The sequence below is a fragment of the Apus apus genome, chromosome 1 (assembly GCF_020740795.1).
Source record: "Apus apus isolate bApuApu2 chromosome 1, bApuApu2.pri.cur, whole genome shotgun sequence".
NCBI lineage: Eukaryota > Metazoa > Chordata > Aves > Apodiformes > Apodidae > Apus > Apus apus.
In genome coordinates, this window is record NC_067282.1 from 805,251 (window position 1) to 935,717 (window position 130,467).

Here is a 130,467-nt window from a genome sequence, read left to right on the forward strand (position 1 = left end):
AGAGGTGGCACCTGGGGACATGGTTTAGTGGGATTTGGGGGCTTGGGTTGGTGGTTGGACTTCATGGTCTTGAAGATCATTTCCAACCTTAATAATTCATAGAATCACAGAATGGTTTGGGTTGGAAGGGACCTTACAGCCCACCCAGTCCCACCCCCCCTGCCATGGGCAGGGACACCTCCCAGCAGCCCAGGCTGCTCCAAGCCCCATCCAACCTGCCCTTCAACACTGCCAGGGATGGGGCAGCCACAGCTTCTCTGGGCAGCCTGGGCCAGGCTCTCCCCACCCTCACAGCACAGAATTTCCTCATAATACTTAGTATCACTCTCCTCTCGTTCAGCCTAAAACCATTACCTCTTGATCTATCACTACCCACCCTGTTAGAAAGTCCCTCTCTGGCTTTCCTGGAGCCCCTTCAGGCTCTGGAATACTGGAATCTCTGATTGTCTTCCAAGACACTTTCAGCTGAGGCCTCACAAGCCTTAGCACAGTTACTGTAATTAACTCAAGTGAATTCTTAAGAGCTGAGAAGAGCCCTAGACCAAACTTCAGGTGCTGGAAACCCAAGAAATTGAAATTCTGTGGTAAAAGTAATCCAGTGGTGATGGAGGAAGCTGGAGGAAGCATTTCCATGACATCCAGTGGGTTTCATTTCTCTGCTGAGTCCTGTCAGGGAGCTCATCAAGGAAACTTCTGAGGTGGCTGCAGGGAAGGAACAAACGGAGCAGAACTGGAAATGATTATGTGTATAGAAGAGAGAGGGTGATTCCAAGAGGAAGATTTATTCCCTACATGTTGTACATCTCTCCTGGCTTCACAGGCTTCACCACTGCCAGAAAGTCCTGAGTTAATAATCAGGTCCTTCGGCTCTGCTGGTGATTGTAAGTAAGAGCTGTCATTCAAGTTCTGGTGTAGGAGATACTTTCCCTTGCCCAGTGAAGCAGCCAGCCTGGCTTCCAGAGAAGCTTTGGTATGAAGTCTTAGCCCTCTCAGCAGCTTCTGTCCCTGTTGAGAATGTAGCTGATCTCATCGTTGAATACTTGTTCTTCACTTGGGCATCCTGGGCTTGGGAGGATTGGTACAGGTTTATAACTGGTCTGTTCCTCTCTTCTGGTGGGGTGTGTATGAAGCTGCTGAGTGAAGCTCAAAGACTGGAGTTGGGTGCTAGTTTGCTAACAGACACACCTTTCAGCTTGAATAATATGTTATTTTGCTGTCCCCTCCCACCTGCTATCTCTCCTCTGGTATTACATGGCCTTAAAGTAGAGCAGGGGAGATTCAGGTTGGGTGTCAGGAAGAAGTTCTTCACAATGAGGATGGTGAAGCTCTGGAACGGGTTGCCCAGAGAGGTGGTGGAGGCCCCATCCCTGGAGACATTCGAGGCCAGTCTTGAGCAGGCTCTGAGCAACCTGATCTAGTTATAAAGGTCCCTGTGCACTGCAGGGGGGGCTGGACTCCGTGACCTTCAAAGGTCCCTTCCAACCCCACACGTTCTATGACCCTATGATTAGATAGAGCCTTTTGAAGCAGAATTGTCCTTTTATGTGATGCTGTGTAGGCAAAAGATGCTGGTTCTGGATCACACTGAGGTTGGGGTTGGATGAGAAGCCATGACAATCATTGCAAATACTCATCATGGGCTCTAATGTTGTGCAGGATGGAGACTTCACACCTCTCCCTGCTCTTCATCAGTCCCAGTTCTGCTGTGTCTGGGCACTTTGGTGCTTGACTACAACTTTTAATTTAGAAGGGATCAACTGCCTGTAGAGGTGGAGCTGGTGTTTTGCCAAAGGGCCTGTCTAGAAGAGGGGTTCCCAACCCCCTGCAGTGCCTGAGGTCCTGCTGACTCTCAGGGCTCTGCCACTGCCCCCCAGTTTGCAGTGTGCTTGGGCTGTGCCAGCAGGAGCAGCAGAACCCAACTGGTAAATCAGCTGGAAATGGAAGCATGTCCTTTTTCATGGACAACACAGTTTGGTCAATGTAGATCTCTAATGCTTTTATACATAATTTCTAAGTGTTTTCTGTATTCTTGGTGCACACCTTTTTTGTTTAGCCAACTCCTTTGTACTTTGCCATTCATACTGAATGCCCAGTGTTGTGTTTGGGGTTTTTTTTATGGTTTATTCCCAGATAAACTCAAAGTCAGCTCTGTGCCTGAGCAGCCAAAGGAGGAGAAAGAAGTAGTCAAGCCTTCAGTTCCTGGAGCAGAACCAGAGTCATCCCCTAATGGTGTAGTGGAGAAAGCTGGGAAGAAAACGGAGTCTGCTAGAAGTCAACAGAAGGACAAAAAAAGGTGGGCCACACCAACCAGGGTCCCTGCAATCTGTCAACCTGCTTGTTGATGGCCTGCATGGAGCTGGCTGGCCACACAGTGCTGCTCACCCCCTCTTTCCAGCTACTAAATTGCATTAAACCTGGCTAAAATGATCTCTCTTCGGATTCATTCCTAGTATTCCTTTTCCATGTAGTGCTGTAGATGCCTCAGGGCCATTTGTGCCGTTGCAAGTGGGGAGGGACAGGGTCCAGTGGGAGGGGGTGGGTTTCCATGAGACAACCTCATGCTGGGAGCAGACTTAGTACAGACCCTGCAGGCAAACTGGAGGGGCTGGCAGGAGCACCTGCCCTGCAGGGAAGGTTGTATATTCCCAAGCTTATATGTACACAACTTCCAGCACACAAAGTTCTGCTTGTTGATTCCCATAGCTCATGTAGTGCTGCTTTCAATGCTACTGGTTTACTTTGGGCTGAGGCTCCAAGTAAATTTGAAGTTCAGCCCTTTGTGTTTAATCCAACCCAAACTGACAGAGACACACAAAAAAAAATCATTACAGTCTGCTGATGGCTCTCTGGTGGCCTGTGAGTAATTAATTGGTGGTCTCAATCTATGTCTAACCAAACAGGTAAGCAAACCACCCAGCCCACCATCACAGTGCAAACTGGTTGTCTCTATTGGATGGTCTTGCTCAAAAAGCCAAGGGCCTGGAAAACTGCAGGTTGGCAGCCTGGTGTTGGGAAGGCCATGTGGGCTGTACCAGCTCTACGAGGATACGTGGGCCTTTAGCCTCCAGCCTTGTTAGTCTGACACGTCTGGCCAACCTGAAAAAGAAAGAAGCTCTTTTATTTTTCCAGTAGTCTTTAAAAAATGGCTCCAGGATTCTGAGACACTACCTCATAGTCAGTCAGTGGCAAGCAGTCTGTCAAAGGAGCTTCTGAGCCGTGCTGGTGGGGACATGAGTGTCTGGGAGCCTGAGCTCCACAGAGACAAGATCAGAAATGCACTCTTGCCAGGTTGTTGTGGCCAAGCTAGGTGAGGTGCAAAATGTGGAACTGCAGAGGGGCTAAAGGAATCCTTGTTTTGGACAACTCCAGGTGGGTAAGGATGAGAGGACTGAAAGTCCTTGTGCAGCTATTCCTGGTGACATAGGTGAGTCCTCCAGTGCACATGATGTTTTTAAGAGGTATGGAGGCATTTCACTTCCTTCTAGCAGTACTTCTGTCAGGAACATGCCTGTCTAAAGGAGCCTGGTGTTTTCATGCACACACAAGGGATAACACATGTTCATTCCTTCTCCTTTCTCTCCTTTTGTGGCAGTAAAACCAAGAGGCTGGACAAGTCGGATAACGAGGAGGAACGAGATCCCGAGAACGTAAAGAAAAAGAGGAAGAGAATTAAACAACTTCAGTCTGACAGCAGCGATGAGGAAGGTAAACAAAAATGTGTCAACAACCAGGCATGTAGGTCAGGGGCCTGATTTCAACAATATCACCATCCAAGGCTGTTGGTCAACGATTGAGGGGATAGTTGAGAGGACTAAAGACCGTGCAAATGGCTGTAGTTGGAGCTTTCCTGCTTATCTTGTGCTGCAAGCACTTGGGTCTACAGTTGAGATGCCTCAGTCATTCAGTCTTTGTTTCAGTTTAGCTCAGATCTGGCTCTTTCCTCACCAAGTGTCACACATCCAGTCACACTGACGTGTGGGGAGGAGGTTCTCAAACCTCTTGTGAAAGATACCGCGCCTTCCAGAATCGTGGGACTGGTCATAACCAGTTTATTTGGTGAGTAAACACTTGCAAAGTGACCTCCCCCCAGCTCCCAGGGCCATTTTTAGTATCTTGATTCTGGCTGTTTATAGAGATGGTTTGGAAGGCTGCGTTTGGAAGCAAGACTTCCAAAAGAAACAAGATAATAGGGAAACTGGAGGCAAAACAGTTGAGCCACATCCGACGCGACTCCGCGTCTCCCCGGTGGCTGTTGGCTTTGAAGGGAATAGGGTGCCCAGAAAGTTGCAAGATTTGGGTTTATAATGAAGAACAGCAGGGCCAGATTCCAAAGAATTTGGATAATTGAGGTGACAAATGCCGTTCAACGTAGATAACTGGAAAATGAGTTGGGATGGAGCGAGGGAGCGTGTGCTGAACGGAACAGTCATCCAACAGGCTGATCAGGAAAAGAATTTGGGGACCATTATGGACAAATAATTGAAACCACCAGTTTGGTGTTCAGCTCCAGTAAAAGATGGTGAAACAGCTAATAGGTTGTATTAGCAAGGAAGGAGATTCCAGCAGGAGAACTGAAGCTGTTTGCTTATTTGGTGTGGTTGGCACATGAGAAACAGCCATGAAATGAAGAGAAGCTGCCATACAAGTTGGAGAGGTGAGTGCTGGTGGATATCTTGGCAGCTTCTGTGCCACCTTAGGCTTATTTTCATGATTTCTCTTTTGCCCAGTGTAATTTCAAGTGATCTGTCATCAGGTATCCATCACTTCTACCCAGACTATGCCACAGGATGATAAATGTCTCAGGAAGCTGTTCTTCATGATCAGCCTTAATTTCTGTGTGCAGCTCCCTGTTTGGCCATTAAAAAAATACATATATATGCCCACACTCTTTGGTATTTATTTCTTTAAATGTTTGTTAGCTATTATCTGGTCTTTCCACTTGCTCATCACTCAGTCTACTGACAAGCTGTGTTGTTTAGCTCTGGAGAGGGAAGACTGGAATCAGCCCAGTTAGCCACTTGAAAGTACCATTCCTTACTGGGCTGGAATCTCTGGGCTTGTCCCTTCTCTGCTGAAGGGAGCAGGCAGAGATGAGCCCTGTGTTTCAGGCCTGTGGGAGGATGGTGTGGAGAGGCTGGTTTTTGAAGCATGATGGCTTTTTGGTTTAATCTTCTTGGTGCTGCCATAAATCACAGAATGTTGGAGGTGGGAAGGGGTCTCTGGAGATCATCTAGTCCAGAGCGGGGTCACCTAGAGCAGGTGATGGCATCCAGGCAGGTTTTGAATGTCTCCAGGGATGGAGACTCCACAACCTCCCTGTGCAGCCTGTCCTAGTGCTCTGCCACCTTCAAATCATAGAATCAGAGAATCATGGAATGGTTTGAGTTGGAAGGAACCTTAAAGATCATCTAGTTCCAACCCCCTGCATGGGCAGGGGCACCTCCCACTAGATCAGGTTGCTCAAGGCCCCCAAGGTAAAGAAGTCCCTCCTCATGTTTAGATGGAACTTCCTGTGTTGTTACCTCTTGTCCTGTCCCTGGGCACTGACAACAGACAGATCCCATCCTCCTGGCACCCACCCTTAAAGTATTTATAAGCATTGATAAGATCCCCCCTCAATCTTCTCTCCTTGGGGACCCCTAGGCAGTGTCAGGACACTGCTCTGAGCACACAGCAAGCAGGGAGGTGACAGCACAGGCTGCTTTCCTTATCCATTTCTGTTACAGCTCTTTTCATGGCCAGAGACTAAGAGAAGTGCCAAAAGACTTGTCATAAATTGAGGAGCTCTTTCTACAGAGAATACTGCAAAGTCCTGCTTGTTGCCCACCCCCTTTTGGTTTGGAATGTTGGAGCTCTCTGGTCCCCTGACAAATGCCTGCATGACATGGCATGTGTGGAGTAGTTCATACCTTTGAATGTGGTCCCTTGTGGTTTTGTTTTCTCCAAGGTGGGGTCCAGAGACTGCACGTGTGCTCCTACCTCAGTGCACACAGGAGGTCTGTTTAGTTGTTCTCCCTCCTTTTGTTTGTGCTCTTAGGTGTGAGTTAACTGGATTTGCAATTAGAAGCCATGGGTCTGGTCCTCTGGTCAGGTGGAGGGCTCATTTGTGTTATTAACCTCATTCTCAGTAGCTTTAGACATGAAAACAACACCAGGAAGGGCACCTCCCCACGTGTCAGCAGAGAAGGTTGGTTTTTGGTTTACTGCTGTTTAACCTGCTGGAGACTATAGAATCATGGAATGGTTTGGGTTGGAAGGGACCTTCAAAGCTTATCCAGTCCAACCTCCCTGCCATGGGCAGGGACATCTTCAACTAGATCAGGTTGCTCAGAGCCCTGACCAACCTGACCTGGAATGTTTCCAGGGATGGGGCATCTCCCACCTCTCTGGGCAACCTGGGCTAGTGTCTCACCACCCTCATCCTAAAAAATTTCTTCCTGATATCTCATTTGAATCTCCCCTCTTTTAGCTGGAAACCATCATCCCTTGTCCTGCCAGAACAGACCCTGATAATAAGTGTGTCCCCAGAGATGAATGCAGAAAGTTTCGACTTTGTTTGGCCAGTTTTCCTGTGGCTGCTGTTGCTCCTGCTGCATCATAGTCCTCTTTGTTCTTTCCATCATGGGGAGCATTGGCTTTGTGTGGTGTATTAGAATTGTAAATTTATGTAAATTACAGCTTGTGGGTACAAATGTGTAGATTGCTCAGATTAGTTTAGTGCTGTTCCCTCTCTCAAAAGGGAAGGATTAGAATCAGGAGTGCTTCTGCCTCCTTCATTTTTAAGCTAATGGGAATCTAAACCACCCTGGTCTGAGTTCAGCTGTTTGGTTCCACTCCTTGCCCTTCTAAATCCAACAGGATGAAAGAAGATAGATTGGAATTCTTGGAAATATTCCTACTGAATCCAAACTGGTAATGGAGGTGATGTTACATCCAGTATTGTCAGCTGGATCAAGCAAATAATGGAAAAGAAATGTACAGCAGCTGAACTTGGAGAGATTTACTCTTGGAAAGGTTGAAAACGGGTTTCTCCAGAGAGCAGGGACAGTTTGAATCAGCAGCATCCGTGAGGAAAATGGGGCCTGGAGTGACATTGTTCCATGCTCCTCCCTGTGGGAGCAGGGGGGAAGGTGCCAGATGCTGCCCAGCATTTGGAAGTCGCTGCCAGAAAGGGGACGGTTCATCTGCCACCTGTGTGACCCCCCCTGTGCAGGGTGGAGGGGTGAGGTTTCAACATGCAAAATGCAATGTGGGGAGCTGCACCACCAGGGCAGACATGGAAGGCTGACAGTCCAGCTGCTAACCTGGGTGACCTCTGCCTGGAGCAAAGCAGGAGGTGCTTCCACAGGCTGCTCGGAGCAGCTCGAGGAGGCTTGGCTTCAGGCAGGGGTCAAGAAGGTCTCCTGGGGGGCATCAAGGAGAGCATGGCCAGCAGGGAGAAGGAGGTTCTCCTCCCCCTCTGCCCTGGTGAGGCCATGTCTGGAATATTGTCCAGTTCTGGACTCCCCAGTTCATGGAGGATAAGGGAAGAGCCCAGCACAGGCCACAAACGTGCTGAGGGGACTGGAGCATCTGCCTGTGAGGAAAGGCTGAGGGAGCTGGGGCTGCTCAGCTGAAGAGGAGGAGACTGAGGGGGGGTCTCCTCAAGGCTGAGCAGTATCTGCAGGTGGGTCAGGAGGGGGGGCCAGTCTCTTCTCAGCAGTGCCCAGGGACAGGACAAGGGGCCACGGGCACAAGCTGGAGCACAGGAGGGTCAGGCTGAACATGAGGAAAAGTTCCTTGACTCTGAGGGTGACAGAGCCCTGAGACAGGCTGCCCAGGGAGGCTGTGGAGTCTCCTTCTCTGGAGACATCACAAACCCATGTGGATGTGTTCCTGTGGGATCTGCTGGAGGTGACCCTGCTCTGGCAGGGGGGTTGAACTGGATGATCTCCAGAGGTCCCTCCCAACCCTGACCCCTCTGTGACTGGGTACTAACCTTTCCTGCGGCTGCAGCTGCAGATACAAGGGGCTGCTTGTCCTCAGCCATTGCAGGGACTGAAGGGCCTTCAGACAGAGCTCCACCTGTGGGACTGCTAATAAAACCATGGCCCTTTTTCAGGCAGACTCGGGGACATTTTGTGAGTGTGAAATCAGGGCCCTAGGACGGATGCAAAGCGCTGTCTGGGCGCTCTGATGTCAGGGCAAGACTTCTGCCTTGTTTTATATTAGTCTGCTCTTAATGTACTGAAATTAGCCCAAAATAAGCTCCTCTTACATGAGCGTCAGCACATTGTGCCTAGTTGAAAAATACAGAGGAGGCATAAGGCACAATCCTCTCCATTTAAATGATTTTTCATTAAAAAGTTATATTGGTACGAGGCTGCCTTAGTCATTGCAGGTTGTTTTGCTTCCAGTGCCAGAATAAACTACACAAGTGTGTCCACAGAGGACAGGAGGTTTTGGCAGCTTCAGCTAGACCAACACAGGCAGCTTTTCGCAGTGTTGACAAGTGTTTTACAGCCACTTTGGAGGGTGATTTCAGTGGCACTGTAACCTACAAACTCCCTGGGTTTGGGAGAGCTGCAGCAGGAGCACTAAAGCTTCTCACAGTTTTTCCAGGCAGGGTCAGAGCAAACTGAACAAAGCCAGGATTTTACATCTTTGGTACATCCAATTGCCCAACTTGTATCCATTTCATGCAGCTGTTGCTGTTGAGTAAACTGTGGGCAGCAGCTAGAGGTTGACTCAGGAGTTATCACATGTCAGAGGGCTGTGTTGGCTACAAGAGGATAATAAAGTAATAGACACGCAGCTTAATGTTAGTCTGAAAAGCTCTGACGTGGGAGAAAGGTCCTTGTGCCTGCCAGAAGCTGGGGGAACTTACATGGAGGAGGCTTGAGGAGCAGCCCAGATTTTCCCCCAGGCAAGCCTAGTGGGGTTGACACACTGACACTACTTTCAGCAGCCTCTCCTTCAACACAGCAGAGGTGGAATTTGTTTTGTTACCAGGCTGTTTTCAGCCCTTTCTTAAAAACCTTTTCAAATGGATGTGTCTGGCCTGGGCAGGGTTGGTGCTGTGCAGTGTACAGGCACTGCAGCCTGTGAGTTGCTGTGAGACTGGGATAAATACTGAGAATGTTGAGTTCCCTGCAGCTCCTCAGCCACAGTCCCAGCTGCCCCAGCAAATTAGCACCTCCCAGCAGATCTGTTGTTTGGTTTTATCTTTGCTCAGCTGCCAGAGCCAGCTCTTTGGAGCAAGGTGAAATACCAAGTCATGTTATCCCACTCTGTTTGCATTTCTGGGCCTCGCTTACTGAAGTAGTTAGGAGGCTGAGTCCCTGTTTGAAGAATGTAATTTATTATTCAGCCTTGGCAGCCAACCACTGTTTCACTTGAGCCCTTCTTAACCTGTGAAGGTCACTTGGCCGTGTGCCTGGCACAGTCATAACTCTTAACACTGACCTAATGGGTTGGGACAGCTACAGATCCAGAATTCGTGTTACAGCGGCAGGGTGAGCGCAGGGCTGCAGCCAGCAGGGCTGGGAGGAGCAGCCAAGCAGGCACCCTGGCCTCCTGTCCAGCAGCAGCCTTGTTATTGTGAAGCAATAGGTCAGATGAGGAGTTTCTTCCCCCACATTCCTAGCTCTCCCCCACATTCCTAGCTCTCCCCCACATCCCAGGGCTCGCACGGCAGCCTTGCTCACTTGGAGAGGATTCCTTGGAGCCCTTTCCATGAGGCAGTGCCTGCTGCAAGGTGCTGCTCCCTTCCCCTTTTCTTTGCTGTCAGGGCTCTGACCCTCTGCCAGCCCCACAGAAGAGTGACCCTGCCTTTCCCTCCTGTCTGTCAGCCCTGCTGGTCTCACCAAGTCCCTGTCTGACATTGCTGGAAGGAACTCCAGAGCAGCTTTTGCTCTCCGTGGAGGTGGCCCTGACCATTTCAGGCAGTTTTGGCATTGAAAGGATTCCCCTGTCTCTGTCCTTGCACCTGGAGGAGAGCACAGATGAGAGCATGGGCTTCATTTCTTGGGGTGGTTTGATTTCTTGTTTGTTTCCTTTTCAAATGAAAGGTTGGAGTGTCCCTTCACTATCTTTTAGGGTGGGTAATAGTATCTTGCACGTAATTCTTGGATTAAGGTGGTTCCAAGCTAGTAGCGTTGGTTGTTTGGGATGTGCATCACCACCTGTGAAAAAATGACTGTTTTAAACATGGGGGAGAGGCAGAGAAACTTAAGATCATCCAGTGGTTTGGGAACACGTGGTCTTAAACCCTGACTTTTTCAGTTTCTTAACAAATGACAGTCTCTTTTTAGTGAGCAAGTGAAATAGATGGCTGAAACGTGCCAGTTTCTGAGCCCATTTTTAAAGCTTCATTTGGTGGAACTGGTTTTGGCTTCTCAAAAATCCCAAATGCACTTTTCCAGCCTGTCCCCACCCTCCACCCTCCTTCCTTTGGGAGCAGCACCTCAGCACAGGGTGGGCAGGCTGGCTGGAGGCCCAAGCTGCAAACAGTTTGTCCTGACTTGAGTTAAACAAATCTGAGTGAGAACTTGCAAACCTTGACCAAAATCCTGGTCCCAGGCAATTGTTCAGAGTTAAATTAAATTATCTGAGACAGAAGAGTAGCTGCAAGAGGGCATTAGACCCACATACTATTGAGATTTTCATCTTCTCAGCAGGTATCCCACCATCTCCCACACCTGAGGAAGAGAAATCTCCACCTCCTGTACCTGCTCTGAAAGCTGAACTGGGGCCTTCATCTACAGAGGTAAGAGCACATGAAGGTGATTAACTTCTGTTCTTATCCACCTTGATGGGGTTTGCCCAACCAGCCACTTTTCAGATGCTACAGGGGAGGTCCTGTTTGCTTGTCAAGTCCATCATGTCATCCCACATGGAAGGATCCACCAGGTTCACTAGTTCATTCATTGTCTAGACAGTTATTGAAACTCTAGCTTTTATGCTGACACAGCAGCTTTCTCTTCCCTTGATGAATCTAGGAATTGGTGCTTATATTTGAACACTTTTCCCTCTATATTTTGGCCTCGAGAGTCGGGAAAGGACCAGAAATGAAACCAGAGATGCTTGATATCATGGGGAAACTGCTGCCTAAGGGAGGTGGGCTGAGATTGGCAAGAGGTTAACCCCTGAGCTGAGAAGATACATCCAGTTGTACTGCAAGTGCAGCTGTTTGTCACAGCAGGAGTCCTGGTGTCTTGCACACCTGGTCATTTCCTCATTCTTTGAGGGGATGATGGGACAACCCTGGCACCACCTTCTCACACAACTAAACACATTTCAAAAGGCTGCATCCCCCAGGAGAGGAAGGTGCCCCCTGTGTTGGCAGACAGGAAAGCTGCTGTCTCACTGAACTTGTGTTTTATCTCTCTGAAATTTGTCCCAGTAGGGTGAGGAGAATTGTGGCAGTAGCAACAATGAGACCAGGATATCCTGGGAAAGGGCAGATTCGGTTATCAAATCGTGATCAGCTTCATTAGAGAGGTTAGATTTCCCTCCTGCAGCTGATGGTTGGGTGACCTGTGTCTGTGCATGGGGCCTTAACTCTTGATTTCTCACAAGACTGCAATGTCCTTCAGGCTTCAGCTGGAGGGAGGAAGAGGAAACGGAAGCGTGTCCTGAAATCCAAAATGTTCATTGACGAGGAGGAAGGCTGCATGGGTAAGACTGCCTGTCTCCTACTCCTCTGTGGAGCTAACTTTGTAGAAGATGTGTTGGAAGATTTTTACCTCTCCCAGGCTCAGAGAGGGGTTCACAAAATCACTTTTGTTTCACTTCAGCCTCAAAACCTTCACTTCAACCCTTTGGTGAAGGCCTGGGTGGGGAGCCATGGGCCTGGAGCTGAATCCTTTTCCTTTTTTTCATTATTCACAGGTTTTTCTTTCAGTTCTTCTCCCTTCTCTCCTTGCCAGCATGAGCACCTCCTTCATTTGCTGTCCTCTCCAAAGCTACAAGCTTTTAAAGATGCTGCAGAGAGAGGTCTAAATTTTGGGATCAGTTCTGGCTGGGATAAGTTTGGTTGGTTGTTGTCTTTTTTTCTTATGAGGATAAATCCAGAGCTGTGCAGCAGAGCTTGGTTATATGTTAATATCAACTTCAAGTATCCCAAATAAACAAGGAATAAATTTGGGCTTAAAAAAGGAGGGTTTCTGATAAGGATGAATCTGCTTTCAGGAAGGAAAAGAGTCTATACTGAAAGTACCAAGAGCCAGAGGCTTTGAATTCCAGCTTGACTGGATGCTGCTTCCTCCTGTGACCTGGAGAAAGCTGCATAATGCCACTTGTTTGCTCCTCTGCATCCTGACATTGAAGTAGAGCTGCAGGAGTTTGGATTCTTTGTCTTTTTTTTTTTAAGGGCTTTTAAAATGTTAAGAGAGTGGAATGTGTAGTTTTCAGCTCAGGTGCAGGGGATGCTTCAGGTTCCCCAGCCTCGCTGATCTGAGTAGGTGTAAAGGGAGCTCAGCCAGTTCTAGGAGAAGATCTGTTGCCATTTTGCAGGTTGTGCATCAGCACAGACAGATCCAGGCTTCCTTGGCCCAGATGTGGAGCTGCTGGACATGATTCAGCTCGTGTCTGTTTGCACCTGTCTGTCCAGTTGTATCTTATGTTTCCTATTAACTTTGTGTGTCTCTTTTAAAGAAAGACAAAGCAAACACTCAGCAACTGGCTGCACCAGGAACTGAAATCTGAAAGTGCTGGATTTTTGTCAAAGAATTGAACTTGCACAAAGTTATTGACTGCTTTGGCTTGTTGTGTTATGGGGTGTTTTGTTCTCCCCTCTCAGACTGAACCATTAAAACACTTGGAAGGAAAATGGAACAAAAAACCATTAGCTGGGGAGTTGAACAAGGGCTCGTGGTGAACCTTTTTCTGGGTTCAGCTTCCAGCAAACTGCTCTTCTCTTTCTCTTTTTCAAATGTACCAGGGCTGGGAAAATGACCTTTTTTCCCCTCTGCTCTTCACCCCCCAGGGGTGTAATAGCCTCTTGTGAAATCACAGAGGGGTTGGGATTGGAAGGGACTTCTGGAGGTCATTGAGTCCAATCCCCCTGCCAGAGCAGGGTCACCTCCAGCAGATCCCACAGGAACACATCAGGATGGGTCTTGAAAGTCTCCAGAAAAGGAGACTCCACAGCCTCTCTGGGCAGCCTGTCCCAGGGCTCTGCCACCCTCACAGGCAAGAAGCTTCTCCTCATGTTCAGCTTGACCCTCCTGTGCTCCAGCTTGTGTCCATTTCCCCTCATCCTATCTCAGGGCACCACTGAAAAGAGACTGGCCCATTCTTGACACCCACTCCTCAGATATTTATAGACATTACTAAGATCCCCTCTCAGTCTTCTCTTCTCCAGACCAAACAGCCCCAGATCCCTCAGCCTTTCCTCATCAGCCAGATGTTGCAGTCCAGCCCTTTGGTTTTATAGTTCACATCCACTACCTGCTGTGCTTTTGGGAGACAGATCCTCTAGGATGGAGTGAGGGATGGAGCTGGGATATGGAGGAACTGGGTAGGGAGGAGATGCTGCTCTCCCTGCTAAAAACCCACCAGTCTGTTGCACTGAACTTGCTGCCTGGTTGTTGTCCAGTTTTTCTCCTCCCCTCCTTTTTCCACCCTTTCCATGCACAGGCCTAATCATTTGAAGGTTGAATAACTTGCACATCTCCCAGGCTAATGTAAATTGTTGGTGGTATTTGAAATGTAGGGGCTTTTTTCCTTTCTCCCTGCTGTCTTTTTGTGTTATTTTATTTTTAAACAAGGCCTGGGGTTGAAGAGATGTTAAATCCTAACATTTGGATTAAACCATACTTTATATTTCTCCATGATTTTAAGTGATCATTTTCACAATAGCTGCAATAGCAAGGAATTGGTGTCAAAAAGCAAAACTAATTTAGGGATTAGCCCTGGGGGAAATTGAGCAATTAAAGTATCTGTGGAGTTGAGCACAAGGCTTGTTAACCACCCTTCAACTGGGACCCCATCAATCCAGTGCTCTTAGGCTGCAGCCAAGGGGAATTACTGAGGTTTAAGCTCTTGTATTTCTACCTCTGGAGCTTGAAAGGACACACATGGATGTGTATATTGGAATATTGTTGTTAAATCTGTTTGACAGCACTAGTTTAAGGCCAAGCTGACACAATTTGAGGTACTGGGGTGTAGCAAGTCTGGCTGTGAGCTGAGCATCAGTCTCTGGGTGCCTGTAGCTGCTGCAAACAGAGAATTGCTAAGCTCTGCTGAGATCTCAGGATAAAAGAAAGCTGATGTAAACTGTGTTGTCTTGCAACTGGAGGGGATTAAGTGCACACTTTTGGAGTTACCAACAATTACGGACAGGGGTGACAATGTGGTAACTTTTTGAAGCTCAGTAAGTGGCTGGTGGGTTGTTAAAGCAGCTCCCTGAAATGCCTGTTGCCTCTGAAGGGAGAGCTGAGCTTGGTTTGCAGCCCCTGTTTGAGCACCCACCAGCCCTGCAGGGCAGGATTTCATACCATTCCTCTTCCCACTCTCTGGTTACGTAGAAAACCTTCTTTAATTTGATGCATTAATGCAAGTGAAAGCCAATTTCCCAGAAGAAGGGAAGTTAGGACATCTGTTTAAACGAATGCAGTTGCTGAAGAAAAATGGCTTATGAGGAGAATTCCAGAGCACTGCTGGGAAAGCTGATACAACAACATTTATCAGTATCTAACGGTGCCTTTCATCACAGGAGCTGACTCCAGTTTCATTTCCTTGCTTTATATCCCTCAGTTTTCCATCACTCCTGACAGCAGTGAGCTGGCAGGCCTCTTCAGTCACAGTTCTTGATTGGCCCAGAGGGGCAATTGTGTCCTGGGCTGCATCACAAGCAGTGGGGCCAGCAGGGCCAGGGAGGGGATTCTGCCCCTCTGCTCTGCTCTGCTGAGACCCCCTGGAGTGTTGTGTCCAGCTCTGGAGCCCTCAGCACAGGAGGGCAGGGACAGGGACACCTCCCAGCAGCCCAGGCTGCTCCAAGCCCCATCCAACCTGCCCTTCAACACTGCCAGGGATGGGGCAGCCACAGCTTCCCTGGGCAACCTGGGCCAGGCTCTCCCCACCCTCACAGCCCAGAATTTCTCCCTCACATCTCAGCTCCAGCTCCCTCTGCCAGCTGGAAACCCTTCCCCCTGCTCCCAGCCCTCCCTGCCCTTGTCCCAAGCCCCTCCCCAGCTTTCCTGGAGCCCCTTCAGGCCCTGGAAGGTGCTCTCAGGTCTCCCTGGAGCCTTCTCTTCTCCAGGCTCAACACCCCAACTCTCCCAGCCTGGCTCCAGAGCAGAGCTGCTCCAGCCCTGAGACACTGTGAAAGAGCTGGATGACATGAAACTCCTCAGTCACTAACTTAAGGAAGAGTGAAGCTGTTTGACCCACTGTATGGAAAGCTAGTCCAGTCATCTGGATCTACTGCATAACTTTCAGCAATGGATTTAATTCCTTTATCTGACACATGCTCCTTGATCCCAAAATGACCATTTCCAGAAATGCAGTGGCGAGGTCTCTGCTCTGCACAGTCTTAACCATTATCATCTGTTCTTTTCTTTTAACCAGTGACAGAGAAGGTTTATGAGAGTGAATCCTGTACAGACAGTGAGGATGACTTCAAGTCCAAACCACCACCAGCAGCACCCAAGCAGCCTCTGAAGAAAGAATCAAAAGAAGAAAGGAAGAACCTGAAGAAAGGAGCAGCCACTGCCAGCAGAGCCAACAAACAGGTCTCCATCATGGGTTTTTTTCAGAAGAAATGAACTGGTTCTTTCTCCTGGTCCTCTTGGGAGTGCTGCTCTTTCTGTGTGGCTTTCTAAGAACTGCTGCACTGGAGGAGAACAAGCTGCAATCTTCACTTATGTAAGATCTTGCTTACTGTGTAAGGAAGCCCTCTGGACTAGATTCTGTGTCAGAGAAAAGTTTGATTTGTTCCTGCAATGATCTCAGTTGTCTTTCCTGAGCAGTGTGGGAACCACCAGCTGGAAGCAAAATCTGGAGGAACTCTGGAAAGCCTCTTAATCTCTTCACATGAAATGTTATTTTTTTACTACAGGCCTTTCAGCTGTTGGGTGCTGAAGGTCTGTTCCACCACTGCTAGATGGACTAAGTTAGGAGTCAAGTTGTGGCATTTATTATTTTTTTTCTCCCCCTTCTTTTCACACCCCCAGCTCTCCAGGTTGATCTAGATGTTCACGTTGGTTGGAAGCTGTCAGAGATCAGGTCTTCCACACTGAACATCTGCTTCAGCTTTCACTGAATGAAATGAACTTAATTTCCCCCCCAAGACTGGTAAATTGGTTTTGCTCTGCCTTTCATCATCTCTTCTTTGGACAAAACAGGGCCTATAAAATTCTCTTACTCTCTTCTTCCTTGAACATATCCCCTGTAAATGGCTCAGATGCCTAATTATATATAATTACATAGACCAGCAGACACTGTTGATGCTCTGTCTGCAAAAAAACAACATCTTGGAGGCTTCCCACACAATTGGCTCCAGTGGAACTGGGGGAAGTCTCTGCTGTTGATGGGGAAGCAACTGGATCCTTAACCTTGACAGTTAAGGAGCCAAAGGGAAGAGTGATCAGAGGGCACTTCTGCTAACACTGCTCAGGTACCTGCTGTTGTGGTCAGGATCTGTGCCCTGCCTGCTGCTTCTGGAGCTTGGGCTGGGTTTTTTCCACAGGCATAAAGCAGACAAGGGAAGAGCTTTTTTCTAGGACATCTTACCATCTCCCTGCTGCAGGAATTGTCACAGCAAAGGAGCCTGAGGAGCCCTTTTTGGGAGATGAACAGTGCACTGCAGTCCTGCTCGTGGGAACTGAGGCAGTTTTGGGTTCATTCTGGTTTTCTGGTGCTAAATTTGACAGATATGTGTAATAAGGCAGGTTTTCCAGAGAGTGGGAGCTGAGCATTGCTCCAGCTTGGCCTGGGGAAGGCTTCCAGATGGGCCACTGCTGTCATCAGTGGTTTCTGAGTGGTGTTGGGCCAGCATACCTATGGATATGTATCTACATACTGGTTTATAAAGTGTTTGTGGTTGGCAGAGAGAGAGAGAGAAGGCCTGAACAACATGAACTGGGGAAGAGATGTCTTTGGCACCCAGGTGAGTTCTCCTGAGAGGATCACATCCAGCTGCATGCTGACCTGTGGCCACTGGAAGGGCCAGCTCGAGGGGGTGACTGGACCAGGAGGTCAGGTTGGTGACTCAAGAAACTGGAACATGCACCTCATTGTCACCCAAGAGCTGACTCAGTTGAAGTCACCCCAGGCAGATAGGAGATGGTTGAGTCCCTGTGTAGCTTCTCAGAAGAGTGAAGAGCCTAAACTCTGGACTTTGTGTTGGAAACTTAGAGGAGAAATGATAGGGAGGTGAGGGAAGGCAGAACTGGCCCAGGACAGCCCAGGCATCCCAAACCAGAGCCTGCTGCCCAAGCTGAAGAAGGTTTTCATGCTCTGGTGGTGAGTCTGGGTGACGTGGGCAGCAGAAGTCCATGGGGAACAAATGAACAACCTTGTTCTGACTTCTATGAAGAAAATGTCACTTCCACGACCAGCCGCCGCTGTGGTGCTTGTTTTCCTTGGTAGAACTGGGGGTGGACTTTGAAAAGTTATGATAAGTAACAAAACTCATTAAATACAGGTATTTTTTTTCATTCTTACACATTAAATGATTTGCTAAGTCCCTGATCTCCAAGGGTTGCTGTGACATTGGACTGCTCGGAAGAACATCCCTGGGTGAAGCGGGTGAGGGATTCTTCCCTCGCCACCGGGGCTGGAAGCCTGAGCATCTCAGGGCACCTGAAGTGGGGAGGGGAGAACGTCTTGAGCTGTCAGGACCTGTGTTGAATGGACCCCTTGAGTCTTATCCCTCTGGCAAACGTTGACAGGACGTGGTGTCCTGGAGCTCTTGCACCTCAGCCTCCCGGTGGTGGAGCTGGAGCTCGCGCCTCCACCCCAGCTCCCTCTATAACCAGAGCAACGTCACAGGCGACTTCCTCAGGAAAATGACCTAATGTCTGAAGAAGCAGGGCAGAGGAGAACCTCAGGCTTACAAAAATCATGATCTCATACTTCCCCCCCCCCCCTCCGGCTCCTGCAGTTGATGGGCTGCCAACCCCAAGGAGGCCTCAGGTCCCTGGATGCCCCCTTGGTGAGGCTGGAGCGTCCCCAGGCGCTGTGTGTGAGCGGGGAGTGGGGCTGCTGGTTAAAGGGAGAAGGTTTCCTCTTGCTGCCATGGGCAGGTGGCACCAGTTTGGCACTCTGTGGCTGGTGGGGGGTGAATATCTGGGAGGTGGTGGCAGCTCCAAGCAAGGCATCAGGTCTTGGAGCAAGGAGCACATCCCCTCCCTCCACTCAAGACTCAGTATTGATGGTGCAGAGGGGTCCACAACCTCATCCTGGAGCTAGAGAAATCTTTTAACACCTCCGGAGGGCAAGGCCTTAACAGAGGTGGTGGGAGAGGGTCACAGGGTGGTGGGGGTTGGAAGGAACCTCTGGAGATCCTCTAGTCCAACCCCCCTGCCAGAGCAGGATCCCCTAGAGCAGATCCCACAGGAACATGTCCAGGTGGGGCTGGAACATCTCCAGGGATGGAGACTCCACAACCTCCCTGGGCAGCCTGTCCCAGGGCTCTGTAACCCTCACAGGCAAGAAGGATTTTCTTATATTTCATTTAAAAATGTAGGACGTTTGTTCATTTAATATTCTCTGCATGTCAATGTGTTTCCTTGCCCAGTCTCCCTGAAAACTTTGCTTTCAGACGGAAGGACCTTCCTCCTTGTTTTCCAGGTGGGGTAAGAAGCTGAAGAAGTGACACCATCAAGTATTCTGGGGCAAAATGATGGATGATGCACCAGGCTCCTGAGGTGCCTCTGAACTGTGTGTGTGTCCTGGGAAGAGGCTGGAAACGCTGCTCCCTGGGGATGAATGTTTGGGATGAGACGAGAGCGGAGCTGATTCCCTGCCCTGCTTGGAAAAAAAACAAACCATCCCACCCCATTTCCCTCTCTGGGGCTGCCTGACCTTGGTCTGGGTCAAGAGACATAGAGGAAGCTCTGGTGAGCAAGTGAAAGGGCCAGGAGGGTGTCCCAGGGCAGGAGGGTGTCCCAGCAGGGAATTGTTTTCCTCTCCCCTCCAGGCGCTGCCGCAGATCCTGGAGCAGGAGTGTGGAGCAGCCAGGGCCTTATAAGGAAGCAAATCCAGGAGGGAAGGGCGAGGGTGCCAGCACCCTGCGTCACTGCTGGGTTCTTCTCAGCTGGGGGGAACGGGCCCCAGCACCCTGGGGTGCACCTGGGGTGGGTTGGGGGCACCCCCTGCAACCCTGGGGTCTGCTTGGGTGGCAGAAGGTCATGGAATTGTGGAATCCCAGGCTGGATTGGGTGGGAAAGGACCTTAAAGATCATCTAGTTCCCTCCCAATCAGCCCAGGCTGCTCCAAGCCCCATCCAACCTGCCCTTCAACACCACCAGGGATGGGGCAGCCACAGCTTCCCTGGCCAACCTGGGCCAGGCTCTCCCCACCCTCACAGGGAAGGATTTCTGCCTAATGTCCAACCTCAATCTCCCCTCTCAGTTTTCATGGAATCATAGAATGGTTTGGATTGGAAGGGACCTCAAAGATCATCAGGTTCCAACCCCCCTGCCATGGGCAGGGACACCTCCAACCAGCCCAGGCTGCACAAGCCTCATCCAACCTGCCCTTCAACACCTCCAGGGAGGGGGCAGCCACAACCTCCCAAGCTGTTCCAGTGCCTTCCTGCCCTCATGGGGAAGAATTTCTTCCTGGTAAGATCAGTAGTCAAACCTCCCCCACACCACATGATGCTTTGTCACATTCCTTGGGTTTTTTTCCAAGTCATGTAGAGCCAAGAGGAAGGTTTGTGCATGTGGCACCAGGTGGATGAGACCCCGTGTCTCTTCTGCTCTGCTCTCCTTCCAAAACCTGTCCCTCCACTTCTGGAAGGGTCTCATCCATCCTCCAACAGAGGGAACAGCAAAGTTCACATGTGCTGAGCCACGGGGTGCTGCCCTGGCATCCCCATCCCCAGGAAGCTGCTCCTGAATTGGACACCAGCAGCTCCTGTGGGCCTTGGAAAAAGGCACTGGAGATAGGGGAGGGCATGGAGAACGCTCCTGAGGAACCATCATTTCCAGGATAAAGACCTAAAAACATCCTTCCCAGCACCAAGAGCTGCCAGTTCATCATCTGACCACCCTGCCAAGGTGAATCATGGAATCCCAGAATGGTTTGGGTTGGAAGGGACCTTAAAGCTCATCTAAATCCAACCCCCTGCCATGGGCAGGGACACCTCCCAGCAGCCCAGGCTGCTCCAAGCCCCATCCAACCTGCCCTTCAACACTGCCAGGGATGGGGCAGCAAAGGGGGCAGTGAAAGCTGAGAGAAATTCAGGGTCACAACTTGCTTGTACTGACACTATTTCAGGTGTCTCCAGAAGCTGGAGATGGTTCTGCTCATCCCACGTGGCTGGTGGGCAAGGACTGGGTTGAAGGATGAGGTGAAATGCAGGGTAGTGGGGCTGAAGTCCATGAGAGTTTTGAAAACTACCCCCCCCCCCCCCTCGCCCCAGGAGACTCTCTTAACCCTCATGTCACTCCAAGAGTCCCACCAGGGCAGGGAGGAGTGGCCAGCCCTGTCCCTGGACCAAGATGGGCCACGTTGACCTCTGACAAGGTCCCCTCCCCAGCCTTTGACCATTTAAGGAAGGTTCTGGGGGATTCTGCCCATCTTCTTGTCCCTTGGCTGCAAGACACCAGAGATGCTGAGTTTCAGCAGAACTCCCAGGGCTGGTGGTGTCATTAATTGGATGTTTTCAGCCCATGTTCTACCAGGAACTGCATGAATTCTGTGCCTTAATCCACGATTGAATGTTTTTAAGTTTTCCCATCTTAAACTGCATCTTCTGCAGGACTTGGAGGAAGGGGTTGGGTGCCTGGGATCTGCCTGGAGCATCCCAACAGCTCCTGCTTTGGAAGAACAATACTATTTAATAATAATTAAGCCCCAACGTGGTGGTTCTCCAAGGTGGGGCTGTTCCCTGTGGGGAAACCACCACTCCACGGGGCCATGGGGTGGCACCTTCAGTGTCTGCAGCAGAAAAACCCCACGAATGGTGCCCAGGTGGGGCTGAGGGAGGAGGATGAGGGGACAGCCAGGGACAGAGCCAGCCCAGGGAGCACCCATGGACCTTCAGGAGGTGAGCAAAGCTGCCAAGTGCAAGGAGGAAAAGCATCTTTGGGGGCTTGGAGATGGTTTTTCCACATCCCCCATCTCCTGGTGGGTGCCACGTCCTCCTCCTCTGGTGGCACCACGTGCAGTAGCTGAGAATCCCAACCTGCTCACTGGGTCCTGAGGGCACCAGGACCATGATGCTGGGGGGGGGATGAGCCATTCTGCCTGGGTGCTGGGTGCCCCACCCGGGTGCTGAGCATCCCCCAACCTCAGTGCTGAGCACCCTGGAGCCCTCAGGAGCTGAGCACCCTTCCTCAGGTGCTGAGCACCCTCCATGGGGGGCTGAGCATCCCTCTGGGTGCTGAGCATCCTTCATTAGGGCTGAGCATCCCTCTGGGTGCTGAGCATCCTTCTTCAGGTGCTGGGCACTCTCTAGGGGGGCTGAACACCCTTCATTAGGGCCAAGCATCCTCCGTGGGGCTGAGCATCCCCCAACTTCAGTACTGACCCCCCTGGGACCCTTAGATGCTGAGCACCCTTCCATGGGGGGCTGAGCACCCTCCATGGGGGGCTGAGCACCCCTTTGGGTGCAGAGCATCCCCCTGGGTGCTGAGCACCCTTCCTCAGGTGCTGAGCACCCTCCAGGGGGGCTGAGCACCCCCACTGGCCCTGAGCCCCTCACCCTTTGGTGCCCCCCCAGAAGCTCCTTGTGGTCACAGCCTCATGGTGGCCCCCGGTGGCCCTGGTCCCAGGAGCATCCCCAGACATCCCAGCACATCCCAGCACATCCCAGCCCTTGTTTACTCCCTCCCCGTCTCTTCACCCCGAGCTCTTCCCGGGCTGGTGGCTGAAAAGAGCTATTTTGAACCTGTTAAAAATAGAAAGTCTGGCAGAAGAGCAGCCCCTGATTTTCCATTCCTTCCCCGTTTCATCTCACGGCGAAGGAACCCGAGCTGGGGGGGGGGGTTGGGGTGATGGGGGGTGGTGGGAAGAAGGGTGGGAATCCAGCCCCCAGAACCAGCTTCCCAGAAAAACGGGGGCTGGGGAAACCAGGAGGGTGTCTTGGGGGGGGGGAGGGAGGAGGAAATGGGAATAAAGAAGAAAAAAAAAAGAGGAGAAATGCAGAGCCAGGCCCTGGGCCTTCCCCACGGGGCCTTTCTCTGGTGTTTTCATGAAAAGTTCTATCTTCACGCTGTAAAAAGTGCCACTTATTACTCATGGTTTACAAGGTGAGGGTGTTTGCCTTGGCACCCAGGGCCTGGGGTGGGTGGGTTTTTTTTTTTTGTAATCTCCGCTGCTCCCGGATGAACCGTTTGGAAGGGCTGGTTGGGCTCTGGCTCTGGGCTGCAGGGCCTGGGCAAGGGTCCTGGGGGGCCCGGGGTGATGGGAGGGCTGGAGCAGCTCTGCCCTGGAGCCAGGCTGGGAGAGTTGGGGTGTTGAGCCTGGAGAAGAGAAGGCTCCAGGGAGACCTGAGAGCACCTTCCAGGGCCTGAAGGGGCTCCAGGAAAGCTGGGGAGGGGCTTGGGACAAGGGCAGGGAGGGCTGGGAGCAGGGGGAAGGGTTTCCAGCTGGCAGAGGGAGCTGGAGCTGAGATGTGAGGGAGAAATTCTGGGCTGTGAGGGTGGGGAGAGCCTGGCCCAGGTTGCCCAGGGAAGCTGTGGCTGCCCCATCCCTGGCAGTGTTGAAGGGCAGGTTGGATGGGGCTTGGAGCAGCCTGGGCTGCTGGGAGGTGTCCCTGCCCATGGCAGGGGGGTTGGATCTAGATGATCTTGAAGGTCCCTTCCCACCCAAACCATTCTATCCTATTCTAAGCCCAGACAGAAGCTCTGGTTGGTTGGTCAATATTGAGGCTTGACCACGCAGGACCAGTCAGTGCTGGTGTCCCTGCTGCCATGGGGGCACAGGGTGGTCCCTCAGCCCCTGTCACAATGTCAGCCTGTCCCCAGTGCACACATACATGTCACCTTCTCCCAGGATCCCTGCTCACACATGGACCTCATTGTCCAAGTAGCCACCACATCCACATGGAAGTCACCTTGTCCCCCCTGTCACCATCACGACATGGACCTCACCTGGTCTCCAAGGTCACGACATACACGAGGGTGTCCCATGGTCCCCACACATGGGCATCACTTTGTCCCCATGGTCACCACATACACATGGATGTCACCTTATAGAATCACGGAATGGTTTGGGTTGGAAGGGACCTTAAAGACCATCAGGTTCCAACCCCCCTGCATGGGCAGGGACACCTCCCACCAGCCCAGGCTGCAAGAGGCCCAGGGTCCCCACACACACATGGACATCCCCTTTGTCCCCAGGCCCACCACATACACGTGGATGCCACCTTGTCCCACGATCCCTGCACCCACAGACCCTTCCTCCCCCACCACGAGGACACCCACCTGTCCCAAATCCCCCCCATGCCACCCCCATGGCCACCTCCTCCCCCTGGCCCCAACCTCTCCCCACCATTCCCAGCCCCTCTCAAAGACACCTTTGTGCCTCCCTCGCCCTCCCATGTTAATTAGGGTCTGGTTGCAGGGCCCTCAGGTGGGGAATGTGTTTCTTAGCCCAGGTGGAATCAATCTGTGGCCATAAAAACCAACAACCTCCCCCCCGGGATTAAATTCTTGCCCCCCTGAAGAGCCCAGTGTTGGGATTCACACCCCCCCAACCCCTGCTGCTCCCACCCCCGTGCTGCAAACCCTTCCAACCCTTCTCCAAGTGCTTAATGAGCCTTAATTTGATGATGTTCCCCAGCTCCTGGTCCTGGGGTAGGATCCCAGCTGCTGGCCCTGCTGTAGGAGGGGCTGCCAAGGTGCTGGGGGGGACCCCAAAGCAGGGAATGGCTCATCCAGGAGGTAGGTCTGGGGAAGGTCCTGCCCTGCACCCAGGAGGGGGTACTTGGGGATGGAAGAGCTCAGCACCAGCTGCTGATGGACCATGGTGTTGTCCCCAGTGACAAGGGATGATTGTGGGGACTGGTTTTCCATGCCCTCCTTCCCCACCCCGAGTTTGGAGACCTGTGCCCACCATCTGCAACGTCCCAGGAACATCCCTGCTCTTCCCAGATCCTGTGGGGTGCACAGGCTGGCCATGAGCATGTCCCTGGGGAATCATGGCATCCCAGACTGGGTTGGGTTGGAAGGGACCTCAAAGCTCATCCAGTTCCAACCCCCTGCATGGGCAGGGCCACCTCCCAGCAGCCCAGGCTGCTCCAAGCCCCATCCAACCTGCCCTTCAACACTGCCAGGGATGGGGCAGCCACAGCTTCCCTGGGCAACCTGGGCCAGGCTCTCCCCACCCTCACAGCCCAGAATTTCTCCCTCACATCTCAGCTCCAGCTCCCTCTGCCAGCTGGAAACCCTTCCCCCTGCTCCCAGCCCTCCCTGCCCTTGTCCCAAGCCCCTCCCCAGCTTTCCTGGAGCCCCTTCAGGCCCTGGAAGGTGCTCTCAGGTCTCCCTGGAGCCTTCTCTTCTCCAGGCTGAACACCCCAACTCTCCCAGCCTGGCTCCAGAGCAGAGCTGCTCCAGCCCTCCCAGCATCTCCGGGGCCTCCTCTGGCCTCTCTCCAACAGCTCCGTGTCCTTCCTGTGCTGGGGACCCCAGAGCTGTTCCCAGCCCTGCAGGGGGGTCTCAGCAGAGCAGAGCAGAGGGGACAATCCCCTCCCTGGCCCTGCTGCTCACGCTGCTGGTGACAGAGCCCAGGACACGGGTGGGTTCTGGGCTCCAGCTCATGTTGAGCTTCTCATCCACCATCACCTCCAGGTTCTTCTCCTCAGGGCTGTTCTTGACCCACCCAACCTGTATTTGTGTCTGGGACGCCCCTCCCAGGTGCAGGACCTTGCACTTGGCCTTGTTGGACTTCATGCAGTTTGCACAGTCCCACCTCTCCAGCCTGCCCAGGTCCCTCTGGATGGATCCCTCCCCTCCAGGGTGTCACCTCATCCCACAGTTTGGTGTCATCAGCAAACTGCTGAGGGGGCACTGATCCCACTGTCCTTGTCACTGGCAGAGATGTTAAGTAGCACCAGTCCCAGTATCAACCCTTGGGGAGCACCACTTGTCACTGGTCCCCATCCGGACTTGGCCAGGCACCATGTGTGAGGGTTGGGATGGGGATTCCCTGGGCTGACGTGGCTGCTGTCTGGTTTCCAAGGGCTTTGGTCCCCCCTGGGCTGATGCTGGAGCCCCCAGGAGAAGCCAGATGACAGGTCTGCCTGTGGAGAAGCAGTGGGACCTGAGCCTTGCAGCCGGAGCTCAGGGGTAGCTCGTTGCTCTTTCTTCTGGTGAGACCAGCAATAGAGGAACTCGAGCCCAAGCAAGCCTTGGGTGATGTTCTTGTCATCCCCGGGGTCCCTGCTCCTGGTGGGGATGGTTCCTCCCCACCCCGTGAGAGGTTTGGGATCCCTGGGGAGCAGCCGTGCTCCCCACACCTGGCCTGGGGAAGAGGGATAACGTCATCCACAGGGGCTTGGCACAGGAGCAACTGCACAATCCCAGCCAGGAGAGGCCAGGAGAGAGGCCAGCTGGGGGAGAGCTCGGAGGGGAGCCCAGTGCCAAGTTTCCCAGCTGGGAATTGGTGGGAAGGGCTCAGGCTCCGCTTTTCCCAGCGCGGGAGGTTTCATTCCCTTCCCACCAAGGTGAGGGCAGGGAGGAGGCATCTCTGGCAACCAAAAAAACAGCCCAAAAAAACAGCCCCCCTCCAAAAAAACTCCCTGGGATCCTGTTCTTCAAACATCTTGGTTTGGGATGGAGCAGTGGGGGCTGTCAGCAGGAGATCCCTGTGTCCCCGTGGGACGGACTCAGCAGGGCTTGGGTTCCTCATCACTCTCTGCGTGCTCCTCTCCAATGTCCTGCTCCTCTTCCCTCTCTATTTTTTAGACACCTGAGAGCTTTTATAGAGGCTCAGCTGAGTGTTGTGGTGGTTCATGAAGCTCCCAAGGCTTGAACGTGGCCTCCAGCCCTTGCTTGGATGCTGGTAGGGCAGAGTCTGCTCCCCGTCCCAGTCCATGGTCCCTGCTGGGAGTGGTGGGATCCTGGGGAGCAGATGCTGCTTCTTGGATGGTTGGGGTTTTTTTCCCCTGCAGTGAGTTTTGAAGTTGCCAAGCACCAGCCACGGTGCTGATGAATTCAGGGTCACCCAACCTGCTAAATGTGCTGTCTTGGAGGCTTTGGTGAGAGCCTGGCCCAGGTTGCCCAGGGAGCTGTGGCTGCCCCATCCCTGGCAGTGTTGAAGGGCAGGTTGGATGGGGCTTGGAGCAGCCTGGGCTGCTGGGAGGTGTCCCTGCCCATGGCAGGGGTGGGATTGGATGATCTTGAAGGTCCCTTCCCCCCCAAACCATTCCATGTTTCTATCTTTCAGATTCAAATCCCAATGATCCACCTTGGGAGGTCAGCAAAGGAATCTGCAGTTCTCCCCTGGCCCAGGTAGGAATCACCACCAGCCCCATCATGTGTGAAAACCTTCAGCCATTGCCTGACTGGTTCTTCCTGACTTCCAAGGGTGGCCATCAGAGGAAGGACCATGTGCAGCTCCTCTCTATGTCACGTCTGGGCTGCTAGGTCAGTAGGCTTCAGATTTCCTTGCTTGGCTGAGGAGAAGGGGCCCATCCCTGTGGCTCAGGAGCTTCTCAGGATGTGCTAAAAGCAGCTTGGAAGGGGATCAATGTCTCCATTATTTAGAGCTGAGCCTCCTGCCACGGAACAGGAGCTGGAAGCCTTGATGGGGTTGGAAGGAACCTCGGTGGGTTCCTCTGCTCCCACCTCCTGCCAAACACCACTTGCACACCCACTGGTGAGCAGAGGTTTCTACCAGGTTTTGCTGCTCAAACTGCAGCCTGGAGCACTTGGCAGCAGCCATGGAGACAGGCAGGAGAAAGAGGAATTAAAAAAAAAACACCCAAAATTTGTTTGCATGGACAGGGGCACGGTAGGTGGTGGTCGTGGGGGACACTTGCCCACAGTTCCCATCTAGAAAGGTTTCTTTGACACCTGCCTGTCCAGCCCACTCTGGAGCTGAGGGTTTAAGTATCTTGTGGTTCCCTTGGTCTGCCTGCTGGTCAGAGGACTGGTTGCTGAGGTTGTCCTGGAGTTCTGCCCTTCCTGCATCCCCAACCCATCTCACCCCAACCCACCTTCACAGGGGAGAGACCTCCTTGGTTGTCCAGAAGTCAGTGGCTGCCCAACCCAGGGAAGGAGAAATGTGGAGACAGGCAAGAAGGGTCTCCCAACCATGGGAGTGGGTGCTCAGGACCATCCTCCCCAGGGATGAAAGCTGGGCTTGTGGTTGGGGCTGAGAACAGGTGATGGGTTCCCACCTGGGAAAGCCAGCATGCAAGCCCGAGGTGACATGTCCAACTTTCTCCAAGCAGGACCAAATCCTGGCAGGAAACCAGGCTGGATCCTTCCCAAAACGTGGGTCTTCATGCCATGCAAAAATGAAGGATGCAGGGGACAGCAGCAACGGCACCAAGTGGTGGAAAGTATCTCCCACTCAGACCTCAGCACAGAATCAGAGAATTGTGGAATGGCTTCTGTTGGGAGGGACCTTACGGATCATCCATGGTGTTTTGGAGGCTTTGGTGAGACCCTGGCCCAGGTTGCCCAGGGAAGCTGTGGCTGCCCCATCCCTGGCAGTGTTGAAGGGCAGGTTGGATGGGGCTTGGAGCAGCCTGGGCTGCTGGGAGGTGTCCCTGCCCATGCAGGGGGTTGGAACTGGACCATCTTGAAGGTCCCTTCCAACCCAAACCAGTCTGTGATTCTATGATAATTAACCTAATTAACCTAATTATCACAGACCATATAATTATCACTGGGACCATCTTCGTTGCAGACATGGACAGTGGGACTGAGTGTCTGCTCAGCAGGTTTGCTGACAACACCAAGCTGTGAGGAGCAGCTGACACCCTAGAGGGAAGGGATCCATCCAGAGGGACCTGGACAGGCTGGAGAGAAGGGCCAGTGCCAACCTCATGAAGTTCACCAAGGCCAAGTGCAGGGTCCTGCCCCTGGGTCAGCACAACCCCAGGCACAAATCCAGGCTGGGGGGAGAGTGGCTGGAGAGCAGCCCTGAGGAGAAGGACTTGGGAGGAGATGAGAAGCTGGACATGAGCCCCCAGGGAGGGCTGGAGCCCAGAGGGGCAATTGTGTCCTGGGCTGCATCACAAGAAGTGGGGCCAGCAGGGCCAGGGAGGGGATTCTGCCCCTCTGCTCTGCTCTGCTGAGACCCCCTGGAGTGTTGTGTCCAGCTCTGGAGCCCTCAGCACAGGAGAGACATGGAGCTGTTGGAGAGGGGCCAGAGAAGGGCCATGGAGATGATGGGAGGGCTGGAGCAGTTCTGCTCTGGAGACAGGCTGGGAGAGTTGGGGTGTTGAGCCTGGAGAAGAGAAGGCTCCAGGGAGACCTGAGAGCACCTTCCAGGGCCTGAAGGGGCTCCAGGAAAGCTGGGGAGGGGCTTTTCACCAGAGAGGACAGTGATAAGACAAGGGGTGATGGTTTTAAATGGAGAGAGGGGAGATTTAGGTCAGACATCAGGAAGAAATTCTTCACTCTCAGGGTGGTGAGGAGCTGGGATGGGTTGCCCAGGGAGGTTGTTGATGCCCCATCCCTGGAGGTTTTTAAGGCCAGGTTGGATGAGGCTTGTGCAGCCTGGTCTAGTGGTTCCCTGCTCATGGCAGGGGGGTTGGAACCTGATGATCTTTGAGGTCCCTTCCAACCTTAATGATTCCATGATTCTCATGTTCAAAGTCCACCACGAAGCCCTGTCCCCAAGCAGCACGTCAACATCCCCAGGGACCAGGCCTGGGACAGGGAGGGAAAAGCAAATCCCAGATGAGCAAACTGGGGAACTTTTTCACAGGAAACCCCTTCAGGTCCCTCTGGACTCCTCTCTGGGGGCCAGAGCCAAAATTCATTGGAAACAAGGAAATTGCCTCCATGGGCTTGAACATGTCACACGGTGGTGCCAGCAGCAGAACCAGGGCTATGAATCCACCTGTTGTTCCAGAAGATCATGGTGCCCCCACTGCTCTTCCATGATGCAGAAAGGGGCTGGGGGGCCCCAGGGTTGTGTGCTGAGGTAGGAGGATGGGAGAAGATGCTGGGACCTCAAGGGAAGAGCATTTGGGGGCTGTAGAGGACAATGTTGAGGGGATGGACCAAGGGTGGCCAAAGGAGGGGGATGAAGATGGTCTGGGGAGGAACAATCCTGTGACAATCAAGGGATAAGGGGATAAATGGATCAGTTCCACCTAAGAAGGTGGATGGACATTGCACTTCTCCCCAATTAGCACAGTTTGCCTGATTAATTAGACTCCATTTCTTCCTTGGGCTCAACATGTAACAGCTTTCCTGGGTGAGGAGCCGTGGGACCTGGAGGTTGGTTCCCTGCTGGGAAGGCTGTGCAGGGCCTGGATGGGCTGCCAGATGTGGCATCTCTGAACTTATATGGCCTGGGGAGCCTCACTTCCCAGGTGACCACCCATGGGGTGGACAATACAAGACCCTGCCCAGCTCTTCCAGCAGGTTTTGAAACCCTCTTGGGGCAGCTTTGGACACAGGGAGCAGTCACCTGCCCTTAAAAATCAGTGGTGCTCCCCCAGCTTGAGGGAATCCCAGCTTGGGAAAACCTCAAATCCACCTGCCAGCACGGGCAAGAAACTGCCCCATCTCCACTCCCAGGGCAGGGGGGGGGAGTCCCCATCCCTGGAGGGGTTTCCAAGCCCTGGAGATGGTGCTGAGGGACATGGGGCAGGGGTGGCCTTGGCAGGGTTGGGTTGATGGTTGGACTTGGTGATCTTGAAGGTCTTTTCCAACCAAAATGATTCCATGATTCTACAGTGCTCCGAGTCCTTCTGAGCCCCAACAGAGACCTCTGCAAACCCCAACCTTTCCATGGAGATGCCTCAAGCTTCACCCTTTCAAACTCAACCCCCAAAAGCTGGAAGAGGATCCTGCCCAGGGCACAGCTCTTTGCTTATATGGACAAGTGGCCAAGCTCTTCTCCCCTTGTCCTTCCAAGGCCACCTCCATTTTATCTGGGGACAGTGCCCTGCAGCTCAGAGGAGCATGACAAGATCCAGGGTGATGTGTGCTCCTCAGTCCCTCTCCCTGTGTCTAATGGGTCCATGGGGACTGTTTGCATTGTCTGTGCAGCTGGGAGACACAACAAGGGGTGTCCTGGCCAAGGAACCCTTCTTACTTCATCTTCAACTGTTTTCAAAGCCCCTGATCAGACGACCCAGATGGTGCTAAATGGCCATGAAGAACCTTGAAACAGTGGGTTATTGTTCTGCTCATTGAGCTGGAGAGCTCTGATGGGCCTGAACTAATTAATTCCCACCCCCAAAAAAAAAAACAACAAACCCACAACACACCAGCACCACTGAATCACAATGTTTTGGCAGTGCTGGTGAGAAGGTCTGGGAGCAGCTTCCTCTGCATTTGTCCAGCCTGTGCAAACAGGGATCTCTGGTGGGGGCTGCATGACTCCACGGGCAGTAAAGAGGAGAGCAAGAAACACCAGCAGAGAGGGAGCTGGAGGCAGCAGCAGCTCTTCTGCATCCCACGGGGCAGGAGGACCACGAGCACCTGGGGATTCTGTGCTGGCTCCTTTGTCCCATCAGGCTCTGGTGGAATCCAAGACTGGTTTGGGTTGGAAGGGACCTTAAAGACCATCTAGTCCCAACCCCCTGCATGGGCAGGGACACCTCCCAGCAGCCCAGGCTGCTCCAAGCCCCATCCAACCTGCCCTTCAACACTGCCAGGGATGGGGCAGCCACAGCTTCCCTGGGCAACCTGGGCCAGGCTCTCCCCACCCTCACAGCCCAGAATTTCTCCCTCACATCTCAGCTCCAGCTCCCTCTGCCAGCTGGAAACCCTTCCCCCTGCTCCCAGCCCTCCCTGCCCTTGGCCCAAGTTGGGGTAGCCCATCAGAACCAGGTTGGCAGATCCCACCAGTCCCATGTCCAGGGGTGGAGGGATCCCAGCCTCAAATCCCTGGGCAAAGTCACTGGATGGCACAGAAGGAGGATGCAGAGGATCTGCCTGCCCTGTGCCATGGGCTGTCTCCCAGCTCTGAGAGAGGTGCAGGGTCTCCACTCAGCTCAGGTCATCTGGTTGCTCCACTTCTCACCACCAAAAAAGAAGGAGATGAGCTGGGAGCAGCTGGGGGAGCTGGGGGTGTCCAGCCTGGAGCAAAGGAGGCTGAGGGGAGACCTGCTGGCTCTGCAGCTCCTGAGAGGAGGTTGGAGCCAGGGGGGTCGGGCTCTGCTCCCCAGGAACAAGCGACAGGACCAGAGGGAACGGCCTCAAGTTGTGCCAGGGGAGGCTGAGGTTGGATCTGGGGAACAATTCCTTCCTGGCAAGGGTTGTCAGGGCCTGGCCCAGGCTGCCCAGGGCAGGGGGGGAGTCCCCATCCCTGGAGGGGTTTCCAAGGCCTGGAGATGGTGCTGAGGGACATGGGGCAGGGGTGGCCTGGGCAGGGCTGGGGGAAGGGTTGGGCTGGGTGATCTTCAAGGTCTTTTCCAACCAAAACCATTCCATGCTTCTAGGGAAGAGCAGAAACACTCACCTGGGCTGGTCTCCATGGGGAAGCTGCAAGTGCCATTTTAAGAGGAATCTCATCCTTCTGGGGATAAACCTCCCCCTTTTGCTGGAGGAAGGTGATATGAGAATGTACAACCAAACTCACTGGGGGATGCTTCTTCCATGAGCCAGAAATCCCATCTCCAGCACTGTGGGTTTCATAGAGGACCAAACCCCAGAAATCCTTCTTTTATATGACTTAATTTCTTTAGTCTTAGATCCAAGGGAGAAATTCTGGGCTGTGAGGGTGGGGAGAGCCTGGCCCAGGTTGCCCAGGGAAGCTGTGGCTGCCCCATCCCTGGCAGTGTTGAAGGGCAGGTTGGATGGGGCTTGGAGTAACATGGTCTAGTGGGAGGTGTCCCTGCCCCTGCAGGGGGTTGGAATTGGATGGGATTTAAGGTCCCTTCCAACCCACACCAGTCTGGGATGAACTGGCCCGTGGCAGAGCCCTGATGATGGTGACAGCCCAGGCTGAGCAGGATGTGCCACCAGCTCCTGCTCTGCTGCTCTTGCCGGGCGAGGAACGAGGCTCCTGCCTCCTTCACCCCTGAGCTGCTGGCAGGGACTGGGGAGGGGGAGGAGGAAGGGGAGGGGGGGGGGGTTTGGTGCAGATTAAGGTGAAAGTAGATATTTTGCATGACTGAAACTCCCGTGCAATGGAAAACAGCAGGAGCCAAGGCAGTGAGTGTGGCTGGCAATTATAGAGACGTATAGTTGGGAGAGTGTTTTGACTGGAGGCGCTGGTGGAGCCTGGAGCTGCCCGGCTCTGACGTAAGGAGCCCCTAAGACCCCGCAGGTGGAGCCAAGATTTCTGGTGGTGACACATCAGGAGCACACAACCCCAGGGCACTTCAGGTTGGACACGACCCCGGGAGGTCCCTGGTCCGACCTCTGCCTCCAAGCAGGGAGAGCTTTGAAGCGACCGCAGGTGGCTCAGGGCAAGGACTGAGCTCCTCCAAGGATGGAGGTGTCCCCCCTTTCCCTTGGTCCCTGCTCCAGGTTTTGATGAGCCTGAAGGGGAAACTTTTTCCAGGGTGCCTTCCAGTTGGCCTGGGTCCAGCCTGTCACTGGTGCCGGGGACCCCAACTGGACCCAGTGGCCCAAAGTGTCCCAGCATGGATTGCACCAGCCATGGGGCATCTCATGCACTTCTTGCACACAAAACAGACCCCAGCAAGAGGAGAGAGGGACTGCAGGAGGGCTGGCAGGTGAGGTGGGTGCTGCAGAAGAAGCAGCAGGAGATACAGGTCCCACAGAGGAAGCAGCAGGAGGTGTGAGTGCTGCAGAAGAAGGTTTAGGTTAGAGAGTAGGAATGATTTCTTCATGGAAGGGTCATGAGACACTGGCCCAGGCTGCCCAGGGCAGGGGGGGAGTCCCCATCCCTGGAGGGGTTTCCAAGCCCTGGAGATGGTGCTGAGGGACACGGGGCAGGGGTGGCCTTGGCAGGGCTGGGGGAAGGGTTGGGCTGGAGGATCTGAAAGGTCTTTTCCAACCCAGACGTTTCTGTGTTTGCAACGTTTTGTTCCTCGAACAGATCAGAAACGAGTTGCAGCCACCACCACCGGACAATGGCAGGTCTGGAAACCCAGTTAAGAAGCTGGAAGGCAGGTGGCCCAGCTGTAAAGGAAGCCCACCGAGGTGCTGAGCTGCTCTGGGACAAGAGGAGGAAATGTGAGCACCCCTGGGGAGGGCTCGCGGGCACTTAGCTCCACACACGGCCTCAGGTCTGCTCCATCCAGGGAGGACCCCATCCCTGGTCCTCCAGCCGTGGTGGGATGGGCACACGCGTGGTCAGTGGTGGCAGTGAGACACAGGGGATGTCCTCTGCAGAGCAGGGGAGCAGCCCTCCCCACAAAGCCCCTGCAGAAAGCCCAGCCTGGCCCTGCACGGCTCAGCCTGGCCAGGGATGCAAGGTCCCCATCCCGTGGTGCCAGCCCTGTCCCCAGACCCACCAAAGCCCCTGCAGGGCTGAAGGTGGAAGCAGAGTGACCCCTGGGGAGGGGAAGGGACCCGGGGAGGAGGAGCAGGGCCAGGGAGGTGATGCCACCAGCCGGGGAGCGGCGGCTCCTGACCCGTGGCTGCTGATCCAATTACATGGGTTAATCCCCAGAGGTGGCTCCACGGGGAAAAGCAGCTCCTGAGAGGTTCCCCACGGGGAGGTTTGGTCAGAGTCCACGGTGGCAGGGGATTACACATCCCTCGCAGCCCCTTCCAGCCCCACAGCAAGTCCCTCTGCCCCTCCTTGGCCACGTTTCACCAGGCAGAGGTTGGTCACCAGCCCAGCTGGCCCCTGGGCATGTTCCCACCCCTCCTCTGGGAGACTTCTTTGCAGTCCTGGGGGAAATGAAGGTCTCTGGCACTTGGTCAAGGCAGACCGAGGTGAAGCTGATGTCTTCTCCCTCCCGTGCCACTGAGGGGATGGAAAAACCAGAGGGCCTAGAAGGTTATGGCTGGAGAAGGATCAGTGGGGAAGGATTGGTGCATGGATGGGTGGGGAAGGGTGAAAGGACAAGAATGGACATGGAGGGATGGAGGGAGGGATGGAGGGATGGATGGAGGGATGGATGGAGGGATGGATGGATAAATAGGTGGATGGATGGGGAAGGGTGAGGAACCCACCTAAGAAACCCATGGTTTCAGCTCTGTCACCTGAAGGGAGAGCTAAGCCCACCCCTCACATCCCTGTTGGCTCAAGGATCACTTCAGATGGGAAAAAACCCTTCCTGCCTCACCACAGAAAGCAGAGGAGATGCGTTTGGGTCTCCTTTTATAGAGACCAGTTGTCCCATGCCACCCATGCCCACGTCCCTTGGAGAGCAGACAGCAGTGCTACTCCAGGGCCAGTGCAAGGTGAGGTGCCCCCAGGCTTCTTCCTCCAACCAAACCAGGAAAAACAACCCAACGTTGTCCCAGTTTTCTCTGCCAGGAGCTGAGATGCAGCACTTGGAGCTCACCCCTCTGGTTAGTGCAGCCACCACGAGTCATGGGGAGCAGCAGCCAAGGAGAAAATGTTCAGCCCTTCCACCTAAAATTGATGGGGTGTCTTTTGTGACGGCCACCCAAAGTGGGGCTGCAGGGGAGGGAGAACTAAGAGGCAGCAGAAAGCCTGACCTGCAACAAGAGGGAGGTGGCAGTGGCCCAGCACCTGATGGAGAAGCTGACACCAGAGAAGATGAGATGTTGCCTGGAGGCAGCCAGGGCCAGGGGTGTGATGGGTCTGGGAGATAAAGGAAGTTATGGGAGGATGGGACAGTCACACGGTGTAAATGGCATCTTTGGAGACTCCTACATCCTCCTGTCGTGGTGGGAACCCTCAGCAGCAGAACCCTGTGTGCTAGGACCAGCTTCAGTGCTGCAGCCAAGGGCAGCAGCAGGAGCAGAGCACACCCAGGCCACCTTGGAACATTCTGCACTGGGGCTGCCCATGGCAGGGGTGGAGTCACCATCCCTGGAGGTGGTAGAAAACCGTGTAGACGTGGCACTTTGGGACATGGTTTGGTGGGTATGATGGTGCTGGGTTAATGGTTGGACTGGGTGATCTTAGAGGTCGTTTCCAACCTGAACAATTTGGAGGTTCTGTTTCCTGGGAGTGGACTAAGCAGTAGCATCATCTCTTGATGAGAAACTTGGGATGGGACAGATCTGCCCAGGTCTGCAGAGCCTCAACCCCTGGATCCAGCCTGGCCAGGTCCCTCTGCAGAGCCTCAACCCCTGGATCCAGCCTGGCCAGGTCCCTCTGCAGAGCCTTCCTACCCTCATTTCCATGCAGATTCCTCAGTCACTGCTCACCAAAGGGTTTCTCCTGGCCATGGAGCAGCTGGCATCACCACCCACCCTTCTGCAGATGGTAGAGCTCCCTGTGCATGGCACTCAGCTGATTTCCACCCGAGAGGTCTCCTGGCAGTGTCTGGGCTCAGTGTAACTTCGATGGGCTCAGTAACCTGCAGACACCTGCAGGAAACCCTTTCTGGGCTGGATTTGTGCTGGTTTCCTCCAAGCCACCCCCAGGAACCCAACCGAGCAGCTTCATTCAAAACACTGTCCACGCCTGGGAGACAAATTGGGCCTCAGCTCTGCTCCAATTAGCACATGCAAGAGTGAGTTAATGAGGGTGATGAGTGAGGGGCTGGGCTCTGCCTGGGGGGCCTGGCTGCAGCCAGGCACATGGCCAGGGGGTGAGAGGGTGGCTCCCTCCCTCTGCTCCACACGTTGCTCCCCAGGGCCCAAAGCATCACTGGGATATTTCTTCCCAGATAAATTGATCCAGATTGACCCCATGGTTTGGATCATCACTCTGGAACAGGCTGCCCAGGGAAGTGGTGGAGTCACCATCCCTGGAAGGGTTTAAAAGCTGTGTAGATGTGGTGTTGAAGGACATGGTTTAGTGGTGGATGGGAGAAGCCCTCCTATGGAGGCAGGCTGGGAGAGTTGGGGTGTTGAGCCTGGAGAAGAGAAGGCTCCAGGGAGACCTGAGAGCACCTTCCAGTGCCTGAAGGGGCTCCAGGAAAGCTGGGGAGGGGCTTGGGACAAGGGCAGGGAGGGATGGGAGCAGGGGGAAGTGTTTCCAGCTGGCAGAGGGAGCTGGAGCTGAGATGTGAGGGAGAAATTCTGGGCTGTGAGGGTGGGGAGAGCCTGGCCCAGGTTGCCCAGGGAAGCTGTGGCTGCCCCATCCCTGGCAGTGTTGAAGGGCAGGTTGGATGGGGCTTGGAGCAGCCTGGGCTGCTGGGAGGTGTCCCTGCACATGCAGGGGGGTGGAACCTGAGGATCTTGAAGGCCCCTCCAACCCAAACCATCCCATGACTCTACGACTTGGCAGTGCTGGTTAATGGTTGGGTTGATGATCTGAGAGGTCTTTTCCACTCAAAACAATTCCATTTTTCAACCATCCCAGAGCCCTGCTGAGCAGAGCCAGCTCAGTGCCCACCAGCTGCTCTGATCATCCCTGGTTTCTCCTCGCTGCTGGTCCACTGGAGCTGTGGTCACCTCTCTCCCCACCTCCCCTGCCCACTGGCCACGCTCAGAGCTGGTTTCCATCCTCACCCCACTGTTTGCTGGGAGCACAACACAGAGAGGAGGGGAGGACACAGCCCACCCTGGGGTGGGAGCTGCTCACGTTGAGCTTTTACAGCCCCACGTGAGTGGTTCCCTGTCCAAGAAGGAGCATCTGCACTCACTTAGCAGCTTGCCTGGGCACCCCTCCAGCACACCAGGGCCTCCCCTTCCCTGGCCCACGTTTGCCCCCCAACCTTCTCTTGACCCCCGTGCCTCCTGCCCATCCCCAGCTCCCTTTTCAGCCCCCAACAGAGTCTGGCTCATCAGGCAGTGGGGTGGGATGATCTCCTGATGATGAGCAGAGCACCCATGAGGTGTCCTCTGCCTGCCCCAGTCCTGCCTCCCAGCCCTGAGGGCGTTGGGAAAGCTCTGGGATGAGGGTCCTGATGAGGTGACCCCCCCCCCCTCCCCAAATCATAAATGTGGGCCCTACAGGGAAAGAAGAGCCAGCACAGAAGGGTGAATCAAGAAGACACTTTAATCAGATTGATCAGGCAGGTCTGGATCTCCAAATAAATAGATTTATCAAAACCAGAAGGAAACAAGAATCCAGGGATAAATACCTGTACCAAAACCACCTGGAAATCCCCCAAAGCTATTTCCAGAGGGGGGGGGGAGGGGGGGGGCAGGGGGAGGGTGATGCTGTTGCCCACCCTCCTCCCCATGCTGCAGAAATGGTCCTGCTCCCCCTTTGGGAGATGCTCCCCCCATTAGTACAGCCCAGTAGATACGATGCAGGATATATATAAATACAGAGCAGAGTAACACGCTTGGTAGCAACCTCAGTGCAGGGCCCGGGGGGGGTCAGGCCCCCCCAGCAGGTGGGTCCTCCCGAGGACTGCACCTTCAAGGGACCTGTAAAGAAGGGAAAAGAAACCTCCCAGCCTGAAACCGAGGAGGAAAGACACAGGACTTTTCAAGGAACACCCTCTGGAGGGCGTTCAGCCCAAGGAACCCTTCGCAGATCCCGGGGGGGGGGTCTCCAAGGAAAAGAAATCAAGGATGGGTTTGGTTTTTGGTTTTTTTTTCCCTTCCCTGCAGGTCAGGTCTCAGGCAGGGCTTGGCCAGAAGCATCTTCTGCTTTGCTGCTGGCTCCTGCTGCTCTTCAGAAGTGCTGGGGTGTCAGGGATGAAGCCCACCTCCTCCCCTTGCACCAGGCCTCAGGTCTCTGCCATCCTCCTCCTCCTCCTCCTCCTCCTCCTGCCCACCCAGCATCTCCAGCAGCAGGAGGTGCTGCCCGACCTCTTGCCCTCTCCCCCTGGAAGGAGGCACCTCCATGGCCGTGGCTTCCCTGCTGCTCCACTTGCTGTGCTTGCTGGAGCTCCTGTGCTTTGCTCTAGTGTCTCCTTTGTTGCTGTGCCAGTCTATTTAATAATGCAATTTACCTTTCTCATATATATATAGATGTGTGTGTGTAGGTGTGGATGTGGGTGGGGGTAGATAAATCAATAGCTAGGTTAAAGTTTTTTTTGGGGGGGGTTCTGGTTGGTTTTTTTTCCTTTACAAGTTCTTGGTTTCCTTCTCTGGGCTCTCTGTCATCCTCAGCTCTGACGTCTGGGCTCGGAAGATGTTCCAGTGCCCTGGATGAGCAGAGATGGACATTCATTAGCAGTGACCCTTGGAGAAGGAAAACACAACCTACCCCACACCTTGCACCTTCTGCAATGGAGAACCCACCAGGACCAAGCTGGGAGGGAGGTGGGGAGAGAGGTCTCCCCAGAGCTCTGGCCATGGCCAGAGCAGCTCCTCACTGGTCCCACAAACCAGACCTGGACTTTGTCATCTTGCAAATAAAATGATACTTGAGCTCAAGAGGGGCCCTTTGGACCTTCTGCAGTGCAATTATATAGAGTCATAGAATCACAGAATGGTTTGGGTTGGAAGGACCTTAAAGACCATCTAGTTCCAACCCCCTGCCATGGGCAGGGACACCTCCCAGCAGCCCAGGCTGCTCCAAGCCCCATCCAACCTGCCCTTCAACACTGCCAGGGATGGGGCAGCCACAGCTTCTCTGGGCAACCTGGGCCAGGCTCTCCCCACCCTCACAGCCCAGAATTTCTCCCTCACATCTCAGCTCCAGCTCCCTCTGCCAGCTGGAAACCCTTCCCCCTGCTCCCAGCCCTCCCTGCCCTTGTCCCAAGCCCCTCCCCAGCTTTCCTGGAGCCCCTTCAGGCCCTGGAAGATGCTCTCAGGTCTCCCTGGAGCCTTCTCTTCTCCAGGCTCAACACCCCAGCTCTCCCAGCCTATAATTAGCAGCACAATCAGCAGCATTTCCAGTGCTTTCCCTGGGAGAAGAGAAGCTCAGTCTGAAACAGGGTAAATCCTGCTCTCAGCCTCCTCAAAGGCACCTTCAACATGAGATTTTAGGGCCAGGTCCTCCCCAGGATCATAGAATCATAGAAGGGTTTGGGTTGGAAGGGACCCTTAAAGCTCATCTAGTCCAACCACCCCATAGTGAGCAGGGACATCTCCCACCAGATCAGGTTCTCTGGGATGTCTCAGATTTTGGCTTCCTGCCTCTCATGGGGGGTGAAGCATTTTGCTTGTCCTCTGACTCATCATCAGAAAGCCAAAATCCACATTTTTTGGGGGCCATGGGCTGGCATGCTTATCTTCACCCTTCTGTGAGCCCCACTTCGTGGGGGTGGGCTGCTCAAAACCCCCATGTCTCTATTTGTACTGCTGCTGCTGCCCCAGCCTTGGCTCTGCATCCACCTGTGGTCAGGGAAGGTCCTGAGGGAGAATAAACCCTCCCCAGATCACAGGACCACAGAGTGGTGGGGGTGAAGGGACCTCTGGAGATCCTCTAGTCCAACCCCTGCCGGAGCAGGATCCCCTAGGGCAGATCCCACAGGAACACATCCAGGTGGGGCTGGGATGTCCCCAGGGATGGGGACTCCACAGCCTCCCTGGGCAGCCTGTCCCAGGGCTCTGTCACCCTCACAGCCAAGAAGGATTTTCTCACATTCAGGTCAAACCTCCTGTGCTCCAGTTTGTGCCCATGGCCCCTTGTCCTGTCACTGGGCACCCCTGAGCAGAGTCTGGCCCCCCCCTCCTGACACCCCCTGGAGATATTGACCAGCCCTGATCAGATCCCCCCTCAGCCTCCTTTTCTCCAGCTGAGCAGCCCCAGCTCTCCCAGCCTTTCCTCCAGCCCCCTCAGCATCCCAGTGCCCTGTGCTGGGCTCTCTCCAGTTCCCCCCACAGCCTCACTGGTGAGCTGCAGACTCCCTGCAAAGCACATGCAGAAGAGGGAGCTGGGCAACACCCCAAGAACCAGCACAAAGCTCCCCAACCCCTCTCCCTTCTCCCCCAAACCCCCCCAGGAGGTGCCTGCAGGTGTTTTCCCTCCAGGTGGTCACACCCCCCATAATCCCTGCACTGATGACAAAGCCCCAACGTCGTCATCCCTGAGGTGGGGGGACCCTATTTTCACCTCCTGTTGTGAAGAAACCCCCAGCCCATCCTTCCCTAGAACTTGCAGCAGGGATCTTGGTCAGGGGAAACTGAGGCAAGAAGCAGTGGGCACGTGCCAGGGATCCCACCAGGATGTGAAGCCTGTCCTGGCAGCAAGGACTTCAAAATCCCCCAGGGTTTGGTCAACGTTGTCTCAAACGCATTGGAGGTGAAAACATCTCCAGCCTCCCCAGGGCACTGGGTGTACTGGTATGTACTGGGCAGCAGAGCCATTCCCAGCCAGCCCAGTGACCCGTGGGTGCTGGGTGAGATGGGAATGGCTCCAATCCAAACCAAAGCCATGAAACAAGAACCCAGCCCAGCAGCTCCACTCTGCACGGGCACTTCTGCTTTCCAGTAACATTCACACACCTCCAAGAATGTTCAGAATGATTTTTTTTAAACATATTTCAAGAGTATTTATGTATTTTTTTCAAATCCCTTGCATCATTTTTTATTTCTCTCTCTTTTTTTTTTTTGTTTTCCCTCTCTCCCCTTGACACCAGATTAAATATTAAAACAATTATCATAGAATCATTAAGGTTGGAAGGGACCTCAAAGATCATCCAGTTCCAACCCCCCTGCATGGGCAGGGACACCTCCCACTACTTCAGGCTGCACAAGCCTCATCCAACCTGCCCTTCAACACCTCCAGGGATGGGGCAGCCACAGCTTCCCTAGGTAACCCATCCCAGTTCCTCACCTCTCTGAGAGTGAAGAATTTCTTCCTCATCTCTGACCTAAATCTCCCCTCTGCCAGCTGGAAACCCTTCCCCCTGCTCCCAGCCCTCCCTGCCCTTGTCCCAAGCCCCTCCCCAGCTTTCCTGGAGCCCCTTCAGGCACTGGAAGGTGCTCTCAGGTCTCCCTGGAGCCTTCTCTTCTCCAGGCTGAACACCCCAGCTCTCCCAGCCTGGCTCCAGAGCAGAGCTGCTCCAGCCCTCCCATCATCTCCATGGCCCTTCTCTGGCCCCTCTCCAACAGTTCCATGTCTCTCCTGTGCTGAGGGCTCCAGAGCTGGACACAACACTCCAGGTGGGGCCAGTTCTATGGGCTTTGGAGAGACAAAGCTTTTGGATGTCACCAGCCTGCATCCACTTTTGGAAGCTGGTTGCCCCTTCTGGAACCACCCAGTGGAGATGGGGCTGCCAACCAGGAGCTGCTGCACACGGGTGTGTGAAGCCAGGTCAGCCCCACACCCTGCTGCTTTGGCAGAAGCCTCTTCCCTGTGGTTCAGCTCCCCATGCCCTGCTGGGATTTCAAAGCAAGGAGGTTGTTTGGGGCAGAGTCTGTGAAAAAAAAAACCAACCAAGAGATGGGTTTTTTCTCTCCTCACCTTCGTTTGTCCTGGTGATGAGCCTGAAGTTCTGAGCTTCTTGCTTGAATTCCTGTTTGCTGATCTTCTTGGTCTGCATCAGATGAAATATCCCTGTTGGGGGGGTGGGGGGAATAGAAGGTGTCAGACTGGGAAGCTCATTATAAAGCTCATCCAGGTTTGGAGGCACAAACTGGGAGGCAAAAGGGACACGGGGTCTTCACTGGATGCCCTGAGGTCCTGGTTTGGTGTGTGATCTGCTGGTGGGAGTGATGCCAGGGTTGGGCAAGGACCAGGAGAAATCTGATTTGAAGACAGAAACTGCCCATGGAATCAGGGACACCACCATGAGGCAGGTGAGAGCAACAGGATTTTGTGTCTCTGGGAAGCACCTCGTGCTGCAGGAGGTCCCCTCTCCTCCAAAGCCATAAGAGAAATAAAGCTGAGACCAACAGGACCCTGGGATCTCACAGGATGGTGAAGGTTGGAAGGGACCTTAAAGATCATCAGGTTCCAACCTCCCTGCCATGAGCAGGGACACCTCCCACCAGACCATCTCCATCGTCTCTGCTCACTCTTGGCCACCTACCTTCTCCAGCCCCAGACACCCCTCCATGCTCAGATGCTCTCCTTTCCTGGAAGCAGCTGGGGACCAAAATTTTCCATCCCTCTGCCCCCAGTCCTGGAACTCCTCCAGGATAGGAAAAAAAAAACCAAACAACCCAACAAACCCACAAATGACCTCAGCAGAGATTGATATTTCTGTCTGTGCCAACATTGTCCCATTAGTGGAGGTGCCTGGCTCAGATGTTTGGCCCAAGAACCTGCATTTAGCAATGGAAGTGACCTTTGGGTGGGATGAAGGGTCACCATCATCCCTGGCTGCCTTTGGGTGGGATGAAGAGTCACCCTCATCCCTGGCTGCCTTTGGGTGGGATGAAGGGTCACCCTCATCCCTGTTTCCCTTTGGGTGGGATGAAGGGTCACCATCATCCCTATTTCCCTTTGGGTGGGATGAAGGGTCACCATGATCCCTGGCTGCCTTTGGGTGGGATGAAGGGCCACCCTCATCCCTGTTTCCCTTTGGGTGGGATGAAGGGCCACCCTCATCCCTGTTTCCCTTTGGGTGGAATGAAGGGTCACCCTCATCCCTGTTTCCCTTTGGGTGGGATGAAGGGCCACCCTCATCCCTGGCTGCCTTTGGGTGGGATGAAGGGCCACCCTCATCCCTGGCTGCCTTTGGGTGGGATGAAGGGTCACCCTCATCCCTGTTTCCCTCTGGGTGGGATGAAGGGCCACCCTCATCCCTGGCTGCCTTTGGGTGGGATGAAGGGCCACCCTCATCCCTGGCTGCCTTTGGGTGGGATGAAGGGTCACCATGATCCCTGGCTGTCTTTGGGTGGGATGAAGGGTCACCATGATCCCTGGCTGTCTTTGGGTGGGATGAAGGGCCACCCTCATCCCTGTTTCCCTTTGGGTGGGATGAAGAGTCACCCTCATCCCTGTTTCCCTCTGGGTGGGATGAAGGGCCACCCTCATCCCTGGCTGCCTTTGGGTGGGATGAAGGGCCACCCTCATCCCTGGCTGCCTTTGGGTGGGATGAAGGGCCACCCTCATCCCTGTTTCCCTTTGGGTGGGATGAAGGGCCACCCTCATCCCTGGCTGCCTTTGGGTGGGATGAAGGGCCACCCTCATCCCTGGCTGCCTGTGCAGCATGACAAACCAGGCAGGTATGTCTGGCACATCCTTCCCCACCTCTCTCCCAGGCTCCTTGTCCATCCAGGCTCTGGCTGCCAGCAGAAGTCACAGGCAACCTGGTCCCCCTTATTTGGTGAAGAGACTTTCCCCAATTCCCAGCAGCAGTTACACATGAAAAGAGTATGTGACAAATGGGAACTGGGTGGCAATCCCTAGAAATGAGAAGCTCTGGAGTGTGGAAAATGAATACAGGAAACCAACGACACCCGGAGAAATATGTGGATATTTGGGCTATTAATAAGCCCTTTAAGTGGGTGGGGGAAAAGAAATCCAACCAGTAACAAAAGAAGAGACTGGAGGGAGATAATAAAACTGTTGGTGACGCAAGGAAGGCACAAATGTTCAATAAATCCTTCTGCTCTATACTTAGACAGGAGCAGGAGGGTGAGCTGAGCATCCCCCTGGCCCGGGAGGCACTTTCCAGTGCATTAGTAACCAAGAGGATATTTTAAACAAGAGCTGCAAGAGATAAACATCTTTTAATCAACCGACCCAGATAATGTTCACCCAAGAGCCCTCAGAGAGCTGGCTGGGCCCCTGGGTGGTGGTTTCTGACAGATGGCAGGAGCTGAGGAGCAGGGCAGGAACGCAGAGGATGCTCCAGCAGGAGCAAGGAGAGCACAAGGCAGCAGGGGCAAGAATATCCCAACATGGGATGGAGCTGGTGAGAGGTGATGCCCTATCCCAGCGAGCAGATCCTGCCCAGCAGGTTCCTCACAAAGTTCAGGGTGAGGTGGAAGGAGGTGGTGGGGCTGTAGGGCAGTTACCACCTTGCCTGGTGCTTTAAAGGGGGCTTGTAAGAAAGATGGGGACAAACCTTCTAGCAGGGCCTGTAGTGACAGGACAAGGGGTGATGGTTTCAAGCTGAAAGAGGGGAGGTTGGGACTTGATCTGAGGAAGAAATGCTTTGGGATGAGGGTGGTGAGAAACTGGCCCAGGTTGCCCAGAGAGGTGGGAGATGCCCCATCCCTGGAAACATTCCAGGTCAGGTTGGATGGGGCTCTGAGCAACCTGGTCTAGTTCCAGAAGTCCCTGCTGCAGGAGGTTGAACTGGATGAGCATGAGAGGTCTTTTCCCACCCAAACCATTCCATGACTCCATGCTTCAGGCACTGCCTCAGGACCAAAAAAAGAAGCAGAATCCAGTAGGGCACAAGGAAGAAAGTAAAGACCAACCCCATCTCCAAGGAAACAATCTTTCTTGACTTTGGAGAAAGAAGCTCTTACACAGAGCTGTTCTGCCCATCCTGAAATGGATGAATGTCCCATCCCTGGCAGTGTTGAAGGGCAGGTTGGATGGGGCTTGGAGCAGCCTGGGCTGCTGGGAGGTGGCCCTGCTCATGGCGGGGGGGATGGAACTGGATGATCTTTTAAGGTTCCTTCCAACTCAAACCAGCCTGGGATTCTATGATTCTATGAGAGAACTTCACTGCTTCTCTCTGCTGACTCCATGGGGAACCAACATGAGTGTGTAAACGTGGTGCTCAGCTCTGGGCTGGGCAGTGAACCAAGTCTCAGTCCAGAAACTGGTCTCAAAACTTGATAAATCATAGAATCCCAGACTGGTTTGAGTCAGGAGGGACCCTAAAGAACATCTACATTCAACCCCCCTGCCATGGGCAGGGACACCTCCCAGCAGCCCAGGCTGCTCCAAGCCCCATCCAACCTGCCCTTCAACACTGCCAGGGATGGGGCAGCCACAGCTTCCCTGGGCAACCTGGGCCAGGCTCTCCCCACCCTCACAGAAGAGATTCCTTCCTAGGATCTCATCCACATCTGCCCTTGTCATCATCTGCAAAACAAAGCCTTGGTGGGTGGGTGGCGATGGGACCATGGGTGCACATGGGTATTTGAGGCCCAACCCAGCAGAGCACAACCTTTGACCAGAGCCCTGCACCCCATTTTGGTCTCCAACTGCTTAAACTGTGTAAGAGAGGACTGAGGCAGGAGCTGATGGCATTTTCAGAGGAAAGGAGCCTGCTCTTCACACCTGTGATGGAGAGGAGGAGGAGACCCATGAGCTTGGGCTGCAGAGGCTGCACATTGAGAAATGCCTTCCTTTAGGAAGGGGTTTGAGGCTCTGGAAGAGGTTACATGGGCTGTCAAGTCTCTGTGGCTGGAGATCTTCAAGCACATGCCAGAAGAGCATGAGGATGGCTGGTCCAGACCTTGCAAGTCCCCTCCAGCCCAGCTGTGAGGGTGGGACAGCGTGATGAAGCATGAGGGACTGCTGAAGTTCTCTGAGCTGCAGGTTTTCAGGATAGAAAGGAGTATTTTGGTCAATATCTAATCAGCAGCATGGCAGGGTAATGTGGGAAAGATGTCCACGGGGACCAAGTACAGTTCCAAGTACAGCCCAGGCCTCCAGCAAGGCAGGGTGAAGCGCAGGAGTCACCGACAGAGCCTCCAAACCGTGCTTGTCCCTCTCTGATCCCTCCTGTTCTCCTTTGCTCCTTTCTTGTCCTCCCTCCCCAGGACAATTCCTGCTCTAAACCATCAGCAAGTCACATCTCAGAACTTCTGAGGTGTTCAGACCCCTAAAAACAAGGGGAAGCCCTCACTGTAGCTCGTCTTGGAGCTGGTCAGACACCACCAGCAAGCTGGTTCAAGCTTTCAGCTGGGTGTTGGTGCTGGTTCCTCCTCCCAGCTCCTGCCTGGAGGAGGAAACAGCCCCAGCCCAGAACCAGAGGAGGCCACGTCGATATCACAAGCCCACACAAAGGCAGGTGGACGAGTTCCAGGCCCAACTGGAAGACTCTTTTCTCCACACACGCTGCTTTGTTGGTTGAGTGATGGACCATGGAGAGGTGGAATCCATATGTGACTGAGCTCATGCTCTTTCCCAACAGTAACACTTCACTCTGCCAAGCAAAAGAGCTGTGTTGGCCTCGGGGACAAGGGCCTCCCCTGTCCTTGGCTGGCAGGGCTGGGGAGCTCCGTGCAGACACAGAGATTTTGGCCTCAGAAGGTGGTGAGAAGGTTTGGGTGGTGACCTCTGCCAAGGAGCGAGGAGAGGAAATGGTGGGGCCCAGACAGAGGAGGCTCAGAGCTGTCCTCCAGCTACAAGGTGCCATTGTGAAGGAGGCTTCTGCTGAGGAAGGGGGGGAGAGTGAGGAGGATGGAGGGTGGAGGATGGCAGGGGGAGGATGGGAACATGGTGGCAGCCATAGCTTTCTTTCTGGAGGGAACTTCTCCATGTGTGCCCATTCTGGGTGGCTGGGAAGAGCCAGAGCCAGGAGGGCTGAGGTCTCCTTAGGGAGAGAGGTGAGACATCAACGTACCCAAGAGACCAGAATATCTGCCTATACATGTCCAGAGCAGACAGGCTGAGGGTCCCTGTATCCATAGGTGGGTTTTGACCAACCTCAAGTGCTCAAGGCACAAGTTTTTGCAAGGGGTAAAGGATTCTGCCCCTCTGCTCTGCTCTGGTGAGACCCCCCTGGAGTGTTGTGTCCAGCTCTGGAGCCCTCAGCACAGGAGAGACATGGAGCTGTTGGAGAGGGGCCAGAGAAGGGCCATGGAGATGATGGGAGGGCTGGAGCAGCTCTGCTCTGGAGCCAGGCTGGGAGAGTTGGGGTGTTGAGCCTGGAGAAGAGAAGGCTCCAGGGAGACCTGAGAGCACCTTCCAGGGCCTGAAGGGGCTCCAGGAAAGCTGGGGAGGGGCTTGGGACAAGGGCAGGGAGGGCTGGGAGCAGGGGGAAGGGTTTCCAGCTGGCAGAGGGAGCTGGAGCTGAGATGTGAGGGAGAAATTCTGGGCTGTGAGGGTGGGGAGAGCCTGGCCCAGGTTGCCCAGGGAAGCTGTGGCTGCCCCATCCCTGGCAGTGTTGAAGGGCAGGTTGGATGGGGCTTGGAGCAGCCTGGGCTGCTGGGAGGTGGCCCTGCCCGTGCAGGGGGTTGGGATTGGATGATCTTGAAGGTCCCTTCCCCAAACCATTCAGTGATTCTATGATCCTACGAAAGCCCCAGTTTTCCACACAGGTGTCCTCCCTAGCTGGCTGGTTTCATCACGGGACCCACCTTTCATCAGCTTCCAGTTGTAGATCTCCACCTCTTCTGCCGCCTCCTTCTCGATCGCGATCGTCCTCAGAACCTCCCTGGGGCTCCCCGCGCTCGGCGGCACCAACACGTACACCAGGACAGGGCTGGGGCTCTTCCCACACCTCCTGGTGACTGCTTCATCAGTAGGTTTGACCCTGGTTTCTGGGCAAAAAGCAAAGCCAGACTCCGTTAAGTGGAATCACAGAATTGTTCTGGTTGGAAACGATCTTCAAGATCATCCAGTCCCACTGCTCCCCCAGCCCTGCCAAGGCCACCCCTGCCCCGTGTCCCTCAGCACCATCTCCAGGGCTTGGAAACCCTTCCAGGGATGGGGACTCCCCCCCCTGCCCTGGAACAGCCTGTTAGGTCTGGAAGGAGCTTAGAGGAGGTCATCTCAGCTGCCAGGTTGAGGGAAAGATGGGTCTGATGCCAGGGGGCACAGCCATGTCTCTGAGTGGCACCTTGGCTCCTGGGGTCCCACCCCCAGCACCCAGATCAGCAGCAAAGGGAGATGTTGATGAAGGATCTGTGGAGCTTCTCATCCCCATATCTTCCATTCCCCTTGATTTTGGCAGCCTCTGTGCCCCTGGGGGTGGGAAAGGGGGGTTTTCTCCCCCCTGCCCGGATTCCCTGCATCTGCTACAGGGACCTTGGTGCCACCATCACCACAAAGCCCAGGCTGGATTCCCCACCTCAGCCCCACGGGTGGGCTCAGCCCCAGCCCCCTCCCCACATGGGCTGCAGGGCTGGGGACACCCACACCAGGGCCACCACCAGGTCCCTGTGTGACTTTTCCAGCATCCCTGGTTGGAAGCAGAGCAGCTGCTTCTTCTTCTTCTTCTTCTTCTTCTTGTTCTTCTTCTTATTATTATTATTCTTCTTATTATTATTATTTAATTTTTATTGTTGTTGCTGCTGCTGTTGTTGTTATTATTGCTATTGTTGTTATTGTTATTATTATTATTTTAACATTTCTGGAGTCATTCAGAACCTCCTGTGGCTCTGGAAGGAGATTGATTGCCTTTGGTTGTGGTCCTTGGAAGGCAGAGGAGCCCAGAGCTGCTGAATTTAGCCTTGTTCTCCCCCTCACTTGGGCTGCTGGAGCTTTTTCACACTACTCGAAAGAAAACTCTGGCTATAAATAGACTCGTGGGGTTTATTTTAGTAGGACAGTTATTTCAGGCCTGGTTCTGCTCTCTGGGGTGGTCCCGAGCTGCTCAGCTGGGAGAAGGGATGGACACCCCAATTTTAAGGGATGCAAAGCAGGTTCTTTTCAGCCATGGGAAGAAAAGGGCTCAGCTCAGCTGGCTCAGTGTGACTGGAGGGGGGAAGAGCACAACCCACCACCCTCACCCCTGCCACCACGGGCTCCAGGTGGAGGGAAACTTCCATCCCAGATCATCCAGCTTCACCCACTGCACTCCAGGGCTGCTCCTTGCAAGGATCGAGGCAGCCCCACCCTCAAGACAGGGAAGGAGAACGTGTCTTTGAAGGTGCAACAGGTATTTAAGAACCTCAGAGCTTCATGTTGGAGCTGCTCAATGGCCAACAGTGATGGGGAGGGACCAGGTCATAGAGTCATAGAATCATGGAATGGTTTGGGTTGGAAGGGACCTTCAAGGTCATCAAGTTCCAACCCCCCTGCACGGGCAGGGCCACCTCCCAGCAGCCCAGGCTGCTCCAAGCCCCATCCAACCTGCCCTTCAACACTGCCAGGGATGGGGCAGCCACAGCTTCCCTGGGCAACCTGGGCCAGGCTCTCCCCACCGTCACATGCAATAATTTCTTTCAGAGTCATCAGGATTGGAAGGGACCTCTGAAGATTATCTAGTCCAAACCCCTGCTAGAGCAGGGTCACCTGCAGCAGATCCCATAGGAACACATCCAGACAGGTCTTCAGTGTCTCCAGAGAAGGAGACTCCACAGCCTCTCTGGTCTCTATTACAAGGGGTCCTGGCCACTAACTCTGCCCCCAGCAGCTGTGAACATCTCCTCATCCAACCAAGGCATCACAGCAGTTCCCTTCTGGTTGGGATCCCCTTTTGCAAAACAGAAACCACTTGGAGTTTCTCTCCAAAGCTGCTGGAGGAAGAGGAGGACAGTGATGGAAATGGCCTGGAAAGAACCAAAAGATGGGTGAAACCTCCATGCAGCAAAGGAGAAGCTTGTAACTTGGCTGAGCCACGTGTCTGTGTGTCTGATCACTCCCTGGGAGCCCTGGAAAGCCAGAAGAAAATAATTTTGGCTGGGTCAGAGTGTTTAACTGGAGCTAAATGAAGGCTGAAGAGCAGACAAGAGATCCCAGCAGAGAAAGTTGTCGACTTCAAACCAGAAAGACCCGCTATAATGGGAAGAAAAGACTGGAAGGGCTCAGCTCAGTCACCACATCCCATTCCCACCAGGCACCACATCATAAATCCTGCTCGTAAACATCTCAAAAACCTTATTAAAACAAGCTGAGCTTCTGCTCCTCGCTCCCCCAAGGAGGCCATCCCAGAACCTCCCTGCTCAGAGGCTGGAAAACCTTTCAAGTCCCAGCTGAGATGATTTTTCAGCCTGTTTGCCCCCATTTTTAGCCGTGGCAGTGCCCCGTGCTTGTTCCCCCTGGTGAGGCCCCTCCACAAAACCATCCTGGAGATGCACACCTGAGGAGACCAGCCAGAAACTGCTCCATCTGCAGCCAGGCTCAAGGACACTCAGGTATCTTTGGTCTCTCTCAGGATGCAGTGGGTGGTCCATCCTCTAAACATCTACTGCTGAAGGACAGAGCAGAAAGGTGTGACCTAGAAAACCTTCTCCTGTGGGAACCAGAGAAGGTCTCATGTCCTGCCACATCTTTGCTGGGTCTCTGGTTGGAGGTGAACAGCTTTCCAAAGACCAATAGGCAGCTGAGAGACCCAAAACCCGTTGAGCATGAAAAAGAAGAGGTCCTTTCCACCACATCCCAGCCTCAGCTCCATCCCAGTTCTACCTGGCCCACCCCAATACTTGTGTCCTTTCCAGGGATGGGGACCTCAATTCAAATTCAAACCAAGCCATGAGTGCCACAGGTAAGGAAGGTGTCCTCCTAATCTCAAACCTACACTTCAGCTGCCACAATTTAACCCTGTGACTTCTTGTCCCAGCTGGAGGTCTGGACAAGAGACCATGTCCTCAGGATGTGTTTTGTATCTGTGTGAAGGGCACGTCCCTCCTTGGGCATCTTTCTCTGGGCTGCACCCACTCAAGAGATGCAACCTTTTTGGGATTGGTGCAGCTTCCTCACCTTGGGTCAGTCCTGCTGACCTCCAAGACAGGTCAGCTCTTACATCAGTGCTTGCTGAACCCATCTGGTGGGAACTCAAGTCCCCAGTGATGGGAACCCATAAACATCTGTCTGCTCAGGGCTTTAAACCAAGGCTAAAGGAAGGAACCGGGAAGCAGCTGCAGAAGGAGGTGAGAGATCCCACCTACCTGGACATATTTTACAGCATTTCCCATCTACTTTCTCCGGGTAGTCACACGGGTACTCCTTGGGGCAGGTGATCTTCTGGCAGTCCTGGACACCATCCCTGCAGGTGCAGAGGATGCAGGGCAGGAGGCCGTAGAGCCGGAAGACGGGATGCCAGACCTCCCCGTGGGAATAGGTCTTCCCGTTGTAAACACAAGCTGGAGGAGAGAGGGAAGAGAGCTGCTGGTGAGAAGAAGTCCTCCTCTTGGTACGCCCAAGGCCCGGGGGAGCTCAAGCACGTTTCACCACCTGGGAAACGGGTGGCCCTGCTGCCTTGAGGAGCAAGGTCTTCAGGCAGCACGTCCAGCAGGAGAAGACGCTGGGATGTCACAGCCACCCCAGCCAGGAGGTGCCGTGGGGCAGGGGGACCAGGCTCCAGGAGATGGAGGCTGGTGGGCTCCACCACCCGGGTGGGGCCGAGGGGTAAGGATGGGCAGGATCTCACCTGCCTCCCAGGCTCTGCAAGCCCAGGGTCTCCCCGAGGCTGCCACGGGCATGAAGCACAGTGAAGAGTGCCACCTGCTGACTCCTCCATGAACACTTCTGGAGGTCCCAAAATTCCCTCCAGGGCTTCATCTCCAAGCGCTGGAAGGAGACACAGCGCTGGGAGAGCCCTCAAGAGGAGAGGAGACCTGCCTTTTCCCCTTCAGCTCCATGGAGGTCGTCTCCTCATCTCACTTTCCTACTCTCTCCTCCAGGAGAAAGAACCACAGCCCTGGGACAGACCCAGCACGTGGTGAGGGACGTCCTGTCCCTCTGCAGCAGTGTCCTGGAAGGGACCCTGTGGGGTCTTCCAGGTGAACACCTCCCTTCAGAGGTCCCAGATCTCCAAAACACCCCAGGGATCAATCTCCTTTCAGTCCTTTTTGGAAAGTGGTGGCTTCATGCAGTCAAGAGGCCACCAGGGCTGAGATAGCTGAGCAAGGTTGGCTGTGGAGGAGTGGGAAGTAGGACTTGATGGTAGAAACCTGCTACTGAAATAGACTCCCTGGAGAATCTAAAGTCCTGGAGAAGTCACCTCAGGCCACATACAGGCTACCTGCTCCCTCCCTCTCTTACCTTTCTTGTGCTTCTCTTTCAAGACAATCTTCACAGTGGTGCCACCTCCTCCCTTGGGTTTGAAGCTCCTGGGAATGAACTCCAGGGAAGAACTGAGAACAGTGGACGTGGTGGCTCCAGGTGGCTTCCTGCCCATGGCTTCCCCCAAGCACTGGTCTTGCGAGTGCCTCTGTGAGCAGCCAGAGAAAAGAAAGGGACTCAGATCCAGGCAGTTGGGAAGTTCTCATTCCAAAGCCTGCTAGAAAAAGCCACAGAGGGTCCTGCACACCTTCCATCATCATCCCACACTCCACCCAGTGCCCTCAGAGAAGCACCTGAGGTCCTGCATCACTAACACAGGGGGGTAAATGGGCTGGTCTTTTCTAGGTGTCTGCTGGGACACTGAGGACTGGCATCCATGCAACCCAACCAGAGAGCTAAGGATGGGCCATAACCTGCCCTCTCACCTGGTGGGCACCAGGAAGGTTGGTGTGAGGCTGCCAACCCACAGGTCTGAAATCCTGGGAGCACCTCAGGCTTCCAAGAGCAAGACATGCAGCACAAAGGGTCCCCTTGTGTCTATTTTGGAGGTTTTATGGGTGGTGGAGGTGGGACCCTGGCGTTTCCCCCCCGCAGTATGGAACAGGAGCTGTAAGTGACCTAATCCCACAGACCTGGCATGGGCCACCCAGCTCTGAAATGTCACTGAATCCACCCTCAGAAGCCAAGGAGTCACTTTTTCCCTGCTGGGGCTGCTGATACAAACAGCTTGGGGAAAACACCTTGGCAGCCACGCCCTGCTCTGGCTGCTCTGTGGGATGCAGGACATCTCTGAGCCCAAGGTGGGAGAGGAGTCACCAGATCCTGAAGCAAAAGCCCCCTAGGAGAGATCTGGGCCATCTGACTCTACGGGTAAGGGGCACTTCTGGCTGTTGGGCACCTCTGCTCTGTCCATGTTCCTCAGCTGTTTTAACAGCAAGGAGGAGAATTGCCCAAGATTTCTAGTTCCCACAGGGCTTTTTCTCTTCCAAAGACATCAGAGATGCTTCAGAGGAAGAGGACAAGAGTCTTGAGGTCTGAGGTCTCAGCCTGTGCTGATAGCCCTCCCCTAGAGTCAACACCAAGACACAATTCAACTGCAAACCAGGTGTCCATGGTTCTGCTGTCCAAGGAGCTGACTACCCTCTCACTTGGTTGTAGAAGACTATGGCCAAGGGCAAAGGGCTTCCTTTGAGCTGTGTCACGGGGCTGTGCTAGAAGCAAGAACCTGAGTTTCAAAATGCAAACATCACGTACAACACCTCTGTTTAACTGCAGGGGCTCCTCTTCCGTGGACTTCTCGAACGAGCCATCTGCAGGGAAGAAACATTGTCCTGTGAAATCAGAGAATCATGGGATGGTTTGGATGGGAAGGGACCTTCAAGATCATCAGGTTCCAACCCCCTGCATGGGCAGGGACACCTCCCAGCAGCCCAGGCTGCTCCAAGCCCCATCCAACCTGCCCTTCAACACTGCCAGGGATGGGGCAGCCACAGCTTCCCTGGGCAACCTGGGCCAGGCTCTCCCCACCCTCACAGCCCAGAATTTCTGCCTAAAGTCCAACTTAAATCTCCTCTTTTTTTTGATCCAGCCCCCCTTGTCCTCTCCCCACAAGCCCTTGTCAGAAGTCCCTCCCCAGCTCATGCTGCAGGGCTGGGTGAGGTCTGGCTCTCTGGGGTCCAGCTAAGAGCAGCTCTCCTCGTGGTGCTGCCCACCTGGGAGGGGTGGGGAGAGAAGAGCTTCAAGAATGCAGTTCCCATCACCCAAAGCAAATGGGAGCTGTACCCCAAAACCACTTTTCTCCCCAGCTCCAAGAAGGACATGATGGCCTTGTAGCTTCAGAAGCGGCGTGAAAACACCCCAGAGGTGGAGGATGAGGGGATGGGGATGATCTGGCATTCAAAAGAAACCCAAAGACTTTTCTTATGGAGTCAGTGACAGCCCCAGTTGCAGCAAAGTAAACCAGGAGAGGGGAACACGAGTTGCAGAAGGGGAGACTTTGGAGGAGGCACCTGGAGGAGCTCATTCTGTGCCCAGGGCCAGGAGACGACCACGGCCTTCCAGCTTCATAAATATGTCTCATAATAAAGAGTTATTTTATGCTGTGGCTTCACTGCCAGCTGGGTGTGAACCTGCCCATTCCTCTCATCTGGAGAAGTGGAGCTTGATTCTCTCCTCACCCTTCCTGGGGTGATTCAGGGGGAAAACCAGCACACTCAGGAGTTGTCCCCCCACTGAGAGCAATGGGAGTGGAACTCAGCCAGGCTGCTCTGGGGTGGAAGTGGGGAGGCTTTCCTGACTGTCCTGGAAACTTCCCTGGAGCAACAGGAACATGCCTGATCTACAAGTGGTCCATAGAACCACCTCCATCCTGGTGGGCCACTGGTCTGGAGGACTATGCCAACCATCCAGGTCACATCTCTTGCGTGAGGAACCCCTGGCAGGGCAAGGAGCTCAGCTCTGGTCAGTGTGTGGGCTGCAAGGACACAGGTTGCTGTGGGAGGGGAAGCAGGCAAGAAAAAGCTGAGCCTTCTGTTTTCTGGTGGGACCCAGACAGAGCAAGTGGCCTTATTTACAATCTGGGCTTCCAAAGTCCTGCTGAAGTGGTTTGAAATGGCTCCTGCCAGCTGGTGGTAACACCTACATCTCCCAGCCCTTGCTCAGGAGCAGCTCCTGGGTCCCTCATTACCTTTGCAGACCTGGCAGCAGGAATCTGGCACTGTTAGGGGAGAGGAGCACAACAGCTCTGGGCAGGTCACCAAGCCACAGTAGATCTGGCCTTCCTGGGAGAGAGGAGCAAAAAACAAACAAACAAAAAGAGCACTGTCAGGATTCTAAAGGTCTGGACAAGGGCAAATGTCCCCCGTGTTGGGGTGTCACTTCAAATTGCAGATCCAGAATAAATCCTGTAGTCCATCTTCAAACAAAACCACAGACTGGTTTGGGTTGGAAAGGACGTTCAAGATCATCCAGATCCAACCCCCTGCATGGGCAGGGACACCTCCCAGCAGCCCAGGCTGCTCCAAGCCCCATCCAACCTGCCCTTCAACACTGCCAGGGATGGGGCAGCCACAGCTTCCCTGGGCAACCTGGGCCAGGCTCTCCCCACCCTCACAGCCCAGAATTTCTCCCTCACATCTCAGCTCCAGCTCCCTCTGCCAGCTGGAAACCCTTCCCCCTGCTCCCAGCCCTCCCTGCCCTTGTCCCAAGCCCCTCCCCAGCTTTCCTGGAGCCCCTTCAGGCCCTGGAAGGTGCTCTCAGGTCTCCCTGGAGCCTTCTCTTCTCCAGGCTGAACACCCCAACTCTCCCAGCCTGGCTCCAGAGCAGAGCTGCTCCAGCCCTCCCAGCATCTCCGGGGCCTCCTCTGGCCTCTCTCCAACAGCTCCGTGTCCTTCCTGTGCTGGGGACCCCAGAGCTGTTCCCAGCCCTGCAGGGGGGTCTCAGCAGAGCAGAGGGAGAGACTTCCCTCAACCTGCTGGCCATGCTGCTGCAGCCCAGGACATGGGGCTTTCTAGGCTGCAAGAGCACGTTGCCAGCCCGTTAATATCCCCAAATATCACCAACAGAGACTGATGGAGGCTGAAAACCTGCCCTGGCAAGACCCTCCATCCTGTGGGACGTAGCATGGTTGCTCTCAGCCAGCGTGGCTGGCCCATCAGTTGCTCATGAGAGGACTGCTCTTCCCCAAAATGGAAAGCTGCTCCTTGCTCTCAGGCACTGTTAGTGCTTCTGGACCTGAAAGAGCCACTTGTAAACTCTGCACAGCACCCACCAGTTCCAAGTGGCACAAAAGCCTGTTCTCTGCTGTCTCCCAGGACCAGGACCTGGAGGAAAGGTGGAAAGGGGGAGCGTGATGCTGGGCCCAGGTCCAGGCTGCAGCTCTGCCCTCCCTCCATGCTGGGTTTTTGGTAACACCAGAGCCAAGCACACCAAGGCACCGGGTCAAGAGCTGTGGATGGACCCTCAGGTGGAGATCTTCTTCCACTGGCTTGGGGATTAGTCTGGAACACACCATTGCTGTGGTGATTTGAGCTGAAAACAACAGGCCAAGGCCAGTCTGGACCTCAGTGCATCCCAGTCCCACTCCAGTCAGTGGGTTTGCACCCATTTGCTGCAGGGCTTCATCTTTGCTGCTTCGCAGAAGGGTAAAAAAGGATGTTGGGCAGCCCAGACCTCAACTGCAAGGTCCTCTTCTCCAGGCAGCAATTTGCTTTGCTTTCTCCTCAAGCTTTATCCTCAGCCAACTGAAGCCAAGAGGTTGTAACCAGGGATTTCCTTAGAAAACCAAACCACAGCAGCTTCTTCTGCCATCAGGAAGCCAAACCACTGCGCAGAGGACATGAAGAGGGAGAGGAAAGTCTGGTAAGTGTGAGGATCTGGTGGAGGCTGCTGCAAACCAAAGCCTGTCCTTTGCTCCAAGGAACCTCCACGGGGTCCAGAGAGTAGGGTCTGGCCACACAGCTTCTTCTGTCTTTCTCCTCCTGACCAGCAGCTCATGGAGAAGACCCTCCTCAGGCAGCCAAAGAGAAATGTCCCAAAAAGCAGGATTTGTCCCGGAGGCTCTGGTCTCAGGGTGGTTTTCAAAAAGGTTTAGACCAGCTGCTCATGCAGCTGTTGCAGCAGCTGCCACCATCAGACAGAGCCCGGCCAGACCCGGGCTGAGCAAAGCTCCACAGCCAACCTTTTCTTGCCCCCTTCATATCCAAAGCATCTCCTGCTGAGCAAACAGAGCCTGAGTGAGAGCCAGTGCCCCTGGGAGGGACACCAGGGTCTGCAGGCTCCTGGGGACACTGGCAGGTGGGGTGGGAAAGCAGGGCCAGGTGGGCACGTCCGGACGGGTTCAAGGGCTCCTTCCTGGGGTTTGTCCCCAGCCCTGGTGGGCTGGCATCCAGCTGGGGGTCCACCAGAGAGGAACCAGCCTCAAAACTATGTCTTCACCATTCCTCCTGCCACCCAGCTCCAAGGCATGTAGCTCCGAGGTGCCCAGGGGCACCAAAGGCTCAGAGCAGCTATTCTAGTATCACAGACACTTTACCACCAAGCTGATGGTGACCACCATGTTCACAAGGGTGTGCAGTGACAGGATGAGGAGCAATGGCCTTAAACTAGAGCTGGGGAGATTCAGATGGGTTATCAGGAAGAAGTTCTTTACCGTGAGGGTGGTGAAGCTCTAGAACAGGCTGCCCAGAGAGGTGGTGGAGGCCCCATCCCTGGAGACATTCAAGGTCAGTCTTGATGGGGCTCTGAGCAACCTGAGCTAGTCAAAAAGGTCCCTGTGCACTGCAGGGGGGGCTGGACTAGATCATCTTTAAAGGTCCCTTCCAACCCCACACTTTCTATGATTCTCTGTCCATGCTCTTGGCATGAGAGGAGGAGGTGCTCTGGGCTCTCCCACTTCTTTCCTGGCCAAGTGTAGTCAAGGGTTGGGCACCTCTAAAGGTCCCTTCTGACCAAACCATTCTATGATACTGTGAAAATATTTGCTGCAAGGAAAGCAGAGCCCAGTGGGGCCTGGTCCCATCCAAGGGCCCAGCACAATGAGCAGTGAAAGCCTGTCTGCAACCAGCTTCTTTTCATAGAATCAGAGAATCATCCTGGTTGGAAGGGACTTTGAAGGTCATCAAGTCCAACCATAACCTAACTCCCCCCACCATAGCCTGATTTACCTGCTCAGTGGTTAAATCCTGTCCCTCAGCACTATATCTACATTTCTTTCAAACACTGCCAGGGATGGTGACTCCAGCACCTCCCTGGGCAGCCTGTGCCACTGTCCAGCCCCTCTTTGGGTAAAGAAATTCCTTCTAATATCCAGTCTGAACCTCCCCAGGAGCAGCTTCAGGCCATTTCCTCTGGTCCTGTCATTATTCCCTTGGGGAGAAGAGCCCAACACCCACCTCCCTACACCCTCCTTTCAGGGAGCTGTAGAGAGCAGTGAGGTCTCCCCTCAGCCTCCTCTTCCTCAAACTAAACAATCCCAGCTCCCTCAGCCTCTCCTCACAGGGCTTGTTCTCCAGACCTTCTCATGGCAGAGGCTGCAGCTGCTGCAAGCAGTTCCCTGCAGCATCCAAGTCCAGCCTCAGCACTTTCCATCCCACCTCCTCATCCCCTCTGGAGGAGGAGGAGCTGCTCCATTTATCTCCCAACACTCAAGCTCCTGGCACGAGTGGCCACAGGCTTCACACACCTTCCCTATCACCCTTGGCCAGGCTGCCTCCTGTCGCCTGAGTGAAGTGTCAGGACTTGAGTTCTGATGGTTTTTTAGCAGGATCTCAGCTTGTGGGAGAGGGTTGGGGCGGAGAGGAGCCAAGTCCTGTCTCAGGGCATTGCTGGAGGCTCATGGAAAAGGAACATCCCTCTGGTGCTGGCAATCGGTAGAGGGTGGAGAATGGATGGGTAGGTGGGCAACCCATCATGGGATGGGCAACGGATGGGTGGAGGGCAACCCATCTACACTGAGGGCTACACAGCATCCTGGCCACTGTCACAGCCCTCAGGTAGAGCAACCAGGACCATCAGTGGGCAGGCAGTGGTCCTGCCAAGGTCATTGCAGCTTGTTGTGAAAGGCAGACTCCTCCTGCAGCCTGGAGAGCAAGTGCCCATCTCCAGGGCACAGCCCCACCCATGATGGCCTGGAGGGCTGGAGAACATGCTGTGGGAGTTTCCAGTTGTACTTGGCTCCTGGTGCAACCCAGCCAGATGAGCACGTCTCGGCCCTGGGTTCAGCTTCCACTAAAATCCAAGCAAGGGAGGAGGAATCACAGAATCACAGGGGTTGGAAGGGACCTCTGAAGATCGAGTCCAACCCCCCTGCTGCAGCAGGAACACCCAGGGCAGATCCCACAGGAGGGTGTCAGGAGGATCAGCAGGAGCCTGCCCATTGGCACCCCTGATGGCCAGGCTCTGCTGTGAATGCCACCAGCTCTCTACCATCATCTCCTGGCTGCAGCAGGGGAGAGGCCCAGCCATGCAGGGCAGGAGCTGGATACTGGAGGCACCACGAGACCCAGGCACCCAGCAGAATCATAGAACCATAGAACTATTCAGGTTGGAAAAGCCCCTTGGGATCACCAAGTCCAACCATCATCCCTACTCTACAAAGTTCTCACCTAAACCACATCCACCAACACCACATCCAAACCACCCTTCAACACACCCAGGGATGGTGACAATGGTGACAAGAAGTTGGGACCTACCAAATAATTTATGGAATTCAGCTCAGTGCCACCACCTTGACACTGGGTTTGACATACCAAGAACTTCTGAAGCCCAAGAGCTGGTGCTGATGTTGCCTTGCAGGCAAGCTGAGCTCCCCCAGGTCCTCCACCATCAAACCCCACCTGCTTTGCAGCAAGCACGTATGGGAAGAGGCTCCTGGTTGCCCTCTCTGCTGAGCATCTGCCATACAATGTCTTGGTGGAGCAGGTGGGACAGCTGGATGCTGCAGGGACAACACTGGTCCTCACAGCAGGCAAATGCCCACCCCAAGGATCCCCGTGGGGAGTCCACCCAGAACTGGCTGGTGGGATCTCCAGTGAATAAGCCACCCTTGGAGCATCTTGTTTGTGCTGGTCCCACCAGGGAGGAGAGGCAGGTGAGCTCTTTGTGCTCCAGCCCTGGGTGGGGCCCAGCAGACATTTGCAGCCCACCTTGCTCTGCCTTGGGCAAGCACCCAGCTCCGTGGTGGTCCTCAGTCACTGGGCAGGGAGGACCCAGATCCATTTCAGAGGAAGCTCAAACTCCTGCTCTGATAACCTGATCCTGGCAATAAACCATCCCACCACAGGCTGGTACCCACCAATGGTCCTCATGAGGTTTTGTGGGGTTCATCAGACCCCTCAGCTCAGTGATTCCTTGGCTGGTGTGTTCAGTGTCCTGGTGGGAACTTCCCAGACTTTCCTGAACTGAGCATTTCCATCTTTGGTGTACACAAATATGAATCATTTGCCTCCCTTTTCCCCAGCCTGGGAGCTGGATTTCTCCCCCAGCCCCACAATTCAGAGAGGTTGTGGGTTCCTGGAGGATCTTAGAAAGGAGAAATGGAGACAATGGTCAGATTGGAGAGTTCAGCTCCCAGGAAATGCTCATGGCAGAGACCCAGTCTGCAGCAAAAAATGTGGAGAATCCCTGTGCCTGGTCACAGCCAAGGAGTGAGACAGAAATCCAGCCCCCAGGCTGGGGAAGAGGAAGGCAAAGGATTCATCTGTGCTCATACAGAAGGCAGGAAGGCTCAGTTTAGGAAAGTCTGGGAAGTTCCCACCAGGAGACTGAAAATACCAGCCAAGGAATCCCTGAATGACGATGACTTGAGCCCACGATTCAGAGAGGTTGGGGGTTCCTGGAGGACCTTGGAAAGGAGAAATGGAGACAACGAGCAGATCCAGACCCAGCTCAGCCCTGAGCACCAGGCAGATGCTGCAGCAGCTGCTGATCCATCTACGGTCACTTGGCTAACAACCCCCCGGGGGGTCACAGACAGGTCACAGCCAACATTGGGTTTCTCCTTTGAGCAGGCCCATCTGGGGGAACTGGGCTACCTCTTGGCTCAGGGAAGGATTGTTGGGGTGCAGGAGAAGACCCTGAGCCCTCCCCACCTCCCGTGGGCTCCCAGGTGGCTTACGGAGCAGCTGCACTGGACACACTGGTTGGGCTGGCGGCTGGGGAAGAGCTCACTGGTGGTGAACATCTCCCCTTGCTGGTAGGTGGTCCCGTTGTACTGGCAGGACTTGACAGGTGCCCTGAGGCCAGAAGGGGAATGTGGCTCTGGAAAAGAAGATCAGAAAGCAACAGGGTGAGAGGCAACCCTTGCCTGGCCCTGAGGTAGCAGGGATGAATCCTACAGGCATGGGATGTGTGGGGCTTGGAGGGGACCTTTAAAGGTGATCTAGTCCAGCCCCCCCTGCAGTGCACAGGAACCTTTTTGACTAGACCAGGTTGCTCAGAGCCCCATCAAACCTGACCCTGAATGTCTCCAGGGATGGGGCCTCCACCACCTCTCTGGGCAACCTGTTCCAGAGCTTCACCACCCTCATGGTAAAGAACTTCTTCCTAATGTCCAATCTAAATCCACCCTACTCGAGCCCCTTGTCTTCTTGATACTTGTCCCAAGCCCCTCCCCAGCTTTCCTGGAGCCCCTTCAGGCACAGGAAGGTGCTCTAAGGTCCCCCTAGAGCCTTCTCCTCTCCAGGCTGAACAAACCCAGCCTGTCTCAGCCTCTTGGATGCTCAACAGATTCCCCACCAGCCCAACCTACAAGGATAAGGAGCCCTGGACCCTCCACGGTTCTCAAGGACAGAGATGGGGATTTTTTGTGCCTAAAAGCTTTTGGAGAATCCACCTGCCCTGACCATGCTGAGCTCAGCACAGAGGTCAAGTCAGACCTCCTGGGGGTCTTGTCCCTCACTGTGACAGAGTGGTGGCAAAACTAGCCAAAACCCATCAAAGATTTGGGAAATGAGGAAAAAAAAATAGAAAGAAACACCCTTTTTAATTTTTAGCTAATTACCCCCGGGAGATGTTAGAGGTCATCACATCCAGGGGAGGGAAAACAAATCAGTAATTTTGTTTAAAATGTTCAGAAATGGTTTGGGTTTTGTTGTGTTGTGTTTTTTTTTCCTGTATCCAACACATTTTGCTGGCAAATGATCTGAGTAAAGTGCCAGCTTCTGGTTTGTCCCTGGCATTTTGTCCCTGCAAGGTTGGAGAAGGTGGTTTGGTAGAGAGAGCCCTTCTCCATCAAAATGGAGCATCTGCCTGGGAGGAAAGGCTGGGAGAGCTGGGGCTGCTCAGCTGGAGAAAAGGAGGCTGAGGGGGGATCTGATCAGGGCTTGTAAATATCTCCAGGGGGTGTCAGGAGGGGGGGGCCAGACTCTGCTCAGGGGTGCCCAGGGACAGGACAAGGGGCCATGGGCACAAACTGGAGCACAGGAGGTTTGACCTGAATGTGAGAAAATCCTTCTTGCCTGTGAGGGTGACAGAGCCCTGGGACAGGCTGCCCAGGGAGGCTGTGGAGTCTCCATCCCTGGGGACATCCCAGCCCCACCTGGATGTGTTCCTGTGGGATCTGCTCTAGGGGATCCTGCTCTGGCAGGGGTTGGACTAGAGGATCTCCAGAGGTCCCTTCCTTACTTTTAAATGGAACTTCCTATGTTCCAGCTTCTAATCCAACTCCCACCACTCTGTAGTTCTCTGAAAATGACTTTTTGTTGCGGGGGGAAAACCCAACAAGAGCATCCCCAGCTGCTGTTGCTGCCCTGACCCTGTGAGCAGGGCCAGACCCAGCACGGCTGCTCCGAGGTCAGCGTTCAAGTGACAGCCACTCTGGTGTGCCCTGCTGGACCACGACCACCTTGTCACCTTGTGGGATGTCCACCTACCCAGGCAGCGTGGGCAGCACTGCTGGGGGTCTGTGACAGGGCTGGGACACTGCAGGGCCGGGCACTGGATCCTGTAGCACCTGGTGTTGCCGTTCTGGGGAGAGAGAAAGATGGTTTGTTCCTCTACGTGTTCGCCCCTGCACAAGGAGGAAGATGTTGGGTGGTGGCCACACTCTCACATCAGGTTGTGCTGGGTTAGCTCCCTCAGCCAAGGATGTCTCCACCCTTGGCTCCACACCACAGTCTCATCTCTCACCACCCAAGACCACTTGTGGTCCCACAGCAGCCCTGAGCCACCTCCACCCACATCCCACCAACACTACTGAGACAGCTCCCTCACAAGGTCAACCCATCTATCCCAGGAGGATGTGGGGCTTTTTTCCAAAGGAAAGGGATTCATCCAACATCCCTATGGGACAGGAAAGGGCTCCTCTGGTCAAAGCAGACACCAGAACTCTCAAGAGCTGCCAAAGAGATGCCCCAACACAGCAGCATTCCCACCACCTCCCAGGGCACCTGATGGAGGACATGCCTCGGAGCAGCTGCAGCGGATGCAGTACATCAGCCCCTGGGGCTCCAGGTAGGGGTGCCAGCTCTCTCCTGGGCTGTACTTCTTGCCATTGAAGTCACAAAACGTATCCAGACCTGGAAATCAACCAAGAGAAGCTACATGTCAGAAAGGGATGGTCCTTGGGAGACTTCTCCTCCCTCTGCAATGAGCAGAGCAAGGACAGCTGGGTGCCTTCGTGCTGTCCCCCACGAGCAGCTGATGGTCACATCCCACCCACCAAACCCCAGACTGAATGCATTCTCAAAAAAGCCTTTTTTTTTTGGCCACAGTTTGTGGATTCTTTGTTGGGGTTTTTTTTTTTCAGTCTGGGACCCATCTGACCAACTGGCAACTCCTCTGTGCAAGCTGGACCTCCTTGGCAGGCAGAGGACAGAATGGGTGTCCTTCAGGCATGAGCTAGAGTTGTGTCTCTGAAACATGTCAGTAGAAGTGCTCCTCTGAAGATGGAAAGGTGATTGCAGGGTGATGCTACAGGGCTGAATTTTTCCCAGAAGGGCTGGGAGTGGTGGGGGAATTAGGAGAGTCTGAATTTAGGAGACATCTTCACTGTTACTCAGGAGAAGAAGAATGAAATATATTTCTGGGGTAGAAACACATTCTGTAGGAAAATCTTTTGCTCTCCCTAAGAGCTTCAACTCATTCTGTCAAGGACCCCTGGACAAGCACATGGGCAGCCAAGCATCAGCCCTAAGGACCATGCTGACTTGCCCCATCCCACCAGGCTCAGCCCCTTGGCTTTCCTGGGTTCAGTGCAGAACTGGTCTGGCTGGAGTGGGTTGTGCTCTTCATTTATGGGCCTGTCCATGGGGACAGCAAGTCCACCCCATCCACTCCTTTCCCCCAAAAAAACACAAACCCAAGTATTTACCTATTCCTCTTTCATCCTGTCATCCTGAGAAGAGCCTGTTTGCAGCTGTGCTCCTGAACTGGAGGTGTCTGTCCCAGAAACAATCCAGGCCTGCCTAGACAGCCATGGGTTTAACCCCACCAAGAGGGATGAGATGGTGCCCAAACACCTCCCCGTTGGATTTTAGCAGGTGCCTACCAACCTGCTCCATTTCCAAGCCCTTGGTTACACACCAGCCCTTTGGCAGGATGAGGCCAGCCTGCAGCAGGACAAACCATGGCCATAAGCACCACCAACAACCACAGGGCTTTGGCCAGAAAGCCCAATTCAGTCATCCTTAATGTTCACATCAAAAAGTATTGCCTGGTCCTGCAGGACCAAGCTCCAGCCTTGGCCTGACCTGCAGGAACCGGGACCTGTAACTCCCACCACAACCTGGCAGCTGCTCCTGCTCTCCCATGGTTGGGAGCATTCAGCCTGGAGAAGAGAAAGCTCTGAGGAGATATTATAGCAGCTCAGCTCAGCTCCCAGCTGCCCTGCCCAAGCTCTCTGCTGTGTTGCTACAATCAATGTACAAATTCCTAGAAGGCTTTTCAGTAAAATCCTTATTTTATGTCTTTTTTTCAGTGCATTTAGGTTTCTACTTAAAAGTAAGTAACTGATGATCTGTTCTGCCAGAGCAGACTGGGGGTGTCCAGCCTGGAGAGAAGGCTCCAGGGAGCCCTTAGAGCACCTTCCAGTGCCTGAAGGGGCTCCAGGAAAGCTGGGGAGGGGCTTGGGACAAGGGCAGGGAGGGCTGGGAGCAGGGGGAAGGGTTTCCAGCTGGCAGAGGGAGCTGGAGCTGAGATGTGAGGGAGAAATTCTGGGCTGTGAGGGTGGGGAGAGCCTGGCCCAGGTTGCCCAGGGAAGCTGTGGCTGCCCCATCCCTGGCAGTGTTGAAGGGCAGGTTGGATGGGGCTTGGAGCAGCCTGGGCTGCTGGGAGGTGGCCCTGCCCGTGCAGGGGGTTGGATCTAGATGATCTTTTAGGTCTCTTCCAGCCCAAACCAGCCTATGATTCTATAGTGTGTCCCCAGGCCCCAACCAGCTGGAGGGACAAGTTGAGGTTCAACCTCTGCCACCAATAAGCCCACGTCCCTGAGTGTTGTTAATGGTTTCAGCCCCTCTGAAAACTGAAGGTGATTTAAAGGGTTATGTCATCGAGGGGATTTGAGGGAGTTGGAGCGGTTCTGTTGCTCGGAGGCAGCAGAGACATTAACGCTCCTTGAAGCATTTATGGGTCTTTTAAAACGTTGTGGCCCCCTGGGGACACAGGGAGAGGGGAGGGGGGTGTTTTCTGAGGCACAGTGCCCAGCTCCCACCGCCCATCACGTGAAGTCAGGCAAGTCAGCAGGTGCTGACCCCGCTAAGCTGCTGAAGGACCCCTCAATGAATAGCAGAGGGACCCCAAAATGAACTCGGTGGCACCCACCAGCCCGGCGATGCTCACAGCCATCCCATGCCCTGCTCTGTCACCTGGGGCAAAGCAGTGATCTAAGAGAGCCCAGCTGGCATTGCCCCACCTTGCCAAAGCTGGAGATGCCACCTGCTTAATGTGCTTCTCCCACCAGCCGGGCAAAACTCATGGTGGGCAACACTCTGGTGGGCTGCCATCCCTAAATCAGCTCCTGACCATCCTCAGGATTAACCCAACTGATGCTCTACCACAGCCAGACCCCACAGCCATCAGGAAGGACAGGTCTATGATGATTGTTATGGGTCCCTTCCAACTCAGGCCCTACCAGCAGCCCTGAGCTCCTTGTTGAGTTAATGACTTCAAGCTTACAATTGTTGTACCACCTACTCCAAGCACAGCTACGTGGGGCCAGTGTGGCATCTGCAGAGGTGGAGACTTGGAACAGTTTGGGGGTGGATGCCACCAGGGGGACAGGCAGGAGGCTCTTCCCCACCTCAGGTCTTTGCACCATCCCCAGAGCTTGCTCCAAACTTCTACCAAGTCAACGAGCCCGTATTCACGCATGGCACGAGTTTGCAGGAAACCACGCGAGAAGGAGGAGCTGGAAACCTCAGAAACCCAGGAGAAAGGGAGGAGAGAAAGAAGAGATAGAAAAGAAAACCCGTCCTCTTGCAAAGGGGTGACAAAATGACTTCATTTTCCCCTGCTTGCAGCGTCCTCCTGAAGGACGCGGCGGGTGAAGGAACCGCGTCGCCTTCGCGGGACGCAGCCCCGCGCAGCCTGCAGGCTCCCGTGCCAGTTGGCTGCTTCCTTCAAACATTTAATCACTTGGCCTTTCCCAAGTGGAGCCCTGGTTTGGGTCCAGCCCTCAGAAGCAGCCTGATTCGTGTCTGCAAAGGGCCCACCAGTAAAATCCACTGGCAGGGCTGGGCAACCCCGGACACTTGTCCGCACCTCGGTAGCTCTGCTTGGCAAGAGGAGCCAGCCTGTTGGGTTAAAAGCAAGCTGGGGATGGGTGGCTTGAACATTTTGGAGGCTTCGGATCATTTTTTCCCATGGCAGGCTAATAATTCCATTTTCAGAGGTCAAACTTTGGCGATCTTCCCAACTCACCGGGAGTGAAAAGCCATTTGTGGCAGTAAATTGCTCCCGTGCCGTTCAGGCTCCGAATTTATTGCCTCTTCGGCAGCAACACCCTCACAAAAGTCACGTTGTTTCACTTCTCCTTTTCCAGAGAGGGCTCTTGAGCTGTGGAGCCTTTTCCAGGCCGCAGCACCAAAAACCCAGATGAAGCCATCCCCTTGTTTTCCTTCCTGAAGACCACAGGCAGGAGAAGACAGCGGACCAGCCTGGTCCAGGCCACCTTGGAGACACAACCAGAGTTTGCTGGAAGCTCCACGCTTGGAGGTGGTTTTTGGGACCTGGAAGCACCAGCAGAGGTGGAAAGGGGCAAACACCTCCCATTGCAAACACCTCCAAGAACAGGTCCCATCTAACCAGTTTCTTCTCCAGTACAAGAAGCCCTCAATACAAGACTCTGCTCTTCAGAGAACCATTATGGGTTGAATGAACTAGAAAAACCAACTGAAGACCATGGAAATGATTCCTCTGCCACTCAGAAGCAAGTCCTGTGGCCTCATACCCAGAGGGAGGGTGAGAGGTGCTGCAGAGAGCAACTCCTCTGTGCAGTAGCAGCTCTGCCTTGCCCACCCTGAAGGGCTCTGCTGGAGACATCATGGAGGAGGGTTTCTCCACACCTCCCTGTTCAACAGCTGTTTTCTGCCATGGCTCCAGTGTTTTCTTGGGTGAAGACCACCTGATTATAACCAAATAATTGAGTCCTCCAGGCCAGGGTCTGTCCCAGCTCATGTCCAAACCCACCTGCTGGAACCACCCTGGTCCAGCTGTCCCCAGGCATTTGGCAAAGTCTGTCAGGCACTGGCCAACACCATGCTGAGAAGGGCACCCACAGCAAGAGTCTGGAATCCCTGGTCAATGCTCAAGGCTGTGCTCATGCCCTGGTTTAGGAAGAGAAGTAATATGAGATGGAAAGTACAACAGGGAGGATGAGGCAAGAGAGGACTGTTACCAACAACCAGTTTAGGTTAGATATTAGGGACTTGGAGCAACCTGATCTAGTGGAAGGTGTCCCTGCCCATGGTGATCTGTGACCATGGCAGGGACAAGAAGAAGATATCAGCTTGGGGCAAATTCTGGAAGATTAAGGACAGGCATTGCAGGAAGCTTTCCAGCTATCAGGAGCCTAAAACCCTAGAAGAGGCTGTCATGGAGGCTCTGAGATAGTCTGTGAACCCCCTGGAGCAGCATCTTCATGTCTAGAGACATCAGTCCAGAGTGACATGTGGAATGGCATGGAGAGACCTCTCCTGCACTGCCTTTGGTGAGCACTGACATCCCTCTCACACCAGGAGAATGTCCCTGAAGACTCTTTGGGATGTATCTCAGCAGCTTCACACACCAACTGCCATACCATCCTGCATCTTCTGCAGCTCTGCTCTGGAGCCAGGCTGGGAGAGCTGGGGTGTTGAGCCTGGAGAAGAGAAGGCTCCAGGGAGACCTGAGAGCACCTTCCAGGGCCTGAAGGGGCTCCAGGAAAGCTGGGGAGGGGCTTGGGACAAGGGCAGGAGGGCTGGGAGCAGGGGGAAGGGTTTCCAGCTGGCAGAGGGAGCTGGAGCTGAGATGTGAGGGAGAAATTCTGTGCTGTGAGGGTGGGGAGAGCCTGGCCCAGGTTGCCCAGGGAAGCTGTGGCTGCCCCATCCCTGGCAGTGTTGAAGGGCAGGTTGGATGGGGCTTGGAGCAGCCTGGGCTGCTGGGAGGTGTCCCTGCCCATGCAGGGGTTTGGGACTGGATGCTCTTTGAGGTCCCTTCCAACCCAAACCCTTCTATGCTTCTCCTCTGTCTCATCCCATGACGTGGGGTTTTCCCTCCATCTCTGTGTCCCCAAGCAGCTCCCCCAGGGCTCTCCTCCAAGCAGGGCAGGTCTGAGCTGGGCTCCTGGCCCTGACAGCTTTTTTGGAGGTCACCCACCTGCCAGCCAGCGCCGTGCCGGGCACGGGGGGGGGGGGGTGTTTATGCAAAACCAGTTTGCGAGTTTTAAGAGAGGCCATAAATAAAGTGTAAAAAGCCCTGTCTGGGACACAGAGTCCAGGCGCTCCTATGACAGCCCTGTATTTATGAAGGGCTTAAAATGCAACTTAGCTGAGAAGGGACTGGTTAAAACACACCGGGCCCTTGGCATGTGGCACCCTAATGACTCTGCTCACGTCCAGATCGCTTCCCACGCACTCAGCTCGCTCGGTTCTGGGCTGGGAATTTTCTCCTCGGGACTTTGGGAGCCCGGAAAACTTTGCTGCTCTGCAAATGCAGCCTCCGAAAGCATCGCCCAGCTCCCCAGGTTGGAAGAGCTGAGTGAAGACCTGCAGCCAGAGCATCCCCAGGGGCTCTGCGAGCAACTGATGGGGCCCTGCTTCCCTCTGCTCCTTCCCAAGGGAATGCTTGGTTGTCTAAAGTGGGGTGTGCAGCCCCCACCCCTCCCTTACCCTGGCCGCCAGTAGGATTTGACTTTCATCCCCACCCTTCCCACCTTGGACCTCTCAGTCCCTCATCACACGGGGTCTGAACTCCCTCACGAATCCCACAAACCTCCTTTTCTCCAGGAACCGCGTCAAAAAGAAACGACGAGGCAGCTTCCAAGCTCCTGGGGAAAACCACTGCCCCGTGCTCTCCAGAGATGCTGGTGTTTAAAAACCTCCAGCCAAAACCTCGTTGCACTCAACTATTGCTGCTCAATTACTCATTGCAGCACACTCGGCCCAGTAACCTGTGCCTTCGATATTTTTTCAGCTGAGAGTGTAAATCCCCTAAAATAGCCTGTTTCTGTGGGCAAATTCTTCTTTTCTGACTTGCCCTCAAGCCCGAGCCTTTCTGCTCCTCACCTATTTTTAGCCACCACACTGGAGGTCTCTTGGCTGATGAGCCTGCTCCTAACAAATTTATTCCTGTCTTCATCCTCCCCGAGGACTCGGCCCCCAGGAAAATGGGGAGGCAGGGAGCTGCAGAGGTGGACAGTGGAGAAAAGTCCACGATTTGATGAGGATTTGGTCACCAGGAGCCCCTGCCCTCAGCTACGGGGCATCTGGAGTCCCAGCTACACTCCCCACGCTGTAGGATGTCTCTGGTGGCAGAGCCAAAGCCACGCAGAGCTGGGGCAGCCCCTCCTGCTCCACCTTTGTCCCTGTCCCACAGCCCCCAGCCCTTCATCACCACTAGAAATCCCACAAAGAGACCCTGGTGCGTCCTCTCAAAGCAGACAAACCCCAACTGTCCCCATCCATCTGGATTTCTGCCCAATTGAGGGGTTCTGCTCTCATCAGCAGGCACCCCAGAGGGGCGCAATGCCTCACTGAGCATCTGCTTCACCTTCTGGAGATGCTCCTCCTAACTGGGATTCAGGCAGCCCTGCCAGAGGTAGGGGAGTCAGACCCACATCCCTCGTGCAACAAACCGGTGCTGCAGCCTGAGCTCGGGGGCTTTTGGTGACCCCAGGGAAGGAAGAAGAGCCAAACTCACCCGGATTTTGCTCCCCGAGGCTCTGCACAGCCCCATCCATCCCTCTGCCTTTCCCCCCCCCCCGCCCCAGCACACCCCATCAGCGGGGACAAGCAATCCAGAGCTCACCTTTTGGGTTGGTGCTCCAGGAGGATGATGACTTGTGGGAGATTAAAGGGGAGAACAAAGGCAGGGACACGGCAGGGTCCTGCTCTGGTTTGCTCAGAGCTCAACTGGCTTTGTGATGTTGTAAGAAGGGGGTGCCCAGCACCCACTGGTGGTGCCTCGCCCAAGCCAAACCCACCTCCTGGCCCCAATTAACACCTCCAGCTCCCTCCAAGCTGCTAAACAGCCCCAGCTAAGTCCTTCAAGGCTTTTTGTGCAGGGAAGTGTTGAACCTCCCTTTCCTTCCTCATGCCAAAATCTTATCTGCCCCAGTCAGTCAGCTGGAGCAAGGGGAGAACAAGGGATGGACATGGAGATAGCAAGGGATGGATATGGAGATGGACAAAGGGTAGATATGGAGATGGATAAGGGATGGTCATGGAGACAGAAAAGGGATGGATATGGAGATGGGCAAGAAATGGACATGGACAAGGGATGGACATAGAGAAAAGTCCCCAGCTTTGTTTTTTGGGGGGGTCATTTCCCCAAATTGCCCACGTTCTTGTCCACCCTTGGAGAAGAGGTCATAGAACCACAGAATGATCATAGATGCATCCCTGTGGGGTGGGATCTGGGCAGGGGATGGGCTGTGATTCAGCCTCCTGCCCTACTCGATTTGGTCCTCGGGAGGGGGTTCCCAGACCTTCAACATGTCCCTGCCAGCCCATGAAACCCCACAGCACCCCACCAGCACCCAGCAGGATGCTCAGCCCTGTATGTCACCACAAAGTGGCTGGGGAGAAAAGCAGGTGGAAAGGGACACAGCCACGTCCCCAAAAGTGTAGGATGGGGGGACCAGGCTTGCTGGGACATCCTGGCCATGGAGGACCAACACCTGCCATGGCGAGGAGCCTCCTCGTGTCCCTAGCCATTCCCACAGAGTCCCTCGGCAACTACCTGAGGGCCCTAGAGGTGGGGAAACTGAGGCACGGAGGGACCCAGAGCAACCGGGAGGGGAGCGGGGAGGGGACTTACGAGCCCGGGCTCGGCTCTCGGAGGTGAAGAGGAGTAGCAGGCACCGGAGGAGGAAGGCGAGGGGACCCGCCCCGGGAAGCATCTCAGCTCTGCAATCGGTGCCCGGGGACTTCGGTCCCGGTGGCAGAGGGTGTCCTGGTCCCGGTGGCCGGGGGTGTCCTGGTCCCGGTGGCCGGGGATGTCCTGGTCCCGGTGTCCCGGGTCGCCGCTGCCCGGTGTCCCGGTGCTGGCCGCGGTGCGGTGCCCGGTGATGTCTCGGTCCCGGTGTCGGATGCTTCGGGACTGGTGTCAGTGCTCGGGGGTGTCGGTTCCCGGGATGCCGGTGCCGGGGGCGCCGCGGTGCTGCTGCCGGTTCCCGGGGGTGCCGGTGTTTGGGGCGCCGAGGTGCCGGGGATACCGAACCCGCGGGCTGATGGTGTCCCGGGCTGTCGAGACGCCGGTGCCGGTTCCCGGAGATGCCTGTACCCGGGGGTGCTGGTGCCGGTGCTGGTGTCCGGAGGTGCCGGTGCCGGGAGGTGCCGGTGCCCGGGGGTACCAGTGTTCGGGATGCCGAGGTGCCGGGGGTGCCGGTGTCGGAGGGTGCCGAGATGCCGGCGCCCGGGGGTGTCTGTGCCCGGGGGTACCGGTTCCCGAGGATGCGGGTGCCCGGAGGTGCCGGTGCCGGGGGTGCCGGGGGTGCCGGTGCCGGGGGGTGTCTGTGCCCGGGGGTGCCGGTGCCGGTTCCCGAGGATGCCGGTGCTGGTACCCGGGGGTGCCGGTGCCCGGGGGTGCCGGGGGTGCCGGTGCCGGGGGTGCCGGGGGTGCCGGTGCCGGGGGTGTCTGTGCCCGGTGGTGCCGGTGCCGGTTCCCGGGGGTGCCGGTGCCCGGCGGGGCTCGTCTCGCTCCGATCAAAGGCGCCTCCTTTAGGGAGATCCGAGGAGTTTGTTCCTTGGTCTTAAAGGCGGGGATGGAGCTGGGGGGAAAAGGGGGGTGGGTGCGGGGGCGGGAGGGAGACCCAGAGGGTGGGTTGGTTTGGGGTTGTTGTTGTTTGGGGTTGTTGGGTTTTTTTAATTATTTTTATTCCGCCCCCCCCCTTTTTGTTTTTTCTTTTTTTTTTTTTGGTGTTTTAGGAAATTCCTCGGCGGCGGGAGGGCGGAGGGAGGGAGGGCGGGGAGGGGGTGCGGGAGCCGCAGGTTTAACCCCTTCCTCCCCGCAGCTTGGCCCGGGCTGTGCGGGGAGAGCCGGGGGGCACAGCTCGGGGTGGGACTGGGGGGGGGGGGGGGCTGGAAGGACCTGTCGGGCTGGCCCCCGTCCTGAGATGCTGCGAAGCGGGAGGTGACACTCATCGTAGCATCACAGAATCATTTTGGCTAGAAAAGACCTTGAAGATCATCCAGACCAACTGTTCCCCCAGCCCTGCCAAGGCCACCCCTGCCCCGTGTCCCTCAGCACCATCTCTAGGGCTTGGAAACCCCTCCAGGGATGGGGACTCCCCCCCTGCCCTGGGCAGCCTGGGCCAGGCCCTGACAACCCTTGCCAGGAAGGAATTGTTCCCCAGATCCAACCTCAACCTCCCCTCCACAACCTGAGCCCCTTTCCTCTTGTTTTCCTGCTTGTTAGATCTGCAGTATGTATATATTGGGATATGTCACCTGGTGCCAAAGGGATCACAGGTGATCACAGAATCACCAAGGCTGGAAAAGACCTTTAAGATGTCTCCCCAGTCAGTGGTGGGAGGAAGCAGAAAGAAAAGAACCCATGATGTAGAGATAAAGACACTTGCAAAGGTCTCCTGGCAAGGTCTGGGACCTCCACCCAAGACTGCCCAGGGGGAAAGGTGCATGTGAAGGTGCTCAGTGCTGAGTTAGAGCCTGGGTTTCTTGTGTTGCTAAAGTGTTGTGCTCAAAGCACCCCTGGAAGACCCGAGATCTCCATCAGCCAAGTTATTCTTTATTTTCCTCCATTAATTCAAGCTTGGGATCAAGCTTTCTGAGGGTTGAGATACCTGTGCTTGATGCCAACCCACCTGAGAGTGGCACTAAGCCACCAGCCTGCCAACAGCTCCAAGGTGGTCCCTAAACCCCTAATCCTGGTCACACCAGCCATGTTCCCCATTTGGCTCAGAGCAGAAAGCAGCCAAGGAGAATTTATGCAGCAAAAGCTCTTCTTCCCATCCATCTCTTCTTTCCACCTGTCTCTAGCCCTACCCCAGGCACCAAACACCTCCCCGTGTACCAAACAACATCTGTAGGTGCCTGCTCCTGGAGCTGGATGTGAGGGAAATCTCCTTTGTAGGAAGAGACTTTTTTTAATAGCATTAAATCATCAGCTTAGTTATTTTCTCTTTAAGCTGCTGAGCACAAGAAAATGCATTTCTGCACCTGCATGGGATGGATGCATCTTTCAGGAAGAAGGTGGCAGTCACCAAACCACGGTTAGAAAATGCAGACGAGTCCTCACCCCACCTTGACTCTCACTTGATCTGTGATCCTCAAAGAGCACGGCCCTGTGCTCAGAGCAGGAGGCAGAGCTGGGTCCTCTGCGTGGATCATCACAGCTCTACTTGTTTGCAAGGTCTAAAAATAATTTGACTGCTTGGTGAACTGACTCTGCTGAAGGACTAAGTCACTAGAGGGGAACGTAGGAGCCCAGAACCAAGTGCTGCTCTGCACATGGTCTGGCACCCACCACCCACAGAAAGCACAGGCAGTGCTGCTGCTACTGCATTTCAGGGCTAACTGGAGCAATCCTGACATGACCACACACCTTCAAGACAAACTATAAAGCTGCTTCATAGAGAAGGCAGCAACATGCCTTGTGGATTTACTGTATCTGATGTGTCAGGGCAACCCAGAGCCTGGGAGTGTCCACGCTGCCCACTTTTCCACTGAGCGATGGGTTGGCACCCCTGCAGTGTCTGTGTAGGTCTGGGAGGGGGAATGTCCCATGCTGTGGTCAGGGACCCACATGGAGCTGTTGGAGTGAATCCAGAGGAGGCCCCGGAGATGATGGGAGGGCTGGAGCAGCTCTGCTCTGGAGCCAGGCTGGGAGAGTTGGAGTGTTCAGCCTGGAGAAGAGAAGGCTCCAGGGAGACCTGAGAGCACCTTCCAGTGCCTGAAGGGGCTCCAGGAAAGCTGGGGAGGGGCTTGGGACAAGGGCAGGGAGGGCTGGGAGCAGGGGGAAGGGTTTCCAGCTGGCAGAGGGAGCTGGAGCTGAGATGTGAGGGAGAAATTCTGGGCTGTGAGGGTGGGGAGAGCCTGGCCCAGGTTGCCCAGGGAAGCTGTGGCTGCCCCATCCCTGGCAGTGTTGAAGGGCAGGTTGGATGGGGCTTGGAGCAGCCTGGGCTGCTGGGAGGTATCCCTGCCCATGGCAGGGAGTTTGGGACTGGATGGTCTTTAAGGTCCTTTCCAACCCAAACTGTTCTATTATTTGATGATTTTTCCTCCCCATATTCCTGTCCCCTCTGAGTTATCAGTGCCCTGACAGCTCCGTGTCTCCATGCAGTGCAAACTCACACCAGGCCAGGTTCAACACACCTAATGGTTCCAGCTTCTCCCATCAAACCCAGCCTCCCTTCTTTCACTGCTCCACTCATTTCCAGCTCCCTGCACATTTTCTTAGCAATACCCCTCTATTTTCTTCTCACGCCTCAAAAAAGAGACTAAAGCAGTCTGGGTAAACAGCAGGTTCCTTCCAGCTCCCACCAGGAACAGCCGGTACCTCCTCTCCCAGCTCTTCCCTTGCACAGGGAGGACCTGAAAAGCTCATTTGTAGCACAGGTCTGTGGGCAAGTTATGAAAATGCTTAGAAAAATGGGGACGTGAAGCCCAAGTCAATGAAGTTATTTTACGTCTCTGCTGCAACAGCAAGAGCTGAATCCTGGACTGTAGATCCTGGCCCCACATCAGGGCTAAAACTTATGGGAAAGTTCAGCCATGTCCTAAGAGCAGACCCAGGAAATAAAGGCCAGTCTTGTCAGGAGCAAGGTGCTGGGTTACATCTCTGTTGGGCCTCATAAAGAATACATTCACCCTTTGGCAAAAACGAGGCTCTTTATCTTCCCCTGAGAAGGAATCCGGCTGGCAGTTGGATGCTGCCAACATCCATCCATCTGCAACCATGAGTCAGGCTCCACAAACCATGGGACTGCCTTGTAAATAATAAAAGTTGGGTCTTTTTTATTTGCCTTCTGGTTTCTGAGCCTGCGGGTCCAACTCTCTTCACGTTTCCTGGGTAATGGAGAAGAGGAGAGGATTCCTTTGGTTGTGTTGTTGTTTTTTTTTTCCCCTGAATGAAAACTGAGATTCTCCTACAAACTACTGAATAAACAGCCTGGGCTCCAACAACGTGCCCTGCCACACCAGCCTCGTGACAGGGTGGTGAGCTGGCCAGGCTGGCTTCACACTGCACCTTTTCCTGGAAGTCTGTAGCCCAGCATTCCTGCTGTTTGAGCCGGTGCACATCTGAGAGCCAGGAGAATGGGGCTGGAAACCTGCAGGACCCGTCAACTAAGGAAATCCAGCTGCAGGAACAAGTCTTGCCCCAGGGATGGAGGAGCTGCTGCCTCACCAGGCTGCAAAAAAATTGCAGGTAGCCTGATGTGGTTTCTTCTGCTCAGACAAGGAGGCTGCTCACCCTGCAGAACACAGGATCAAATCCTGGTTACCAGTCATCCCACAGTGCAAACCACAGTCCCTGTCCAAGGCCCTCAGCCAGCCCACCCCACCAACCCTCAGCCAGCAAGAAGATCCCAGCTGGCACCAACTTCCTGTCATCCAGCAGGGAAAAACCAGCTCCCATGAGTGGATTCTCCTGGTCTTTTTAAATCGCAGGCTGTGGAATGAGACCCAGAGCAAAACTGTCACAGCCTGGTGGGAACTGTGGCCAGTGGGAGGGCAGATGTGCTGGCACCCCAATCTGGGGCCATGCAAAGCAGGGGCAAGATTCCTGTTGTGCTTCCTCCATCCCCATTGGTGACTGGTGGCCATACCCTTCATTTCTGGTGTGAATTTGAGGAGGAGTCACAGAATGACAGAGTCACAGAGTGGTGGGGGTTGGAGATCATCCAGTCCAACCCCCTGCCAGAGCAGGATCCCCTAGAGCAGATCCCACAGGAACACGTCCAGGTGAGGTTGGAGTGTCTCCAGAGAATGAGACTCCACAGCCTCCCTGGGCAGCCTGTCCCAGGGCTCTGTCACCCTCACAGGCAAGAAGGATTTTCTCATATCCAGGTTCAATATCGATGCATCCCACATCAGCATGGCAGAGGTCCAAGGCAGAGTCAGGGGAGATGCAGGTGGAGATGATCAAGGTCAGACTTAATGGGGATCTAAGCGAACTCTTCTAGTTGGAGATGTCCCTGCTTATTATAGGGGGGGTTGGATTAGATGACTTTCAAAGGTCCCTTCCAGCCCAAGACATTCCATGATTCTATGGAGCCCCACCATCCCAGCAAGATGGACATGGGATGGGAAGATGGCTCTTCACCCTACTCCACAGGGTACAACTAAATCAACCAAAGTCCAAACTTTTTTCATACAGCTTCACAAAACTCCCCTTCTGTGTCTGGAGCCTCGTGGGTTTTCTCTTCTCATCTGGGGATCTGAAAGCTGGTTCATGGTCCTTCTGCAGGGAGACACAAGCTGATGAGACCTCCCTAGCCCCCAGCACCAGCCCTGCCTCCCAGGAGGACAACAGTCAGAGAGTCACAGAATCATAGAATGGTTTTGGTTAGAAGGGACCTTAAAGACCATCAGGTTCCAACCCCCCTGCATGAGCAGGGACACCTCCCAGCAGACCAGGATGCACAAGCCTCATCCAACCTGCCCTTCAACACCTCCAGGGATGGGGCAGCCACAGCTTCTCTGGGCAACCTGTTCCAGTGCCTTCCTGCCCTCATGGGGAAGAATTTCTTCCTGATGTCTGACCTCAATCTCCCCTCTTTATATTTAAAACCATCACCCCTTGTCCTGTCACTGCCCTCTCTGGTGAAAAGCCCCTCCCCAGCTTTCCTGGAGCCCCTTCAGGCACTGGAAGGTGCTCTCAGGTCTCCCTGGAGCCTTCTCTTCTCCAGGCTCAACACCCCAACTCTCCCAGCCTGTCTTCAGAGCAGAGCTGCTCCAGCCCTCCCATCATCTTCATGGCCCTAAGGAGAAGTCAGTCTCCTTTACCTCTCAAACCTCGAGCCCATGCAGAGGTTGGGCAGGAGGGTAAAACCCCTTCTTGCTTGACAGCTCTGCTGCCTGTAGGCACAAAATCCACCAGGAGGTAGACAGGGACATTTGAATAATTGAGGTTGGTGGCTTGGGTGGCTCCATTCCCCACTGGTCCCTCTGGACACCATGCAGAGATGGAGAGTTGGATGGGGAGGTAAAAATCTCTCTCCAAGCTGCAGACTCAGTCTTGCCTCCTTGCCCGATGCCCCAGGAGCTGCTCTCAGCACTGGCTCTGCAGCTCTGCTTGGGATGGGAAGAGGAAAGCTGGCAAGGATCCTCCAGGCTGAGCCCTGGCCTGTTTTTACACTGGTCCTTCTCCTGCATCAAACCAGTGGTGGAGTAATGCTGGAACCCACAGCAGTGAAAGCACAGGAGAGGAGCTACCTCCTTCACATGGCTGATGGTGTCACCCTTGAACTCCTTGCTGGGCTCGTTGCAGCCACCTCTCCAGCCTGCCTTTGGTTCAGTGATGGCAAGAGTTGTGCCTCCAAGTGAGAAGTCAGCACCAAATGTTTCCTGGAGCAGCCAGGAGACACCTGGCCTGCAAGCCATCAGCACCTCTTTCTGACAGCAGCTCCAGGGAGCTGCCTCCAGCTGCAGTTCTAACACAGACACCAGCTTACACAACACCTGATTTCCTGGGGAGTCATTAGCACCAGCCAGAGCTCCTCCTGAAGGTCTCTTGAAGGCAACTGTGTTTGGTGGACCTTCAAGCAGAGAGGTCACAGTGGAGCAGTCCCAGAGATTGCTCTGCCCAATGGACCGTGCCTGAAACTCAGCCTCGCTCAGGAGCTTTACTGAGCTTCCTACCACACCTCGTGCTACACAGACTGTCTGCAGAGGACATCACCTTCCTCTTGAGGACATCACTCTACCTCTCCTGACTCATGCTCTGGGGAAGAGGAGGAGCAGCCTTTACATCTAACACCCTACAGCGATCTCACGCCTCACAGGCCTCCTGCTGGTGGCGAGATAACTTGCCAGAGCACCTGGAATGCAAAGGGTGTTCCCAAGGGCTCGGTGGAATTGCAGCCGGAGCTGGTGAAACCCTGCGACAGCACGTGCCAGCTCTGGGTTGTCAGCATCTGAGAACATCTGCTCCCTGTGCAAAAAGCCATAACCACTTGGAACTAGATGATCTTCAATGTCCCTTCCAACCCCAACCATTCTGTGATTCTGCTGTAGGCAGAGGCAGTTTTGGTGTGACACTGAGCTCTGGAGGACTTCCAAGAGCTCTAAAGCTGCACCTTTGGGGGTTTAAGGCAGTCACTGACTGATGGGGCTTAAAAAGATCATTTACCATGGGAAGCTCATGGTCCAACCTGGAATGGAAATCCAGTAACTGTTTCAGTGTCTGAGCATGTTGCCAAGTACAAGATCAACCAACAGTGAAGAGTTTATTGTCAGTGATATTAAGAGGACAGTGAGTAAGAGATTCGTAGAATCACAGATTGGTTTGGGTTGGAAAGGACCTTCAAGATCATCCAGATCAATAGCAGGGACACCTCCCAGCAGCCCAGGCTGCTCCAAGCCCCATCCAACCTGCCCTTCAACACTGCCAGGGATGGGGCAGCCACAGCTTCCCTGGGCAACCTGGGCCAGGCTCTCCCCACCCTCACAGCCCAGAATTTCTCCCTCACATCTCAGCTCCAGCTCCCTCTGCCAGCTGGAAACCCTTCCCCCTGCTCCCAGCCCTCCCTGCCCTTGTCCCAAGCCCCTCCCCAGCTTTCCTGGAGCCCCTTCAGGCACTGGAAGGTGCTCTCAGGTCTCCCTGGAGCCTTCTCTTCTCCAGGCTCAACACCCCAACTCTCCCAGCCTGTCTCCAGAGCAGAGCTGCTCCAGCCCTCCCAGCATCTCCGGGGCCTCCTCTGGACTCACTTCAACAGCTCCATGTATTTCTTGTGTTGGGGACCCCAGAACCAGACACACTACTCCAGATTACCCCCCACGGGATGGAGATCAAAAAGAGGGTGAAGAAAGGCTGGGCAGAGCAAGGGGGAAGGACAAAGAGAAAAAATGTGGGAGCACAGTGGCCTAGACCTGTCCCTATCTCCTGTCTCCACTGCAACACATCCCCCCCTGTGCCCCATGGCAAGGGTCTGGCCAGGTCCAGCTTCATCGCTGGGAGAGCCACAAAGAAAAACAGCAGTGGGAAAAGCCTTCCAGCGCCTCGGGAGAGGTGAGGAGCAGAGAAACGTTCACCTCAGGCTGGGGAAGGCAGAAGGTTTGGCTTGAGGTGGTGGGACGCGAGGCTGGAGCCTCGCACGGGCTTAGGGTACCCTCTGCAGGCCAGCGCTGAGCTCCGCACCTCCTGAGCCTGGAATCGCGGAGCGGGTTGGGGTGGAAGGGACCTTCAAAGAGTCATAGAATGGTTTGGGTTGCAAGGGACCTTAAGGATCCTCAGGTTCCAACCCCCTGCATGGGCACCTCCCAGCAGCCCAGGCTGCTCCAAGCCCCATCCAACCTGCCCTTCAACACTGCCAGGGATGGGGCAGCCACAGCTTCCCTGGGCAACCTGGGCCAGGCTCTCCCCACCCTCACAGCCCAGAATTTCTCCCTCACATCTCAGCTCCAGCTCCCTCTGCCAGCTGGAAACCCTTCCCCCTGCTCCCAGCCCTCCCTGCCCTTGTCCCAAGCCCCTCCCCAGCTTTCCTGGAGCCCCTTCAGGCCCTGGAAGGTGCTCTCAGGTCTCCCTGGAGCCTTCTCTTCTCCAGGCTGAACACCCCAACTCTCCCAGCCTGTCTCCAGAGCAGAGCTGCTCCAACCCTCTGAGCATCTTCGTGGCCCTTCTCTGGACTCACTCCAGCAGGTATTTCCTGTGAGGAGGGCTCCAGAGCTGGACACAGAACATCAAGCCCAACATCCATCTTTCTGCCATGGGCAGGGACAACTTCCACTAGATCAGGTTGATCAAAGCCCAGTCCAACCTGACCTTGAACACTTAACATGGTGGAGCACCCACAGCTTCTCTGAGAAGCCTGTCTCCTTCCTTCATCATAAATCAATTATTCCTCATGTCCCACATAAACCTTCCCTCTTTCCATTTAAAACCCTTGCCCCTTGCAGGGGTTTGGGTTGGAACACGAGATGGAGACACAGAAACCAAGTTCTGTCCAGAGTGGGATGGTTGTGCAGGAGTAATTTGGCAGAATATCCAGCAGAGATCCTTTCCCAAATCCACTGTCACTAGGACCTCTGCAGAGAGCTCTGCACAGTGGCTTGTCCCTCAAGGGGCTTTGGTAGGGAACTGTCTCCTCTTCCTACGTTCCCTGTCACTTCCCAAGGGCTTCTCAAGCCCCAGCTCCTGGGTCAGGCTGATCCCAGGGAGCAGACACCTTTGGGGGGTAAGGGCATAGTGTCCAGAGGAATGACATGTCCTGCCTGATCCTGTCCAGCAACAGCTTCTACAGAAGAGGCACCAGACCTGCTGGACCAAGTCCAGACCCAGCACCAAACCACTGTCTCCTTCATGTCATCATTTATCTTAATAGAGTCACTGCAATTTTGGGGGTTTCCTGGAAGGGAGCTTTTTTTGGTCCAGCAGCATTTGTGGATCCCCACAGCAGCGAGGATCGATGCACCGAGATCCTTTCAGTCATTCCACAGCTGAGCTGGAGACAACTAAAAATAGAAATGTGGGTGAGCAGGTAAATGATGATCTCTAGTGAGCTCCTGGCACACACTGGGAGGCTGTTTCTTTGGGATGGGTCTTCCCTTCCCCTCTCCAGCCATGAGTCTTGAAAGGAGGCCCAAAGCAATGTGCCCAGATGGCCAGGAAGGCCAGTGGCATCCTGGCTTGTATCAGGAGTGGTGTGGCCAGCAGGAGCAGGGAGGTGATTCTCCCCCTGTGCTCAGCACTGATGGGGCCTCAGCTGGAGTCCTGGGTGCAGCTCTGGGCCCCTCACTTCAAGAAGGGTCTGGAGGTGCTGGGGCAGGTCCAGAGGAGACAACGAGGCTGGTGAAAGGACTGGAGGGAAAGTCTGATGAGGAGAGGCTGAGGGAGCTGGGCTTGTTCAGCCTGGAGAAGAGGAGACTCAGGGGGGACCTTCTCACTCTCTACAACCACCTGAAGGGAGGTTGGAGTCAGGTGGGGTCAGGCTCTTCTCCCAGGCAACCAGTGACAGGACGAGAGGGCCTGGCCTGAAGCTGCTCCAGGGGAGGTTTAGGTGGGATATTAGGAAGCACTTCCTCATGGAGAGGGTGATCAGACATTGGGATGGACTGCCCAGGGAAGTGGTGGAGTCACCATCCCTGGAGGTGTTCAAAGACAGACTGGATGTGGCACTTAGTGCCATGGTCTGGAGATGTGGTGGTGTCAGGCCGTGGGTTGGACTTGATGATCTCAGAGGTCTTTTCCAGCCTCAGTAACTCTGTGATTCTGTGAAAGGTGAAGGGCTTCACCTCAACTCCTGCAGCCACATTTTCTCTGCTGCCTACCCAGTCTTGGACAGCTGAAAGCCCCCACCAGAGAGGGACCTGACAAAATATGGTGAAAAGACAGAGTGTTTTAGCACCCCAGGAAAGAGATGAAAAGAAGCAGAGAAGCAGCACAAGAGATTTCCATAGCAACCAGTGCCTGGGCTCTGACTCCTCTGATTTCCTGATCCACCTTCCCTGCACACAGAAAAGCCAGGGGTGCTGGTAGGACCACTGACCCCACTGGGAAGGGATGGTGGTGAGCACAGGATGGAGCTGGGCAGACAGAAATCCCCTGCACCACTTCCTTCATGAAAGGAAGCACCAAGTTCCTCTGCAGGAGGGTTCTGATCCTACAGCTTGCTTAAAAAACACCCAAAATAATAAAGAAATCAGTTCTCCAAGCTAATTCAAGCTCCTAAATGTAGAAACTTCCAAAGCCAAGTCATGCTCTCTGAGCCCTGGGTGGTGACATCCAGCCCAAGCACTTCCAACACCCACATTTCAGGCACTGCACAGAATGGTGAGAACTCTGCTTGACTTTAAAATGAAGCCACACGCAGACGCGACGCAGCACCATTGTCATTGTCACAGACTCATCAAACGGTTGAGGCTGGAAGGGACCTTAAAGATTATCTAGTTGCAACCCCCTGCATGGGCAGGGACACCTCCCAGCAGCCCAGGCTGCTCCAAGCCCCATCCAACCTGCCCTTCAACACTGCCAGGGATGGGGCAGCCACAGCTTCTCTGGGCAATGGGGAAGTGCTGGAAATATCAGAAGGATGGAGAGACACCAAAGAGATCTGGTGGCCACAGTGACCTAAAACCAAGAGAAAACAAATTTTCTGAAAAAATGGAATCCCTACATCTCTGTCATACCCATCTTACCCTCATTCCCACAGCACAGGTCAAACCTGTGGCAACTGACAAAGTCCAGTTGTCCCACGTCCCCCTTTCCTGGTGCATCAGAAGAAACAGCCTCCCCTGCTCCCCATGTGAGTCCTAACGCTCCAACTCAGCCCCCACAGCTGGTGCAGGAAAGACCAAACTCACCCCAGGAGAAGTTTCAGGGCGATGTGACCCCAGGATGGTTCATCCCCCCCCTCCTTCCTTCCCTGCTAAATCGAGAAGCCCAGATTTTGAAGCAGTTCAGATGTCTGGAGAGGGAGACAGGCACCAGGTGGGAACTTGACAGCACAGAGGTGGTGGCAGCAAGGTGTCCAGCATGACCACCCTCACCCAGCCACCTGCTCCCACCCCTTCCCAAGGTGCCACACTGTTTGGGGTATGTGCCACAGCAAGTTCTGGCTCCACAGATGGGCCCTGTAGCTGCAAGCCTATTAAATAGTCCTTATCTAGCCTACAGTCACACTAGTAAGAGCTTTCTTCCTTCCCACACAGAGGGGTCACATCTGAACTGCTTTTGAAGGATAAACCTGTGGCCCCAGGAACCCCAAAATCGTGCCAGGGGAGGGGCTGGGTTAGGACGGGGCTGGTTATTCAAGGCCAAAACTGTGTCAAGGATCTTCCTAACAATTTGCTGGGGACGCTTTGGGGTGCAAGACGAAAACTTTACCCCAAATCTGGACTCACCCTTCAACCTCAGAACTTCAATTCAAGCAGCAGTTGTGCCAAGGTAGCTCCTAGTCTAGACTCCTCCATTAGCAGCCTGAGGGAGGAGGAAGGAATTCAGGTTAACTGGGGCCAGCAGGGACTCCAAAATAAGAATTATGGAAGATTTATGTCCAATAATGGGGAAAAAACCCCACCTTTTTGATGACAGGGACAGGCCTAGGCAGTCAGCTGGGGGGGAGCTGTGCTGCCAGCACTGAAGGTCTTTAAGAAGAGGATGACCAAGTGTTGCTCACAAGTGACTTGGGTTGAACTGATCCCTCTGCAGAGAAGGGGGGTGACTGAATAACCCCATGGGAGCCTTGCCAACCTGATTTGCCATGAGTTCTACACCCTCCTGGGCAATTCTGGGGTGTGATAGCAGAGGGATCTGAAATCCCACATAGCATCTGCCTTCAGTAACCAGCCACTTGGCTTAGTCCCCTGTCACCACCAGCATGGCAGGGAGGTTTGCATTTCCCCAGGCCTTGAGGGAAGCACCTGGATGCCACAGCTCCTCTCCTCCTCCCTTCCCTCCTGTAAGAGTGTCATTCTGCAAACCCTGCCTGGAGGAGAAAGATGGGAAGAGGGAAACAGATCCCAGGGATCTGCTCCTAAGGCAGCTGATGCCCAGTGGGGATGGAGGTGGAGTTCACTGTACACACCAAGCTCCTCCCAGCCAGCAGCTCGTGCCCACACCTCTGTCTTGCTTCTTTTCAAAGCCCATTTGCCTGGCTGTTCCCTGCCCTGGATGCACATCCCCTCTACCCCTCTTTCCCACACCCTTCCCTCCTCCCCAAAAAAAGAAAAACCAACCCAGGATGATAAAATGTGATTTTGCACCTCTCCCTCCGAGGCTGCCCCGTAGGATGCAGCACCTCTCAGGAGGAAAACAGCTCCAAGCCCTTGCCTCTGGGTGAAAGCAGCTTGTTAAACCACCCGCCTGCCCCACAAGCCTTGAAGCTCTCCTCCTGTTTTGCTAATCGCCCCTTGCTGCAGGCCAAACCCTGCTGCTCTGCCTTCAGAAATGACCGCTCCTCATGCTAAACCTCTGCGGGGCATTTGTTAAACGTTGTCGATGAAAAAACCACCCGCTCGGCAGGGCTGAGCTTCCCCACGCCGGCAGCAGGGGAGGTTGGGGAGCTGCAGGGCTGCACGCTGCCCTGCGTGGGAAGGTTCTCAGCCTGCTTTCCTAGGCTGGGCTAAGGAGACCTGGCAGGTCTAAATCACTTGTTCATCATAAAATCATGGAATCGTAGAACCTGTGGGGTTGGAAGGGACCTTTAAAGGTGATCTAGTCCAGCCCCTCCTGCAGTGCACAGGGACCTTTTTGACTAGACCAGGTTGCTCAGAGCCCCATTGAGCCTGACCCTGAATGTCTCCAGGGATGGGGCCTCCACCACCTCTCTGGGCAACCTGTTCCAGAGCTTCACCATCCTCAGTGTAAAGAACTTCTTCCTGATACCCAACCTGAATCTCCCCTGCTCTAGTTTAAGGACATTCCCCCTGCTCCCATCCCTCCCTGCCCTTGTCCCAGGCCCCTCCCCAGCTTTCCTGGAGCCCCTTCAGGCACTGGAAGGTGCTCTCAGGTCTCCCTGGAGCCTTCTCTTCTCCAGGCTCAACACCCCAACTCTCCCAGCCTGTCTCCACATCAGAGCTACTTTCCCTGGACCCATCCCAACAGCTCCATATCCTGCCTGTGCTGGGGACTCCAGAGCTGGACACAGCACTCCAGGTGGGCTCTCACAGACGGACAGAATCACCTCCCTGGACCTGCTGGCCATGCTCCTTTTGATGCAGCCCAGGATTCAGCTGGCCCCTGGGCTGCAAGTGCACTTTGTTTCATCAACTGGACCTTTCAACCAGTCGGTCAGGAAGACAGAAATCTCAAAGACGCTGAGACTGAAACACTCTGTGCCAATCAGGGCTGGTATAAGAAGTGCAAACGAGTGTCCTGCACTAAATGGGATGCATCAGAAGGAGCCACAAGGAGCAGAGCTTCATGGGCTCCCTGTGGCAGTGCATTGTTCCAATGATATGATGTCCTCAGTCTCCCTGCCTCTCACCTCCCAGGAGCTCACACCCTAAACCAGGCAGGAGCAGGACCTGCCCCACCATCCCTTTTTCCTCTCCTCAGCAAATTACTTAGCAGAAGTGAAAGACTTGAGATTGATTTTTCAAGTCCCTGTTTCAAGCAGCGATAGAAGACAGTGGGTTGGGGGCAACTTGAAAGTTTTGGGGCACGGGTGCAGGGCTGGAAGGAGCTACCCTGAGGCTGCAAGTTTGGGATTTGGGTTCCCCCAAATCCAGTGGCTGTGGAGCTGAGAAAAACCTCTGGCTGCATACCTGAATAGTACTCATAAAGGGTTGGTACGGTACCGGCCCCTATGCTCTGGTAGTTTATAACCTGCTAATCTCATCCCTGGGTCTCCTGGATGTTTATTGCCAACCAAAAAAGCCAACTGGGAGTTCTCCACTGCTTGGCCTCTTGATGTCACGGTCAAGCGGTGCTTAAGAAGAGCCGAGGAGCCCAAAAAGGAGCATTTACTGCGGATGCAAGAAGAAAAGCTGTAAGTAACAACAAACCAAGGCAGAAAAGTGTTGTTAGTACCCAGGGACCTTGTGGTGTCTTTTTAAAAGACCCAACACCGCATCTTGTTGGAGGATGGCTGAGGAGGAGGCCGGATTGTGCCCTGGAGGGATCACCCGGCCCAACCTTCTTAGGTCTTAAACCCCCTGAGAAACCACAGGGCTATGAAGCAGCTCCACCAAACTCAGGCCAAGAGGAACCACCTGAGACGGCAGCCTTCGCCAAGGGACCCAGCCAGGCTGAAATCAAAAAGATTACACTCCACAGCCAGCCAAGAAGGAGCCTCCCTACACTGCAGCAGGCAAGGCGGGGGGTTGAGAGGGACAGTGACCCCTTTTCAGGGGCAGGGCTGCAGGAGAGGAGCCCTCAGCCCCTCACACCAACCCCGGCTCTGAGGGCACAACCCGCCTCCCCTCAGCGCGGCGGCGGCTGCTGAGGAAACAGGCAGCCCGCCCCTTTTTTATACACCCGGGTCATTAATATTCATTAAGGCGTGGCCAAGGGCAGACGAGGCCTCATTAATATGAAGCGAGGATGGGGGAAAGAGACGGGCGGGGGGCGTGTCCCCCCTCATGAATTATGTGTGAGTGGGCGTGGCCTCGCGCCCCGACGTCCCGTCCCTTCAGAGGGTGAGAAGATGGCGGCGGCGGCGGCGGCGGGTGCGGGCGCTCGGGCCGCGGGGCGGGCGCGGCGGGGCCGGCGGCGTCGGGGCCGGGCCGGGGCATCACCGGCGGCGGCGGCGGAGGAGGAGGAAGAGGAAGCAGCAGCAGCAGCAGCAGCGGTGTTGGGCATGTCGGAGTGCCCGGTGTGCCGCCAGGCCTTGGTAGAAGCGGTGACGCCGCCCTGCCGCCACTCGCTGTGCCTCGCCTGCTTCCAGCGCTGCCTGCAGGGCCCGGGCCTCTGCTGCCCGCGCTGCCGCAGCCGCCTCTCCACCTGGGCCCGCCGCCAGCAGGCCCGAGCCCAGCCCGCCGCCACCGCGGCCGCCGGAGGAGGCGGGGAGCAGCGGCCGCCGGACCAAGGTGCGGCGGCGCCGGGCACCTGCTTCCAAACACCCCCCTTCCCTTCCCTTCCCTTCCCTTCCCTTCCCTTCCCTTCCCTTCCCCCCCCTTCCCCCCCCAACCATCCCCCCGATATCCCCCCTCCGCTTCCAACGGGAGGTGTGGGGACTTGTTGGGGCGGGGGTGCGATGAGTTTGCGGGGGCTCAGCGCGGCCAAAACTTCCAGGGAGAAACGGGGGGTGGGGGGGGGGGGTGGGGAGATGAGGGGCTGAGCCCGCCCTGCTTTGCGCTTGGGGGGGAGATGGGCCTTGGAGGGGTAACCCGGGGTGGGGAGGGCGTTTTGGAGCTGTTGGAGAGAGGCCAGAGGAGGGCCCGGAGATGCTGGGAGGGCTGGAGCAGCTCTGCTCTGGAGCCAGGCTGGGAGAGTTGGGGTGTTGAGCCTGGAGAAGAGAAGGCTCCAGGGAGACCTGAGAGCACCTTCCAGTGCCTGAAGGGGCTCCAGGAAAGCTGGGGAGGGGCTCGGGACAAGGGCAGGGAGGGCTGGGAGCAGGGGGAAGGGTTTCCAGCTGGCAGAGGGAGCTGGAGCTGAGATGTGAGGGAGAAATTCTGGGCTGTGAGGGTGGGGAGAGCCTGGCCCAGGTTGCCCAGGGAAGCTGTGGCTGCCCCATCCCTGGCAGTGTTGAAGGGCAGGTTGGATGGGGCTTGGAGCAGCCTGGGCTGCTGGGAGGTGTCCCTGCCCATGTAGGGGGTTGGAACTAGATGATCTTTAAGGTCTTTTCCAACCCAAACCATTCTATGATTCTCCACCTTGCCATGTCCAGATCAACATTCCTGCATGCACCGAGTGCACCCAGGCTCAGCCATCAGGTCCCCTCACCACCAGCATCACCACTGGTGTGACAGCTGGGCAGCTCCAGGGGCTGGGGGACAGCATCTTGCCCTTTTTTCAGCCTCACCCAACCAACCCCCTGCGTGGAGGCAGGTCTGGCCTCTCCTTCAAGTGTGCTTGAACCCCAAAATGGCCGATGGCCAATTGTTTTTGTCATAACTTTGCCCAAAAAAAGTGAATGTTTGTGTCTTGGCTGCCTTCAGAAGGGCTGCTGAAAGCCAGGCGGGTTCCTGCCACGTCGGGAGAGAAAAGCTTGTGCTCCGTGGGAAGTCCCAGTCCCTTGTTGACATCAAAAAAAATGTCCATCCTTTCTGAGTTCATGGCTTTTTCTCACGTGTTTCCTCCCCGTCTCAAAAGCCACCAGCTTCCCTCAACTCCTAGAAAACGATCCCCTGTGTTTCCTTTAAAAGAAATCCTGGTTGGAGCTGGTGGGGGTGGCTCTTTTCCCAGGTGGTGCGGGTGATGGTGACCACCTTGCTGCTGGTCCACACCAGAAATCCTGGTGTGCCAGGCAGGACCTTCTGCCTGGCCGCCCACGCTGCACCCACACGGGCACTTCAGCCACGTGGTGGGAGCCCCGTGGAGCAGACGAGGCTTTAAAGCCGTGGGTGATCATCCTTTTATCCATCCAGCCGTGCCCTGACTGTTCCTTTCCGAGCGTGTCGCTGGTCTCCCAGCTCATGCTTGTGTCAGCAGCCTCTCGTTTGCTACGGGGAAAAATTGGCAGGATGAGCTTAAAGAGCTTAAATTGGTGGTTTGAACTAACCCCGCTGACCTTTGCTGGAAGGGGATTGGGAAGCCTTCGTGCAGAAGGATTTGCTGAATCAATGAGCAGACGGGAGGTCCGTAGGGAGCCGGGCCAAGGGGCTGGGAACGGCTCCTCCTCCCCGGCCTGGCTGGAGGAGGGACAGCAGGAACTCCCGGGCTCGATCTGTGCTCCAAGGTATTTCTGTCAGTCACGCTTCAATATGCTCAGCTTGGTCCAACCTAGCTTGAAAGAGACCATCCAGCCACGCTGCAGGAATGCTTCTGCAGTGGTTGTTGGGTTTTGTGGTTGTTTGTTTTTTTTTAATGAAAAATGAGGTTTTGTTCCCTCCTTGCCTCAAATCCTCTGAGATGTGTGTGTTTTGCAGTGAGGCCGTTGTGTTGGGTGTTATTTTCTGCCTGCCCCAACTTCCTAAAGCTCTGGAAGAGTCTTGGAGAGGATCATGGAGGGTCTTAGCTCTGAGAAATGGGGGGTGTGCCCCCCTCGAATGCAGACACCTGCACCTGAGTGTCACCTTTTATTCTGAGTAGGGCTTTGTCACAGGCACTAAGTTGAGCTCTAAGCCTTTCTCACCCTCTGCTCCACTGGCTTTCATACCATAGACCTTGTTAATGTAAAATTGCACTTAAAGCTGTGGAGGAGTTGGGTTAACAGCTGATGAGGTGAGCTAAAAGGAGATTTAATCTTGCTTTTTTAGCCTTGGCTCAAGCTCATCCTTCAGCAGCATCAGATGTCCATGTTGGGCTAAAAGCTGTGCAGGGAATTGGCCACTTATGTTGGAAGTTGGGCTAATAAGTTAAGATAAATAAGTGAAGATAAGGTTCATGACCATCTGAGGAACCTGAAGATATACAAGTCCATGGGACCTAACGAGATACATCCCAGAGTCCTGAAGGAATTGGGAGGAAGTAGTTGCCAAACCAGTGTCCATGATACTTGAAAAGTCCTGGCAGTCAGGTGGAATCCCTGGTGACTGGCAGAAAGGACATGTTATGGCCATATTTTAAAAGGGTAGAAAGGAGGACCCTGGGAATTACTGACCTATCAGCCTCACCTCTGTGCTTGGGAAGATCATGGAACAGATCCTCCTAGAAGACATGCTAAGGCATGTGGAGGATAAGGAGGTGATCCAGGACAGCCAGCACGGCTTTTCCAGGGGCAAATCCTGCCTGACCAACCTAGTGGCTTTCTACAACAAAGTGACTACATCAGTTGACCAGAGAAAAGCAGTGGATGTCATCTGTCTGGACTTCTGCAAGGCCTTTGACACAACATCCTTCTCACTGAATTGGAGAGATAAGGGTTTGAGGGGTGGACTGTTCAGTGGATAAGGAACTGGCTAGATGGTCACATCTAGAGGGCAGGGGTCAACAGCTCTGTGTCCAGATGGAAGCCAGTGACAAGTGGTGTCCCTCAGGGGTCAGTGCTGGGCCCAGTGTTGTTTAATATCTTCATTAACGATATTGATGGTGGCATTGAGAGCACCCTCAGCAAGTTTGCTGATGACACCAAGCTGGGTCGGTATGCCGGAGGGATGGGATGCCATCCAGAGGGACCTGGACAAACTAGAGAAGTGGGCCCAGGTGAAACTCATGAGGTTCAACAAGGCCAAGTGCAGGGTCCTACACCTGGGCTGAGGTAACCCAAGATAGGAATGAACACAGGCTGGGGGAAGTCACACTTGAGAGCAGCCCTGTGGAAAAGGACCTGGGGGTGCTAGTGGACCAAAAGTTGGACATGAGCCACCAATGTGCAGTTGCAGCCCAGAAGGCCGACTCCATCCTGGGCTCTATCAGAAGAAATGTGGCCAGCAGACCAAGAGAGGTGATTCTGCCCCTCTGCTCTGCCCTGGTGAGACCTCGCCTAGAACACTGCGTCCAGCTCTGGTGTCTCCAGCACAAGAAAGATGTGGACCTGTTGGAACGTGTCCAGAGAAGGGCCACAAAAATGATCCAAGGGCTGGAGCAGCTCTCTGATGAGGACAGGCTGAGGGAGTTGGGGTTGTTTGGTCTGAAAAAGAGAAGGCTCCAGGGGAACCTCATAGTGGCCTTCCAGTACCTGAAGGGTACCTACAGGAAAGCTGGGGAGGGGCTTTTTACAGGGACTTGCAGTGAGAGGACAAGGGGTAATGGTTTTAAGCTGAAAGAAGAGAGATTTAGGTTAGAGAGCAGGCATAAATTCTTCATTGTAAGGGTGGTGAGACACTGGAACAGGCTGCCCAGAGATGTTGTGGGGGCTCCATCCCTGGAGGTGTTCAAGGGCAGGTTGGATGGGGCTTTGAGCAGCCAGTTCTAGTGGGAGGTGTCCGTGCCCATGCAGGAGGGTTGGAACTAGATGATCTCTAAGGTTTGTTCCAACTCAAAAAATTCAGTGATTCTGTGGACATCAAGGTAGTTGATCCACTGCAAATGTTAATCTACTGCGTGCAGGGAGAGAGCAGTGGTTGTGGTTTATCTTGATGTTAGTGAGGCTTATCAGAGTGTCACAGGGTGGCCAAGGCTGGCAGGGACCTCTGGAGACCCAGCCCCTGCTCAAAGCAGGGTCAGCAGGAGCAGGTTGCCTAGGACCATCCCAGATGGGTGTTGACTGTCTCCAAGGTTGGAAGCTTTGCATCTCTCTGGGCAAACTGTGCTTAACTATCCTGACAGTAAAAAATTGTTTACTATGTTAAGTGGAACTTTCTGTGTTTCAATTTGTGCCCATTTCCTCTTGTCTTGTCACTGAGCACTACTGAGAAGAGCTTGGCTTTGTCTTCTCTACTGTCTTCCACCAGGCATTGGAACACATTGGCAAAGTCACCCCAAGCCCTTCTCCAGGATGAACGTTCCCAGCTCTCTCAGCCTCCTCTTGTATGTCACATACTTGGGTCACTTAATGATCTTAGTGGCCCTTCACTGGTCAAGATAGACAACATCCTCTTCTTCACTCATCCACTGAACCAGTCGTCTATCACAGAAGACTACTATGATGGTTAAGCCTGCTTTCCTTTTGATAAATCCAAGCTGTCTGCCTCCCTAACATCTCCTTGTCCTTGTCTAGAAGTGGTTTCCTGGAATAGTTGCTCTACCACATTCCCAGAGGTCGAGGATCAATGCCCTGTCATTCCCCCTCCTTGCCGTTTTTGCAGGGAGGAGTGCTTTCTTCCAGGCTTCAAGAACCTGTCCTGATCACCATGACCTTTCAAAGATAATCAAGAGTGGCCTCAGAGTAACACTGACCAGCTCTCTCAGCACACATGGGTGCAACCCATTAGGTCCCATGGACTTGTGTGTGTCTGGTTTGCCTAGATGTTCCCTAACCTCATCCTCCCTCCAACAAGGATGGGTCTTCCTTACTCCAGACTGGTCCCCAGGGCCTGGGGTTCCTGAAGCTACTCTTAGAATCACAGAATGTTTTGGCTTGAAGGGGACTTTAAAAGATCATCTAGTCCAATGGGCAGGGACATCTTCCACTATATCAGCCTCACCTGGAATACTTCCAGTGATGGGGCATCAACAACCTCTCTAAGTGTCCTATGCCAGTGTCTAACCTCCCTCCCTCATCCTAAAGTATTTTATCCTAAATGTCCAATCTAAGCCTACCCTCTTTCAGTTTCAAACCATTGTCCCCTGTCCTGTCACTGCAGGCCCTGGTAAAAAGTCTCCATCTATTTTATAAGCCCCCTGGATATACTGAAAGGCCACAGTAAGGTCTCCCTGGAGCCTTCTCCTCTCCAGGCTGAACACCACAACTCTCCCAGCCTGTCTCCAGAGCAGAGCTGCTCCAGCCCTTGGATCATCTCCATGGCCCTTCTCTGGACTTTGTCCATGAGCTCCATGTCCTTCCTACACTGGGGGCTCCAGAATTGGACACAGTTCTCCAGGACATCTGATACCCTTCAAGCTGCCCTTCTGCTTTCAGCCTGGCTTCCAGCTGCTGTTCCAGAAGATTCTGGGTGCCCCATAGGTCCTGCATCCTCTCTACCTGCTCTGTGGCCATCTCTTAAGTACCATACAGCATGTGGAAAATCACCCTAGATGCTGGTGTAAAAACCAGATTTTGAGCTAAAAACGCAGTTCTGCCTGCCATACTTTGCTAAGTGAGAGTTCTTATATTAAACCAGTTGCCTGGTGAAAGTCTTGGAAGGCAGAGAGAAGCAGCAGATGGAGGCTTGGAGACTGCTGGGATGGGTTTGGGGATTCAGCTGGCCAAGAAGGAATGTAACGTTCATGGCGGGGTGCTCAGCCTGCTTTGTAAGAAAATCAAGTACATTCCCATTTTTGCCACAGAAGGTGGAATGCCCTGTGGGTCAAGACAAAAGGATCTTGTAGAAAAGGACAAGCAGTTGAGATGGTGGCTGTACCTTCTCAGACAGGGGGCACAAGGACTGCCTTCAGTATCAGATACTACACCACATTAATTGATTTTTGCCTGTCAATCCTGACCTCACCATCCCAGATTGTAGATGATTTCAGGGAGCTTGGAAAATCATCAAAGAATCATAGAATGGTTTGGGCTGGAGGGACCTTAAAGACCATCTACTTCAACCCCCCTGCATGGGCAGAGACACCTCCCAGCAGCCCAGGCTGCTCCAAGCCCCATCCAACCTGCCCTTCAACACTGCCAGGGATGGGGCAGCCACAGCTTCTCTGGGCAACCTGGGCCAGGCTCTCCCCACCCTCACAGCCCAGAATTTCTCCCTCACATCTCAGCTCCAGCTCCCTCTGCCAGCTGGAAACTCTTCCCCCTGCTCCCATCCCTCCCTGCCCTTGTCCCAAGCCCCTCCCCAGCTTTCCTGGAGCCCCTTCAGGCCCTGGAAGGTGCTCTCAGGTCTCCCTGGAGCCTTCTCTTCTCCAGGCTGAACACCCCAACTCTCTCTGAAGGACAAGTGTTCCCCCATGAAGTTGGAAAGAAATTAAGTTTCTCCACAGAAAGGGCTTGTTCAGCTGATGAAATTTAAATTCCTACCATAAAAGTGATCCAGGAGGAGAAGAATAAATTATTGTTTGTACAATAGAGCCCCAGGTATTTTTGGAAGGGACAGGGGAAATCTGCTCCCCTACAACCAGGCAGGATTGAGTTTACCTAAACCACTCTTGGGAGACATGATTCTGTTCACACACAGAGGGCAGAAGGGGATCCCACAACCACCTTTATTTCAGCCTCCGAGCACTTGGAAAGTTTTGCCTTAATATCTAATCAAAATCTCCTTTGTCACAAGCAAATTTCTTTTGTTTCCTATGCGAAATAATGAATAACTGACGCTTTTATAAGAGGGGTGGAGTGTTTTTGCCAGACTTCTAACATGACTTCCCCCATCCTTCCTCCAAGTCTTTTTTTGGCTGTGGTTTCCCCCTTTCTCCTCTGGACCAGACCAGTCTAGTTCTTGAGCATTTCCTGGTGATTCCTTAATTTCCTGTCATTTCTGTTGTTTTGTAGCCTGTCGCCAGTGGTTTTTGTCTCAAGACCACAGTGCCAAGGGTTTAGGAACAAGCAGCCCCATGAAGCCTTTCCCTGCTACATGAAAAGCAGTGATTTACTCCCCACATCCAACTGATTGAAGTCAACACCACCTCAGACTTCCTCCTGCTCACAGAGCTGGTGTTGAATGGCTCGTTGATGGGTTAAATTTAAGATTGTCTAGGAAAACAAAGGATAATCAAAGAAATGGGGCAGCTCTGCTCTGGAGCCAGGCTGGGAGAGTTGGGGTGTTCAGCCTGGAGAAGAGAAGGCTCCAGGGAGACCTGAGAGCACCTTCCAGTGCCTGAAGGGGCTCCAGGAAAGCTGGGGAGGGGCTTGGGACAAGGGCAGGGAGGGATGGGAGCAGGGGGCAGGGTTTCCAGCTGGCAGAGGGAGCTGGAGCTGAGATGGGAGGGAGAAATTCTGGGCTGTGAGTGTGGGGAGAGCCTGGCCCAGGTTGCCCAGGGAAGCTGTGGCTGCCCCATCCCTGGCAGTGTTGAAGGGCAGGTTGGATGGGGCTTGGAGCAGCCTGGTCTAGTAGGAGCTCTCCTTGCCTGTGGCAGAGGGGTTGGAACTAGATGATCTTTAAGGTCTCTTCCTACCCAAACCATTCCATGGTTGTTCAGGGGGGTAAAAACCATGCCATGAGACTGTCAGAGTGCTTGCACCTCCATCTCCTCCCTCGCTGTCCTGGCTCCAGTTATCCACAATACTCACATTATTTTTAATCTACCATTCATGCCATTAATGAAGAGAATTATTAGACCCAGAACTGATGTGACCAGACCCTGTGGCCAATGTCAGAGGCTGTCCTAGTATGACAGTTGATCATTAACTCATGGAAAACAATTTTTCAGCTGTGTGTTCATCCATCAAAGTGGTGGCAATACCTGGGACTCGCTGAGCTTCTAAGAATGCGGTTTATAACATCCTCCCAAGTGGAAAAGACCAAATATTTTTTGCTTACTGTTCCTTAGGATGCTGGGGATGGGATTATCCTGCACAGCAGGAACATATCCAGGTAATACAGGAACTAAAGGGTGAGCTAGGAAGTGGCATGCAAGGAAAGCTCATGGAATGAGCTTGTGTCTGCTGGAATTTCACCTCTGTCTTGGGAGAAGCCCTGCTGTACCCAACCTGGCAGCTCTGCAGGTGTCTCCAGCAGCTCCAGGAAAGCACTCAGGCTTTTATAAAAGTTTGTGCCACAGTGCACCCAAGCTGGAATGTCTCCATGAGCCCAAAGGGTTTTGGCACTAATCCCTATCTCACAGAATTCCTGAACCCATCTTTCTGAGGTTAGAAGCAATATATTACTCCTTGCCCCACTCCTCACAGCTTCTCCATCTGGGACTCCAAGCTTCTTCCCTCCAGTGCCTTCATACCACATTCCTGCCTTCCCAACCAGCTCTCCTCCTCCTCCTCTCCCCACAGAGGCAGAAGGATTTTGAATTCATGTGCTGCTCATGATGACACCTAACAGAGCACATCCTGCCAGTCCTTAACTTTCTCTGTACAGAAAAAGCTGTGGATACATTGGTCTCTACAGCAGGTAAAAATTCCTCTCACCCTCAAGATGAACTTGTATCTTTACTTGTTTCCCCCTCATCCCTTGTCCCATCAAAGGAGGTTGGATTGAGTAAATGCAGATTGTTCTTACAGAGCTGGTGTTGGTTTGCTGTCTACCTTCTAGATACTAATGAAATAACAATTAGCTGTAGTTCCCATTTGCATATCAAAACTAAGGCTGCTGTTTTCAAGTATTCAAGTAGCTGCTTCCCCTCTCATTCCTCTGCTTCTCCACGACCTTAAGGAGAACCCCTTTGCTCCACAAAGACAACCACAAACAGTTCAGAATGTACCAAAGGGAATTCCACCAGCTTTCTGAAGCCACCTCTTCTCTCTCCTTCTCACATTCCCAGATGGCCTCTCCGTCTTCCATCTTCCTTTATTCAGAGCCTCTACTCAGGGATTGCTCCAGCAGGAATTCTTGGATTAATACCCAATATGGCTCGTGTGAAACCCACAGCCTGGAATGCAGTGTTGGATGTTGGTGGAAACCAGGCGAGACAGATCACTCGTGGATGAGAAGCATCCAAACTTCTTCCAAAAGTTCTTCCAAAACACCTTTACTTGGCACTTTTCATGCCATCTTTGTTATTTACTTCTTGTTTTCTGTGCTCCTCTTTTGCAAAGTACCTGATCACAGTTCATTTCTGGTAAACATCAAAGCATCACTCTTCCAAACAGTGAAGCTTTCACTTGTTTCTCTTCTCATTAACTGATGGACTTTTTTGTTTTCTCTCTTGCTTTCAATGCCTCCCTGGATCCACTTTTGGGTGGCTTTTCCCAGCTCCCCAGCTCAAGATTTTGAAAATGAGGAAGTGGAACAAGAGGTGGGGGGAAGCAACAGTTTGTGTGCCCCAGCATCTGTGCTAGGGGAGCTGGGTCCCTCTGTTTGGGGGGGGACTGTTCACAAGGGTGTGAAATGATGGGACGAGGGGCAATGGCCTTAAACTAGAGCAGGGGAGATTCAGGTTGGGTATCAGGAAGTTTTCACACTGAGGATGGTGAAGCTCTGGAACAGGTTGCCCAGAGAGGTGGTGGAGGCCCCATCCCTGGAGACATTCAAGGTCAGGCTTGATCAGGCTCTGAGCAACCTGATCTAATCAAAAAGGTCCCTGTGCACTGCAGGGGGGCTGGACTAGATCATCTTTAAAGGTCCCTTCCAACCCCACACATTCTATGATTCTATGATTCTAAATCAAGCAAAATTAAGTGATTCTCCCCCTCTGCTCAGGTGAGGACCTCCCCCACCCCCCGCAGCACTGTGTCCAGCTCTGTGGTCCTCAACCAAAAAAGACATTAACCTGTCCAAGGGAGTCCAGAGGAGGCCATGAAGATGATCAGGGGGCTGGAACACCTCTGCCTATGAAGACAGGCTGAGAGAGTTGGGGGTGTTCAGCCTGGAGGAAGCTCCAGGGAGATCTTAGAACAGCATTTTTACCAAGGCCTGTAGTGACAGGACAAGGGGCAACAGCTTTAAACTGGAAGAGGGCGGGTTTAGGTTGAACATAAGGAGGAATTTCTTCACAGTGGGAATGGTGAGGCACTGGCCCAGGTTGCCCAGAGAAGTTGTGGAAGCCCCATCACTGGCAGTGTTCAAGGCCGGGTCAGATGGAGCTTGGAGCAACCTGGTCTGGTGGAAGAGCATGGAATTGTGGAATCCTTTAGGTTGGAAAAGACCTTTAAGATCATTGAGTCCAACCATGAACATAGCACTGCCAAGTTCACCACAAAGTGCGCCTGCCTGTGGCAGCAGAGTTGGAGTAGGTGATCTTCAAAGGTCCTTTCCAACCCAAACTATTCTATGATTCTGTGAAAATCTGTTGGGAAGACTTGTCACAGGGAGATGATTGAAATTATTGGTAGTAGCCTACTTAGAAGGTAGCAAGTGAGGGAGAAATGAAAGAATGTTAACAGCCGTCAACCCCATTAATGTTTTTTGGTGTCATCTCCAGCTTCAACTGGAACTCCAGGCTCAGAACTAGATTCAATCTACTTTTGTCTTAGCTTGGCTCAGTTCTGTCTCTGGTTTGCTGGGCCAAGATGCCCAAGCAGGGTAGGAGAAAGGGGCTGGTGATGCCACATGTTGTCCTACCAGGAGGTGACAAGCCCCAAGTCTTCCTGCAGCTCCCACCTGGTTTCTGCTTGTGAAGAAGTTGTAGATTTGTGGCTGAAATATTTAGAGTTTTCTTTTTTTGTTTTAAACAAACTGATTGAAGGGAGACCTTCTGAATGCCTGGCAGTATCTCAGGGTGGGTGCAGGAGGATGGAGCCAGACTCTGCTCAGCAGTGCCCAGGGACAGGACGAGGGGCAACGGGCACAAGCGGGAACATGGGAAGTGCCCCTGAAAGATGAGGGAAAACTTCTTGCCTGTGAGGGTGACAGAGCCCTGGGACAGGCTGCCCAGGGAGGGTGTGGAGTCCCCTTCTCTGCAGATATTCCAGCCCCTGGATGCAGCCCTGGGTGATGTGCTCTGGGTGATGCTGCTTCAGCAGGGGAGTGGGACTGGATGATCTCTAGATGTCCCTTCCAACTGACAATTCCGTGGTTCCCTGAAACTATTCCCTGATCCACCAGTACTGAAATAGAAATATATTTGAAGAATGCCATTGGCTTATCTTCATGTAATTCCTTAATAAAATGAACCTTCTTTTAGAAGAACTAGAGTAACTGCTCTTGTTGGAAAACTGTTTCCAAACCTCTCCGGAGTCAGAAAACTTCTTGTTTTGTATGTTGAAAACACAAAGATCTCATCTTAATCTGAAAGTGTAAACACTTAACTGCTGGAAGTTAAAAGGAAAAACAGTGAGAAACTCGAAGTTGTGATTATCCCTGTCAGGAATAAAGGGGAGCTTCACAGTCTGCTGAAAGTTTCCATGGAAGCTGGGGGGGTCTGAGGGGGGTTCAACTTGCCGGATGGCATCGGTTTGGCCAAACCCAGGAGCCTCTGGATGACAGACAGGGAAACGAAGGGTTTCTGAATCAGGTTCAACTTCTCATTTCATCCGTGTGGCTGAATTCACCAGATGGATGTTTCTGACTCTTTGGCCAGTAAATATAAAACCTGCAGGTCAGGAATGCAGGTTGATGGTGTGTAATGTTGAGGTCTGTGTGATAACGTTGACTGGATGGAGTCATTCGAGGGGACTGAGGCTGCAAGTCAAATGGCTCTCACAGAGAGAACCAGGCTTCAATCATTAAAAGATATTTTGTCCTCTCAATTAGTGCAGAAATCAATTGTTTTTGCCAAGATTGAGCACAATAGGATGAAAGTCTTGTCTGCCAGCATAAAAGAGCAGGATGCTGGGTTTGATCCTTCCACTGCGACGGAAGGAGCATCCCAGTGCCAACCTTCCCAGCAGCCCTTCCAAGTCAGCATCATTCAGAAACCATCTCTGTTGGCCCACAGCTTGTTCAAGAGGAAGAGCAAGCAGGACTTTTATTTGCTCCAGGGAGACCTGAGAGCACCTTCCAGTGCCTGAAGGGGCTCCAGGAAAGCTGGGAAGGGGCTTGGGACAAGGGCAGGGAGGGATGGAGCAGGGGGAAGGGTTTCCAGCTGGAAGAGGGGAGATTAGGTTAGATATTAGGAAGAAATTCTGTGCTGTGAGGGTGGGGAGAGCCTGGCCCAGGTTGCCCAGGGAAGCTGTGGCTGCCCCATCCCTGGCAGTGTTGAAGGGCAGGTTGGATGGGGCTTGGAGCAGCCTGAGCTGGTGGGAGGTGTCCCTGCCTGTGTAGGGGGGCTGGAACATGATCTTTAAGGTCCCTTCTACCCAGACCAGTCTGGGATTCTATGAATATGAAGATGCTATAGATAAAATTGCCTCCACCTGATGTTAGACCACCAGCTAAACCAGCTCAACTTTATAGATTGATGTTTCATTATTTCAAATCCCTTCTGACTTGCTGAACCCATGTAAGATCACAGTTGATGTGGTTTGTCTTTACTGTGATGTGCTCCCTCGGGTTAGCTCAGATACTTTTATTACCCTGGAGGGAAAGAAATTACACCTTTATAGCTGTGAAGATAAGGGCTGAGACAAGCCTGAAATATTCAGAAGTAATTGAAGGTTGCTGCGGGAGCCTTACAAATTGCAGCTGCTCTTGGGGCTGTCTCCGTGGAAGTTAAGCTTGATAAAACTCACAAAGGACTGGAACTGCTCAAGGACACAACTGAGAAAAACATTTTGAGAAGCTGGTGGAAGGTTTCCAGCAGCAGGAGTGAGGAATGCAGCCTGGCTTCTCTGGCATCGCCACCGCTCGGGATTTTTATCACACATGTTGGGACATTTTGGATGTTTTCCTTTAAATAATGAGCCTGGTTTGTGCAGGCGTGTGAGGAAGAGGGAATAGCAGATTTGATTTTTCAAAAAATAATCCAAGTTTATAATCCATATGCTTGATGTTTGATTACAAGAGGGTCCCTCCTCGCTTTGGAAGCAAGTGTTAAAGAAATACCTTGTGATTTGTTCAGCTCTGGCCTTGGCAGTGTTCCTGCTCCAGGGCTGCTTGAGCAGGAAGCTCTGGAGGTTCTACTCACTGGTGCACAGGGACTGAAGGTCCCTCTTTCCTGCGTTGAGTGCTTTGAAGCCCTCAGCACAGGAGAGACATGGAGCTGTTGGAGAGGGGTCAGAGAAGGGCCATGGAGATGATGGGAGGGCTGGAGCAGCTCTGCTCTGGAGCCAGGCTGGGAGAGTTGGGGTGTTGAGCCTGGAGAAGAGAAGGCTCCAGGGAGACCTGAGAGCACCTTCCAGGGCCTGAAGGGGCTCCAGGAAAGCTGGGGAGGGGCTTTTCACCAGAGAGGGCAGTGACAGGACAAGGGGTGATGGTTTGAAACTGAAAGAGGGGAAATTGAGGTCAGACATCAGGAAGAAATTCTTCCCCATGAGGGCAGGAAGGCACTGGAACAGGTTGCCCACAGAGGTTGTGGCTGCCCCCTCCCTGGAGGTGTTGAGGGGCAGGTTGGATGGGGCTTGTGCAGCCTGGGCTGGTGGGAGGTGTCCCTGCTCATGGCAGGGGGGTTGGGACCTGATGGTCTTTAAGGTCCCTTCCAACCCAAACCATTCTGTGAGTCTAAGTGATGGGGCTTTCCGCTAGGAACTTTACCAGCAACCTGGTGGGAAGCAGGACAGGTGAAAACAGGATTTAGTCAGTCTTGATGAGGGGTGTTGCAGCAGCAGGGCTGTGACCTGACCCCAGGGGTTGGCCGATGTGGCCCTAAGCCAGGGGCTGCCTGGCAGGGCTGTCGGCTGCCGATTGCTTTTTGTTTGGTTTACTTACCCCACAAGGAGCTTTTCAGGCCAATTCATTGGAGGAATAAAAACATTTCCTAAACAAAACATGCAGTGGAGCTGCAGGTTTATACCCCTTCATTTTAGCAAGCTGGGAAGAGGAAATAGCACTGATGTTTCCTCATTGCTCATCTGCTCGTTCTAACCCTGAGCATAGGACGTCGGGATGATGAGCTGTGCTGCAGTCTGCCTGCAGCCTGAGACAGAGTGAGCTGGGCCAGGACGGGTGTTCAAGGGTTGTTGTTTTATTCCAGTTGTTCCCTTTTCCACCCAGGCTCCCTCTTCTGCAGTGCAGCTTGCCCAGACTTGTGCTGCACAGAAGCAGGAGGAGCTTTCGAGACTGACATAAAGAAAAGAGTCATTTGGGGAGTTACAGACCCCAGGGATGGAGGTTAAACTATATCCCTGTGCCAATATTCTTTTGGTATCTTAATTCCCGAGGGGGAAGGGAGGAAGCTGGAGCAGGAGGGGAATTCCTGCTGGACAGAGCAGCCTGCCCAGCCAGCTTAGAAAGGTCAACCTCGGGAAGCGCGTTGGGAGCGGGATGAAGGCTGCGCTTGCTCCGGAGCTGTGGGAAGCACTGCAGGGAGCTGGGGAGGTGACAGGGACCTCGAGATGTAAAAACACCGTTTCTATAACAAACGGAGAGTGTTTAGGGGATGAGGAGGGGACTGGAGTTTCTGCCCTGTGAGGAAAGGCTGGGAGAGCTGGGGCTGCTCAGCTGGAGAAAAGGAGGCTGAGGGGGGATCTGATCAGTGCCTGTAAATATCTGCAGGGGGTGTCGGGAGGGGGGGGCCAGACTCTGCTCAGGGGTGCCCAGGGACAGGACAAGGGGCCATGGGCACAAACTGGAGCACAGGAGGTTTGACCTGAATGTGAGAAAATCCTTCTTGGCTGTGAGGGTGACAGAGCCCTGGGACAGGCTGCCCAGGGAGGCTGTGGAGTCTCCATCCCTGGGGACATCCCAGCCCCAGCTGGACGTGTTCCTGTGGGATCTGCTCTAGGGGATCCTGCTCTGGCAGGAGGTTGGACTAGAGGATCTCCAGAGGTCCCTTCCAACCCTGACAACTCTATGACTGTTCTGAATGTGTTCCTTTAAGTGGCAGAAGGGTATGGGTGTGAATTTGGGGTGTTGTGCTGCTGCTGTCAGCCTGTTCCTTGGATATCTGGCTGGAGCAGACCCTTCAATCCTGGTTTTATTTCTAGGACTCAGATTCCCTGTGACATCTCAGAGCTGTTACTTAACCTCTGTGTTTACATCCTCCTCGTACTCCCCTGATTGCTTAACTGCTTGTGGAGAACCCTTGAGAATCTCAAAAGAAAGCACAGAAGTGCAAAGTGGTTTTACTTGGTCATGCTCCTCCCAGAGTTCCTGGGTGTTAAACAGACTTTTAGTAGTGGTGTAGAAGCATAAACTGATGTGCTTGAAAAAATGCTGCAGAGCCTCTTGTGGAGAGCTTACCCTTTTTTGGGAAATATAGACAACTCCAGTCATCATGCACTAAAAAGTGTTTCCTTTTGTTGTTTTTTGTTTCTCCCTTCTCTTTCCAGACTTTATATTCAGAGCACCCATTAAGTTAAGCAAACCAGGGGAACTCCGAGAAGAATATGAAAGCCAGCTAAGGAAGGTACAGTATTCTGTGCAATTGTGGTTTTTCTTCCAGAATAACTTGGATTTCCTGCAGGAATGCCATCCTACCTGTAAAAAAACTCGAAGGGCTTTGTATTCCTGCACTGTAACAAAGGTCATTTATTCCCTGTGTGCTGTTCAGCCAGTTCAGGAAAATGTTGGCAGTTATTGAGCATGTAGAAGCCAGGTTTTGCTGTCCTAGGCTGCCTTCCAGAACATGGAAATGTACCTTCCTGGGTGGACGTGGAATGACTGTTGGGTTGTACAGGGTTTATTAGAGCAGCAGTATTTGTGGATGTAATTCCATAAAGGCTTTTGCAGCATGAAGCATCTCCTGCAGTAACATCCTTCTCAAAGCCATCCCTCCCCAGCTAGAGCTTGCTGTCTATTTTTAGGCAAGAAAAAAATGTCATTTAAAGAGAAAAAACTGAGAACGGAATAAAAGCTTTTCAGCTGTTTCTGAGTTGAAATCTGGGAAAATCATGGAATCATAGAATGGTGAAGGTTGGAAGGGACCTTAAAGACCATCAGGTTCCAACCCCCCTGCCATGAGCAGGGACACCTCCCACCAGACCAGGCTGCACAAGCCCCATCCAACCTGCCCTTGAACACCTCCAGGGATGGGGCAGCCACAGCCTCCCTGGGCAACCTGTTCCAGTGCCTTCCTGCCCTCATGGGGAAGAATTTCTTCCTGATGTCTGACCTCAATCTCCCCTCTTTCCATTTAAAACCATCACCCCCTGTCCTGTCACTGCCCTCTCTGGTGAAAAGCCCCTCCCCAGCTTTCCTGGAGCCCCTGCAGGCCCTGGAAGGTGCTCTCAGGTCTCCCTGGAGCCTTCTCTTCTCCAGGCTCAACACCCCAACTCTCCCAGCCTGGCTCCAGAGCAGAGCTGCTCCAGCCCTCCCATCATCTCCATGGCCCGTCTCTGACCCCTCTCCAACAGCTCCATGTCTCTCCTGTGCTGAGGGCTCCAGAGCTGGACACAACACTCCAGGGGGTCTCAGCAGAGCAGAGCAGAGGGGCAGAATCCCCTCCCTGGCCCTGCTGGCCACACTTCTTGTGATGCAGCCCAGGACACAATTGCCCCTCTGGGCTCCAGCCCTCCCTGGGGGCTCATGTCCAGCTTCTCATCTCCTCCCACCCCCAAGTCCTCCTCCTCAGGGCTGCTCTCCAGCCACTCTCCCCCCAGCCTGGATTTGTGCCTGGGGTTGTGCTGACCCAGGGGCAGGACCCTGCACTTGGCCTTGGTGAACTTCATGAGGTTGGCACTGGCCCTTCTCTCCAGCCTGTCCAGGTCCCTCTGGATGGATCCCTTCCCTCTAGGGTGTCAGCTGCTCCTCACAGCTTGGTGTTGTCAGCAAACCTGCTGAGCAGACACTCAATCCCACTGACCATGTCTGCAACAAAGATGTTGAGCAGCACCGGTCCCAGTGCTGACCCCTGAGAGACACACTTAAATCTTAAGTGCACTTAAATCTTATTTATATAAAAATCCAGTTTATCAATTAACTAAAACATGCATCACTGTATTTAGCAGTTTAATTTTTTTTACTGTAATTTTTAGGATGAGTTACAGTGAAAAACTCCCTGTTTTCCCTCAGCAGATCTTTGGCTTTAAGAAGAAATAAAAAAATTTATATATGAATTAACTATAAACCTTTCTAGGCTTTTATAAATCTCTCTGTAATGGTGAGTGGGAGACTTTCCATACTGATATTGGTGCTCACTCATCACTGATGCTGCCAGATTTGTTGCTTGATGCCTTCAATCCAGCTGCAAGGCCTGAATTTCCTGGGTGTCCAGAGGAGCAGGAACCACCTGAGTTCACAGGGTTTTTAGCTCTGCACTTCTTCCAGCTGCCTCCAGACTGGTGCAGATCTGGATCTTCTGGAAGGATTAAACCATCTTTTCTCCCTTGGTCCATAAAAAATTCAGAGGAGCCTTGTATCCATGTGGGACAAAGTGAGTTCTTTGTCACCGTTTGCTCATCCTGGGCACTCCGTTACCAGCTTTAGATAGGATTTATATAATTAAGTCCAATTAAGCACAGTTTGAAGCATAGTCAGAGTGCAGCTGAAGAGGTTCTTGCATCTACTGCTTGACTCCAGGATAAAAGATACCACGTGCAGTCCCATGCCAACACTTCTCACTTCCCCACTAGTCAAAAGGAAATACTTTTAACATGGTTCTTGCATTTTGGGAACATTTTTGTCTCATTCCTGCTCAGCCTTCCCCTTTTTGCTCACTGTGGGATCACAGAGTCACAGAATGTTAGGGGTTGGAAGGAACCTCTGGAGATCATCAAGTCCAACTCCCCTGCTGCAGCAGGAACACCCAGGGCAGGTCACACAGGAACACATCCAAGTGGGTCTTGAAAGTCTCCAGAGATGGAGATTCCACACCCTCCCTGGGCAGCCTGTCCCAGGGCTGTGTCACCCTCACAGGAAAGAAGTTTTTCCTCATGTTGAGGTGCAACTCCCTGTGTTGTCACTTGGTGCTGTTTCCCCTCGTCCTGTCACAGGCACCACTGAAAAGAGACTGGCCCATTCTTGACACCCACCCTGCAGATATTGATAGACATTAATAAGGTCCCCTCTCAGTCTTCTCTTCTCCAGACTAACCAGCCCCAGGTCTCTCAGCCTTTCCCCATCAGACAGATGTTCCAGTCCCTTCATCATCCCTGTAGTCTCACTTGGACTCCTTCCAGCATCTCCCTGCCCCTCTTGAACTGGGGAGCCCAGAACTGGACACAAGACTCCAGGTGGGGTCTCACTAGAGCAGAGGGGGAGGAGAACCTCCCTTGACCTGCTGGCCACACTGTTCTTAATGCATCCCAAGACACTACTGGCACTCTTGGCCACAAGGGCACATTGCTGTCCCATGGATAACCTGTTGTCCAACAGGACCCCAGAGTCCTTCTCCATGGGGCTGCTTTCTAGCAGCTCAACCCCTCATCTCTATCAGTTCATGGTGGTTTTTCTTCCCAGGTGCAGGACTCTACACTTATTCTTGTTGAACCTCATGAGGTTCCTCTTTGCCCAGCTCTCCAGCCTGTCTGGATCTCACTGAATGGCTGCACAGCCTTCACGTGGATCAGCCAACCCTCCCAGATTTGTGTCATGAGCAAACTTGCTGAGGACACACTCCACCAGGTCATTCATGAAGCTGTTGAATAAGACTGGGCACATAATATTGACCCCTGAGAAACACCACTAGTCACAGGTTTCCAACTGGACTCTGCACCATTGATCACAACCCCCTGGGCTCTCTTGTTTACCCAGTTCTCCATCCATCTCACTGCCCATAGGCTTGTTTCACCCCCTCCTGGTTTAAACTTACTTTTTATGAACTTCATCTGAAAGAGCTGGTGTGTGGGGGAGAGTCTCTGAATCATCATCTAAGAGAAAAGGGCAATGTCATTTTGCTGACAAAATGATGCACTCGTGCTTTTTCTTTATTCCAGGCAAAACTGGGGCTGTTGCCACTTAGTGAGAGTCTCTTGGTGTCTCTGAACTTCTGACTTAGGCAGGAGGAGACAGGAACTCAGGTTTGAGAGTTGAACCTTGTGTATGACTGGGCTTCCCTCCGTGTCTCGAGGCAAGAGGTGTCATCTCAGCTTCCCTTCCCCTGGAACAGGGATAACTCGTGCTGGCTTTCCTCCCAGAGAAGGGAGAGGAACATTCATCAGCTTTTACATCTCCCAGATGTGAGCTGGTTTGATCAATGCTAGCTCCTGACCTGCTTCCCAGCCTTCAGCAGTTGAAAACAAAGCAGTTGCCATAATTACACACTGAAGAATTTTTATTAGAAGTGGATCATCTCGTAGGGTAATTTTCTCCACTGGCTTTCAAGAGATGAAATATTTGCTGTTTGTGCAGGTATTTTTTTACCCCTCCTTTCTTACCCTAGCACCCTTGGTGCTCTCCCATTTGCTGTTTCTCCAGAGGAGGGTATCATTTCTGTGTCCTGAGAACCCTCACTCATCCTGCTGAAGTGTCTGTCTGTCAGGAGCAGTTTATTGCTTGTAATCACACACGCAGAGTCAGGAGGGAAACTCCTACCCGAGGCGTGTGCTGACATGCAGCTCCCAGCAGCCTGGGAAGCAGGCAGGGAGGGAGCAGCAAACCTGGCCAGGTTCTGGAGTGGTTGGGGAGAAGGAGTCAAAGGTGAGTTTACCAAACTTTTGGAAAGAAATGTTGGGGAGCGGTGGAACAGCACTGCAGGGAGCTGGGGAGGTGATGGGGACCTGGAGATGTAAAACAGCATTTCTGTAGGAAACAGAGAGTGTTTAGGGGATGAGGAGGGAACTGGAGCATCTGGCTGTGAGGAAGGGCTGGGAGAGCTGGGGCTGCTCAGCTGGAGAAAAGGAGGCTGAGGGGGGATCTGATCAGGGCTTGTAAATATCTCCAGGGGGTGTCAGGAGGAGGGGGGCAGACTCTGCTCAGGGGTGTCCAGGGACAGGACAAGGGGCCATGGGCACAAACTGGAGCACAGGAGGGTCAAGCTGACCATGAGGAAAACTTCTTGCCTGTGAGGGTGACAGAGCCCTGGGACAGGCTGCCCAGGGAGGCTGTGGAGTCTCCTTCTCTGGAGACATCCCAAACCTGTCTGGACATGTCCCTGTGGGATCTGCTGCAGGTGTTCCTGCTCCAGCAGGGGGGTTGGACTGGCTGATCTTCAGAGGTCCCTTCCAACCCTGACAAGTCTGTGACTGTGACTATCAAGAATGATGTTCCTGAAACTCTCATGTTTTCAGCAATTCTCAAGATAAAAAATGAGTGGCTGCTTGTGTTTTTCCTGCAGTCTCAACCAGGATATTGGAAAGGACCACAGACAGGGGCTCACATCTTTTCTGATAACCACACTGCTAGTAGCAGCTGGCAGGCCTGCATCCAGAATTCCAAAGATGCTACTCAGATAAAATAAGATACTTCCCCCACGGTGGGTGTTTCACTCCAGCTTGTTTCTAGTCCTCATCTCCCAACTCAGTATTGACACATTTTTAAATCTCTGGGAAATCATTTACATTAGGCTACTTAGGTGTTGTTTTTTAATTAGTACAGATTTTATCATTAGAGTTTTCTTTTGTTTGCAACCTGAATTCTGGACCTTAAGTCCTTTTTGCATGCTGTTTATTTGGGGTAGGATCCTGTTGCTTTTTTTCCCTCCTCACTGTCAGCAGGGCTTGTTCTTGCACTTCCCATTAACTGTCCTGTGGGTTGGCCTAAAATCCTTGTATTTTCCTGTGGTTATTGCACATGCTTGTGGCTTCAGTTTTGGGAATCACATATAATTTTATAAGATAGACAAAAATGAAGACTTCTATAAGTCTTTCTTCTGTTGAGAAATATGGAAGGGACACAAGTCTTGGGTTGTATTTTAGCTGGCCAAAAAAAGTCATCTTTGTGATAAATCTTGATGGGAGCTTGTTTTTCAGATACTTTTACAAGGCAGAAATACTGTTCATGAAACTTAAAGCAGACTGTTCATCATGTCTGCATCATCTGGCCATCATCTATATTAGTCAGACACTTGGGTTGTAGTTATTGCTTGAGATTATTAATAGATCAGGAATTTAAAGGTACATCTTAAAACAACTCTAAAGAAGAAGTCAAACCAGTCTTTGAAAACTTCTGCTAAAAAAACACAATCAGCCCAAACTGTGGAGTTTTTCCTGGTTTCTTCCTTCTCTCCTCCTGCCTCTTTCTTCCTCATCTCTAGGGTTTCATATTTGGTAAAATCAGGTTCTTCCCAGTCTGAAAATCATGATGTGCTTTTAGTCTAACACATCATCAACACTGTTTTCTTTCTCTCTTCATCTTTTAGCTCAGGTTCACCAGCATATCCATGGGGTGTTTTTCTCCCCCCATGCAGCAGGGAAGAAAAATCCTACATATTTTTGGAAGAACGTGGACTTGTTGCCACATCACCCCCTGTCTTTATGTGCAGTGCTGTAGGATCAGTGCCCAAGGAGGCCTTGGGCTTTGCTGGAGGGAAGTTGCAAGAGTGTGAGAAGACAGGAGGGAATGTAACAGGGCAGCTTCACTCTCCTGTGTGAGGAATAAACCCAAGTGTTTGATGTTGTGGTGCTGAGCCAAAGCTGTGATTCATCAGACCTGTCAATCAAAGGTCAGGCTTGTTGTCCCAGACAAGGATAACTTCTGCACAGAGGTTGGGTGGAGGAAAGAGGAAGACCCTGGTGTATATACATACACATGTAGACTCTTCATGGCCAGTGTGTAAGTCTGAAGTTGAAGAAGAGAGGAGAGACAAGAGGAGTGATGAGTGAGAAGGGAACTGGGTGAGGTTACCCTGAGTAGGGACAATCAGATGGGGCTGTTGGAACTATGTACTGCAGAGCCTGCTCCTCAGGAGAAAGTGGTGGAAAGGAGGAGAAAAGGAGGCTTGCTGGGTTTGGGTTGCAAATCTGCAGAAAAGAGGTTCTGGCAGAAATAGGGAGGTTTTTTCCTTAGGTAACAGCAAAATTATGCAGCAGGACAGGCAGCATGTCAGAGTCATGAACCATGCTGGGAATAATCTTTTGGGTCAGAAAAAAAGAGGTCTCTACAGAGAGAGCCTGGCCAGGAGGAGCTTGTGGACACTAAAGATTCACCTTGGTTGATTAAAAGGGGTCACCAAGTGATGGACTGTGTTTTTTGGAGGGAGGGAAGGACAGAAAGTTCACTTTTCTTATTACCCACTTTCCATATTACTAGACTTCCACAAACTCAAGAATTGCAGGGGATCTTCTGGGAAGATTAAGGAGTGTATGGGGACTGGCAGTTAATGGAAGAGGCACATGACAGAAGGCAGAGAAAAAAAAAAAAAAGCCTTCAGTGCAGAAAAAGGATGGGAAGTGCAGCAGGATGCAGCTGGGGCTGCATTTCTTGTGCAGCCTTTGGGTTTGGAAGATAGAATAATTGAAGGGACACCTCCCACCATTCCAGGCTGCTCCAAGCCCCATCCAACCTGCCCTTCAACACTGCCAGGGATGGGGCAGCCACAGCTTCCCTGGGCAACCTGGGCCAGGCTCTCCCCACTCTCGCAGCACAGAGTTTCATTGTAATGCCCAACCTAAATCTCCCCTCTTCCAATTTTAATTCATTCCCCATTGTCTTCTCACTACAAGCCCTTGTCCCAAGCCCCTCCCCAGCTTTCCTAGAGCCCCTTCAGGCACTGGAAGGTGCTCTAATGTCTCCCTGGAGCCAATAAAGCCAATAAAGCTCCTGTTTGCTCTTCCTCTTTACCAAGCTGTGGGTCAACAGAGGCTGTTTCTGAGTGATGCTGACTTGGAAGGGCTTCTGGAAAATGCCGGAGTGCAGCCCATGTGAAGAAAACGGGATCTCATACATATATATAAAGTGTGTAGGTTTCAACATGGGAATTGCTGTGTCCAACCAGTTTGGATTTAGGTGATGCTGCCTACGTGTCTGCCTGAAGTCCGTTGGAAGACTGAAATTGGAAGTGTCATAGCTTGCATGAAACTACTGGTTTGCACATTTTTGTCTCTCTACTTTAGAAATTCTTCCCCAGGAGGGCAGGAAGGCACTGGAACAGGTTGGGAGGCTGTGGCTGCCCCCTCCCTGGAGGTGTTGAAGGGCAGGTTGGATGAGGCTTGTGCAGCCTGGTCTGGTGGGAGGTGTCCCTGCTCATGGCAGGGAGGTTGGAACCTGATGGTCTTTAAGGTCCCTTCCAAGCCAAACCATTCTATGATTCTATGAAACTGGTGTGGCAGAGAAGTCTCTGTCAAAGCCTGGACCAAGCAGTGTCTTTGCTGTTTTGCAAAGAAGAAAATATCCATGGTGTCTGTGGGGGGTGCAGGAACATGGAAGTGTTGTAGAAACCAGCTGATCTTCACATCATTGCTGCTGAGGGGAGGCAGTGGCTCTGATCTGAAGTGGAGAAATGAAGACGCAAAATTAAATGTTGTGGCCAGACTCTTGGAAAATCATCTATGGGCAGCCATGTGTGGGACTGAAAATGTTTTAAAAATGCTGTCTCTTTTGTCACTGTTTCCAGCTGAGAGAAGAAAAACTACAAGAAGAAAAGGCTTCTGAGGATCTGATCCACAAGTTCATTCTAGATGACATGGACGTAGGAAAAAGGAAAATGGAAGAACAGCAGAAAAAAGATGAATCTTTAGTGTTTAAAGTAAACCAAGAGTGTGTAAGTAAGCTTGGACTTCTCTTCCCATGTTGTAGGCACTGAGTGGCAGGTGAAGTGCTGCTGAGACTCAGCCCTGGAACGAGAACTAGTTTGAAGGCCTTAACTAGCTGAAATCTGTTCCTGCTGGTTAAATTGGGATCTTTCATCCTTTGATACAGGGAGCTTTCCAGAATTATATGACTGATTTTGTTACAGCCCTTGAAGGCTGTGAGCTAACAGATTATAAAGGTCCTTGTTTATGAGAACTGTCTTCCAAGGTTTGTTGTGACTAGAGATGTTCTAGAGGTTTCTGTCCCTCCTTTTGCCCACTGTACTCATCTCTGATGGTGCGGCTCTTCCAAAACTATCAATTAGATCTGTAGAGGTAACCACTCTGCTTTGTGTATCCCTGGTCTTCAGGCATATGTGCATTTCCATGGTCACATCTCCATGGATCTCCTGCAATGCAGGTGTGCAGTGTTGTGGTCCAGCAGGTTCTTCATGCTGAGTTTTGCCCATTTCTTATTTCAGTCATCAGGCTCTGCAGGGAATGCTCTGAAGACTTAAAGACTGACAGGCTGCATGGCCAGCAGGCCAAGGGGGTTTCTCCTCCCACTCTGCACTGCCCTGGGGAGGCCTCACCTGGAGCACAGGGTCCAGTTCTGGGCTCCCCAGTTCAAGAAGGACAAGGAGCTACTGGGAAGAGCCCAGCACAGGCCACTGGGATGCTGAGGGGACTGGAGCATCTGGCTGTGAGGAAAGGCTGGGAGAGCTGGGGCTGCTCAGCTGGAGAAAAGGAGGCTGAGGGGGGATCTGATCAGGGCTTGTAAATATCTCCAGGGGGTGTCAGGAGGGGGGGGGGCCAGACTCTGCTCAGGGGTGCCCAGGGACAGGACAAGGGGCCATGGGCACAAACTGGAGCACAGGAGGTTTGACCTGAGTGTGAGAAAATCCTTCTTGCCTGTGAGGGTGACAGAGCCCTGGGACAGGCTGCCCAGGGAGGCTGTGGAGCCTCCATCCCTGGGGACATCCCAGCCCCACCTGGATGTGTTCCTGTGGGATCTGCTCTAGGGGATCCTGCTCTGGCAGGGGTTGGACTGGGTGATCTCCAGAGGTCCCTTCCAACCCCCACCACTCTGTGATTCTGTACTATCCCCTAATACCTTTTTGTCTGACATGTTTCCTTGATGAATAAATTAACTTTCTTCAGTGAGTGGCATCTACACATCCCAGCTCTCTGCTTCCTCTGGCATGATAAGAGCTTTTGAGGCAGCCTCTTGAGCTCCTGCAGCTCCACTGAAGGAAGCCACACCTGTACCTGCTGGCAGGTTCCACCCTCAGTTCATGTCCTCTAGGTGTGATCAGAACACGGGGGCTTTGGGAATCTTTTCATAACCTTTGCCAGAAAGAGCTTTGTTTTCCAAGTGATTCTGTCTGTGGTACATGTCAGCTAACTCTTCCTTGGTTGACTTCAGTTTCCTGAACGTCTCTCGGATTCAGAGAATGAAGAACCATTCCCGGGCAGGCAGGCACATCGCTCAGCTTTTGTTTCCAAGACCAGTGCTTACTCCTTTGCCTTCCTTTCAGGGTAAGATGCTGAGACTTTATTCAAGGTGATCCATGGCCATTACAGTTGCTGTTTTGGCTGTTGTTCTAAGCGTGCCTGAGGTGCTTTAAATGTCGTTAAAACGGTGGTTCCGATTCAAAATGAAGTAATATTTTAAATGGAATTTTAGAACAGACTCATTGGTTGAATATAATGTCCATCTGTGTGTTGGGTTGTTCATGTTCCATCTACATGTTGGGGGTGTTCAGCCTGGAGAAGAGAAGGCTCCAGGGAGACCTGAGAGCACCTTCCAGTGCCTGAAGGGGCTTGGAGCATCCTGGGCTGCTGGGAGGTGTCCCTGCCCATGGCAGGGGGGTTGGAACCTGATGATCTTTAAGGTCCCTTCCAACCCAAACCAGTCTGGGATTCTGTGTTCTGATTACCACCAACCTGCCCTTCAACACTGCCAGGGATGGGGCAGCCACAGCTTCCCTGGGCAACCTGGGCCAGGCTCTCCCCACCCTCACAGCCCAGAATTTCTCCCTCACATCTCAGCTCCAGCTCCCTCTGCCAGCTGGAAACCCTTCCCCCTGCTCCCAGCCCTCCCTGCCCTTGTCCCAAGCCCCTCCCCAGCTTTCCTGGAGCCCCTTCAGGCACTGGAAGGTGCTCTAAGGTTTCCCTGGAGCCTTTTCTCCTCCAGGCTGTGCAGAAGATCCAGGATTCCCAGATCTCTCTGTGATTCCTGGATCCCTTTACCCTGAGGCCATAGGAGGTGTATCCTACAGCCAGGTGCTGCCAAGGCTGTTGCCTCCCCCACAGGGAGCTGCTGCCAGGGCTGTTGTGCTGGTTGTTCCTCAGGTCATGAACAATCTCCTCTTCTCACCCACCTGCTTTTCAGGAACTTAACCTCCAAGGTGGAAAGGAGTCGGAGCTGCAACGACACCATTCAGGAGAGATCAAAGAGCAGGCAGAGATCAGCCCCAGCCAACAAAACAAAGGTACCAGCTGCATCTGTAGAGTTCCTGCATGTAAATATTCTTATCTGAGGTTACACAGCACCAGTAATCTGGAGATATAAAGTGTGTTTGTGGCTCTGCTGGGGCTGTGTTATCACCACGGGGCCAATCACTTCCTTGCAGCTCACAATAAAAACCTGCTAGGTGAGGAATTACTGAGCAGAAAAGCAGGCAGTTTACAGTGTTTGTCAACACTGGAGGATAATTGGAAGCTGGAAGGGTAGTCATCATGTTTTTGTTCTGTAGTTAACTTTCTTTTCAAGGCTGAATCCCCAGCTGACCTAAGAAAAATCTTGCAAGAGTTTAGAAAAAAATCCCTTTTGCTCCCCCTTTCCCTCCTGTTCTTTCCAAAGCTGTTAGGACAGAGCAAAGCTCATTGCTCTCCCGACCTTAGGATCATTTCCTTAGCACTTCCATGCTGTGGGAAGAGCTGGCCTGGCCTTGCTTCCCTTCTTATCAGCAGACCAAGTGAATTAACTATATCATTTGCCCTGTGCAACAGGCCTGACCTTTCAGTGCCCCACAGTGCCCCAAAAAGCCCCAAAATGAGCAGTGAACATGAACTACCACTGGAAACCTGAGCGGGAGGTTTTTCAGGCTCTTTCAGCTGTAATGGCTTGGTACCTTCCACTCAGTGGAGATGACCTTTGCAAGCACCTTTCCCTGCAACGTGCCTGGCAGAACCACTGAACCCGCAGGCCCTGCCAGCAGAGACAAGTTTTGCACACTTGGTCTTGTACTGATCCAGGGCTGGGAACAGCTCTGGGGTCCCCAACACAAGAAGGACACGGAGCTGTTGGAGAGAGGCCAGAGGAGGCCCCGGAGATGCTGGGAGGGCTGGAGCAGCTCTGCTCTGGAGCCAGGCTGGGAGAGTTGGGGTGTTGAGCCTGGAGAAGAGAAGGCTCCAGGGAGACCTGAGAGCACCTTCCAGGGCCTGCAGGGGCTCCAGGAAAGCTGGGGAGGGGCTTGGGACAAGGGCAGGGAGGGCTGGGAGCAGGGGGAAGGGTTTCCAGCTGGCAGAGGGAGCTGGAGCTGAGATGGGAGGGAGAAATTCTGGGCTGTGAGGGTGGGGAGAGCCTGGCCCAGGTTGCCCAGGGAAGCTGTGGCTGCCCCATCCCTGGCAGTGTTGAAGGGCAGGTTGGATGGGGCTTGGAGCAGCCTGGGCTGCTGGGAGGTGTCCCTGCCCATGCAGGGGGTTGGAACCTGATGATCTTGAAGGTCCCTTCTAACCCAAACCATTCCGTGATGACTCCATGTTGCTCGGAAAATGGTACAATCGCCACTGGGCTCTCTAACTTGACCCCCGTGATCCCCAAGCTACACATCTCCAAGTTGATGAGCATGGGCCATGGTCCAGTTTCCACCTAAGCTGATTGGAGCTGAACTGAGCTCAAAGGAAGAGTCAATAACTGACCTTCCCTCCCAGGACTCTGGGGTTTTTTTAAGTAGGTGGCTGATGGGCCTGACCAGTGAAGAGTTACACTACAAGGGTGCTCCACAAACTTATTCTGACTTCAAAACAAGGTAGTGGAAAAAGACCTGGGGGTACTAGTGGATGAAAAGCTGGACATGAGCCACCAATGTGCAGTTGCAGCCCAGAAGGCCAAGCACATCCTGGGCTGCATCCAAAGAAGTGTGGCCACCAGATGGAGAGAGATGATTCTGTCCCACTATTCTGCCCTGTTGGGACCTGACCTGGAGTGCTGCATCGAGCTCTGGAGCCCCCAGCACAGGAGTAATTTGGACCTGTTGGAGCAAGTGCAGAGCAGGGCAACAAAAATGATCAGAGGGGCTGGAGCAGCTCTCTGATGAGGACAGGCTGAGGGAGTTGGGGTTGCTCAGCCTGGAGAAGACTCTGGGGAGACCTTATAGGGACCTTCCAGTATCTGAAAGGGGCCTATAAGAAGGCTGGGGAGGAGCTGTTCACAAGGGCATGTAAGGATAGGACAAGGGGTGATGGTTTCAAGCTAGAGAAGGGAGGTTTAGGTTGGACATGAGGAAAAAGTCCTTTAAGATGAGGGTGAGGGATCACTGGAACAGGTTGCCTAGAGAGGTGGTGGAGGCCCCGTCCCTGGAGACATTCAAGGTCAGCCTTGATGGGGCTCTGAGCAACCTGGTCTAGTGTGAGATGTCCCTGCTTATTGCAGGGGGGTTGGACTAGATGACTTTAGAGGTCCCTTCCACCCCAAGATATTCTATGATTCTGTGGTTCTCTTGTTCTCCTCTCGCGTGCTTGTCTGTATTCTTCTCAGTGACAACCTTCCTGAGCTGTGGTGCCTTGCCTTGCAGGTGCCACCCATCACCAGCACATCCACCCCACTGGTTGGAGTTCTGTCATCCACCCAGAACAACCGGTGCCTCTCGGCCCCAGACCTGACGGCAGAGAAGCGTCTGGTTCTCAACCCCGTCTCCTCCCTCTCTGCCCTGCACAAGCCAGAGAGGTCCATCAGCCCCGAGAGCAACGACAGCATCTCAGAGGAGCTCAACCACTTCAAGCCTATCGTCTGCTCCCCGTGTACTCCTCCAAAGAGGCTTCCTGATGGCAGAGTCCTCAGCCCTCTCATTATCAAGTCCACCCCGAGAAACCTGAACCGGAGCCTGCAGAAACCCACCACCTACGAGGCCAGTCCCAGGATCCTGAAAAAGTGGGAGCAGATATTTCAGGAGCGCCAAATCAAAAAGACTTTCTCCAAAGCAACCCTCACCTCCTTGGCTTCAGAGATTGGGGAGGATGTTGTAGCTCCTGGCATCACCAACTCCAGCTCTTGCACCAAGGAGCAGCCCCAGTCGCAGGACAACCACCTCCCACCCGACGCCACGGGAGACCCTCGCCCCGAGCTGGATTTCCTTCCTTCCATCAGTCAAACAAAGCTGGGAAGAGGGGGTGAGAAGAAAAGAGATTCACAGGCCTCAGCAACAGACAACAGTGCTGCTGAGCCAGACCTGAGGTCCAGTGTCACCTCCCTCAACACACGAGTGACCGAAGTCCCTGACCTAAAAGTCAACGCGTTCATGGACAAATCCTGTCTCAGCCTTGGCCCCAAAGTGCTGAGCAGAAGACTGATGGGGGTGGGCTCATCTCTGCCTGACAACAGCACCCTAGGAGTCCCCACCAAGACGTCGGGGAAAAAGCAGCTGAAGTACCTGAACAACAGTGACCTGCTGAAGGTGCAGAACAGCACCTGCAGCTCCGTGGAGAACATCATCGGGGAGCAACCCCCCTCGCTGCGACGGGGTCGGAAGCGACGCTGCAAAACCAAGCACCTGGAGCACAACGGCTCCGTCAAGAGACTGAGGCACGTGGCAGGGGAGGTGGGCCTGGCCCCCCAGGATCGCTTGGTACGGGAGGTGGAGCAGAAGCTCCAGCAGGAGGAGGAGGACAGGAGGTTGGCCCTGCACCTGCAGCGGATTTTCGACAGCGAGAACAGGACAGTGGAGAGGAGGAAAGTCCGAGTCGATCGGTATCTGCTGCGCTCCAAGAGCACTCTGGGTGCCAAGTAGCACTGGGGGACTATGTTGCCTTTCTAGAGGTTTATCAGATTATCTTATAGGAAAACTATTTTTTGGTCATGTTTCCACCCACAGCAATTGTTGTGTTTTTTTTTTTTCATTTTGGTGGGAAGATGTTTCTTAAGTCCAGTTCAGAGAGAAGCCAGAGTCCTTCCAGACTGACAAAAGGAAAGAGAGAATGAGAAACAAACCCCCCAGCCTTTCTGGCCTGTTGGTCTGAAGAAGTGTCCATGATCCCTGTGAATACTCTGCAGGCAGCTGGTGACATTTCAGGTCCCCAGTTGGGAGGGTTGTGGGAGCAGATCCTGGGGTGTAGGGTAAGGACCTTGCCCGTTCCTTGTCACTTCAATATGCCAAGAGGAATCCAAGTTCTGCTCATGGAGAGGGAAGTAGGCTTCTTCTGTCCAGGAAAGTCTTCTCCTCTCTGCCTGTCCCATCTTGGGGAGACAGGCAGATCCAGATTTCTGCTAGGAAATACCAGATAGATCCACCCAGAGCACTTATAAATGAATGTATCTCACAGACATAGAATCAGGGGATGCTTTGGTTGAAAGGGACCTTAAAGATCATCTAGATCCCACCCCTGCATGGGCAGGGACACCTCCCAGCAGCCCAGGCTGCTCCAAGCCCCATCCAACCTGCCCTTCAACACTGCCAGGGATGGGGCAGCCACAGCTTCCCTGGGCAACCTGGGCCAGGCTCTCCCCACCCTCACAGCCCAGAATTTCTCCCTCACATCTCAGCTCCAGCTCCCTCTGCCAGCTGGAAACCCTTCCCCCTGCTCCCATCCCTCCCTGCCCTTGTCCCAAGCCCCTCCCCAGCTTTCCTGGAGCCCCTTCAGGCCCTGGAAGGTGCTCTCAGGTCTCCCTGGAGCCTTCTCTCCAGGCTGGACACCCCCAGTCTGCTCTGGCAGAACAGATCATCAGTTACTTACTTTTAAGTAGAAACCTAAATGCACTGAAAAAAAGACATAAAATAAAGATTTTACTGAAAAGCCTTCTAGGAATTTGTACATTGATTGTAGCAACACGGCAGAGAGCTTGGGTAGGGCAGCTGGGAGCTGAGCTGTGGCCCAGGGAGTAAATGGAGCTTTTTTTCCAGTCCCTGCCTCTTTGGAGGCAAAAATATTTCATGTTCTTCCTACTTACATTGAAGCACAGAAAGGGAAGTGCTGGCTGAGTGACTCCAGGAAGGATGTTCTCCCTGCTGACATGTGCCCTGCAGGTTCTTGCTCAGTTAAGAGATCTCTCAGCACACCTAAGACTTGTCCTTTCATGTCTGAGAGCAGCCCAAGGAAGCATCCCAAGGATCTGACACATCCCTGTCCTCCCCAGGCATCTGCTGGGTTGGCAGGGAGGCTGGAAGGAGAGCCCAGCCCTCCTGGCCTATGGGCACAGGGGTGTGGGTGCTCAGGGTGATGCAAACCTGCCCTGCCCCTGCTCCAAGCTACCTGTCTTCAGGTGCCAACCACTTAAAAAAGCTCAGGTGAGCAGTGCACTAAACACTTCTGCTTAAAAACATGTAATCATAGAATGGTTTGGGTTGGAAGGGACCTTCAAGATCATCTAGTTCCAGCCCCCTGCATGGGCAGGGACACCTCCCATGTTGCTCCAAGCCCCATCCAACCTGGCCTTGAACATTTCCAGGGATGGGGCAGCCACAGCTTCCCTGGGCAACCTGTTCCAGTGTCTTACAGCACTAGCTCAGAGCTTGGGCTTGGTGGAACATTGTGTTTGTCTACCCAGATGTGACCTCCAGTGGCCACTCTCAGTGTTTCAAACTCACTTCCCCATCAGCCTTTAGCAGCACAATCATTTCCTTGGTTATTTCCAGGAATCAGGCTTAAAAAACATCAGCTGAACTTTATACTGGGAAGCTGCCTTGGAGAGTATTCACTGGGGACCCTGGGTGTCCACAGGGACCTTCACCCAAGGTGGTGGTAACCATCTTACTGACCCATGTCCCAGATGGCAAGAGGGATTTTCAGGATAAAGCTAAAGCTGAGTGCTGGGGAGAACTTGCTGTGACCCACAGCATTTAAACCTGATCCAGGAGAAGGGTCGTTGCCCAATTTCCTTGATCTAAAAAAATGGTTGAATTTCTCCATTTTAAGTGGTTAAAATAAACCCCCAAAAAACATTTCTTCTTCTCTCCCTGCAAAGCTGGAAGGACCCTGGCCCTTTTTTTTCCTAATGGAACTGGATTAAAAAAAAAAACCAACACACAACAAAAACAAACAGAAAAAACCCAACCAAACAAAAAAAAGAAATCTTATATTTTAATGGATGAAATTTATATATTTTAAATACTATATTTCAACAGATTGACACTTTGGTTTTGAGAAATCTTATAGCAATGATTCCATAATATATATGTGTCTCTTCTCTCCTTAACACACAAACTACTGGATGGCTGAAGTTGTACTTTGGGCTGGGCTTTCCCTGCCCTCTCCCTCCCTGATCCTGATTGAAACAGGCCCTTTTTGACCCAAAATGAAACCTGCTCCTGCCCCCAGCTGTGAATTTAGAAGGAAATTGAAGTAATTAGAGCCTTGACCAGACCCAGAAGAGCAGCACAGAGACATGTGGAGACAGGCTGGATCTGCCTTTTGCAGTGAAAGAAGCTCAGGAGGGAAACCCACAGCTTCTGCTCAGAATTCGTGCTGGTTTCTCCCAACATTTGGAATGTAAACTTGCACTTCCCAGGTGCATTCAGGCGTAGAATTATTTTTCACAGGCCCCTCTCCCCACAGTTAATCCCCTTGAGCCCAAATCAGACTCCCCTAAACAAGTTTCCTTCTTTCTCGCGGCGCTCGTGGGGGTTTCATCCGCTCCACGAAAACCAGATCTACACACTGAATGTATCTATTCCTTCCCCTCTTAAAATAGGTTTCAGAGCACCAGGCCAGTGTCTTAAATATCTTCTTTTTTTAAAAAAAAAAAAAAGATGACATAAATATTTGGGGTTTGTGTGTTAATTTCCTCTTTCCAAAGGCCAGCTCAGCTGGGCAGAAGCGCAGGAGGCGGCGCCTGAGCTGCCCAGCCAAAAAATAAGGCTCATTGAGACCCCTCACCCCCCCAGCTGCACAAACCTTGCCTTCACTGGGCAGCCAGATTCCCCCCCAGAATGGAGAGCCCAGGTCCCAGCAGCAATTCCCAGCTCCCTCAGCATGGTCCGTCACATCCACATTGAAGGAGACCTTGGGCTCAGTAAAGCCTCAGGGTGGGATCCATCTTTTCTCCTGAGGTTTGTTGCACCAACAACGGGTTTATAGTCCAATGAAGCTGCATTTTTGCTTCTCCACCTCGTTGCTCAAGGGACTGGGGAAAATTTGGGTTGTTTTCCAGCCAGCTGGCCCAGACCTTCTTGCCTTCTTCTTGAAGTAGCCACAAGGCAACTGCTCTTGGCTGAAACCCACCTGGGGTGGTGTTGGGTTTGAGACTTGAGGCCACGTCAAGCTGAAATGAATGTTTGATTCATTGAACACTCTGTAAGCTTGCACAGAAAGAAAACAACTGTATCTAATCACACTTCAAAGAGCAGGAATTCCCAGCCTCTGCCCTTTACAGGTCAGGTATGGGGCTACCTTTGCCAGCTGAGAAGTAAAACACCTCCTGCTGAACGGTGGATGCAGCACAAGATCTGCTGAAGCTCTGAGATGAACCCAGGGATTTATTTACACTTAGATGAAGGTCATTTCTAACCCTCCTCCCTTCTGCAGCCAACCTTCTCCAGGAGGAAGGCAGTTCCTTGCCAGCTGTGGGTCAGAGCAGGTGCCTGAGAAACCTCCCAAAATGAGAAGATGTCTTCTCTTCTGAGGAAAAAACAGGTCCAGGGATTGCACAGCCAGTGGTGCTGGAGGGGCTGGGGTTGGTTGGAGGACAGAAGGACTCGTGTCTGCCAAAGATGCCACCGACTCTGGAAAGTTGCTTTCTGAACCTCTGGAGCTCTCTGCCTGGGAAAAGCCACCCGGAAGAGTCCGTGTTTGGGAGTCAGTGAGATCAGACAAATGAAGGAAAAGTGCCAAAAGGAGGGATGATTGAGGAACGTTGATCTGTGTTGTCAGTGTTTCTCTTCAGGCGCTCCGGGACACGCGCCGCGCCAACGAGCGCTTTCGTTTCCCCAGGGGAAGCAAAGGGGGAGGTTGAAGCCTTAAAAGACTATCCCTGATCTTAAGCCTTTAGCAACGCTCTGAGGACAGACCCCAGGGCTGTGCCTGGAGCCTCCAGCAGCCCTGTGCCCTGTGCCATCTCCCAAAGGTTGACAAGGAGCTTGTCCCACAGGCGGGGGGGGCGGAAGCGGTTGACAAAAACCTGCCCCTCTTGCCCCTTGGGGGACAGGAGACAACAAGGGACAGGAGACACCAGGGGACAGGAGACAACAGCCAGCGACTGTTGGACACGACAGTGATGGAGACCCGTGGGATGTCCCCGTGGATGGCAGCTGAGGGGGGAACTGGGATGTGCCACCAGGTTGAACTCCAGCACAGAAGCTGGGATGAAACCCACGGAGCCAACACCGCGAAGCAGCAGCTCTAGACTGAGCTCTTCACTATGCAAACAGAAAAACCTCCAGCTGGTGACAAAGGGGGGTTGTGTACGCCTGGTTTCCTTGGTGTTTACTGTCAAACTGTTGAAAACGAACCTAGATGTTGCTACACTTTTCTCCCCCCTCCCCAATAATGCTTTAAATCGTTGTGCTTTCATGTTCTCAGCTTGCCAGCCGAGCACCAGGGCGCTCAAAAGACTTCAAGCAGTCATTTTGGGTCTCAGCTGAGCCAAGGTGGCTTCATCTGAATGTTTGAAACAGTGATGGAAGTTACTGAGGGACTCTTTGACTTGCATGTGATAAATGTGTGGGTAAAAACGACATGCAGGTGCCTGTCATGTTGTGGCTTCTGTTCTTCCAAACACGAGTAAATCCTCCTTGTGACAAGAACAACTGGTGATGTCACCAACCAGAAACGTGCCAACCCTGTGCAAGTGACATGTACATTTTAACAGCAACCAGGACTTTTAACTGCAGGACAAAGGCCGAGGTTGAAACAGAATAAAACCAGGTTCTGACAGTGAAATACCTGCTTCTGCTGAGGTTGCTGGATCCTCCTGCTGCCTGTCCCTCAGGGGGTGCAGTGTCCCCTGGCTGGGTGAGGTTGTGGAGGGTTTTTTTTTGCAGGGGGGAAAAAAAGGGTGAAGGGGAGTGCAAGAACATCTTGTTCATGCAGGTGAGCAGCCAGTGGGGAGCCAGTGTCCATTGCTTGTCCAAAGAAACCAAACCCATCCCCTGCTCTGGAAGCCCTGAAAGCTGCTGTGTCAGTGCAACCAGAGGGATGGGTTTGGGTTTTTGGTAACTATTTTGGGCCCAGCTCAGCTCCCTGAGCAGACTTGGGTGCAGCTGGGCAGGGATGGATCTGGGCTGGGCTGGGGTTCTGAGCTCAGAGCTGCCATGACTCAGGTGTTGATCACAGAGTCATAGAATGTGCTGGGTTGGAAGGGACCCATCAGGATCATCGAGTCCAACTCCTGTCCCTGTGGAGGGCACCCCAAGAATCACACCATGTGCCTGAGAGCATCATCCAAAGGCTTCTGGAACTCAGGCAGGTTGGTGCTGTGACCACTGCCCTGGGGAGCTTGTTCCAGTGCTCAACCACCCTCTGGGGAAAAACCTTCTCCTGATACCCAACCTAACCCCCCTGATTCAGCTTCCTTGGCTGTGGGACAGAGCAGTGGTGGGGCAGCAGGTGAGGGCTGAGAGGCCCAGACAGCCCATGTTACCTTCCCACTCCTTGAAGGGTTGTGGTGTTGTACAACCCACCAGGCAGTGCAGGCAGAGCCCCATCCTGAGCCCTGTGGGACAGGGAGGTCACAGAATTGTCACGGTTGGAAAAGACCTGTAAGATCACCTGGTCCAACCATCAACCCAGAAGAACCCACCAGTGCCCACTAGAACATGCCCTGAAGTGCCACCTCTGCATGTTTTTTGAATACCTCCAGGATGGTGACTCCCCCACCTCCCTGGGCAGGCTGTTCAGTGCCCAACTCCTGTAGGTGAAGAAACTGTTCCCAGTGCTCTCCACGCTGCTCATTTATGGCCAGAACCTCCCTGCAGATCCCAGAGGGTTCAGCACTTCTTCTTACAAGTCCTTTGATGTGCAGGGACAGGTGAGCACACCTTTTCCAGGTGCAGACCAGGGAGCAGATGTGGCTTCCAGGTGCTGTGGTGGCAGCACTGGGGCTGCCTTGGTGCTTCCAAGCTGGAGGTCACTGCCTGAAAACCTGAGATGAATCTTCACACAATTATGGAATTGTCAGAGTGGGAAGGGACCTCTGGAGACCATCCAGTCCCACTCTCTGCTGAAGCAGCATCACCCAGAGCACATCACCCAGGGCTGCATCCAGGGGCTGGAATATCTGCAGAGAAGGGGACTCCACAGCCTCCCTGGGCAGCCTGTCCCAGGGCTCTGCCACCCTCACAGGCAAGAAGTTTTCCCTCATCTTTCAGGGGCACTTCCCATGTTCCAGCTTGTGCCCGTTGCCCCTCGTCCTGTCCCTGGGCACTGCTGAGCAGAGTCTGGCTCCATCCTCCTGCACCCACCCTGAGATACTGCCAGGCATTCAGAAGGTCTCCCCTCAGCCTTCTCTTCTCCAGGCTGAGCAGTCCCAGCTCTCCCAGCCTTTCCTCATCAGGGAGATGCTCCAACCCCCCAGTCACCTTTGTTCCCCTCCCCTGGACTCTCTCCAGCAGTTCCCTGTCTCTCTTGAACTGGGGAGCCCAGAACTGGTCCCAGTTCTCCAGCTGTGGCCTCCCCAGGGCAGAGCAGAGGGGCACAATGACCTCTCTCCACCTACTGGCCACACTTCCTCATGCACCACGCTTGATTTCCCAACCTCAGGAAGGGGAAAAATGGCTCCAAACAAGTTACAAAACAACCCATATTTTGTCCAAGAGGACCAAGGGTCCTTTATTGAACCCCAGACTATACTCCAGACTAAACCTTGGGCACCTTCTTGGCCACTCTTCCCTGGCAGCTGGAGCTGTTGGAGCCTCCCATGCTTGGATGCTGCTTTTCTTGGTCACCTCCTTGCCCAGGGTTGTGGGGAGGATGTCAAACACCTCTTGGAGTTCCTCCATCAGCCTCAGTGCCTCCTGGAACACCCTGGGCTTGGGCTTCTTCTTTTCCAAAACAGATGCTGGAAAAGGCGATGGGATGGCTCCTTGGCTGCCAGGTTGGATCCTCCCTCCCACACCACCTCTGGGGCTGGGATGGAGACAAAGTAAGTGCTTGGAGACCTGAGTCCTGCTTCATCTCAGGGGCAAAACCACTTTGACTCCAGGGCTGTTCTCCCACCAGCTGGGTTTGGAGTGTTCACCTGCGTGGCTCTTCAGAGAGCAGGAGTTACTGAAGCACCTCCTGGGGAGCCAGAGCCAGCATGGCAGGAGTGTCTGAACACCAAAAGGCAACGTGGTCATAGAATTCCAGGCTGGTTTGGATTGGAAAGGACCTTCAAGATCATCCAGCCCCATCCCTGCATGGGCAGGGACACCTCCCAGCAGCCCAGGCTGCTCCAAGCCCCATCCAACCTGCCCTTCAACACTGCCAGGGATGGGGCAGCCACAGCTTCCCTGGGCAACCTGGGCCAGGCTCTCCCCACCCTCACAGCACAGAATTTCTGCCTCATGTCCAACCTAAATCTCCCTTGGTTCCAGGTGCAGGAACCTCCAGCAGTGATTTTCAGATTTCTTAGTGCATTCAAGGAAAGCTCCAGTTCTCACAGTTCTGGAAACTTCTGAAGTGGCTCTGCAAGGGTGGAAAAGAAAATGCTCCAGTGAGTGAGGAACAGCAGCAACAGAACACACCACATCTTATCTGGGTCTGGAATGGACCAAAACCAGCAAGAGCAGCAGTATCATCAGTGGGCATGTGTCCATCTCTGCTCCCCAGGAACAAGTGACAGGACCAGAGGGAACGGCCTCAAGTTGTGCCAGGGGAGGTTGAGGTTGGATCTGGGGAACAATTCCTTCCTGGCAAGGGTTGTCAGGGCCTGGCCCAGGCTGCCCAGGGCAGGGGGGAGTCCCCATCCCTGGAGGGGTTTCCAAGCCCTGGAGATGGTGCTGAGGGACACGGGGCAGTGGTTGGAATGGGGGAATGGTTGGACTGGGTGATCTTCAAGGTCTTTTCCAGCCAAAATGATTCTATGAAAATCCAGCCCAGTTAGAAGTTTGTCCCTACAAGCCATGATGACCCTCCAGCCTCTCCTTACACACCTGGTTTGCTTCCATGCCTTTGCTGCCCCCCAAGACTGGATTATTGCTTGAAGCCACTGAAGGCCCATTCAGCCACACCCACACCCACCCACACCCCCACACACCCCACCCACACACACACACCCCCCCCCGCCCTATTGCCCTCCTAACCTCGCCCCAGCAGGCAGACAGCCCATGCTTCTAACACCCCAAAACACCAACACCCGGGCACACCCCGCACAAACACTCGCACCCCCCCCTCACACACCCCGCTACACCCACACCCCCACTCCCCACAGTGTCAGACACCCACAAACACGTACCCCCACATAAGCACAGCCCCCCACACCCACACACTCTCACACCCACTCCCCACAATATCGGGCACCCGCACAAACACCCACCCACGCTCACACCCACCCCATGCACAGCCCCCCACACCCCCTCCCCACACTGACACACCCCCACAACCCCCCATACCCCCTCCCCACACTGACAGACCCCCACAATCCCCCATACACCCCCACAACCCCACACACCCCCTCACCCACTCCACACACACCCCCTCCCCACACTGACACACCCCCACAACCCCCCATACACCCCCACATACACCCCCTCACCCACCCCACACACACCCACCACCCCCCCTTTACAAACACCCCCCTCACACCTCCCACTCCATAGACCTCCCCCCCTCCTCCCCCCAGACACCCCACACACACCCCCTCAACCCCTCACACCCCCTCACCCACCCCCCACACACCCCCTCCCCACACTGACAGACCCCCACAACCCCCCATACACCCCCACAACCCCCCACACCCCCTCCCCACACTGACACACCCCCACAAACCCCCATACACCCCCACAACCCCCCACACACCCCCTCCCCACACTGACACACCCCCACAAACCCCCATACACCCCCACAACCCCCCACACTCCCTCACCCACCCCACACACACCCCCTCCCCACACTGACACACCCCCACAACCCCCCATACACCCCCACAACCCCCCACACCCCCTCCGCTCCACAACCACAGAGTCCCGGCTCCTCCCCAGCCCAGAGCAGCCCCCCCTGCGACGTCTCCCCCCTCACCCTCCACAGGCCCCAGACCCCAAGATCCCAGCCGGGCTCCTCCAACGGCCTCTCCCCCCTCACCCAAGTGGGGGTTCCCCAGCCATCCCCCCTCCCCCCCAAGAACGGGCCCCTCACCCGCGGCCTACCCCGCCCCGCGCCCGCCTCTACGCGTTGCCATGGCGACGGCGCGGCCGGCGCCTTCCCAGCGCGCCGCGCGGCTCCCGGCGGCCCCCGCGCGCAGCCAATCAGCGGCGGCCGGGCGGCGGGAAGATGGCGGCGCGGGGCGGCAGGAACGGGCTGCTCGACAAGGTACCGGGCCCGGGAACGGGGGGGGGGAGAGGGTTCCCGGGGCTTCCCCCTGCCCCACGGGGCCTCCCGCTGCCCCACCGGGTCTCTAGAGCTTCCCCCGAGCCGCGGCCGCAGCGCTGGGGCCTCACGGGGCTCCCCCGGCGGTGCTGAGGTGATGGGGGGGGGGGGGCAGCTCCGGCCTCAGCCCCCTGAGGGGAACTCCGGGCTCCGCCGCCGCTTCCTCCGGGGAAACGGGCGGTAAACGGCGGATAAAGCCCCGGAGGGGAGCGGGGAGGGAGCGGTGCGCGCGGGTAGCCGCTGAAGGAGCAGCCGCCGCCAGCCGGGTCGCTTCTCTGCTCGTGTTGCCGTTTGGTTTTGCCAGCGTGGCTGGTTGGAGCCCCAGCCGCCCTGACTCCCCGCACCTGCCCTCCTCCCGCCGGGGGTTCCGCCAGGAAAGTAGCGCTGGGCACAGCAGAGCAGAGCTGTCAAGGTCTCCCGATAAACCCAGCCCCGTCTCCGTCGTTTGAAGGACCCGGTTTGTCAAGTTCCTTTCGCCCCGGCGCGGTTTTCCGTGGTCATGTGTCTGTGTCGCGGCTCGTTGTGGTGTTTCTCGGTCCGGTAGCTGAAACCAAAGGCCCCGGGGCATTTTTTTTTCCCCACAAGAAGAGGGAACCAGTTGTGCCTGGATCTCTGGGGGGAGCAGTGTGTGTTCAGAGGGCTGTGTTTGGCATCTTCCCTTAAACTTCCAAACGCTGCAGCTGCAAGCCTTCTGCTTTTCATGGATATACCAACATTCATCGTTTCTGAAGAGTGTAGTTTTCTTGAGTCTGTCTGAGATTGAACTATCCTCACTGTCCCTAAGGACTGTTTGGGTTTCCTTGGAAAGAACAGATCCCATTGTGGAGCTGGTTCCATATCCCTGGCTGGCTGCTGCAGGGGTGCTCAGCTTGTGGGTTTGACATGACAGCACTTTGGGGTTAAACTTCCAAGAACTCTGGGAACTCTCATGCTCTCCAGGCCTTCCTGCTCCTCTGGCCACTTTTCCTGGGTGCTGAGGGGTGGTTATTTCAGAAGGAAAAGGAGCTGTTGGTGAGGGAAACACACTGTTGCTGAGGGGAGGGGGAAGATTGTGGCCTGAGGTCCATGATTTGCTCAACTAATTCTCAAACAGAAATAATGGGCAATCACTGAGGCTTTTAAAGTCTTAGAGTGGGCTGGTTGTTTTGTGTGTGTGTTTTTGTGCTTCATTAGAAAGCTAAATCAGGCTGAGTTTAGGGAGATTGGTGTTTTAACTGCCCCATTTATTTATTTATTTTGTCCTTCTCACCTTCTTTAAGCATTTGTGATAATCCTGACCCCTTAACCAGGCCCACTGGAGTGTGCCCACCCACAGCACCTGAGCTGGTGTGCAGAGCTGGCTCCAGTCCTCCCAAACACCTGGAGATTTCACCTGTTTGGCACAAAACGAAGTTATTAACCACCCTCTGCTGTTACCAGAGCAGCTCCAGTACTGAAACCACTTCCTGAACAGCAGCTGCTACGACAGCCTTCAGCTCCTGGGCCCCAGCAGGAGCTCTCTGGTACCAGGGGGTGTGGAGTGTGAGCACAGTCGAGCAGCACTGGTGTTCTGGGGAAGCTGAGGTCAGGATTTCCTTCCTCCAAGGCAGAGGCTGAGCAGCCACATCGAGAGGGCTGATGTTCATCATCTTCTGAGGCTGAGCAGCCACGTCAACAGAGCTGATGTTCATCACCTTCCAGCCTCCCTCAGCTGCAACATCATGTGTCCAAGTTTGAAGAGTTTGATTTTTAGGGTTTAGAAAGGAGAATTAACTTTATTTTCTTGTGCCAGAAATCACAGATGAGGCACAGAAATGTTGCTCCCCTTGAAGAGCTGATGTTGTCTACGCTGGGGCTCCTCTTGCAGCAGCAACAAACCCTTTTTCCTGTGTGACTGGGAGATTTGTGTGTGTCATCCCCAAAGTGTGGTGGGGCCTTCAGAGCAATATTCAAACAGGCAACCCCAGAAGGTGTTGCAGGCTAAAGCTGGGTGTGATGCAGAGAGACAGAAGGAACAAGGCAGAGACAGGGGGGGAAATAAGTTAAGATTGTGGCATTTCTTTCTTCTGAGATGTGAGCATCTTCAAATGTCTCCTGCAGGATTCTTCCTTGCCTCCTGCTGACAAAGGACCTTTGGGAAGGGATTTAAATGCAGGTGGTTGCTTGAAAAATGAGCCTTGTGAGTGCTCAGATCCTGCCCTGTCTGCTGAGAAAGCAAAGGCTTCTTTGGCTGCCCCTTCTCTCTGGAGCCCCCAGCACAGGAAGGACACGGAGCTGTTGGAGAGAGGCCAGAGGAGGCCCCGGAGATGCTGGGAGGGCTGGAGCAGCTCTGCTCTGGAGCCAGGCTGGGAGAGTTGGGGTGTTCAGCCTGGAGAAGAGAAGGCTCCAGGGAGACCTGAGAGCAACTTCCAGTGCCTGGAGGGGCTCCAGGAAAGCTGGGGAGGGGCTTGGGACAAGGGCAGGGAGGGCTGGGAGCAGGGGGAAGGGTTTCCAGCTGGCAGAGGGAGCTGGAGCTGAGCTGGGAGGGAGAAATTCTGTGCTGTGAGGGTGGGGAGAGCCTGGCCCAGGTTGCCCAGGGAAGCTGTGGCTGCCCCATCCCTGGCAGTGTTGAAGGGCAGGTTGGATGGGGCTTGGAGCAGCCTGGGCTGCTGGGAGGTGTCCCTGCCCATGCAGGGGGTTGGGACTGGATGATCTCGAAGGTCCCTTCCCACCCAAACCGTTCCATGACGCTGACTCTGGGAGCTGGCCGCAGAAGCTCCCTGCTGCCCCCCAGCTGCAGCAGCACCTTTCCTCGGAGGTCAGCGCTGTGTGTCCGTCTCCGTTCGGCTTTCAGCTTTCTGAAATTGCATTTGTGATTTTATTCTATTTTTTTTTTACTTCTGGCTGGGTTTCAGTCCCCACTCAGAGGCCTTGTTCTTACCCAGATACACTTTCAAGGTAGCCAATCCAGTTCCTAGTAGTGCTTGGCTGTAGAATTCCTTATTTGTTTCCCATTCAGAGTTAGGATGAGTTCAGGACAAGTCTGGTAACCTTTCATTTAGGTTTTAAAACCAAGGAGTCAAAACACACCCAGACTAGAAACTTGTTTTGAACTGGTTGAGGGTTTTTTTCCCCCCTCTCATCAGGCCGGAACCAAAATCTGAGCTTTTCCTTTCAGGCCTTTGGAGCTCTGACCCAGAGTGCTCAGAATGAAGTGGTTGGAAAGGACCATCCAGTAGGTGGAGGAGCAGAGATGTTTGCATCTGCCAGGCTGCACAGGACCTGAGTGCAGCTTCACCTCCACAGCCCAGGCAGGGCTGTTCTGCAGAGCCCAGGGGGGCTGGAGGCTTCTCCCCTGCTTGAGGCTGAGCCCTTGGTGGCAGAGACTGAAGCTCTGTCTCTCTTCCAGGCTGAACAAGGGGATGGCCACCAGGCAGGGGTTTGGTGTCTAGACATCAATCTCCAGGCATTTCTGGGCACATCTGGACACAGGTAGAGTGGGTTGAAGTGGTGTTCTTGAACCAACTCCTTCTGCTCCTCTTGGAAGAAAGAGAGAAGCAGCAGCATTGCAGTGCTGGGTTAGAAGATGGAACCTCAGGGGAACATGACAGCACAGGTAGAGAGAGGGCTAAAGCTTCTCCCTGGCTGAAGTCCCAAACCATGGATGTGTCCCCATGAAAAGGTCCTTCAGGACATGTACCCCCCTGGAATTCTCAAGCTGTTTCTGTCTTGAAGCACAACAGCCTCACTCACGGGGAAACCTGAAGAGCTGCTGGTTGGTTTAGACAGTCTAAGATTAGATTTTTTCCCCCAGTAACAGCTTGGTTTTAAAAAGAATGTCATGTGGGCTTTACTTCTGCCCCTGAAAGTGCTGATGGTTCTCTGAGAGAGAACAGCATCAGATAAATGTCACTGGTGTTATCTGGCAATCCCAGTGTCAGGTGGTTTGGGACAGAGAGCAGGAGGTGGGAATCCAGCTCTTGCCCTGTCAGGGGTTTCCTGGCCTCACTTTACACACAGATACTCCCCTCTGTGCAAATCCCTTCTGCAAGTGAAGTGTTGACAGTCCAGAGTGCCCAGAAAATGGCTTTCAAAAAGGCCTAGGGCTTTATTTCCCATCATTTCTTGATTCCTGAGCTTTTCTCATTGGTGTTTTCCATCTGTTCTGTCTTCAGGTTTATCTAGAAAGCTGCTGGTTTTATTTGGGAGGAGAAGAGAAGTTTTAGCACAAACCTTGATTCCATCCTTGTGGGCTTGTAGGAAGAAAATCCAAACATAATAAGTGGCTAGAAGCTTGAGCATTGTTG

The 130,467-nt window shown here is 53.7% G+C and overlaps 4 protein-coding genes across 6 annotated transcripts in view; 3 read left to right on the forward strand and 1 right to left on the reverse strand.

The window, feature by feature from the left end:
- Nucleotides 1–17,678, forward strand: part of POLD3 (DNA polymerase delta 3, accessory subunit) — a 35,498-nt gene extending 17,820 nt beyond the window's left edge. For 2 of the 3 annotated variants that reach the window (XM_051608734.1, XM_051608736.1), the window contains 5 exons: nucleotides 2,131–2,293; nucleotides 3,593–3,705; nucleotides 10,656–10,747; nucleotides 11,577–11,658; nucleotides 15,553–17,678. In XM_051608734.1, the coding sequence (XP_051464694.1) occupies nucleotides 2,131–2,293; nucleotides 3,593–3,705; nucleotides 10,656–10,747; nucleotides 11,577–11,658; nucleotides 15,553–15,749 (647 nt within the window). In that variant the 3' untranslated portion in view covers nucleotides 15,750–17,678. The remainder of the gene's footprint in view (nucleotides 1–2,130; nucleotides 2,294–3,592; nucleotides 3,706–10,655; nucleotides 10,748–11,576; nucleotides 11,659–15,552) is intronic. The other variant, XM_051608735.1, reaches the window with a different exon arrangement.
- Nucleotides 17,679–38,026: 20,348 nt separating this feature from the next.
- On the reverse strand, nucleotides 38,027–72,227 carry CHRDL2 (chordin like 2). The gene is given in 14 exon segments (XM_051641054.1): nucleotides 38,027–38,398; nucleotides 41,608–41,700; nucleotides 47,361–47,543; nucleotides 50,835–51,029; nucleotides 51,931–52,099; nucleotides 53,206–53,261; nucleotides 54,638–54,731; nucleotides 60,566–60,708; nucleotides 62,322–62,415; nucleotides 62,854–62,987; nucleotides 63,938–63,998; nucleotides 70,903–71,184; nucleotides 71,300–71,835; nucleotides 72,134–72,227. Coding segments are annotated over 14 exon segments (2,214 nt in total). The 3' UTR covers nucleotides 38,027–38,318.
- Nucleotides 72,228–86,350: 14,123 nt separating this feature from the next.
- Nucleotides 86,351–121,579, forward strand: RNF169 (ring finger protein 169). Its single transcript, XM_051641167.1, has 6 exons — nucleotides 86,351–86,732; nucleotides 102,209–102,285; nucleotides 110,308–110,454; nucleotides 111,909–112,021; nucleotides 112,878–112,977; nucleotides 115,285–121,579. Exons 1-6 carry the CDS (start codon nucleotides 86,351–86,353, stop codon nucleotides 116,494–116,496), a joined length of 2,031 nt encoding a protein of 676 aa, XP_051497127.1. The 3' UTR covers nucleotides 116,497–121,579.
- Nucleotides 121,580–126,078: 4,499 nt separating this feature from the next.
- SPCS2 (signal peptidase complex subunit 2) overlaps nucleotides 126,079–130,467 on the forward strand; it is a 10,288-nt gene continuing 5,899 nt past the window's right edge. The window contains exon 1 of the mRNA XM_051608803.1: nucleotides 126,079–126,145. Within this exon, the coding sequence (XP_051464763.1) occupies nucleotides 126,107–126,145 (39 nt within the window). The 5' untranslated portion in view covers nucleotides 126,079–126,106. The remainder of the gene's footprint in view (nucleotides 126,146–130,467) is intronic.

Coding starts and splice junctions, on each gene's coding strand:
- RNF169 (XM_051641167.1), top strand. CDS start 86,351: ATGGCGGCGGCGGCGGCGGCGGGTGCGGGCGCTCGGGCCGCGGGGCGG. Junction 112,022..112,877: donor TCCTTTGCCTTCCTTTCAGG/GTAAGATGCTGA, acceptor CCTGCTTTTCAG/GAACTTAACCTCCAAGGTGG. Junction 112,978..115,284: donor CCCCAGCCAACAAAACAAAG/GTACCAGCTGCA, acceptor CTTGCCTTGCAG/GTGCCACCCATCACCAGCAC.